Source organism: Haemaphysalis longicornis, unplaced genomic scaffold, assembly GCF_048455015.1.
Source record: "Haemaphysalis longicornis isolate Haplotype H1 unplaced genomic scaffold, Haemaphysalis longicornis Haplotype H1 scaffold_2, whole genome shotgun sequence".
In the NCBI taxonomy this organism is placed as follows: Eukaryota; Metazoa; Arthropoda; class Arachnida; order Ixodida; family Ixodidae; genus Haemaphysalis; species Haemaphysalis longicornis.
This window is the reverse complement of record NW_027526295.1, coordinates 229,372,109-229,474,963: the sequence shown is the minus strand read 5'-3', so window position 1 is coordinate 229,474,963 and position 102,855 is coordinate 229,372,109. Positions and strand designations below refer to the sequence as shown.

At 46.1% G+C, this 102,855-nt stretch overlaps 2 protein-coding genes across 10 annotated transcripts; one reads left to right on the top strand and one right to left on the bottom strand.

Moving 5' to 3' along the window:
* Window positions 1–15,397: 15,397 nt before the first annotated feature.
* On the bottom strand, window positions 15,398–34,195 carry LOC144170059 (salivary anticoagulant protein P23-like). The gene is made up of 5 exons (XM_077699587.1): window positions 33,995–34,195; window positions 32,612–32,673; window positions 22,213–22,343; window positions 19,038–19,220; window positions 15,398–15,797 (listed from the first exon to the last, which is right to left on the bottom strand). The coding sequence occupies exons 2-5, from the start codon at window positions 32,655–32,657 to the stop codon at window positions 15,489–15,491; spliced, it is 669 nt and encodes a 222-aa protein (XP_077555713.1). The 5' UTR covers window positions 32,658–32,673; window positions 33,995–34,195; the 3' UTR covers window positions 15,398–15,488.
* A 2,701-nt stretch (window positions 34,196–36,896) lies between these two features.
* Window positions 36,897–78,389, top strand: LOC144170057 (protein 5NUC-like). 9 transcript variants are annotated; one of them, XM_077699584.1, is made up of 10 exons: window positions 38,900–39,078; window positions 39,209–39,321; window positions 39,675–39,812; window positions 42,322–42,547; window positions 45,408–45,593; window positions 49,551–49,751; window positions 52,462–52,722; window positions 60,668–60,823; window positions 62,576–62,767; window positions 77,591–78,389. In XM_077699584.1, the coding sequence occupies exons 3-10, from the start codon at window positions 39,693–39,695 to the stop codon at window positions 77,731–77,733; spliced, it is 1,485 nt and encodes a 494-aa protein (XP_077555710.1). In that variant the 5' UTR covers window positions 38,900–39,078; window positions 39,209–39,321; window positions 39,675–39,692; the 3' UTR covers window positions 77,734–78,389. The 9 variants fall into 9 exon arrangements, with proteins under 9 accessions (XP_077555707.1, XP_077555709.1, XP_077555712.1 ...); XM_077699578.1 differs by lacking the exons at window positions 38,900–39,078; window positions 39,209–39,321 and adding an exon at window positions 36,902–37,485; XM_077699579.1 differs by lacking the exons at window positions 38,900–39,078; window positions 39,209–39,321 and adding an exon at window positions 36,903–37,485 and having other exon boundaries at window positions 62,711–62,767.
* Window positions 78,390–102,855: the final 24,466 nt, after the last annotated feature.

Sequence of the window (102,855 nt, the reverse complement as noted above, 5' to 3'; positions counted from 1 at the left end):
TGCACGTGTAGTGTATCTACAAGCCATGATGATTTTAAAGCTAAGCTTTTCTTGGCTATTCAGCCAGGTTTGGAGGGGGGTGATGTTGCTGCTAATGCTGGTAATGCTTGTTTCAGGGCATCCTGCGTCGCTGGGTTTTATTTTACACCCGACAACGCTCAATAGAGTCCGTTTATCGCGCCCACCGAACCCGGCAAGACACTTGCGTTTGGAGGAAGGGGGGGAAGTAACAGGAGATAACGCTCGCTTCCCGAAACTGCCCACGAGAGTCGGCTGGGGCAACGAATCCGGGGGGGGGGGGGGGAGGAGGGGGGGGGGCATCTGGGAAAACCCCAGTTCCTGAGTGTATCACGTTCGCAGCGCTTCGAGATGTCTTCGCCAGGGAGTTTAAAACTTTTGTGCCATAGCTCACCGTTATGAATATTCAGCAACTATGTAAAGCATAGTAGCACTAAAAACAATGTCACACTACAGTTCATTTCAACCCAGGAATCCCCCGATGAAAGCTGCGCATTTCGTTGATTCCCACCTCTGCGTGGGATCCGTCAATCTGACAGCTGCCACTGCAAAAGAAAAGGCAGAGGCACTACTCCGCGGCGCGCATAACATATCGTGTTTTATTGAATATAAAATAGTTAGTGTCTATTATCACGGCAACCTTGGAAATTACAGCCATAAATTTCTCACTGCAGTCGCCTCTGAGTCGCTAAGGACGCCACGCGAAGATTCTCTAAGTCAAATATTCCCTAATAACTCTATACACGGTTGCTCCTTTGGGGCCGTAGTATAGCACTTGCGGTTGAACGAGAAGGCTCGGGAGCGAGTATGGCATGGCGGAATTTTTTTTTTTCGGAATTATTGAAATCTTCCCTCATCGTAATTTTGTTAATGCTTATTTTCATTCTGGTTATTACTATATCAAGAGATCTACGCACAATGGCTTTTAGAATGAATTAATATAGGTTTAATAAAGGTTGTGTTCCGTGTCATACGGCTGGGTGGTGTTACGAAGTTGTCATCCCACCGCTGGCTACCTGTGTTACATACAAGAAGGCGTTCCAGCACCGGCCTCCGTCCCCTCCATTATGCGTGCGGTAGCGTGATGTTGAGCGGCCCGCAAATGTTGCTCCCTTGGAGGAGACGACCAGAAGCCGAAGGCAAACTTAACTGGTTTACTGCATGGCGAGAGATGAGCAGAAGCAAGACAGCAACAATACCCTTCCGGGTGAGGTTTGTGGGATTCTACATTTCACACACTAGGTATTGCCCACCTCGCAGCCATCCGCGCTTAGCAAACATACCTTGCGAGCACCGGCTGCGGACGGGTCCGTTGTTTGCGGAGACAGACAAAGGCAGGAGGCGGCGAGGGCAAAACATCAATGGCAGCATTTATTGCAAAGTGCAAATCAAATACACTGCATACAGACTAATCGTAGGCCATAACGGGAACACTGGGAGCGAGGCACTAAACCACACTTGAGATCGAGGTGGTTCGACTCACCCATGGCATACCGGAGCAGCGGGGCGCCGCGCGTGCGAGCGCGGTTGCAGGCTCCCAGCTCCGCCGGGCGCGTTCCTTTGTGGCGCGTTCCCCAGGTCCGGACCAGCGCGCCGAAACGTCCGCGCGCTACCGCAACCCCAAGACAAGAGAGCGTCCTCTCGTCATGCGACAACCCACCAGACCTCGCCCAACCGTGCCGCTAGTGCAGAGGAAGAACTGGTTCTGGGCTAAGGCAGAGGGGAAAAGGGTCAACGCCTTCACCCTGGCGACAACGAACCCTCCGGCCGCTGGCGCCCTCCCGTATGGCTCCCGTCGCGCGAGCGAGGCGCGTTGTGCAACGCCGGCCACAATGGGAAGCTAGCCAGAAAGGTGTTCGCGCGAAAGTCGTGATCCCCACAGGTTACGGTACAGGACTCGCGCAGAGTGACAGCATTGGTCCGCTGCTCCAAAACGAACAATTTTCTGCGCTTGCCCCCACCCCCGTATTTATACCCAGAGCGTTAACAGTCAAACAAGTGTTTGTAGCGAGAGCTACAATGGCCGTACTCTCACCGTATCGCTGTGGCCGGTGGCCACACTGCGAGCTGAGCGGTTGCCTAGCAACCACCGCAGCTGGAAGCGCCGCTCGCCGCGCAATATGGCATGACGTCAGAGGAGGAGCCGGTGAAACCGCGTTGCAACAACATAGCAGGAGCCGGCGTTGCGTCGTATATACAGAAGAGGCAGATCCGTGGGATTCGTCTTAAGATATAGAAAATGTGTCGGAGAGACTGAGAAAAGCCAGGCTTCGTCATCGGAACAGAACCAAGATGAGGCTGCGAGCCGGTGAGACGGAGGAAGAACGAGCCTGACGCCTCAAGAAGCGTCGTAACCGTGCAGAGAACCAAGCTAAACAATAAAATTAACCGCACCTCTCGCTAGGCACACCCAGGGACAACTGAGTTAAGCCACAGGCAATTTTTCCCCTGCTTTTTGCAGACGGGGAGAACATGGCACAGTAACACACAACGCTCTTTCCAGGGTTCGCGAAAGGTTGCTAGTAGCGGTGCACGCTGAGTCTGAGAGAAGGGAGAGAGGATGTCTCCTCTGCGGCGTCTGCGTCCTTCGGACACATCTCAGCTCGTCGCGTCTGCCGCCGCCGAAGTTTGAATCACGATGACAGTGAAGCACCCTTGCGCCGGCCGATCTGCAGCATGTTTTGATCTGTTGGCTGTCCCTGCAAGCTTCGTCACCGACACAGAGGCGCCCACGTGGAAGACGCACGTAGTAGTAGGCTTTGCCATATAACACAAGAGCGCTGCACAGAGCTCTAAGAAAACCCAGTATGGGTTTTCTTAGAATGGAACTGCTGCGTTGTGCGATCTTTTGTGCCGAACTAACTTGAGAACTTTCTTTCTTCTGCTTCGTTTTATGTTCCTTCGCGCTTAGATATCCTTTAAAACTTTACATGGACGTCGTACTGCGTCGCGAAATTCATGTCCCTCCTTGACGGGTTTTCTTGCCGCTCGCCATTTCTTGCCGTTCGCCGAGAGGAGCCGTACCGCAAAGCGAAGGAATGTTCTCGCCGCCATTGTCGCACCCGGGTCGGCTGGCCATGTGTTTCGGGGAGAGAGGTGGGCGAGAGTGCCGCGGTCTACTGAAGGCTGCGCCCCGCGAATTCTCGGAAGACGCGCGGCCCGGTGGACGGTGTGCGTGGTGCAGCGCGGGGTTTCCGAGGAGAATGGGCTGAGAACTGGTGGTGGCCGGACGTACGGCCGGGACGCGGCGTCGGCCTTGAGGGCTGTGCTGGGGAGGCCGAGCGACGACGGCGGTGAACTTCGGGCCCCCGAAGATTCCTCAAGGAGGCGACAGTGCGCGGCCGGAGTTCACCCAAATTGCGTCGCTGATCAGGGGACGCTCTGTCCGGCCAACAACAGATCGAGGTCGTGACGTCACAGTTTAAAGTCACGTGGCAAAGGCGTTTTCGTCACTTCCTGGGCCGTGGGCTTTTTTTTTGTTTTTACTTTTATCACAAAGGCATGCGCATAGCATCAAGAAGCTATGCACCGCGGTCAGAAGTTTCACCCAAGCCCAAGGCTTCAGCCAAAGCATGTGGAGGCGATTGCCAAAGGCACTGTGTGTGAGCTACGGTCGCTTCGCCGCTTTTTTTTTATTGTTATTGCGTCATTTTGCCCGTGGGAATTTGTTCTGTGCCCGAGTTGGTTTCTTTCCACGTAGATGATACCCGCGTGATACGTTGTCATGGCCGGTTGTATCGTCGAACTGTCCCTCGACATCGCGTTGTCTGTTTCTCTGAGCCAGTTCACGAATGAAGCCGTCACCTTGAGCCCTCGCCGGTGAAACGGCGACAACACGACGACACCGATCTTTTCCCTACAATCGAGGACGAAGTGTGACACCACTAATTGTGCGCCCCCATATCCTACAAGAAAACAAGTCACGTTGCCGTCAGCAACAACACGCAGCAGAAGAGTTCACCAAGCGAGGATATGCCGATCTGTGATGCAGCGAATTCAGTGATGTGGAAATGATTGTGTGCATTGGGGTGCCAAGCTGGACGTACCACATTCGGCTTGTTATTTCGGCGACAGGTAAATGCGCAAATGAGACGTGGTCTAGTTCACTGTGTTCTGGCATATCTACGAATTCCACGGTGACAGAGAGAGAGAAAACCTTTAATGAAAGCTGAAGCTGAAGAGGCCAGTCCCACTAACGGACAATTTGTTTTATGGTAAAGGCGAGATTAGCCAAGCCATTGCACTTAGCTTGCTATCGCCCTTGATGTCTGCGCTCTTGGTGGCTGAGTGCGATGCTTGCACGGGCAGCAATTTTTGCAGGCAGCTGTATGATGCGGGCTTCCAAATACAAGTGCCTCACATACTATTTTACATTGCCTAACTGGTGAAAAGAGCAAACTTTAAATCGTAAATCAGTGGGAAGCTGAAGGCATGTAAAGTTTGATAACTGCACCTCGCAGGAAGCCAGTGGTGATCAGCCTTTCTTATATGCACCTCCTGCAGCTGTAACTGCCCTACCTGGCCTAATTGCACCTAATGACGGTACAGGACGAGAATATTAACAGATAAGCCATTTGCAGTGTCGTGGTATTTTTTTTTTTCAACGTTTATTGAAATGTAGAAAAAACACCCAGGGGTTTCTTGCTAGTGCATCAGACCCCCTTAGAGGTAGCGATAAGTTAAGGTTCACAACGGGTATGGGTGGGAAATAGCAAGGGAAAAATAGTGGGTTGGGATATAATATGCAGGAGAGTGTCCCACACTGCCTTCGCTTAATTAGGTAGGTAGGATGGACGCAGGGGATCATTTAACGAATTCGGTTGTAAGTTAGTGGGAAGGGTGTCTAGGAGAACCGGTCTTTCAGTTTGAAATTGAGGGCATGTCCGAATAATGTGTTCAGTGGTGTCCAGAATTTCACAGGGGATACACATGCCTTGATTAGGTGACGAATGAAAAAACTGTTGTCGTTTTGCAGGGGAAAGGTTGGTAACTGTCATTAGCTGTCTGAGGCGGACTTGTTGAGAGCGAGAATACGACTTGGGAATGAGAGTGTGGTTGACCAGGGAGGTGACAAAGTCTTTCCGTTGTTGTTTGATGGCGGTCCGGTGCTCATCAGGGTCATAATCGCAGTCCGAAGGCGTCCAGCTGGCTTGGGGCACAGTTGTGAACGATGCACGTGCCGCCAAATGGGCCGCCTCATTTCCGGGGATTCCGGCATGGCCGGGCACCCACGTGATGGTGACGTCGATGTTCTGTTGATGAAGGATGCTCTTGAGTTCTTGGATCTTCTAAACTCGTAGGCCGTATGATAGTTGATGGCGACATTCCAGGAAAGCTTCCCGACTATCTAGTGAATGTGTATGAGTTTGTACATGGAAAAAGATGATATGTTATGAACAAGGTGACGAAGTGAGCGGATGATACTTTCTAGTTCTGCCCCTTTAATGGTGGTATCTGGTGGCAAGGAATGAACGCTATTGAAGAGAAATGCCGGTATATGCCACGCCGAAGTTGTGCTGGATTCTGTTTTAGATGCAGATGCTGAGTGTATTAGGGTGGCAAGACCGTTTCTGGTGTTGTTTTGCAGATTTCCGCCTGTTTTGTGGTTGGGGATTGGGTTTAGGATCCGTTAATGATAGGGTGGTCCATGGTTCTGATGTGTTGGCAATGTCTGGCAGCTGCGAGGTGTTGTGGCCAGTGGCTTCAAGTCCTCCAGGACTGCCGTGATCGTATAGCGGTTAGTACCTTGCGTTGTGTCATGGTATTTTATTGTCTCTCTGTTTCCTTAGTGCAGGAACACACCCAGCTCAGCATCGTCACAAACTTTATAAATGAGAGCAAAGCGAAGTTCATTCAGCTGTGAGTGGTCATAGCGCTGTACTCTTACTTTTATGGCAAGCCTTCCCTGACCAAAACACCTTTTCCCATGGCGTTTTACACCCATGAATACTATTTCTGAGACCCACTATGGGTTGCCCATAGAAGCAGCCATTCCACTGAGAGAAGGACGAGTCATTTATGCGAGCCTTCCCCATCGAGATGTCAATAGTCACCTGCACTCGTGCTATTGTCACTCCAATTGCCTTTGAACTCTCAACTGTGCATTGTGCTGTGAAAACTGCAAATGCTCAACGTAGGAACACACGTGTACACTAGCTCAATCAGCGCAGTAAACCACTGGACAGGAAGATGCTTCGAGTCTTCCAACATATTCATGGTCACTATTCAATATTTCCATCCGGTGATTGCAAGGACACAGCCTGAATGTTTCTAACCACTTTGCCAACCACATTTTCCCCTCGCCATACCAGACTCTTTGCCAAATTACTGCCTTCAGGTCCTTCTGCTTTCTTAGGACTCAAAAATTTCTGCCCCCAAAGTTGCCGATGCATCTGCTCCCTTCTTTGCACTGTTTCCGAGAGGAAGTTTCTCTCCAAAGGCATCTAGTTGGAGTGGCCCTCACACTTTTTCGATCTGGACACATGTAATACTCTGTCCACATACATGAGTCACTAAGTCATAAATTTTCATAATGTCTTTGCACATTGATAGCAGGTATAGGTTCTAAAGAATGGACTCTGGTGGTATGTTTTGGGGCAACACGTTACGTAAAATGGACTCGGCAAGCCTAAAAAGGCATTTTTAAGTTCAAGTTTATTCAAGGCAATATTACAAAAGGGCAATATAGGCACGAATCTAAAAATAAGCCCTTATAGGCACAATCAACAGTTGATTAAATTTCAATTCCTGTAGTTTGTGCTTATTTGTTGAATAAACTTTACAGGGACCCAGGAAAAAAAAATGGGCATTTTGCCTAACGTTTCGATCTCTAGTTATCTTTTGTATATCAGGGCATGAGCTGTGTCACAAATGTTATGTGCCTGTGCATGACTGTTTTGTGTGCTGGAATTTGCTTTTTTTACTGATGTGCACATGGTTTTTCTATGTACAGGGTTGTACTTTAGCAGTAATACTTTGTTGCACTTGTTCCTGTCATCCTCCTCTGCCTCGTGTCAAAATTTTGCCTGTATATTAGAGCACTGCACGGGCCTGATTTTAAGGCCCGAGCCCGACCCGAGCCCGCTTTGTGAAGCCCGGGACCATAACGCCGAGCCCGGGCCCGGGCATTCATAAGTGAGGCTAGCCCGGGCCCCGTTTCAAGCCCAGGCCCGGCCCGGGCCCGTCGTCTCAATCCCAGGCCTGGCCCCGTCATCTCAAGTCCTTGCCCAGCCCGGGCACGGTCTTTTTTGTGTGTGTGTGTGTGTGTGTGTGCCTAGGGAGGGCCCGCGTGTGTGTGACCAGGCCTGGTCTTAGACGTTGAAGGAAATTTGTTTATTATATTTGGTCGAGTGTCTGCGTAGCGGGAAATCAGACAGAGCATCTAGTCTGTACAAGCACGCCCTGAATTGTAACGCAAAAAATAAGATTTTAAAAGTACACGTAGTTTAGCTCACACCGTCTGCAGTTCACGCCACATGGGTGTAATAATAGCTCGTATTCTTACACGAGAGACACCATCACCTTTGATGACCAGACTCTTGGCAACTTCATGTGGTTGTTTCAGTCACAAGTTGGTGTTAATAAAATTTCTTGCTCTCTATTTGAATCCACAAGTATGTGCGTGCGTTGAAATATTTTCCCTGGTGTGGTTGTTAAGCGGTGGCACTTCTCTAGCACGCGAGTTTGATTTCCAGCCACGGCAGCCGCATTTAGATTGGTTCGACATCTAAAACACACGTACATAGACATAGGTGCACAGCTACAGGGTGGCTTAATTAATTCCTTCCCCGCCAGGGCATTCCTTGTAACCGTATCTTTGATATGCTATACACCAAAATATAAAATCTTGATGCAGTACATGAAATGTCATTAAAGCTAGAGTATAGTGACTATCAGCCCTAGCAAAACACGTTTTTAAAACAATGTGTACAACTAACATCAAGAAGCACGTAAAAGTATATTCAGAATATTCAATTTTATGCTCTTTTCTGCACTTCATGTCGGAACTATTAACGGCCGGGCCTATGAATTCAAGCCCGAGCCTGGCCCGTGGCGTCAAGCCTGAACCCGGCCCGTGCAGTGCTCTACTGTATATATGTGAATGTATCTTACCAATAAATTCTAGTTGGAAATAGCACTTGTTCATGTCATCCTTCTTTGACTCTCATCCAAATTTTGCACTTTACACGTGTGAAGTCGCCCAAAAGTTCACATCGGTCAGTTACATGAGAGATCCAGAACACCACGCACTAAAAGTCTGCATGGCTTCACCTAATAATTAGGCTGTAAGCTTCAAGTGATACCAACTAGCCATCCAGAGTTAACATCTATGGAGAAAAAGTGAGTAGTATAATGCACAAAAGAAATTGGAAAAGATGCGAGGCTGTTTGGGCACAACATTTTATTGCAATCTAATATTCTGAAAAAAAAGAGTCAGTGTTGGGTGCAACAGGGCCTCGGAACACACTGGCTTTAATGTTTGTTTCAGTGAAGTTTTTTCTGAGCCGACATCACAAGCACAGAGTTAGGTAACAGCGCTGTATCTATATCAAAACTATCATGCATAGAGGTGTGGCTTCTATACTCAATAAAGTGCAAAGGCTTTATTAGAAGAGAAACAAAAACTGAATATCTTCATTCAGTGACTTTTGCTTCACCTAATGGGAATGCACTGTCCCCTTATAACTGGTGAAGGTGGTTCAAAAACAATTCAGTTATTATCAACACACCCACTGAAAGGAAAGTGCTGGTGATCCCTTTTACATTCCTGTGTTTCAGGTGTTTGCAGCATATTGTGGCAAATTTTAATTTTTGTTCCCAGTGCAAATTACGAAAGGCACAAATTGCAGCTCGTTGAATGTTATGTGGTGCTTTTGAATGGACTGCGTATTAAGGGTGGGCGATTGATCGACCAACTTTCCGATATATGCTTTAGTTGCGATTAATTTTTTAATCGGTTGAATTCATGTGAGCAAACCCAAACAGGGGTGCCGCATTGAAATTGTGTGCATGTTGAGGACCATATTTGTGTTCAACTAACCCACCTGACGTTACAACAGAAAACAATGCAAGTATGCTCAGAGATGACAGCGATTAAAACTGATAGGGCGGAGAACCATTTTATTATTATTATTGTATAGATATCATTAGAATATGATTTTTGGTCATTTTTCTTTTAAAACCAATGCTACCAATTAATTGATTAATTAAGATTAAAGCTAGCCAGTTAATCGGATTAAAACTTTTAACCAAAGCCCAGCCCTACTATGTATGCAACCTACACCTTGGCTTTATTCAAAAGGTCAGACAGTGCACATCATTACTACAATATTGTTTTGTGAGGAACAACACTGCCACCACACAGGAATTAGAATACGCATAGATAAATTCCACAAACAGGCAGCCAGAATGCAAAGGAAGCCAAGTAAACCAGGGGAGGGCATCCACTTATTAAACAGCCATAGGTTCAGTTCCTGTGCAAGATGGATGAAGCCTGCCACTTCTGTGGTATCAAAACAGCTTGTCCGAGTTGCTGCTGCTGCTTCCTTTTTTTTTCTGCCATGCTATAGGCACTCGGTATGAAATGAAATCATATTTGCTACCACTAAACAAATGCGGTCTTAAGTAGGAACAAAATGCCTGAACTAAAAGCCTGCAACCCTCCTAGTTTTATTTCTTATAGGAGTTTTTGTAGAGACCCGCCACACCAGCGGTGCGAGAATATGAAATTCTGCTTTTGAATCTGTTTTATTGGAATAGCTTTTAATAGAAACAAATATTTTCAAGTTAAAGTGCCCTCCTAAAGCACCATTCTCTTCAAAACGCGTTTTTGGTTGAGTTGGTCTACGATATTGACAAAATAAATAAAAAATATGAGCGCTACACGAAAAGAACGGACGACAAATACACCAGCTGCTTGCCTTTCCCGTCGGTTGTTCTTGTAGAGCTCATATTTTTACAGCTCCTTCCTCCTGCTTGTTCAAACCTCCTCTTAAGAGGTTTGAACATGCGTAAAGCAATTTCAATCTTTGCGAAAGGCGAGAACGGCCTCAGGCATAAGCTTCGTCCAATGCCACACCATGCTCAAGAAAAGTGCAAGTTCTGGTGCGATTCGCAGCTACATCCTCTTTGGAAAGAACTTGATGGCTATGATATAATTCCCCCTTTTCAGGAATGAGTATGCGCACAAGTGACGTAGATGAAATTCGCACCCGCCGCGGTGGCTCAGTGGCTAAGGAGTTACGCTGCTCAGCACGAGGTCGCGGGTTCGATTCCCGACCGCGGCGGCCGCTTTTCTGATGGAGGCGAAAAGCAAAAATGTCCGTGGGTACGAGATTTCGGCCCACGTTACAGATCCCCAGGTGGTCAAAATAATCCGGAGCCCTCCACTACAGCGCGCCTCATCGCCTGCATTGCGTCGGCGCGTTAAACCTTACAATCGATCAATCAGATGAAATTCGCAAGGCACCAGGTGAACTTTCTAACGGTTTGCTCTGCTTTTGGGCAGCTCCGCCACCGTAGAGTGTGCATTTAACGGAAGAATTTTATGACATACGATGCATGAATGGAGGAATGTTTTGTAGGATGCAGACGCCAAACACAATCCATGTACTGGCTATTTGGGTGCATTGGTTGGACACAACAGAAAAAAACTACATAGCTGCAATGACAGATATATAAGACGTGACCCACTCAGCACTCGCGTGTGTGGTAAATTGCTTGCTCATGCCCTCTCCTTCTCGCCAATGCAGACATTCAGTTCAAGTGCTAGCCATGAATGCTAGTACAGCAATCTTCACGGAAGAGAGTGATTTAAAATGAAGCACTCATAATCCCCAACCAAGTACTGAAAAGCATGAACTCAACATTAAAACATTTTTCGTTCGTCCGCAGTGTCCACAATGTCTTTGGCACCTCATTGCACCTAGCCTAGCTAGGACTTCGTGCTGTGGAAAGCAAAGATTGGCTCGCTTCCGCACGTGCCTGTTCGTTTAGACCAATAAAAATTAAAGCACGCAGTTGCAAGCAAGCATCAGCAAAGACCAGGGCCGTAGCCATAATTTTTTTTCAGAAGGGGTTATGGGCTATCGGAAGGCAGGAGTTTTGCCCAAGGGAACACGAATTCTCGCTTAAGCGCTGCCCGGAAAACTTTCGGAGGAGGTTCGAACCCACAACCCCCCTCTCGCAACGTTACTGGCAAAAACTGTACCCAAGGTCTGATGAATCTATCACACACGAATGCTCGAGTTCACCGCCCTGCCGCGACACTTTTTTTTGTTTTGTTTTGGTGCAGTACGATATCGGTCATCCAAACTTTTTATGGGCCCTCCTGGGTTGAAATATAGTATTGTTATTGTTATGAGCAACACGCTTACAGCAGATACGCGACGCGTTCATCAACCAACAGCTCGACGCAACACTTGACAATCGTGTAAGCACTGTCCACAGCGGCTACGTTGACAGGAACTCGGGCATCAAACAAAACGCCAAAGCGAACCCACCGCTGCAGAAGGGCGCACTTTGCGCAATAGTGATAAAAAACACCTTACCGCAGTGCATAGCTTTTCGGTGCTGTGCGCAGTAACGTTGATGCGCAGTGCCTTCCTGATAAAAGTAAAAACAACAAAAAAAAGGTCCACAGCCCAGGAAGTGACGAATTTGTCTTTATCACGTGACTTTTGGCTGTGTCGTCACGACCTCGATCTGTTGATGGCCGGAGAGAGCGCACCACAGACGACCGACAGCCTGGCGAGACCATCAGACAGCCGACACCCCGGCGAGACCATCAGCCGGACCGGAGCTAAGATGTTCTCCCCTTCTCCACCTTTCCTCGGACTCTTCCTATTCATCTTCTGTGTTGTATTTCCCTAAGCGGACTGCACGGGCTTATCCGCCTCCTTCAGTGCACCACGCGGTATGTGTTTCTAGCGGGCCTATTGTTAGTAGTTAGGGGAAGCCTCCAACCCCGCCTATTGTATACTCTACTGTCCCCTTCATTTACTGTCGTCTTCTCCTCGGGCTCGTAACGGCGTGTACCTTTTCTTTCATTGTGATTAATGTAATTCGTGTCGGTGACTTGGCACCTCTGACCCCAACGGGGTGTCAACTGCAGTGTGTATTGACTCGTCAACCCTCCTGTCTGTCTGTTTCGAATTTCCTGTGAATGTGAAGTAAATGTCCGTTGTTTTGAAACTGTTTTCCCGTGCCCCGTCTCGTGCCTCACGCCAGCGGCCAATCAGGCGTGGACCTGTCGCCGGTTAGCAGGTCCGAACCACATTCTCGAATTCGCACGTAAGGGGGAGTTGTTTGTCGCTCCTCCCGTCCGAGCCATCGGCCACTAAATTATTACCTCGCTCAATTCTGTGACATACTGTTACGTACGTCGGGGAATCTTTTTTAATCATCAAATTGGCTTTTTCTTAAAAAATGTTTAGTTGGCTTTTCGCCCTATTTGCTTATTTTATGTTGGCTTTAAACCTGCCATAGCCTAGCTGGAGCAAGTCTCTTCCCCACATTTTCTTTGTTTTTTTTTTCTTGAGACGGGGAAGGGGGGAACATGGAATTGGAATTGGTAGGCTCTGCCATATAGCACAAGAGCGCTGCACGAAGCTTGCAGCACATCGGCGCACTGAATCGTAAAAGGGGGTTAGTTTTCTTGCAGCCTGGTTGGATTTGGGTAGGTTACGGTACGTTCGGTTAGGTTACGTTATGATAGGTTTGGAAAGGTCATGTTATTTTTGGGTACGTTGGGGGTAGTATTAATCAGCGAATTTTAGGGCAGCCGGCTTCTGGGGAAACTGCTGTGAAAATTTGCCGGAGGTAATTCGCCCGGCTGCCTCACGGCAGCCGGGCGAATTACCTCCGGTTAGTCGCAGTCGCAGTCGCGAATTACCTCCGGTTAGTCGCAGCCGGTTAGCCGTTAGTCGCAGCTATTAAAATATGTTTCAGAGGTAAGGTTGGATCATTCTTTAAAAGGTTCAGAACAGTAGATTTACTGACTCTCGAACCGTTTCATATATAGGTTATCCCGTTGAGTGCATCGAGCGCTGTGAAACTGTTTATAAATTTATGAGTGCCTGCTCGGTGTGCATGACGTCTGTGCAAGAAAGGGTCGCAGATGCCACAGCCTGCGAAACCCTCAACGTTCAACACACTTGCGCCAGTGTTACGCTCACGGAGTTTGCATAATGCGACCGCGTTCAGTAAAGCAACTTTACCCGTTTGGACCACCAATGAGAGAAGCAAATTCGGCAAGAAAACGGATTCATGAAAGCGAAATAGCGAAGTTAAACTGTCAGAATGAATCTGATCTCGCAGTCATATTGTTTTCACATCGCTGTCGAACCAAGTTCGGCCGGCACCATGTTTGTGGAAGAGTCATTTTTCCGGCGGTTAGTGATTCTTCACACATTTTTGGCTAAATGAAGATGGACCCTTTCACTGAAGTAGGCAGCTTTCTCCTTCAAGCCCCAATGGCACCACGTGGCAATCTGGCATGTTCTTTCGGATGTATTCTTTTGTCCTGCCAGCTTTGCCATGAAACATGTGCGTAATTTAGTGCAGTATACCTACAAGACATACCTGCGCGCATGTGCACGAATGCATGCCCCACCCTCACCCAACCAGAGCTAGGGGAGCGAAGCGCCTTCTGTTCGCAAGGTTCCCACTCGTCGCAGGGGCTTTCATCCGACTTCGGTCCCGCAATTCCAGCGTGATCAACATTACGACACCTAGTGCGCAATGTTTATGATGGGGGACGCGACAAAATGAGAGGAAGATGCTACACGGCGCATTGTAAGCGCATTGTATATATTTGATACAAGCCAGTGCAGATGCTACACGCAACCTAAAAAGCACACCAGAGCCTTGTGGAGCATGGTCCAAATTGCCAAGGGTAAGTAGGCACTATTACTTTGCATGAATTCTCAATAAAGTACAACAACACACAGCCTTCACTACATTCAGGAGCGTTCTCTCTACCCGTGAAGATCTCTCTACCCGTGAGGGACGATGACGCGTCATCCACAGGAATGAGCACCGTAATCGTGATCCCCCTTTTACAGAGGAACAATGGCGTGTCATTCCGCAGTCCAGTACGGATCGTGTTCAAGAGTATTGAGTTTCTGGCGTTCACATGAATACATCCGTCACTTACGATCATACTACACGTTCTCACCAATGCTTTCCACAGTGTAACTAGACCTTTATTGATCAGTAATGCAAAAGTCTGGGAAATAACAACAACGGTCTCACATTTTAGTTATTGAATGTGATGAAACAGTTGTTTTTGCTTCGCGTTCTGCGTCAAATGGGTTAAGAGGGCCACCATAGTTGGGGATTCTTTTTATGTATATTCCTCGGCCTTATACCCATTGCTATGACGGAAGCGCTGTTTGAGTGGAATAGCTCCCTGGTGCTGAAAACGGCATCAAAAAAGGGACGCCAAAAACCCTTACGGTGCTTGTCGAGCTGCTCTTGACACATAAAATGGTTACAGAAATCTAAAGTTACCTGGACATCCTTAAACTTGCAATACTCAAAATACACAGTGCTTCATTTCTCACATTACGTTTTGTTTTTCGTTGATCGCATCGCAGGGTTCACAGCGTCCGCGATTTAGACGAAGCCTTGAACAGCCATTCTCAGCATGAACGCGGACAACCATTACTTTTTAAGCCAAAATTATCAGTCTTTCCAAGATCAAAAGTAGAAATCTGCAGTCTCAGTGTAAAGTGTATTGATACCCCGTTGTTTTTCAGTAAAAGGCCGTGAGAATGACTGGGGCGGTTTAATGGTGAAAATTATGGCTCACAAATCAAATGTGAGGATGCTGCTCCGTGCTTCACGCAGCATCCTTCGTTACAACGAAAATTGTGTTCAGCGGAGCAAATAACACAGTCGAGAAACACAAAATCAGGCGCCGTTAGTAAGGGGCAATTTAATCACTGGTTTGCCCAGGGCGTGCTTTCGCAAAGCTTGTATTGTTCTTACACGAAAAAAGAAAAAAAATGACCAGTTTCATCAAAAGGGGCTTCGTACAAAGGAAACAGCCGTTACCTGGCGTCACTTGTCTTCGCCCCATCTTTCTATATAAGCACTGAGCAGGCTGCTGGCTGGAGACAAGAGAAGAAACATCTGGAGAAAATAACGCGTTTATTGTTATATAAACACCTTACACAATTCAGGTCAAGGTAGGTTCAATTAAGAAGGCCCGGCCGTTGCAACCGGCTGGCTTATTTTCATCGTAAATTTCTCGTATATTTCCTCGTATTATAATGCCATTCACTAGCATTGTGTAAAATTGTTCTAGATGAAGTTCTTGTTCCTCCTGTCTGGCAGTTTCGCTCATATCAACAGGCGAACACTGAATAACATAGAATATTCGTTCAGGCGGCATTTGATCTATTGGTTGATTGTTGAGTAGCCCGTTAGATCAGGCGTTGGCACAGCTAGTGTTGTAACATGAGCGTTCACAGACGCGGGAAGGGCACTCCTTCAACGGCACGGCCCAAGACGTTCATGTAGTCGTTGTAGAGCGTATCGTAAAGGACAGCGGTCACTTTATCCTCGATGTTCTGCAGAAACGCCGCCCGACGGGCGTCGTTCAGGTGCAGGTTGCTTCCGTAGACAGTGCGAAGTCGGATCCTCTCGATGTGGAAGGTCCGCACGATGGCGGCCTTATTAGGAGCCGCACTCGCCTCGAAGCGCCCCGTAGTGTCGACCACCGTCACGTTGACGGGAACGCGCTTTTCCCGTCCCAGCAGATCGTCGCCCTCAGTCTGCGTGATCGAAAGACATAGCGGTTATAATTTAATAGAATTAGAAAAAGCATTGTTGGAAACGCGAGGAGAGCCATGCCCGAGTTTACAGTTCCGATGATGACTGCCTCTGGTACTCCCATACTAGTTTGAGGACGCTGAAGTTTCTATGTTTTGTTTAACGCCACCAATTTAGTCTCTCGCATGACGAATGCGGCAGTAGAAAGGTTTAGAATCATTTAGGCCATATCAGCTTTTCAGACAGTCCAGCCATCGTGCATGTAATTGCGTTTTCGATGGTGAACCTCCGTCGTGAAAACAGTTGCCGCCGGCCTGATATTGAACCAGCAGCGGTCTATCCAAGCACAGATAGAAAAAAATGACATTCGTCATTCCTCGCTGAAAGGCTCGAACTCGTTTCTTAAATAGGTGACGCAGTTTAAATTCTTTTTTGTGTATGTCGCGATTCATCAATCGCTGCTTGTATTCCCCACAATAACGTAAATGACTAGCTGTCTTCCACGCTACACAAAGACAATCCGTGTTCATCAAATGCTTGACCAAGGAGCGTGTTTTCGAAAATGAGCATTACGAAAGTTGGCATATACTCTAGTCAAAGAGACGCCAACAACCTACCGAATAGCCACTGAAACAACAGGAACTGGGCGCAGCTAGTCCTTGTCTTACACTAATCGTGCTAGCGCCTCCTGCGTGCACCCGGGTTAAATCACGTGCACCCGTGTTAAATCTTAAATCTCTTCACGCCTTGATTATTAGGAAGGTTCCACTGAATGCCAAGGAAAAACGCGTAAATATAAATTGTGTTCCCGAAAAAGAAAGGTGATAAAAGTGCGTGAAATTTATTTGAGGGGAGCGAGGACTGGAAAAGAAAGCGGTTAATATACACGGTTTCCTCTTTTGCTTCTCCTCTGAAACTTCCTTCTTCTCTCTCAGATATTACGCGCGTGAACGAGCGCAATGGCTGCAACAAATTGTTTTTTAGGGGCTACGCCCCTTAGGGGCTCTGGCTTCTGGCTGTCGGCGCCTCCTGTCGTCGTCATCGTTTCATGTAGTCACGATACTAAAGCACCGGCACACTCGTTTTCCAACGCCTCGCTCTAAAACATTTCATCTCCAAGGACAAAAACGGGTACTAGAAGAACACACCAGGACACTAGTTTTCCAACGCCCCGCATTAGAACGCTTCGAGCTTCAAAGACACAAGACTATTACAGCAAAGCTGCATACCTTTACCCCCCCCCCCCCTCAATGGTTTCATATCCGTGGGAAAAACACCAAGGCCCCAGAATAAACTTGTACTCTGCATGCTTCGCCCCTCGCCAGATTTCACGTTAGGGGAGATGTTTCTTATAGTGCAGCGCTACCTTGCTCGCCTTTTTTTTTCCACAATGGGCAAAATTGATTCTTCCCACTGCTGAAGCATATTTAAATAATGTCCGCCAAAAATAGAGCAGCCATTTTTCCAACGGTAAAGAAGGCGGACAAGCACCACGTTTCCAGCGCCGACAAACAACGTTGGCAGGAAATAACTAAACGAAACTTGGTGGTACGTGTTCGGACAGGCGGTGACACAGGTAAGAAAGCTTTTTCACATTCGCGACTTCTCAAATATGTAACGGCACAAACTAGCCCATACCCTAATTCCCCAAAATGTTCGGACTTTACAAATTACCAGAAGGCGCTAACGACATACTTCCGTAGGAGACACATCCCCTAATGACGAAATTCACAATTCTTTGCCGTTACGTGGAGACCTGCTAGAGAAATTGTTATGAATCGCTTTAACTGCTATCGGGTGTGATTCAGGAAGTGGTTGCTAACTGTAAGAAACGGCGGAACACTAAGAAATTTATCACCGATGGTTTCCAAAAATAGACACCAGGAGGTACAAGACAGACATGTTCCAGTTCATTAGAACTTGTGGCCCAATTGAAGGGGTCGTTCCATGTTCCGAGCAGAACTTCCTGTTCGGCTTTTTGGTTAGTAGTTCCCATACACACGAAACGGAAAAGGTCTTTGTCACCAAGTGTATTAGTTTAAACAAGAAGCTCTCACTTCAAATCCCACTTCATCCGACCATAGATCGGTGAACTTGCGAGTGGCAGAGCGCCTTCACCGTACCAGCACTTTTGTCGACGCTGTAAACGAATTCAGCGCTCCAAAACTTTTTTCCCCAACACCAAGTTGATCGACGGAAGAGATGGGACGCGTCGGGGATGGGCTGGCGACCATGTCGAAAAACAATCCCGAGCATTGAGCCCATTTTGCTTATGTTAACAGGGGATCCTGTGTGACCCCCGCAGCTTTGTACCACCCGGAAGTACTACGCCGGAAGTCAGTGGCGCAGCACCCCCTGGGCAGCGCAGGACCCCTTTATCTGTTTCCGCATTATACGTTCGTACAAGTTCCATCATGTTCGGAGTCTCTGCGAGTATTCTTACAAAGTACAAATCCCGGGCCAACTCCACTGACGTGAAATTTGGGGAGGGGCGAAGCATGCAGTGTATAAGTGCATTTTTGCGGCTTGGCGTTTTTTCCAACGGAGATGAAAGCGTTGGGTATACATGTTTGCTGTATTGAAGCACGAAGCTCTCTAGCGTGAGGCGTAAACGAGTGTCCCGGTGTTTTTTAATACGCCTTAAGTTCTGGCACGAGGCGTAAACGATTTTCCCGGTGTTTAGTATCGTGACTACATGAGACGACGATTACGACGACGATGACAGATGCCAACAGCCCCAGCCCCTAAGCGGCTTCGCCCCTAAAACACAGACGGTGAACAGAGAGTAGAGAGGACAGGCGCTAACGTACCACTACTTCATTTTACTACACACGAGCTTTTATTCCTGCGGTTGTGAACCACGGTTTAACAACGTGAAAATACTGAACAAAAGCACGAACAGAGAGGCGGGGGAGATAGCTGATACTATATAGGATACAGAACAAGTGAATGTGTGAGCGATACCTCGATTGCACTGTGCAGTAGCGAAACAGGCTTTCTCGAAAATGTTCTGGGAACATCTCAATCGTTGTTATCATCTGTGTATGTGTTACCACCCTTCCTCGTCGCCCTCTCGATTTCTACAGGTATATAAAAGCATGTGTGGTGAAATAAAGTAGCTGGAAGTTGGCGCCTGTCCTGTCTACTGTGTTCTCTCTCCGTGTTTTTTCGTTGCGCTTCAAACCATGGTTCCATGCTCTACGTCTGTACGTCTGGAGGAACCACAGAACGGATATACGTACCTTAGCAAGGAAAGTGGTGTATATTCCGCCGAAGTCGAGGACGCACGAAATGCTCGTGTTCCCGGCGATGCGTGCGGGCGCGTTACAGTCCGTAATGCGGCGGACGCCTTTCTCGAAGCCCTGCACAGCTCCCTCCTTCATCTTGGCCTTCAGATCCCGGTTGGTGACGGCTGTATTCTGCACCTGCGGTCCCAACAGTCACCGACAGTCGGCTTTGCTTGCGGAACTTTCACAAATCAGACCTTAGCAAACCTTCGGCCTTGAGAAGTACGCCAGACCTGTGGTGTTTGCAATTGTAGTAAGTTTGGTATATAATCCTACAGCTGTCTACAAGTGTGCAAACCAATGCTGGAATAAGTGCGAACCGCGTCTACAGCGGAAGACAGCTGACTTAAATCACAGTTGCCAGTCACATTATATCCATACCTACAAAATTAAAGTACTAAGTTAAATAACTCAGCACTCGTAACCACGGCTCCTCGCTGATCACCGCACTGTCTTCACTATGTCAAAGGGGCCAATGAGCGCTTTGAAATGAGACACTGCCTGGCAGAACGTCGGACGATCGCGAGCCCTCCGTATCAGCGCGTTAGACCAGCTTTTAGCACAGTGCTGAGTATATTGCCCCATTTCCTTACCGAGGGACGAGCTCACTATGGAGTGAAAAGTACGTGCGTGTGTGTCCCTTGCTTTGAAGTAAACGAAATGCAGAGAAAAATGAGACTCGCTTTTTCTTATTTTGCAGACAGTGGAAAGACGTCCCTTTTCGCATGTGCGCCTTATTTGTCAGACTAAATTCTTGCTGCACTGCAAGAGATGAGAGGCGTGCAGAGGCACAGAAAACAAAGTGACGAAAAATATCATGAGCCCCTTCATTCTGTGCAGGTGGATAATTAGTGAAGCTTTTTAGAACACGACATTGAGGCGACACAGAATGGAGGTATGAATTTGCCGCGGTTGAATGTGCTTAAAATACGTTTTTCGGGCTATAGCTCTGTTCTCGCGCCGACAGCGCGAAGTGACCGCGCTCATAATCACCCCGCAAGACTCTGCTCGGCACAGTCAGCGCTGTAGGCGCGAATGCACAGTGAACTTGGATGCCAGGGGTGGTCGTTACACCTTTTTCTGGTGACTCTTGTCCTTACTCTTGTCATTACTCTTTTCCCTTACTCCCCTCCTCGCACCCATCCCCTTGGAGCGGACGAGCGCTTAGACGCTTTCACTACGCAACCGCACGAGGCACTGGCCTGACCTTGGCTGAGTTTAAAGGTGAGATTGACGCTAAAAGAAACGAGTCGCTTTCTGGGTTTGACCTGAAAAAAAAAGCTTTACCACTTTTTGCTAAAAAATATGGAGAGTAGCGCAAAAGCTTTCTCACATGAAAACTGCGTCAGAAGTGCGTCGAAACCTTCGCTAAAAGTGGGTCCAGCCGTTGCTTAAAGGGACCCTGCAACACTTGCCATCGACTACTAGTAATGTACTTTGGGATAAAGTCTATTGTCCCAGAAATCTCCTCCCGCAAGAATTATGAAAATCCGTTCACAATTAACGAAACTACGCGCGATGAGAAATCGCGCATAATCGTTCCCTCTCAACTCGACCGCGGGCAACGCGACGAAAGCTGCGCGCTCTCTCCCGGAGAGGGGGGTGGCTCGCGGCGTTCTCTTCGGCGGCCTTCGATATATCCCATGCCGGGTACTTTTCTCCTTTTCTCCGCAACGCGGAGGGGCCTATTTCCGGTCTGGTGCCACAAAAAAGCAGGCATGGGTGCCTGCTCGCAAGTGCGCGCTCGGGCTGGTAGGGCGTTTTTGAAGCAATAAACGTTTGTAGTCGAGTGGTCCCGTTGAAAGGGAAGTATTGAGCTCATCACTAAAACTCCGCGCGCACTCAAAACACAAAAGAAACGGCAAAACTGTGCCTACAGGTTCAGGCATAGAAGAGGTTCGTACACAGCGATGACGACGACGGAAATGGGATAATCTACCCGCGAAGTTGACCAGTGACAGCCGATCGGGCAGCCGTGGCCTATGTGACGTCCCTCGGGCCATGCATAATGAGGACAACTGAAGAGAGAGCGGTTTGTTTTTCCGCGTCTTTCACATCGATTTGCGCGCTCACCGCTTCACGTGCACGTGTAATATTTGGCTCAGGTATTCCTGGCAGTGTAATCTAAACGTTGCACAGGTTTACTTGCACTGTTCAAAGAGTGTTGCAGGGTCCCTTTAAAGCGCGTCTCAGCGATCGTCGAACCTTCTAAGAAAGAAATCGCAAACGAAAAACGAACCCATGCCACAATTTTTCGCAGATTAGGTAAGCGCGTCAATGAATGATCTTAATGCATACCTATACGTAGTTTATGAAATAAAGGTATACCGTTTTACTCGTTCTTCATGATCGATACGTGTATTGTCTTATCTAGAGACGTTCCTTTTTCGCGATTTTCAAATAACTGTATTGACGCAATGGAAGCCCGGTTTCACTAACACGCCGTGCGTACAGAGATCTCATCAGAGCTTTTCGGTTAACTTACCGGTTTATGGGAAATAGATTAGTTTTGTGACCGTATGCCATCGGTACCACTAATAAAGCATTCGCTTTAAAAGGAGTCCTGAGCGCTACCTTCCTTTCAGAAGAAGTACGTCACGCAGTAGGTAGATTTTGAGCATTGCTAGAGTAGCGGTCCCTGATACCTGATGTTATCATATACTGTGGTCGTATACCAGACCTGCATTCTTTTTCCTTCTGCAGCGCAGTTTTTTTCTAAATAAGTTTCGGCAGAATTCTAGGACGTGGTTTTTGCGCACGGCTATTAGTTATTCTTCCCCATAACCTTTCAGTTGCTAAACAGCGCTGTACCGCTTAACCTTTCGCGTGCGCGTAATTTTCTGGGGTGCTATATATACAACCCAGTAGCCTTATTTTTAGTATTTCGAGCGAATGCTGAGACTGTGGCTCCTCGTTGCGGCAACACGGACAGGTTAACGCATTATTTATGATATGTGCATCCCGAATATGCAGAGTGGCAACACGTCTCTTATCTACACCAACATTTGATGTGAAACAAACATTAAAAAGCAATGTGTACAGCACTCACAAAAGCTTCCCTTGTGGAAGAACTATAAAAGTGTATTTTAGCCTACCAGATAACAACACCCTAAGCCGCTAGCGCACTTACCTTGAACTTGAATTCGGGAATCGTTACGTTGGGGTACAGCCTGGAATTGGACCGCACAAGACTCGGCATTTTCTGGAGTAGCACCTGGTCCATGAATGCATTGGAGTCTTGGACACGCGCTGCCCACGAGACTGAAAATAGGGAAGAAGCATGTGATTGCTCGATTCAATACCTTTTGTTACCTTCTAGTCACAGCACCAGTCTCCAAATGGCTCCTGGTGAGATGGTTTTCTGATGCGCTGTGCAATATTATTGGGCATGCCTTCTTTGTCGCAATGCCGCGTTATACTTTTATCACCATTGTCACGAGTGTAGTTGGTCTTATTCCTGACTGACTGACTGTAGGGTTTAACGCGCCGACGCAACGCAGGCGATGAGGCGCGCCGTAGTGGAGGGCTCCGGATTAATTTTGACCACCTGGGGATCTTTAACGTGCGCCGAAATCGCGAACACACGGGCGTTTTTGCTTTTCGCCTCCATCAGAAAAGCGGCCGCCGCGGCCGGGAATCGAACCCGCGACCTCGTGCTCAGCAGCGCAACGCCTTAGCCACTGAGCCACCGCGGCGGGTAGTTGGTCTTATTCCGTTTAACATGAATCCTTTTGAATTACTGGACTACCTATACTCCGTTTCATACATAGCGTGCAACGGTGCCACGTCTGGAGAGAGTAATTGGGGGCTTCCTCCTACAGGCATGTAGGGCGCAAGGCTGCTCAAAGCAATAAACTTGGCAATACTGTGAACTTAATTATTATAACTAGGATTTCGCAAGTGTTAACTGAACAGACAAAGTTTACATACCTTTACTGCTGCCACATTTGATAGTGTTATGCTTTCAGTATTTGTTACCAGATGAACTCAGAGATGGCCCCGCGTGTCTATGCCGAATTCTGCAAGACGCGGGCGTCTGAACTTGGAGCAGATGACGCGATCGGTTTTGCCACTCCTGTCTGTCCTGTCAGCCCCGTAGACAACATAATTTGTCTGTGGTTATTTTATTTCGTTAGGTTTATTATTGTTTCGCGAAATATTTCCAGAAAAAGATCCCAGCTGTGTTCCAAGCCTTCGTCCTTAGTACGTGGGCTATTCCCCGGCGCACGCATCTGAGCCACGGAAGGAGGCGGAGCAATGCATTACTTCCACTGCGATGCACGCTAGGTATAAAACTCATTATAGCCTTAATTAACTTGAAGGTTTGCGAATAATGAATGGTGAAGGGTTAACTTGTATAAAAGATGTGCTTTGGAATATTGGGGTCAACAATACCCGCGATTTTCCTCAACTGCGGTGGGACGCAGTGGTTTTTCAAGAGTGCTATGTTACACCATTAATTTATGTTAAGTGGATTGAAGTTTTTTTATAGTCTCGAATTTGTTAGCCACACAAGTAAAATGAGTGCCTTAGTAAGTTAAGGTTTCCTGGTGGACTCTGCAAGGATTCTGTTAAACGCTTAGAAAGTCTCACTGATGACCTCCACAGCGAAGGTTTTGATATGCTTCCGTACAAGTTGCAATTAAGGTGATGAATAACCGTCAAGGTGCGGGATGCCGGTTGGAAACAGAAAATTAAGAGCCGGCAGAACTGAAGCAGTACGGCGCTACCAAAAGCCAATAATTCCCAAGTCACTGCCAGACCACGATAAACAACTGATAGAAAAACAAAAAGCGAGCGGGGAGCGCGCTTCGGAAATCCTTCCAAGCAACCGACAGCAGTTTACCTTTCGTCTCCGTAATGAAAAGCATTCTGCCGGTTAGGTTGCCTTCGCTGAGCCAAATATCAAAAAATTGCGTGAAAAGTGCGCCTTGAAATTACATACCGCATTTTGAAGCTTAACATTTTAAATCCTTAAGTGACATTAGAATGGATTATAAGAACATCACCATAAGGTTAAAAAAGTTTATCATGGCGCGTACAATAAAAATCAGTCCACGAGAGTGGGGTAGACCGGTGCAGTTCGGGTGTTCTGCCTTCCGCATATAGATTATTTTGGCAGTGTGAGCGGGTAGATAGGTGGATTCCAAGCGAAGCAAAAGGCAGAACCGTATAACGGAATAAGAATATTTTGAACTGATTATTTATTTTCTATTTTCTTTCGTTACGGAAAAAAATAACAGCCGTTGTGGCCTGGATACGTGTTCGGGACAACCGTTTAAGCAGCGCCACGCCTTATACCATCGCGTTACGGAGTCGGGTCAGATGTAGAAACGTTTATGCGCAGGCATTGTGAAAAGCCTATGAGTATGCAACCGGGGTAATCTCAACTCGTTCATAAATGTCTTGAAGGGGCACTAAAGACTGCATTACTTTTGTTTCCAACACAAAGGTAATACGTTTCGCTGCTCTCTATGCTTTTGTTCGACTATCAACCATGTTTTGTTTGCTTAGGAAGATATAATTACTGCTGGAATTTTCCTCTCGCGTATCATTTCCTTTTTTGTCGTGAGGCTGTGGAGCATGTCACGAATTACCGTGACTAGCTGGGGCCAAATTTTAAATTTTACTTAATCTTTGTCATCTTCCTGAGTGTCCAGAGATACCTTCGGAAGTCATAGACCCGCACCTACAACATCTGTGGGAGGCATAAAAAAGCATTCAAAAACGAAAACGATGGAGGAGAGCTAAACACAACCACAAACTACGCCGTAAACTCGCAGATCTAAAGAATAAAATTGAAAATTACACTCTCCGACTTTCCCAGGATCAATGGGGCCAAATCTACGAACAGATGCGTGGTAACCTGAGCATGAGACGCACCTGGCAGCTTTTGAAGCATCTTTTGAACCCGAACAACTCAAAAACGGAACAGGTGCATCGCCTCACAAGCATCATCCAAAATTTTCCAGGCTCGAACTTGGACCTTGTTGACAAAGTCAAAGATATTTACCTGCCCCAAGGCGCTTGCATTCCCCTTCCCCCATACGCAGGATTAGCTAACGCTACTATGGACGGCGATATAACCGAGTCAGAGGTCAGAGGAGCCCTACTAAAGCTTCGGCCATGGTCAGCTCCAGGCCCAGACCAAGTAACCAATAAAATGCTCAGGAATCTAGATGACAACTCTATCACCTTTCTCACAGGATTCTTTAACCATTATTGGCAACAAGGCTCCCTACCGCAATCGTGGAAACACGCTAAAATTACATTTATCCCCAAACCCGGAAAACCATTGGCATTGGAACATCTTCGACCAATTTCTCTTACATCCTGTTTGGGGAAGCTCTTTGAACACATTATCCTCACGCGGCTAGTCTCCCACCTTCGAGGCTCCCAGTATCTCCCACACTCCATGATAGGGTTCCGTGTGGCCTGTCCTCACAAGATGTCCTCCTCCAAATTTCCCGAGAAATAATAACACCACGAAATAACCTGGACACGGCAGCTATCCTTGCCTTAGATCTGACTAAGGCATTTGACAATGTATCCCACGAAGCAATAATGAACGGACTGCAGTCTATAAATCCGGGAGCCCGCACGTATAACTACATACGCAGCTTTCTGTCTGGTCGAACTGCAATTATCCAAATAGGGGGAATTACCTCTGACGCGGTTGAACTTCCATCCAAAGTAACCCCCCAAGGAGCGGTGCTCTCTCCTCTACTATTCAACCTAGCCATTTTAAACATTCCCATCGATTAGAACAAGCCTATACGCCGATGACATCACCTTAAGGGTCACGGGCGGCAGTGATTCGCACATAGAGGAGATTCTGCAGGCAGGTGCTCAGGTCGTAGTCTAGGAAGCTGGACGTTCAGGGCTTTCCTGCTCCCCTAATAAGTCAGAACTGCTCCTATTACCCCCAAAAAGAAATGGTAAAGTTTCTCCAGACATTAAAATTCAGATAGCTAACAAGCCGATCCCAGAGGTCCCTGTCCTGAAAATATTGGGAATGAAAATTCAGCGAAATCGGGCCAACACACAATTTCTCTATAAATTGGAACAGCATGTCACCCAAACTACTGGGCTCATTAGGCGAATATCGAATCGTCGCAAGGGGCTCAAGGAGGCGGAGAGGATCCGACTGATCTAGGCATTTGTTATCAGTAGGATCACTTACTCACTCCCCTACTTGAACCCCAGTAAAAGTGAATTAGATAAAGTCAATCGCCTCATCCGCCGGGCATACAAAGCTACCCTTCACCTCCCTCTTAATACGTCTACTGCCAGACTCGAGGGACTTGGGATACATAACACGGCAGAGGAGCTCATCGAAGCCCATTTATCCAATCAGGTGGTCCGCCTGTCGAAAACTCTCACTGGGCATCACATTCTCAAACAATTAGGAATAACCACTCTCGACGACCTTGAAGCGAAATCTCCACTCTCTAGCGACATTCATTCTAATCTCACCATTAGACCGATCCCCCGCAACATGCATCGTACTCACAACGCGGGTCGTAGAGAACAAAGGGTACGAGCTCTACGCAAACGTCTCCAGGTACGACCAGATGTAGTATATGTGGATGCTGCCGAATATAGACACTACAATGCCTACGCCATCACCATAATTAATGACCCCGATAACCCCCCACTCACCTCCCTGACCGTTAACTCTCCCCACCCAGCCACGGCGGAAGAGGCGACCCTTGCGTTCGCACTCTCAATGAGGCCGACCCCATCAATCATAATCTCTGATTCTAAAACGGCCGTTCAAAATTTCGCTAGCGGCCTAATATCAACGCTGGCCTTCAAAATTCTGCAACAAAATCCACCCAGTTCCCCAGTAGAGATTATCTGGACTCCGGCACACGCTGGTCTCGAGGGAAATGAGGCTGCCCACAATACGGCTCGAGGGCTTACGATCCGAGCCGGGGCCAGTCACGTTCCCTACCACGGGGCCAGATCTGCCAGGGACCGACTAGACACGTACAAAGAAATTACTACCCATTACCGCCACTCCCGCCGTAGATACCTTCCCGCCCATGTTCAACTCGACCTTTCTCAAGAACACGCGTGGCGTCTCCTGCAGACGAACACTTTTCCTAATCCCGCAAAACTGAGCCTCATTCACCCTTCTATATACCCCTCCCCAGAATGCCCTGAATGTGGTGCCCTCGCCACCCTTCCTCACAAGCTGTGGGGATGTCCTAAAGACCCGTTTCCTTCAATTACTTGTGAAGAGAAGTGGGAGAAGGTGCTGGGGAGCTCAGACCAAGAGGTGCAAACCGCTGTGGTCAACACAGCTACCGAAGTCGCCACTCGGCTCAAGCTGGGGGCCACTACAGACCCTTAGACCAAACAGAACGCTCAATAAAGTGATTCTCTCTCTCTCTCTCTCTCTCTCTCTCTCTCTCTCTCTCTCTCTCTCTCTCTCTCTCTCTCTCTCTCTCTCTCTCTCTCTCTCATTGCCATTCACTTTCGTCGCAAAGAGTGGCAGCCAATCAGGCAGGGTTTATTTTTGACGCTAGCTTTGTATGGCGGCGCCCAGGCAAAAGCGGTCTTTAAATGTTCGATTAACCAGTCCTGGATAGTTCGCGGGCAGTCCGACGACTGCCCTCGGACTGGAGGCTTCGTAGTATGTATGTATTTATTGTTCTTAGGAAAAGGAAAATCCACCAACAGGCGTAAATTGTCTCGCCTAGGGGGCGGACACCGGAACGCCTGCTGGTGTAGGGGGGGAGGGGGAGGATAGGGAGGAAAGAATACATAGGAATAGGAGGATAGGGGAGAAGGTTGACATTACAATGTATGTAACACGCACAAGGGTAAATATAAAACACAAAAGAGAAAAAAAAGGAAAAAGGGGAATAAGAGAAAAAAAAAGGAGAGAGAGTTACATATTGAGAAAATTAACATTACAGAGAAACACTACAGATATAGACAACACATGAATCTACAAAGGACAAGAATATGGGAAAATAAAGCGCCGGATGGCGTCCCGGGCAGTAGGCGCACGGTCCGGGACTGCTAATCGAGGATTCCCAAAGTCATCGGGTACCGCCCCAACTATGTCTCATTTCTAAGGAAGGGCTAGCTGCCTGGGAGCAGGCATAAATAATACCCGAGCAATTCGGTAAATGCAGTTGACAGTCATCTGTTTCAAGCTGATTACGCCAGTCATTTCTAATTTTGCTACTGCCTGTTGCATATATATACGCACGAGCAGTCAGTAGGTGCGATAGGCTCTCGCGTTCACAAGCATGCATGCATGTTTTGATAACGCTTGTGCGCATGGTGGGACAATTCAGCAAGATCAAAACAGAAAGAAAAATTAAACCGCCTGTGCTGGAGCATCACATTTTTGTTTGCTACTGTAGCTTCGTATCTTTTAAAGAGCCCAACCCGAGCAAACGTTCTCGCATTCATTTATTGCAGTTTACACGGCCCCGCTGTTTCTGTATTTGTATCAGAAAAACACAAGCTCCACCTATCCCACGCTTTATCATTGCAGCTTCGTGATTTTCCAAAATGTAGTGCGGAAAAGTGTATAGAGTGGCAATACTTGCTTTTACACTTCTGACATTTTTTTACGATAATAAGCAACTTCTACTACTGCGAGTGGTACACGTTTGTTCACGAATCATAACATTCTACTCCACCGATATAGGCCAACTTGCTTTTATACATTGTCTGGGTTGGTTCTGAATTGTGAAAAAAATCAAAGTCCTTTTCCCAAGAGAAACATGGTTAAACGGCGGAGCTTTCTCCCATGAAGCCTGAGTGAAAGTCAAAGTCCAAAATTCCAAACAGCTCTGACCGTGTCGAAAGGGCGCAATCAAAAAGACGTCGGCTTCATAACGTGAGGGACCCCTGTTCGATTCCGAAAGCGGGAAGCGTTTTTGTTTCTTTAGGCGCTCCGCATTTTATCATCGTCATCATCATCATCATCATAATCGCCATACTTACCATCATTATCATGTGATCTTAAAAAAACCCCATTGTGTAAAGTTCGCTTTCCTGCAGTGCGTTTTGGTGTTACAATTTGCGGCGCAAGTGAGTCACAGAAAGCTTCGAGTTAAAATACTAGTGGAATGGGGTCCTAATGATAAGGCTGCTTTGCGTATAAATATCCAATTGCGAAGTCAAAAGTAGACAGTTGCATTTTCAAAGGTATCGACAGAGTTCTTATTGAAGAGATCTGAACTTTTACTGCTCCCTCATAAGTATGGTATGTGCACAATAAATACTAGTTATACTGATTCATTCAGCTTAAACATCTAACAGAAAAATAAGACAAATAAAAGAAACAAGGGGGGGGGGGGACCTACGCACGGCAGAAAGAACGTACGGGAGAAAGTACGCACTTAGCATTAAACTTCTATTCGCAATACAAGAGCTTATAGTGATAATCGCACAGCTACCGTTTAAATGGGCGAGCATTAGCGGTGTTTCACTGCTCTGCCTCATCGTTCAACTAACACACTTCTCTGTTCCCGCTGACGAATCCGCTTACAGCGGAAAGCCTGGTGTAGATAACTGTCTAGCCGGCTGACGTTACGACCGGAAATGCCACCGGATGTCTAGTATGATTTAGTCGAGGTCGGGTATCACGAGCATCCGCTTGGTAAACGCAGATACCATCCTTGGCGTGTATAATCGCAAGTTGTCAACGGAGCTGCAGAAGGGGTTATTTCTTCAGACATTACAAAAGAAACTACGGTAAGAGGCAACAAACCACGAATTAAAAGGCCTGCATGCCAAGGCAAGCTGCAAAGCTTTAGCAGTATTCATGGTCGGCTTTGTGGAGCTTTTCATTCACGTGCTCTAAAACCAGCGAGGCAAAAATAAGTTATTGGGCGTGCTTTTACCGCATACGTCTCATCTAGGGCGCTGGTTGAAATCTCGCAGTTGTACGACATTGCTGAAGTTGGCAGCCGCTATGCTGCGGTGGGGCTCACAGAAACTGCAGCACGTGAAAGCTCAGATTAAAAGGCGTGTACGTGTCTAGTGAGTTTTTCCCGAAAGACAGGTGGTAGAGCGAGTCAATGAAAATGAATTTGCTAAACAGCAGAACAACCCCCCAAAACATGGAATCTTTTGAATAGCATCCTTAATACAACTGCAGCTAATGCCTCTATACCAAAAATAACACACAACGGAGTAAACCTGAAGGAACCACTTCCCATTGGTGGTGCCTTTTGCAAATATTTTTGTCCTTTTATAAGAATACCCCTCAGCCTTTGAATACGCAACTTGGTTTGCCCCGTACTTCCCAATCTTCCCTTTTATTCCCGGTCACACCAGAAGAAGTGCTCGCTACGCTTGGCACGCTGAAAAATACGAGCCAAGGCCTAGATAAAATTTTTATTCGCCATTCGAAGGTAGTTGCTGATTTAATCATAAATACACTTAATCATGGAACAAATCTTGTCTTTAGGTCTTGATTTAATCATAAATACACTTAGTCATGTAACAAATCTTGTCTTTGGGTCTGCTACTTTTCCATCTTTTCAAAAGAAAGCTAGAATAATACCTGTTTTCAAAAAGGGCGATCGGCTATTAGTATTTAATTACCGCCCAAATTCCATTCTCTCTTGCCTAGTAAGCTAATTGAACAGATGTTTTCCAAAGGTCTGAACAACTACGTCAATAAATGTAATCTGCTGAATCCAGATCAATTCGGTTTCTGGTCTGGACGTTCCACCAACCTAGCATTGCTTTCACTAACAGACTTGATTAAAAAATCAATTGACGCTAGGAATTTGGTGAATTCAGTCTTTCTGGATTTTAGCAACGCGTTTGATACGGTTAATCATAATATCTTGCTTAAAAAGTGAGAAGCTTATGGCATAACCGGTCCGCCACTAACATTTTTCAAAAACGCCTTACTTAACAGACAATATACCGTATACGTGGCTGACGCTCTTTCTGAAACAAGAGCATCTAACCAAGGTGTACCGCAAAATCTATTCCAGGCCCTTTCCTTATATATAAACGATCTTCCGTATTGTATGCTTTCTCTCACTGCGTCTTGTATGCGGGTGATATAACCATTTGTTTTATCTAATAAATCAATAATTTTCCTTACTTCAAAGTTGAATGCAGTACTTAACAACGTTGTAAAATGGTGCCGCAAAACTATTTAGTTTTTAACCCCGGATAAAACAAAATTTGTCGTCTTTAAGTCTTTCATCGGATAATGTGCTGAAATCTATTGATCAAATGTTTGACTTGTAAATTTTGTATTAATAATTCACAGTGTTTTTCAAATAATTTTGTACTGTCCTGTTTATTGTTTTTACCTCACTAAATATTGTATAATTGGTCTAACGGCACTGTAACACCCCCACTCCTGCTTGGGCCCATTTGTGGCCTGCAGTATTGTATAAATAAATAAATAAATAAATAAATAAATAAATAAATAAATAAATAAATAAATAAATAAATAAATAAATAAATAAATAAATAATCAGAAACCCATCAGTTTTCTTCCCGAATTACATCTTGTGGCTCATTTATTCACATCTTGCTACCAGGTTATATTTCTGGGCGTTCACCTCGACCTGCATCTTACATTTAGTTCTCATTTTCCCCATCTCAAGCAAAAAAACAGCTTTTGGATACGAGCTTTTATCAACGCTCGGTGCTTTTTCACTTATCGTGCCCTGTCGACTTTATATTTTGCTTTCGTTCATAACCATTTTCACTGTGGTATTGTTTCATGAGGCAACACGTAACACTCTCACGTTTAATCGGTTGAAAATATTCAAAACCAGGGTTTTCGCATTATAACATTTATTTCATGTCGTTCCTTCGCCTCACTACTTCTACATCAGAATAATATACTATCCATTGGACTGTTTTAATATAATCTAGTAATTCTTTTTTACAAATTGTTGCACTGTAACCTCTATAATGATCACTTTGATGTTGCTGTTTTACGCAGTTAAAGGTGTAACCAGGTTTTCAAGTAATAACAATTTCTTACTGCCACCTGTTCACACTAGTTACGGTAAGAAAACTACTTGATTTACAGCTGTTAAATTTTGGAATATTTTGCCTATGGATGTCAAATCACCATACCTTGCTTGCTTTCAAAAAACTTGGAGGACTTCTTTTGCTGTAATTAGGATCTTGTTCTCTGTTCTTCCTTCTTGTGTTGCCCCCAAGTTTGCCCTTGGGTTTGTGCCTTTGCTTCCTTTGTGTTATTCACGAATTGAGTGTACCACTTTTCATAATAGATATTTACTATAAAAGCTACAAGATATGTAGGTCTAATAGTGTATGTACATAAAATGCTAATTTCTTGTGTGTTTTATACGGCGTATTCATTTGCTGGGCTCTTACGCCCATTTGTGGCTTCTATGCAAATCATTTGATGTATTCATATTTGAGGGTTCCCTTACCGTCGGTTGACTTGGGGACCCTCGTCTGCATACTAACATGTTTGTATTCCTTTTATGTAATAAAAATTCTTTCTGGAAAAATAAATTTTACTTTTGGAAGTAAGAACGTTTTCTTACCGCAAAACAAGGTAGCAAAGAATGCCAAATATCCCGGGTGGGCCATGGTCCAGTGCAGCCGCCTGGGGAGCATGTTCAAAAGATTGAGTTCAATTGACTGTTTTGCTGCATCGGAACGAAGAGCCGATAGCACAAAACCATACGTCTTCTTCTTTTGCTGCTCCTTTGAAAATTCAGCAAGAAAAATAAAGAGCAAAAACATGAGAACAATTAAGTTAATTGTGAACTCTTAAGGTCACGCCGCCTTTGAATATACTAGCTGGTGTAGGATCCAGAAAAAAAAAAGCAAAAAGAAAATCCAAATCCGCTGCACAGGAACAAACGAAATAAAAAAAAGACAGAAAAATGAACTCGGGCGCATTTTGTAAACACAATCATCAATTGGAACTGCTCTGCAAAAGCTAATGGTGAAATGCACCACCAACTAGCCCAACTTTCTATGCTGCCACCAAATCGAAAGCACGCTACCATGTTCTGCCACTTCTACTGGACCCCAGCAAGCTCTACGAATGCTTTTTTTGCGAGAGATTGCCCTGGGGCATCCGGAAAAAGTTTTAAAAGCTACAACACTCCACCCGTTTCGCGCTAAAATACAAGAAGCGACCGGTGCTGGGGCTCCCATATCCAGCGCTTCAGATCTGGGGGTCTCGCAGAATGGAGCCCTGTGCCTCAGAGTGCTGCGTTCGGGCGTTTTCTACGACCTGGGCAAGTGAAGTACACAAAACTTGTTCAACGTCAGCTCCTGACGCAGGATGCACACCGCTACACGTGAACGTGCACCGTCTAACTTAACGAAGCCATCATCATCGACTTCATCATAGTAATAATCATCTGACTTTTCCATAAACATTCTCTGTCTGCGTATTATTACGGGTGGTATCAACCCCCCTTTTAACTATTTTGTCATATCTGAATGAACATAATATGTGGACGTTTCGCTTCTTTTAAACATACCATGAGAAATTCTGGGTCGCTACTATCCACTGTGTCATTCGGCGTATGTACATCTCTTCAGTCAAAATCAATTCTGTCTGTCGTCGACTGCTAAGACCGCCGTATTTTCCAACAATTGATCTCGAAGAAAAATTACTGCCATGAACGGTTGCACCACACTCGATTAGTCCAGCACCTGTTAACCTGCGGAAACACTGCATGAATTTCTTCTGCCTTTCTCTGACATGATCGCTTCCGGTTCCTAGTCCTGGCCCCACTGACGTGGTAGGCGCGAAACCTAGCACCGTTTTTTTTTCCTTTGCGAGTTTGCAGTCGCTAATCGACATACGTTGTGCATTAATGCTCCTACCTTTCTATTTCAATGTGCGTTCATTACATGTGTAACAAATCGTGTTAGGAATCATAAAATTGCGGCAGTTGTGCACGTACCTTTCTCAGCGTGCTTCTTGTCCTGCTCGGGGCGTCGTGTGCGGCCTTTTCCTTGTACGAGCGACGAGTTGTCGCGTGCTCCACTGGCTGCCGTCTGGCTTGGTCCGCTCAAATAGCAGCTCAGCGACCACCGGTGCTGCCGTCAGCAGAAGCAGCGGAAAACCAGTTCGAACGCCCCTGAGCATGTGGTCGTCTCCTTTCCCTGTGTCGTCACGTTGCCTTCCTCGCGTGCAACCGCGAACATAGCAGGGCAAAACATCGGAGACACGCGAGAGCCTATTTGCGCGCTGGACTGCGACGGCGTGTTTTGACTGCGAGGAAGGAGAACCTTACTCCCTGAGGACTAAACTGTTAACTCAGCATAAACAGAACGGTGTGGGGCGTTGGTGAGGGCCACAGGTGAAGCTGTTTATTAGGCCCCATAACCAAAACTGTTAAGCGAAACCGAATGGGAAACCAAAAAAGTGTTGAAATCAAGCAGGCCATTTAATTAAGACTGCGGCAACGGACGAAAAGGACCCTGCAACTCTTTTTGCAACTTTTTTTTTTGAAATCTTAAATGCTTGCAGAACGTAGTCACCCAACACACCCAGTACTTAGATTAGGGGGTCGCAAAGTACCTCAGCCAAAAATAACTTCTCTATACCCGCCAGACAACTCGGAAACTCGCTCAAAAGATTTTTCTCTCTTTCCCGGTCTTCACATTCTTCGACAACCTGAATTACGTCAGTAAGGCCGTGTAGCTGCCGTTGGCCGGTTTTCCTGCAACTGCACCAATTGCAGTTGCACCAACTGCAGTTGCACTAATGAACGCTGTTTGATAGCAACATCAAAAAAGCGAAAAAAACAAAGCAGAAACGGAAGGCGTATCTGGTGTGACAAGCAAATCACGCAGTGCCGCTCCGTGCTGGCGATAACTATAGCTTTCGCAGTGGTTCCAGACGCGAGGAAAAGAGCGAAAGCGCTTATCCAAAGTGTTGCAGGGTACCTTGAAGGAGGGTGGGAAAGAGGGTTCAACCTTATATCAGCTTCTTGCCTTTAAATTATGCTCTCATTAAATTTGCAGTAACTTGTTTTTTCTACGATCACTGCCTCATTATTTGAAACTGGCTCACTAGCCTCATTCTACCTACTAACTAACGAAGGAAATTCTCGCTACAGTTCCGCTTCTGACCTAAGCTAAAGTTCGGGCGAGCAATAATCGAGTAGTGCGTTGTGTGCGATTCTAGAAGTGATCACAATAGACCGACTCCCGCCAACTGTAGCCTGTAAAAGCGGCGAGTAACTGTATATTTATAAACAAGAAAATTAATGTTTTGTTGGACCGCCGCCAGTCTAAGTAGTTTATGGAATTTCGCAGCTGTTAATGACGGCGACTATGACGGCGACGATGACAATGAAAAGATGACGATGATGACGACAAACGTCATCACCATCGCAAACATCATTGGCACGAGGAGTGTCAATAAATCATAGAGTTTCACACTAATATGTACTAGAGGGAAATCTATCGCCACTGTCTAGGGGAGCCGCGCTTCGGCGAGTGCTCCGTCATGTACCGCGGAGGCACGTTCCACTTGTCCTTGGCAGGACTCATAAATAGGCTGAAAAGTTGCCTCTGGCTGCATAAAAGCAACGACATTAATGTAAAAGATTATTCAAATTCGTGTTGTTATCATAAAATATAAGCTCCAAAAAGCTTTATTTGTCAAGGAGCGAAGCTTCATGCAAGATGAACAACAAAATATGTTTCCCTTTTTTGTTGACTTTATCATCAAGACAAAAAAAAAAAAGCCATGTGGCTAGCCAAGCCAAGTAGGCAAATAACGTCGCTAACTGCAACGGTGGCGCCCACGATAGACCACGATTGCAGCGATAGATTTCCCTCTAGTGTATATTAGTATGAAACTCTATGCAATAAATGGAGCTGCAGAAGCTTTGTGCGTACCGTACAGACAAGAGCACTATACACCGCTGTTAGGTTTTACAAGACGCTGCAAGGAGAGTAATCTCATTTGTTATCCTTGAAAAATTACTAGACCTTCCGATTCTTTTGCTCACCTGTAGACGGCGCCATTTACATCTTCTGAAGGTCATCAGTACCATCCTCCGTCGTCGTGTCCTCCAATTATTAAACACATCTTTGTAGGCCTCTCCTTTCTCCAAATGTCCTGTGCCGCTACTACGATACGAAGAAATCTGTAGCACACTTTCGGTGGTTCCGTCGTCAGATTTCTTGCCACCTGAAATAGCATGTCGAGATTTTCATTTCCAAAATGGGGATCGCTCTAACAGTGCCGCTCGAGGCTTCTAGGGCGGGTTTCTGTCGCAGGAATGCCTCCTCTGCACCACTGAACTGGACGCCTCATTAAATACTATTTCAGCGGTATTGTTTACGTCTGCCTATTCATTCTCCTAATTAGAATCCCCCAAATGTTGCTTCTAGTGCCTCCCTTGTGTTTCTGTGTTGCGTTTTTTCGATTTTTTGCTTTGACAATTTAACCTATACATTGCGTAATTTTGAGGCCTTGTAAGTGTAAAAAACGCCACATATCCCCCAACTCGAGAGTATCATGGCGCCCCCGTTGAACACGTAGATTATTGTCAGTAAAACGCTTACTGGGGCCGCGTAAAATAAGAAAGAAAAACAGAAAGGTGGGCGATCTTTTCTCAGTTCAGAAAGCCGCGAGCTGTCGCCGCTTCTAGGGCCCGCCCGATCAAATGTCCTTGCACTTCTTGACGCGAGGTGATCAGTTAGGATTACATTGCTAAGGGGTCTGGGAAAGAACTGAAAAAATAAATGGAATAAGGGAGTTAAACCACGCCCTTCGGTGCGAATGTAACTCCTCACCTACGTGTCCTGTGTCATGTGGCTGCACACAGCACTCAACATTTATAATTTCATAAGCTACCCCTTTGGACTATCCACTGATTGGGTATGTGTCATTCGAACAGAAGCATCGCCACCATCATCAAACGCCGCGATGATGGAACAAAATTTTCAAGCCCTTCCTTCGTAAGCCTTCGGCGGGGACGCCAAGAATGAATGGCAAATTCTGGAGGACCCACGCAGTTGTCCTGGGACTAGGCGAATGATTGGGGTCAGTCCAGGGATTGCCACTTGAAGGATGAGTCGAACAACTGAGCCCCCGCGACTTCATCGAGCATTGCACCGAAGGCCCGTGATATAAGCTACCTCAGCGAGAGTTTCCCTCATCTGTCTTGCTCCGAGTGAGGACATCTCTTCACCACGGATTGATGTCGTCTGCATTGAAGTCACACCAAAATCGAGGATGTGGGGTGCCGAGGTCGTTTTCGGCATTCTCCTGCTATGGAGTACGGCCAGTTGCCCCGTCTTTGGCGAGTTTACACTCACCGTTTTGCACACGAATGACGTGCACTCGCACATTGAAGAAAGCAGCAAGCATGGTGGACTATGCAGCGGGGACCGCGAGGAGTGCGTCGGTGGTGTTGCCAGGATTGTGACCAAAGTGAGTCGCCGCTGGCATTATGGCTTATCTATCAAACGTGGAGCGTGCAGACGGCCGCCCTCAATAGCTATTATTATTATTTATTGATTTCAGGAAACTGTAGATCTAGTTGAGGGATTATTACAGGAGGGGAGTGACATATTAAAAACAAGGCTGCGTCTAATCTCACGGCAAGCGTGAGAATTACCTCCGGGAAATTCTCACGGCAGTTTCCATAAAAGCTGGCTGGACTAAAATACGCTGAATAATATTGCCTCTCAACGTAACCTAACAAAACCCAACCTAACATAACCCAACCTAACGTATCATAACGTACCCAAATCCACTCCAACTGTACAATCCTAACATAACCCAGCCCAAAGACATAGAATACAAACTATCTTTAACTGAATCCAACCTATTTCAGAAGTCCTGTGCGTCCGATCTTCTGATATATTATTTACCAGGATAAAAAAGCGTTAACAAAATCACCATGAGCGAGAACATCAAAAATTTTGAAACCTAAAAAAAAACTTCGCCTATGCTGGACTTGAATCTGAGCCTTCACGTTCAAAAGCAAGTGCTATAACATAGCACCACGGGAGCATCCGTAGGAACGAGTTTTTAGGAACTAATAGTCCCATAAAATCTCCTGAGGGGCCTGCTTAGCCAATCAGAGGCGACTGCCGTGAGAAATTCCTGACGGTAATTTTCACGGTGGCCGGGATAATAGACACTACCTCAAAACAAACAATATACAGACTCTGTAAAACAAATTCTAAGCTATTGAAAATACAATATTGGGCCACTTCCGCAACTGAGACGCGAGGACTTGTGAAACAGCAGAGCTGGCGGTCTTCCCTATAGCATTGGCTTTTCATTGGTCTACCCATCTTATCAATAAAACGGACACTTAAACCCGCCGAGCGCACACCATCTCTATCAACTAGAACAACACCACCTGCACGTCAGAGCTTAGGTCATCACTAGGCGCAGCCAATCCCTCACGCGCGCTTCCCCACCCGAACATCTGTCCGCTTCAACTAGTTCAGCCGAAGTCGAAAGCCAACGCCCGCGCTACCAACCCAAAGGAAATGCTGAGTGCCACGAATGCGATGATAGCTCAACCGAATAGACGCCGGTTTTATAACGCGAAGGACAAAGATTTGATTCCGACCACAGGAAGCGTTTTCTTCTTGAGTCGCGCACTCCCCACACCTTCCCGTCGGTTCCTTTCCTCCTCGCCACTCTCCCTGGCACTTTTTGGCCAATCATTTTTCTCCTTTCCACTTTGCTACACTGGGTTTTGAGCGACGCCATGCTCGGATGGAACTCGAGCTGAAACAACTCCTCGGTTAAAAGCATAAAAGCATAGACACGGTGTTGCAACATTCGACGCAGTCGAGGGCAAAAACATTGTTGTGTCTGCACGATGTTGCGAAATTCGACGCAGTCGAGGGCAAACACATTGTTGTGGCTGCACAGATGATAACAGAGGTCACTTTCTGGTGCACAGATTTCAAGCATGGACAAATAGTTACAACGTGCGACGCAGTAAACGACGAAGCAATCATCATGGCCTCATAAATGTCATCCCGGATTCACTAGCAAGGAGTACAAAATTTTTCAGCTGTCGGCTTGATCGCATTTCAGTCACGCATAGCTTTTGGAAAAAATTGCGAAGAAATATGTCATTACAAGAGTATTCTTCACGTGTATGACAATGCTTTTTTCGTGTTTGCAGATGGCGGTCATTATGAAGTGGAAGTGGAAGAGCAATAATTTTTGCGTAACACTCTTTGACCCATAAGGGTCCCTCTAAGAAGTTATGCTCTTTCGAAGCTTTGCTGTGGAGTAGTGAGTTTGGTGAACATATTTCATTTCCGAATAGAAGTACCCTACCACGGATATTTAGTAAATAAGCCGGCAGTATGCATGCAAAAAGTCGTCCTACGTAATTTTGTTAACTCAAGGGTATCTTTATTGTCATATAGGAGCATTGTTTCCCAAGTTGTTTCTATTTCATTTCGAGTGAGCACCTTTTATGTGAGCTTTTTTCGTCATAGCAAAGCCACGACTAACTTGGGCCACCACTTTTTTTTTTGTACCTATTACTGTAAAAAAGTAATCGAATTACTGTACTTCAAAGGACTGTGATGAGCGTTATCATGCCTGAATGTATACGCATAAAATATTTTTTTTCTTCGCAGGTTAACGAGATCAAGAAGATGTACCCAGACACCATATTCGTGAACGCTGGTGACTTCTTTCAGGGCACAGCGTGGTATACTGTGCTGAAAGAAGCGCTGATTTCGGAGGTTATGGTCAAAATGGGCTACGACTATGCGGTAAGTCCCTCCGTCATTGCGCACATCCCTATGCCATCCATGTTTGATTTACCGGCCACTCTGGGCAGATAAAATATATTTCTAAAGTCTAAACGCTGATGTTATGAAGCCGGCTTTTGTTTTAACTCCGTGGCAGTGCTCCCAGGCAAACACTACGATCGTTTTAAAGGGACCGTGAAACAAGACATATCCCGCTTTAATTTGATAGAACATATATAATTCGCTCAACTCCCTTCCAGCGCCGAAGGTCGTTCTTCTCACCAGCACAAATATGAATGTGATCACAAATATTGACAAGGTTACAAACTTTCTGCTCCAAGTGTCAGGCGTGGCATCATCGGTAAGGTACCAAAATCGTATCAATACATGCTAAACCTAGGGTCGCAATTTATTACCCAAACACGCAATACAAGAAACGAACGGAAGGGTTAAGGTGAGGACTAGCACCCGAATTTGAATCATACGAGCTAAAGTGTATATATATATATATATATTCCACCACTTTCCACACCATTCTTCGCATAATTGTGGTCTCGCAGAAACTCCGTCTCCCTTGATAACAACATCAGCGTTTTCTGTTTAAACATGTACCGTTACCAACTAGTACAACACCAAGCTTTCCTGCAACACTCAATGTCTCACCACCTTGCTGGCATTCAAGCGCTGCAATGAAACGGATCAACCAGAAGCACCATTTTCGTGCAGCATTGCCCATTTTCGACCGCCTTTCTGGGTGGCGAAAATAGCACCAACTAGATACCGTGGGGCCTTGTAGAAGTACGAGAAAAGGACTGGTCAGCCTCCACACTTGCATCCGTTTTTTTTCTTTGTTGCCGTTTTAGCGTCATTTATTGACGTTTGTGTAAAAATTGTCATGGTTGCGATTCAGAAGGGGGCAGTCTTTAAAACGAACTAAGCTTGTATTTCGTCCCCTTGGACTTGTAAGGGCTTCTCTCCGACACCAAGGCTGCTGATCCCTTTACGTGAAGAACGTGGTCATAAGACCGCTTTTTAGCCCTATTGCAACGTAGAAGAGAAGTTTTACAGAAAGATTTGTCACAGCGAATTATGTAAATAGGCAACGCTATCGACGCACGAGCGCGGGAATGGCTTACTTGAAGCTTTGGCTTCAATAAAAGCAAGCCAATATTGCACACAAATATCTTGATTGATTGAAGGGATTAAACGCGCCGGCGCAACGCAGGCGATGAGGCGCGCCGTAGTAGAGGACTCCGGATTAATTTCGACCACCTGGGGATCTTTAACGTGCGCCGAAATCTCGTACACATGGGCGTTTTTGCTTTTCGCCTCCATCAGAAAAGCGGCCGCCGCAGCCGGTACTCCAACCCGCGACCTCGTGCTCAGCAGCGCAACGCCTTAGCCACTGAGCCACCGCGGCGGGTACCCATAACTATCTTACGGATGTCACTATGCGAAAATAAGGTTAACCGACTGAAGACATAAATACTGCCCCAATAAATCGAACTTTGTTAGCCCCTGTCGAAGCTGGAGAGAGAGAGAGAAAATTTAATGAAAGCTGACGAGGTCAGCCTCACTAACGGTACAACTTGCTACTCCAGATGGGGTGAGTATACAGTGAGATGACAAGGAAAATAGAGAGAGAAAAAGAAAAGGAAGAAAAAAAAGTGGAGGGGGAGGACAGGTGCACACAAAATAAATTGTATATGTCCAGAGGGTTCACAGAACCACTTCTAGCCCTGCTTCCGCAAGAAAAGTAAGCAAAGTTTTTGTTCCCAGCACTGACTCATAACGATTTCGCCAGAGTCCAAGGAAGTGTGAGAGTTCTAGAGGACCTCCACGTCGGAGTCGCACAAGTGCCTTAGGTGCTGTTGCCCGCTGACTAGAATATCGCGGGCAGTGGCTGAAAATGTACCTGATGTTGTCGGGTGTATGCTGTACACAATGGTGACTCTACCGAGCCCAGCGTATACAAGAAGCTTCGGGTGCATGCAACGTCAAGTCGCAGCCGGTGTAGCACGCCTTCAGTGTGCTTTGTAGACCCCGCGGATGCCGGAAGTCGCACTTAGGGTCTATAGCATAAAGAGGCGCGTAACTTCTCAGAGGATCCTGCCAAGCCGGCAGCTGGAGTTGCCATCCTTGGTCGATTGCAGCTGCTGTGCTATCCTTGTTGTGTTGGCATGTTCAGATCCATATGAGGAGCTTTTTTTTTCGATTCCAGAATCAATCGAAAATTTTGTCAGTGGGCCTAAATGCAACGCTCTCAAAGTTAACTTCCCCTAGCTGACATGTAGAAAATATCATGTAATAGCTTTGAGAGCGCTTCATCTAGGCCCGGTCAAATTTTCGCTTGTTTTAGCAATTCTGTTCAGCTGGATTTGACTCATTTCTCAAAAAAGAGCTCCACATATATGTTTGCAATTGTGGTTTAATTTTTGTGCGAGTTGTACTGTGAACTGCCTCCACAAACGGTAAACCACATTAGCGACAGCGCAAGAAGCTGAATTAGCACTCCGGCACGCGTATGCAGTGTCTCGGGAACCACGAGTTCGACAATGGGCCCGCCAGTCTGGCGCTGTTTCTCGAAAAAGTCGCTCGCTCGCGCCTCAAGATCGTCAGCTGCAACACCGACTTCTCGCGCTCCAGCAAGCTGCGCCACATCAAGCTGCCCAAATCTGTCGTTGCGAACATGCATGGGACAAAGGTTGGAATCATTGGGGCCGTGCTCGAAGACACAAAGTTCCTCTCGAATCCAGGTGAGTGGCGCAAACTCCCGTCTCTTGACGGTTAAACGATGCAAGACTGCTTGAAGTTTAGTTCTAATTTGAGGTTCAGAGCGCCAGAACTAACGATGTACCGTGAAGTGCACCGTAGTACAGAGCGAGACGTAGTAATACTGTTGGCCCTCGTCCGCAGTAACACCCTCGGAGCATGAAAAAAAAAATGAGATCAGCGTGATGCGGTACATGTCTTACTAGAGGCGATTGTTTGGTCTATAATGTGGCTCCTTTTTACGAGCAACGTTTAGGGCCTACATTAGCCTTCTAGAGTGTGTTTTCTATCTGCTCCTTTAATTTTGGCTCTTGTGAATGACGTTTTCTTTCAAAACGGATCTGCAGTTTCATCCTACGTAACTGTAAAGTTGTTAAAAATTCAGATTTGTTTTGAGTTCTTGTGCTCTGGCTTCCTGAATTAGCCTTGGTATACTGTTACTGAGAGCAGTCGAGAAGTAAATTAAATTTTCAGTATTGTTATTCCATCGTAAATGAGGTTGTGCATAATTTTTTAGGGGCAGCACACGCAAAATTTCCGCAGGACGATCCAGTCGTAATGAAACTTTGCTTCATGAAATTTAAAGGAAGGCTAGGTAAAATGGATGACGCTTTGGCGGTGTCAAACGCGCGTGCACTGATGAAATTGACTCAGAGACGGTCCTAACGTAATTTTAGAATTTGTTGGCCAGTACAGAGGTAATATATACAATCGTAGAGATCGATTTCAGATGACTAAATGTTGATCGCTGTACCTGATAAACTGTTTCGCAAAACGGTAGAGTTAACGGCTAGCTTTTCACGATTGAGCGTGATATTGGCCCGTTCTTTGTGTGCTTCATATATCACGGACATGTCCCGGTTTTAAAATTTGCAAATATATTTTTGTTAGCCATACATGGATGCTCAAAATCTTGAGTATCGTGAGAAAACTCTATGTAATTTTTTTTATGATGTGGTACATCTATCATCAATGAAGCAGTCCATGTAAGTTTAGCAGGTGTCAAGTCTCTTTATTGACGTAAAGAAGAAACAAGAAAGGCAACTACTTCACACATCTCGCCGCTAGGTCAACACACTGAACGTGCTCAAGTGAACAGTGCATAAAATTAAATGAGAGACGAGCAAATGGAAGAAAGAAATGTTTGATTACAAGATGACCGGCAGATGGAAAAGTCGTGATCCTATTATGGAAAAAAAAGGGGGGGGGGTCTTCTCAGTGTGTGATAAGGTTAAGAAAATGTCGGCAGCTAGTGCCCGCATTTGTAAAGTTGGCTCTCTACGTTTGAGAATATTATATCGAAAAGAAAAACGTGAAATCACGGAAAACAATTTCTTCGAAGCTAAGTGCCTAAATGCTCCTCGTATTCGTCTGCGTGTTGTTAGCAAGCTTGCCCATTAAAAACTCAAAAAGTTGTCCAGTCGTGCCAGTATGTAATGAGTGTATTTCTGCTGAAATTATTATTTTTCGTAGAGGAAGCGGTGTATAGTCTTAAGTCATAGGCCCTCTTCTGATCAGTTACCTTTCGAGTAGTTTCTTCGAGGCGTGGGTTGTACTCCTTGTCAGGACTTAGTACTACAATGCATTCGGATTGCTGGAATAGAAGGTGCAAGGAAAGAGTACGGCGTCAATAAATACTTTGCCAGTACTCACTTTTTTCCCATTGGAACTCCAGCTTTTCTTTCGTAAAGAGCGCGATTTTGCGGAGAGGATGCGACGACTGCATTCAAGCTGGCATGGTGTCGCCATCTGGCAGCTTGTTTGACACAAGACGAAGATTGTTTTGAAAGCCGCGTAAAGATGGCACGAGAAGTACGAAAGGATCCACTGAGGCGGCAATTTTCCAATGTAGCAAAGCGGGTAGAGGCACTGGCTGACCTTTCTCCGTGCATCCCCAGTTAAAGTGGGAACGGGTCCGATTTTTTTAAAAAGATCGAGGCAATAACAGAGACTGCACAGAAATACTTCCCGTCGCTTGCGTCCAACTACTCACATGATATTACAGATATGTGACTGATACGATGTGCACCCCCGCAACAGTAACAAATTGTCGCGGCAGCTGCAGGAATTAAATTTGAGATTGATAACTACCACCGAAAAGTTTTCCCTGTTTTTTCATTTTCTAAGAAAAACGTATCTTTCCCCTACGTCCTAAAAAAACTGTTTTCCCTTGAGAGGCCGAAAGGCGCTCGTCTTTCTGCCGCCTCGACATAGAGCGAATATAAAAATTGTGGTGAGCTGATACGCATGAAAATATTGTTAATGGGTGTTATTTTACTGCACGCAGTGAGGACACTGCGTCAAAATTGGACAGTCTGTCGAGGCCCGCCGCGACTATCACTTTTATTTCCATTTATTTTCATCGCCAGTAGCTCGCGTAATGAGTCCGTTCGTCTTGCACGGCGCTGGGATCCGGCTGGGCCGAACTTACAAGCCTTGCAAGCCGCTTCCGTAACATTAAGAAAAATGATGGCGGAAGAATTACAGCAAATAAGACTTACTCACCCTTGTGACTTCAGTCTCGCACGTTGTAAACGCTTGCCAGCGTGCGGTCTTTATTCGATTGGTATCGCTAAAATGGTCCATACTCTTGTTATGAGGAGGGTTAGGAAGACCTCACCTCCTTTAATTTTACGAAGAACCCGTTGTAAAATAATTAAACAATTAATTGTACACAAACTGATGTTCCGGTGAGCTGTGAAATTAGCAATAACACCTGAGCGGTAGCATCGATAGAGACAGACTTTTATTTTGTTTGAAAGCTTCGCCGTAGCAGTCATGTGAGCGGGCGAAGCAGGGCAAAGCATTGCGCCCGCCCGACTCTGTATGCAACTCATCTTCCAGGGTCCGTTAGGTTCATGGATGACATGAAGTCAATACGACGAGAAGCTGCGTGGCTAAAAAGGAAGGGCGTGAAGATCATCATTGCAATCACGCACTTGGGCTATTCGAGAGACGTCGAATTAATCCGGAACATCACCGACCTGAGCCTCGTCGTCGGTGGCCATTCGAACACCTTCCTTTACTCTGGTGCGTACTGCCTGTCAGTTATCCCTGGTTTTGTGAAAGCCGTTCATTCAATTATAATAACGCCACATAAATAGTAGTTTTGAAACGGTAAATGTTACCACCATTATAAGCTCATGTAGCTGTTTTGAATCGACGCACAGAAATGCAATAAAATGTTTAGCTATAAAATTCCTTTGGATTGTGCTTCTTCACGAAGTTAGCTGGGGGGGGGGGGAGATAATGAGCAAGGGTGTGAGACACTGTAATTTAACGAAAACTAAAAGCTGTGAATGTCCTTCCTATAACAGAATATTCAGCTTTTCTCTCCTGTGCAAGATTCCTGCCTTCCGGCAGTAACTTTAATGTTTTGCCTATTCGCCGAAACATTTAACTTAAAAACATACTCGTTAAAGCTGAAGGATTGGAAGAACAGGACGAACATTAGTCACGTGGAATCACACTTGGTTCACTAGACACCGCAGCAGTGCTGGAAGTACGGAAAGGTAAGAGAATAGAGGGAACTTACATATGACTCTTGGTCGAAATATATAGAAGGGCTGTGCAGGCCGGATCGTCGTCATTATCATCATCAGCCTGTTCAGGTCCACTGCAGGACGATGGCCCCTCCCATTGACCTCCAACCACCTCTGTCCTGCGCTACTCGAGATCACAGTTTACCCCCGAAGTTCCGCATTTCATCCCTCCATCGTGTTATTCTAGACTCATATTTTGATATCCACACTGTTACCCTAATTTTTCACCTGTTGTCTGTTCGTCTCACTAAATGGTCAGCCCAAGTCCATTTCTTTTTTTTATTATTTGAACTATGATATCTTCTACTCTAGTTTGTTCTCTGATCTGGGTAGCACGTTTCTTATCCCTGAGTGTTATACCTATCATTATTCGTTCCATGGCACGTTGAGCCGACCTCAGTTTGCTTTCTGCTTGTTTAGTAAGGCGCCACGTATCAGCTCGGTATGTCATCACCGGCAGTATGCACTGGCTGTGTATTTTTCTTTTGAGTGACACAAGTAGTAGCTTACTTTTCATTATTTGGGAGGGCGTGCCGAGTGCTCCCCAACCCATACCTCTTCTGTGCCGAATTTCTGTCTCCTGGTTGGGGCCAGCACTAACCATCAGTCCGAGGTAGTTATATTTCGTTACTTACTCTAGCGTTTCGTTTCCTAAGCTGAAGGAGACGTTCTTGACGTGCTTATTCCTCCTTACTTTAGATTTATTCATATTTTTTTAAGTCCCACGGCTGTGCTTTCTACATCGTTTATCTGGGTTTTGCAGTCTCACTCAGCAAGACTATGTCGTCCGCAAACCTCAAATGGCTCAAGTATTCCCTGTTTATCCATAATTTTATATTTTCCCAGTCAAGCTTTTTAAATACCCCCTCCAGACATGCTGTGAATAGTTTTGGAAAGTAAGTATCTTCACGTCTCACTCCCGTTCGGATGGGAAATTTATCGCTGTTTGTGGAGGGTTATCCTGCCTGTGCATCCCTTATAGTATATGTCGTCTGGAAGTCTTATGTAGGTTTCCTCTATGTCCTGGTCTTTTAGTGCTTCTAAAACGGCTGCGGTAAGTACGCAATCAAACTCTTTGTCTTCATCTCTAAATGTCATGTAAGAGGGTTTAGTGTACTCTGCCGATTTTTCTATCACTTGGTTGATGAAGCAGATTTGATCCATGGTTGGGTACCCGTTCCTAAACCCAGCCTAATCTCTTGCTTGAGGGAACCTAGGCTATCACCTTTGCGTCTGACTATAACTTTGGTAAGCAGCTTGTAAACAACTGAGAGTAGGCTTAGTGGTCTGTATTTCTTGAGGTTTTTGGGATATCCATTCTTATAAATCCGAATAATGTTGGCATTTGTCCAGGCTATGGGCACTTTTTGAGTCTTCAAGCATTCCGAAAATAGCACTGCAAGCTTTTCCAGTACAATATCTCCTCCCTCCTTCAAAAGATTTACGGTTATGACGTCGTCGCCTACAGCATTTGCTACTTTCACGCCTTTGAGAGCCTTTCCAACTTCATCTTTAGTCATTAGTGGGGCATCGCTAGTTGAGCTTCTCAGTAGTTTCTCTTGTTCCAACGTGGCTGGCATACAGCCTGGTGTAGAATCATTCTGCTATGTAATTATCTCGTCGAAGTTGTGCGAAATGTTTCCCTGCTCATCTATGAGTGCATACATCCTGTCTTTTCTGATGGCTAGCTTTCTCTTATTTGTTTTCAAGCTTTTCCCTACTTGCAGCGTTTCCTCGATCACTGACATGTTATATGCACGAATGATTTTTGTTTTATTTCTGTTAATCAGTTTTGACAGCTCGGGCAATTCAATCCAATCCACTGTAATTGACACTTTCATGTTCTTACGTTTGGCAACTAACTCCTTCTTTTTCTTAGTTTTCCAGTTTGTTCCCTACAAGCTGCTTCTCCCACAGCTGCTGCTGATTCACTGAGTGCCGATGTTAGGTTGTCTTTTAACCTGTCTACAATGACTACCGTTCTGCTCGTTCAAAAGCGAGAATTTGCTTTGAAGAGTTATTTTAAACTCCGGCCATCTGGCTCTGACTGGTTCCATGCAGAGTTTCTCGGTTTTCACGAGTTTCGTTCTTTCTATTCTGAGATCCAGCCTTAGCTTGCATCTAACCATCCTAAACATCCTGTGATCGCGAATCTTATGTAGCACCTCTACGCCTCGCATGGTACCCGGGTTGTCACTATAATAAAGACAATTTTGTTTTTGGTTGTACCATACGGACGTTTCCATGTTCATTTCCAATTCGTTCGTTTGTAGAAGACGGTGTTCATTAACCTGAGGTTATTTTTCTCTTCAAATACCAGCAGTGTATCTCCTCGACTGTTGCGATTATCTATTCCGAAGTTCCCCACTGACCTTTCTCCAATTTGCTTCTTACCAACCTTTGTGTTCAAGTCTTCCGCCACAATTGGGAACTGCGTTGTTGCTCTCTTCATTGCCGATTCGACGTCCTCGTAGAAGCTATCTACGCATTCATCGTTACAGCTGGTTTTTGGTGCATGGGCCTGTACTATCTTTAACTTGTATCGCTTCTATTGCTTGAGCACGACAGCCGCGAAGCTTTCGCTAATGCTGAAAAACTCCACATTTCCTGCTGTTTCTCCATATATTAAAAATTTCATCCCGTGTTCTTCCATCTCTTGGAGTCCACTGTAGCATAGAATATGCCCGCTAGTGAGCTCCATGAACCCTTCTGTCCTTCTAACTTCGCTTAATCTTATAATATCCCACTTTCGTGCGTGCCTGTAGTGATAATGAACCAGCGTTTGTCGGTCCTTCACAAAAAAATTACTCCCACCTCACCTCGCGGGAACCCCTGTGTAGATGCGACGCACAGGGGGTTCCGTTGTTGTTTCCGTTAGGTTGATTCTCCCATCGCGTGAAACGTGCCGTGAACCCCCTGCCGCGGCTATGACGCAACGTGGCGCGGCTATGACGCAACACAATCCAACACAATCCACTTTAATCCAATCCAATCCAAATCCAATCCAATCCAATCCAATGCAAGCCAAGCCAACCCAAGCCAATCCAATCCAATCCAATCCAATCCAATGCCCCTGGCGAGAGAGTTTTCGCTATCAGAGAGGAGAGGGGGTGAGCGGCGGCGAGTGAATGAGATGCAGTCGCATCTAAAAGTTCCCGATCAGATTGGGAGTAAAACGGGGGATACCATTCCGCCAAAATGGTGCACAGCGTGTCGGGAAGGGGTATTCCGGAAGCTTGACAGGGAGGCGGCCGGGTACATATAAACTGCGAATTCTTGAGCCACTTCACGTTTACGGACAATATAGCCGCGTTCAGTCGATCAGGGAACACCTGCCAAAATGATACGGGACCTGGAGTCAGAAAGCGGGCGATATGGTTAACGATGAATAATCACGTTGAGTACTGTCAAATTGAAGGAACACACGGATAATCATGTTTCCCAGGAACGGATCATCCACCCGAGAACGAGCCGGCCGGTCCCTATCCGACTACAGTGCTCAGGGGTGACGGCAGTACTGGGCTCGTTGTTCAAGCCTTCTGGTTCGGCAAGTTCCTTGGTTTCCTTAGGATTACCTTTGACAACAGTGGGAAGGTCTCGTCCTGGTCTGGCAATCCAATCCTCATAGATTCTTCAGTTCCAGATGGTAAGAACTTCCCGCCAACCAGTCGTTTAGTTTAAAGACGAGTGATAATACGTTTGTATGGCCCAGATGGCTTTTAGGGCACTATCTTGTAGGCACCAAAGTTATTGAATGAATTTACTGCGTAATAAGGGTGTGAAAAGATACAAGGGCTAAAAAATTAGCCCATTCGCAAGTCACTGAATACTCGTACGGGAAATTCGGAAAAGTACACTTTGACTGAGACTTCGTGAGTATAGAGTCCCTTGCACTAAAATCCTCACTCTTACGTCCACGTTCCGGGATCATTCGTCGCAATTTGACACTCCAAACTCGCCAGGGCATTATGCGCGGACCGCCATTTTGATAATTGATGAGCCTTGTCCAGGCTTGGCTACGTAGTACAGAGGGAGTCTGCATTTGTTTAGAAGCAACTTTACGAAATCGATGCAAAAATACGTCTAAACTTAAACGACAGGTTAATAAAATGTTTTAGTTGTGGTTTCGCCCATTTGCATTAAAATCTTGTTTAAGGAGCATGTGACTGAAACCACGCTATCCACAATCTTAGTGGGCATCGGTTGGCCATACAGCCGACCTCTGATATTACGTAGTCGAAGACTGAAAAAAATTCATTGATTATGGAACGAATGTTGAAATCCGCCAAACTTTTATTTATGCGCGCATGAATGTGGCACTGCTGTTGTCTGCATAGTAATGTGGAGGGTCCCAGTTAAAAAAGTCCCACAATAGCAACAACAACAAAAAAAAAAGACTGTGCGAAGTTTTCCAGAAGTATCCTTGGCATGAGTAGTTAGTTTTTTCTTTGGCAGAAGCTCTGCAACGAGATATATCTGTTAGAAACTGCAGAAGTGGGACCCACAACGTTGATTTTTAACAACAATGCTTTCCAAACAGTCGATTACGTACTTCTATGTTTGAAAATTATTTTACAATGTTAGATAATGAGTGAAGTAAGGGTTTAGTGCACTGTGGAGTCCAGCTACTCTCGTTGTGTGCTTTCTATTGCCCCGTGACATGACAACAGTGGCATATAAACGGATTTATTTCTTTATTCTAGAACACGTGCATTTATTCCAATATCTCCGTGTTCTCGTAGCAGGATAAGTGATTATGTCTAGATGGTTACTTTGCAACCTTAAGGCAGACATATTTTCATGGCTTTTGGGTAGAACTAATTGCGAACTAGGCTGCAGTCCGCTTTTCGTGCTTTACATTATGGTTTTTCCTTCCACCCTATCACATGTTATCCGTCATTTCCCCCAAAAAGATCATTCCCTAGCATTATTTAATTAAGCACCTCTGAACTAATTTATTCCCGTCTAGCCACCGCTTTCCCAGGTTTCAAATTATTCACGAATCTTCGAATCCAGAAAACTGTTGACCAGTACCAAACCGTTACTATTTCGGGAATTTAGAATTTGTTTTTTTATTTTTAATCATCTTGGTCATGCCCTGTATTGTTACTAAGTGGTTCGACCTCGCACTACAGTCATCAGAAATTTATCGCGTTGCCGATGCAACCAGTTCCTCTTCAATATGCTGTCCGGTCTGCATATACAGGTAACCTAACATAAGCGAAGATCTGGGCACAAATAAGAAGTGTTAAATTAAGGCTGGGAAATATATACATGGAAGCTCCATGCTCATGAATGAAAAAAAGTGGGAAATTGCGTTCCTAAAAACAGGAGTTTTCGAGTGTAGCAAGCGATGCCACTTCGGCTCCGGTGCACCAAAATTATTAAAAACAATAGACAGGCGTCAACTTTTAGGCAATGGGAAGAATGGTGGCGTATCACATAGGCAACAGAGGCATCTAAGCACTGATACTCTTCATACTGCAGTACCGCACAGCGGTGCGCTAATAAATATTGCACAAGAACCATTTTCACTGTGCAAGGTGGACAATAATATCGTCATTTTCGCGACAGAAGTTTCGTACCAAACCGTTTTCAGTGGTTTGTCAATGGCGCGGCGTATAATGGCTCGGCACGTTAGCACTGAATCGATGCACGCGAAGGCCTGGCCAATGCGTATATAATACCGACGAGAAACGGGCTGTCTGCAAACCCAAGCGAAGGGAATGTATGTTTTTGCCCGTTTTCCTTAGATAGTTAATTGAATTGAGTTTCATGAGTTTCATTAATGTTCTGGGAATGGACAAAAATTCGAAGCAAACTGCTCCAACGATTGTGAAGAGTTCTGGTATACGATTCCGGGTAGTTGTGGGAGAGGTGTTTACATTTTCTGGGGTTTGAAATAACATTGTATAAAATTTTTTCCGCATTGTTCTCTTTGCTTACGCTTTCCACAGATTTTGTTCCACGAAACCTTCCGCAATCTCTGGCGAAGCCTGCTTCAATTTTTGTTAGGTCCAGCGCCTTCCTGTCAAGGCAACCCGCTTAGTCCGCCCCTTTTATCCGCCCGTCTACACTCCCCTTTCCCCCTTACTCTTTACCTCCCTCACTCCGCCAACGCCAGCTTTCTAGATCAATGAACCTTTTAAAGCTCTCCCATTAAAAAAGGTACGATAGACATCGCTCGTGGAACGGCGGCACATTGAACCGTAGTAGAAAATATGCACGCCTCCTGCAATGCTTCAGGAACGTCGCAGAACAGAACAGGGTAGCTCCAAAAAATTACTTGTCGCTCTGATCAACCTGATGCCATTGTGTAATCAAGTCTGTCCGAATTTCTTTCCCACTTTACGCAGACCCATACATGCTGAGCGTGCTCGAGCCTTATCGTGAAAGGGTGTACAACGCTATGCGAATTCGAGTGGGAAGCTCCAGAGTGAACCTGGAGCACGCCGGGGATGTGTGCCGGCTGCGCGAGTGCAACTTGGGGAACCTTTTGGCCGATTCGTTCTTCTCTTATTACGCCAACAAGATGCCGCGCTCTGCCGGTGTTTGGTCCAACGTCAACGCCGGCATTATCAACGGTGGGACCCTGCGTGCGCCGCTGCCGAGGACAAGTGGGTTTACCTTTGATAATGAACGGGAGAGCACTTCGCAGTTCCAGAAGCACAACGTGAAAATAATAGCGTGGTTTTTCTAAGCACAATAAAAGCACATGAATGGGCGAGGTTGGGGTTGGGTTGCAGAAGAAAAGCAATATTGGATTCAGATTTCGGGTTTCACACGGCGAATCTGCAACCGCCCTGTGAGATGCAGCGTAGTGGAGGGCCAGGGAAAATTTATTTCGCCCTCCTTAAGATTGTCTATACACACTGAAATGTTGACCGACGAGCGTTTTTGCTTCTCATCCACATCAAGAATATTATGACAGACGGATTGACTGTGCGAATTACAGAATGTTGGGTAAAAGCAACGTATACGTCCCTGCTTGTCAAGCGTTGTTCGATGCATCACCTCGGGTGTGCCATAGTGTACTTTTGCTAAGGTTCAGAGTACAAATATTACATTCACAGTACGCGCACTGATTTCTGACGGTAGACTCTCCCTGTGCTCCTTTAAGACTGATTCCTTTACTGAAATGACGGGATTCAGTAGTCGTTTCATAAAGCATTTTGCAGTAGTCCGCTATTGGTATGTACCAGTGTAGGCGAAATACATTCAAGTTGTAGAGGACATCCCTGCGGCTTGAGATATGGGCGTGAATTTCGGGGCATCATTCTTCTCCCTATGTGTACTGCTTCCCTGTGGCCAAGAGCCTTGGCAAATCACCTTTGTTACGCTTGGGTTTATCCTTATCGTATGACAGCGCTAACGTTAAGCTTAACGACCTGCCAAGCAACCTCAAGCTCGTTGTATGTCAAGTTGAGAGCAGACGTCTGCAGACTCACTGATGTCTCCAGTCACTCGTCTAATCTTTGCTTAAATTCGTGACTGAGTTTGAGCCTGATCGGGCCAGAGACTAGTACGGGATCATGAGTTTATTCCCGATAGAACGTGATCTCGTGGTCGCCCAGATGAGCGTGAGACTGTTGGAAAGGAAAGCCTGAGCCCTCGAGAGACTCAGCGAGACTGCGTGAGACTGGCGGAACCTAAGCCCTTGTGACACTATGATAGACTGCGAAAGGCTGGGTGAGCTGAGCCCGTATCCGTGTACATCAGAACTTCAGTGTATGTGGGCCGGTGTGAAACTGAGCCCCACCAGTTGTGGGAGCAGAATTTCAGGTCGGAGCCAAAGAAAATCTAGGTTAGACCAGATGACTGGATGAAATATGAGATGGTCGATGGCTATCTGCTGATCTTGTCTATTCTAAGTGAAGATATAAGGTCGCCAATCGCAACAAATAATTTTGTTATCTTGACTGGTGTTACGAGCGAAGGCATGCATTCCTTGACACATACAAGTGAGCGAGGGTATTGGAATATATTAGCACTTCCGTAATTGCAGTAATAATACGGTTCAAAGTTAATAGGTTGGGGATAACGGAGGCGAACTTCTTTCAAGCAATCGATTTCAGGTTTTTTTGCAAGATGGTATTGTATAAGCGCTTAAGCTCTCAAGACTAGGCATGCAAGTTAGTTGCTTGTCAGTCGTTACTTGGCTATAACGCATGTTTGTTCGGCAATGCTGTTCTCCAGGTAGGCGGCAGCTGGGAAAAGGGGTAGTTAAAACGTAGCTTTGGTTTTGTAGTCGGGTAGCATATATGCACAACTACCTGGTCGACTTGAGCTTGGTTGAAAGGACCCCGGTACGTGTTAGTTGGTTATTGGTTTAGGACCTTGAAACAAATTGCAGTAGCGCCATAAACGGGACAAAAGCTGGACACGCAAACACAGAGCCCGTCTGTGCCTCTGCGTGCCTTGTCTTTCGTCTCGTTTTAAAGCAAAGCTTTCTACCTCTACCCACCAAGGGTTCTTTCGCGACCGTTGGTGTCACCAGAAAACTCCCGCGAACAAATAAAAGAATTTACTGGCACCGCCAGGGATCGAACCTGGAACTAATCGTGTAACAAAGCCAGAGCCCGTTGTCTTACCGATATAGCTACGAGCCCACGGGGAGACGGGCAAGACAAGTGGTGCACTAACCAAGCACATTTACGAATTTAACCCCTGCATTCTCGCTGAATGCCACGCGATAGCGAATAAAGGAAGCTTACACCAACCCATGGCATCTCACTTCTAGTGCGCCAATATGCTAAATCCTGTTGCTTTCAGTGTTCACGCAGAACATGTCAGCTCCTTGTCGTCTGCATTCAAGCCAAACGACACCCCAAGGAACACATTCAAATACTCCTTGATGGCCAGGTCATCAGTCCAAGCCCCAGCATCAAGATCCTGGGCCTACATCTTCAGGCGAACACCAAGAGTGACGGCATTAATAAAATACACATGATCAGGCGAGTTGCCACCAAGAAGCGAGGCCTCAAGGAATGCGTTACTTTTCGATTAGTTCAAGCTTTTGTCCTCTCGAGAATAACTTACGTCAACCCCCTGTCTTCTTCTCGGCAAGGAGGACATAAAGATGCTTTATATGATGATTAGAAAGGCGGTTGAGCAAGCCATTGGTCTTCCCATGAGTGCGTTCACAGAGAGGCTTCTTAGCACGGGTCTCCACAACACGGTGGAAGAGCTGATAGAGGGCCACCTTTCCAACCAAAAGCTCCGAATGAGAAGAACTGCGGCGGGTCGCCGCATCCTTCGCCAGATTGGCTGGGCGGCACAGAATGTCCCTCCGCTTGATGTACTCCCTGACTCTTGGCGACAAAAACTGACGATGCTCCCTTTGCTTAAAAATATGAACTCCCTCACACGATGATGGTGGCCGACAAACATGGGCTCAAGCGCTCAAAACCACCCTCAGCGGGGATCATGCAGTTATCTACACAGACGCCTCCCAACATAGACGGCAGAAGTACGACATCATCGTGCCTACCTCCAGAACCGACCTCCTCGCTTGAGCCTCACTGAAGACCGAAGACATGACGGCAGCAGAAGAGGCAGTCATCGCCTTGGCTCTCACTGAACCAGGGGTTCGTAAGGTAGTCACCGATTCCCAACAAGACTATCGGAATTCCATTCGCGTTTGGTGTCCCGACCAGCACTGCGTGTGCTAAAAAACCACTCCCCAAAATGGTTCTTTTCAGCTCATCTAGACACCCGCTCACGCTTCCATAGAGGGCAACGAATATGCCCACCAAGCCTGCACTTTTATCCTCCGTGCTATGGAGCTGCACGGGGACAGTCAACCGCTTGTCTCATTCAGGGATATAACCCATCATTATAGCCTTCTGAGGCAGACCCTACCTTCGCCTTAGCCTGGCCTTTCCACAGAACAACCAACTTCCCTACGGCTCATACAATCCAGCTGCTTCCGTCTCCCTTTTGGCCACTATGCGGAGACAAGGCCACGGTACAACATCACATGTGGGCCTGTCCATATGATCCCCTCCCTCAAATCAATTCCTCGGAGCTCTGGGAGGCAGCGCGGAGCTGCTCTGACCCGGAGAGGCAGAAGATCATCATAGCCCGGGCTACGAAGGTCGCCCCACAGCTCCCGGCCACCTCCCTTGCTTAGAGGTCTTCTTTAATAAATGCCTCTCTCTCTCTCTCTCTCTCTCTCTCTCTCTCTCTCTCTCTCTCTCTCTCTCCCCATACCCGACGCGTCTTCACCTAATGCACCCGGATCGGTACGACTCTGAATGTAAATTTTGCTCAGAAATAGGAACACTCTGCCACCTAATCGGGGTGTGCGACTTTAGCCCTGAACACCCTCCTCTCTTTCCGTCAACTACCAAACAAGAGCAATGGTAGATGCTTCTGTCCAGCCCCTCTCTGCCTACTCAGCTTCAGCTGGTGGACAGAGCACAGTGGCGCGGAGTGAATATTGCCTACAGTGAAGAAGGAAACACTCCCATGGGCCGCACTCCAAGCCGTTCAGAAATCTGAATAGAAGTATTTCCTTCTTCTCCTCCAGCTCGATCCTCCGCCGTCTCTGCCGCCGATCTCATCGAGTCCGTCCACGACGGCAGATATGGAGAAGTGATACCGTCTAACACGGGTTTAAGCTTCATATTTATAAAAAAACGGTTGCCACTCATGTTTTGGTTGTATTGGTTTCCACCAATACAACTCTTTCAACTACCGTTCATGCATCATGCATTAATTTAACCCTACCAAGAATATCTATTTGAAGTAATAGAGGGTGTGGTTCAGTGCATTTTACTTCTCTCTGGTTTCACTATTTGTAGAGCGACGTGAGTGAATTTAAGTGACGTCGCATGGGTAACCGTTGTGGGTGCCGTTTACAGCTTTGCTTTCCAACCACATTCACATGGTGGATTGGTGCTATTTTTTTTTGTTCGCGCTGTTCTAATTTGTTTCAAAACGAAGTTTTGCTGTATGGTTTTGATGATACCCGGCGCTTGCTCTCCTTCATTTCGTCGAATCTTGTGATGATGATTATGATGATGATGATGAATATGAGATCATTTATTTTATTTTGGAAACAGGACGATAAGTGTGGCCTGCCAAAGCCATGCAGTGCTTGAGTGGCAGAGCCTGCCAGTCATAGAAACCAGACACTAAGAAAAAACATGACAAAAAAAGCAAAAGGAGAAAAACGAATTCGGGAAATCGAAGTGTACATAAAAATAAATGGCAAATACACACGCTGGGGGAAGCTCAAAATACACTTAATATCCATTTCTCAAGAACTTCTTTAGTTTGTATGTTGAATTTATGCTATAAATATCACCACGGAGTTAGTTGAACGCAGCCGGAACATAGTATAGTCTTGTCCTACGTCCACGCCTTGTATTGCAACGGGGAATCATGTAAGGCTCTTTTGGTGGGAGATTACGCGTAGGGATATACAACAGTTTCAAATGATTGCTCAACAAATATTGTTTCACTCAACAAAATGTCAAACTTCGGTAAACATAAAGTTTTAAACACGTCATTTTTGTACTCAACATTTACATCGCAACTTATGTTCGTTAACATAAAACGGAGAATTGGATCGACTCTATTTATCCTGCGCATGACACAAAATCCATACACTGTGATCCTGCATCGAAGTAAGCTATAGACCGAAACATGTACAGTCTTTGTCAAAATTTTGTGGGCCACGGCGACCGTGGCCGGAGCAGGCGCACGGTCGAGCAGGGGCGCTGCGCTTGCTGCTGTGGGCTGGTTGCGCGACTAAAGAGAGGGAGGGGAACTTTTGCTCTTCCTTTTGATATGTGTCCGGCGCGAAAAGTGCTGCGCAAAGAGCCTGCGCTGAAGCGAAGTGCGCCTGCTATGAGAAACCGGCCCCGCTGCACTTATCGCGCCAACCATACAACGAATGGAAGCGTGAAAGTTCCCCTCCCTCTCTTTAGCCGCGTAACCAGCCGACAGCAGCAAGCGCAGCGACCCTGCCCGGCAGCGCGCCTGCTCCGGCCACGGTCACCGTGGCCCACGAAATTTTGACAAAGACTGTACTACAGTTTTCTGAACGCACAAGGACCTAACGTATCTAATGTTGAACAAAACACAAGAAACAGACGGACGTTTTTGAAAAATTTCCGCTGAGTTCGAGGATAACTAGCTATCACAAAACGTACCGACATATTTAATAGAAGGCGTACATGCCAGGGGAGAGCAAGTACAAGGAGAGCAATAAGGGCCGTGCGGAAACAGGGTGATCGAGAATAACTTTGCGCAGTGTGTTATGGAAACTAATCAGGAGAGTTTCATCAGGGTTGACACAAATACGGTTTACCGAGAACTAATTCATCGTTTCCAGAAAAGCACCTTGTAATGTGGATATCGGTTATAGGTAAGGAGGTGCCACGGATACAATCATGCTATCATCTGGGTTTCGGTATAAGGGACCGCGTACGTAAGAACATGACTCATAACCATATAAGTTTAATAACAAAGGGCTCAATATTGATCCCTGAAAAAAACCCGAAAGAATAGTTGTGAAATCAATTAGAAATATTCCTTCTGAGGTACGCTGCCGTCGGTCACTTGAATATAGTTTTCAAGACGAGATAAAAACATACAACGAAACCATAACCTTGACAGTTTATTGAGCAAAATAGGGTGACACTAGCTGTCGAAAGCTTAATTACATCTAGTAATTCTTCAGTCTAGTAATCGTCAATTCCCGGGGTTCGGTCGGTTTTACGCTAAAAAGAATACTTTTAGATCGCTTTCGGAAAGAAGGGGAAGATGTCTTTGATTAAGCATGTTTTCTGGCGTAGTGCACGTGCTTGGGAAGTTGGGGCAGGACTCGATTGACCATAATAAGGAGAAAAGCAACTAATTATTTGATTGACGACGCTTTGTCTGTCCGAAGAGAAATGTGAGAGAAAAGATTGATGGTGTTTGTTATGTACGAGTCCACCTCTAAGGTCATTTATTAGTGACCACGTCTTTTACTGACCCTGTGAGACGAATTATCGCGTTTTCTTTGTTCTTTGCTTCTTTGAATTTGATAGTTAGGGCTACACAGGCAAGGACGTGTGTAGACTAGGACCATAGGGGGTACTTTCTTTAATTCCAGCTAATATTTGTGAAACCATCCAATTATTGTTCAGGCTTCGTTGTTTTATAGCTGTCGCCCGAGAGAGAGAGAGAGAGAGAGAGAGAGAGAGAGAGAGAGAGAGAGAGAGAGAGAGAGAGAGAGAGAGAGAGAGAGAGAGAGAGAGAGAGAGAGAGAGAAGAAATAAACTTTATTACAAGCACCGTGGGCCTGCTATGCAACGTTCGTACATACCGATAAAAACGCTGCGTGAAGATCACACAGTGACGTTTTCTTTACAAACTCGTGCCACTTCCTGGTTGACAATTACGATTTCTCTCTTGCAGTCGGCTCTACATGGATTAGGTGAATATTTTGTTAAGCTAGCGCAGAAAAAGGAATGATGCGCTAACTTGGATTGAATAACAGCAGAATTTATTTTTAAATCGTCCTCACGTACATTTATGTAATCAAGGCAGGAAACGGCCAAACGGCCGGCGAGCGTTTCCTCGCGTGTTGCATCTTGAATAACACCCTCTGCACCAAAGTTGAATAGAACGACAAGATAATCAGCTACACAATGAACAGTCTCGCGAAGATGGTTAATGTTGATATCGCCAATAATTCATACGTATTCTTCACGAGACAAACTTGAGAAAGCGGTGTGTAGTTCTAGTAAAAACAACCTGCTGTTACAGCAAGGGGGCCGGAAAACCGACAGTAAGGTCAAAGATAACTGCTGCGTACCTAGACGAAGACAGAGTTTGGTCAGTGCATAGTTTGGTCAGTGCAGGAAAGGTACGCGGCCAGGCGCGTTCGCTGACGCGTTGTCTCATACAGGCGTTTATCTAGTGTTAGAAAGAAGGGAGAAACAGCTAGAGGTAAAGAGGGCGGGATTCCGCGTTGTTTCTGCCCGTTTTCCCAACGCCGTGAGTGAAGTCGTTTGTACAGCTAGCTCAACGGTGAAGCGCGTTTCTTGGAACGTGACCTGTGTTGGCCCTAGCGGACCAGGCTACATCAAATCATGTTCTGTGGTTATGCGTTGAAAACGTAATGCCTATAGATCATTTGCCCAGCTCACCTGCATTATGCCTATGTAAATGAAAAGCGTATCGCCTTTGGTGTGAACAAAAATGTGCCATAACAAAAGTTGAATAGTCATAGTCTAAATGTTGGTAATTGGTAGTTTTAAACTCGATAAGGAACAATTTAAATACAGAAATGCTGCAACTGATCACCAACTGACAAAATCTTAAGGTAAAATTAGGGCCCTCCCGCGATTAACGTTTACTTCGACCTGGTCATGTAAGCAATGAAAACCCTCTGGTGATGTCCCAACCAGTGGGGAAACATTACAGAAAAGCGATGATTGTGTGTTCCCCTTATATCGGCAGGAGAGGCCCTCGCCTTTTCTACTTCAAAAGCAGTAGACACTGTTACACACCTGTGTTCCTAAACTTGCTGGATCAGAATTGCGTATATGTCGACGTCCGCAGACAAAGTGACAATGGGCGACATCTTGTCGGCGACACCATTCGGGCAGACCGTTGTTGTCGCAACGATGAATGGGACCGCCCTCAAAAGAATGATGGAGATCTCGGTGTCGCGTTACAACCAGTCGGCGCCGACAGGGGCCTTCCTCCAGTTGTCAGGTGAGTAACGCCACCTGCAGCAGAGGGCAGGAGAAAAAGCACTAGAAAGCAAGGATGCAATGACTGTTTTTCTGCCATGAGTATAAAGCAATGCCCTCACGGTTTGTTTTCCTTTCACCGTACGCTGTGCTCGCGACATTATTAGTACGTAGCCTTTTTTTTTTTGGCCGGAAATATTAACTTGCTACATTGTGGGAATGAATGTATAGGCTGTCCAACATTGGGAAAGTTTGGATTCCGTGGACCCTTTCCCGCATTTAGTTGTACGTTCGGGTCACCATAAAAAGCAGCGAAATTTCCGCAGATTTTAACACAATAGTTCTACGTTGGACGGAATAGCAAAGTCATGTGGCAGAAATCGGGAAACAAGGCAAGACACTGGCCAATAGTCTGCAGTAATTGCTGTTGTCTGTTTAAACGCACGGATAGTCAGCAGCATAAGATAACACCATGGCTAGGCCACTTGTTGGCGAAGCGGTTCTCAAGTAAGTCGAATATAGTTGCGCCGCATTGAACAAAGTCGTTGAAGACTCAATTAGGACCTTCCTGGAATGTCTTTCTATGCACACTTTGCACTGCCTGCCGAAAACTGCGTGTTTACGAATGTGCAGACGCGTGGGACACGAAGAGGACGCGAGAACGCAGATCCTGGCAGGGATGCTAGCATTAAGACACAAAGTCCCCGAACTCGAATCATTCTGCTCCTTTTCCATAACATACCTATTAAAAGATCGCATGTGGAGACGTCAACAGTCACATTGCCATCAATTAGCCGCTGTAAAGTCGGTTAAAATATGGTGATCTCACAGTTGCAATCGCTACTAAGCAAAAGCCTGAACCTCTCCCCCCCCCCTCCCCTTTCCCCCCGCGGAGCATGTGTTCATGTGTTCCCTTCGAGAGAAACAACCGAGGCTACCACAGTGCACATCGACACTGCTACCACCGTAAGGTAGGCATCGCAGTCGATAAATGAAGTAATATGGCAAAATCATGGTGTTAGCCAACATTAGCTACCATGTTGTATTACACCACTCAGAGAAAATCACCAGAACAATAAACTGCAAATCGTCTGGGTTTAAAGTTTTATTATTTTTATTGCATATGTCAACGTGGAAAGCTGGAGCCATTGTTGAACGAGTTGTCTGCTCGCATCGCTTTTTTGTTGGCCCCATTGGGCAACTGTCGAAGCAGTAACATCCTTATTAGGTGATGTCAACGTCCTCCACTATTAGGCGGTGAGGGAACTATATTTTTAAACACAAAGTAGCGCAAACTTATATTCTTCAGGTGTTATGAATGCCCTGCTTTTTAGAAATAACAAGGTTGAGAGCGAAGTATGCGTGGTCTAATGCAAACATTTGCCGGTTCGCGCTTGTGTTCGCACTTTGGCTGCGATATCGCTATCTTGAACGTCATTGCCGGCATCATTTCAATCCTAGTGTAGTAGATCCCTTTCTTAAATGACTGGGGTTTGAAGAGTAGAGTAGCCTCTACAACACTTTGTTAAAGACACATTACACTTTTTGCAACCCAACATGTCTCAATGCAGACTTTTGAAGACAATTGTGTTAAAGGTAGCCCACTTCGCAAAAAAAAAAGTAAAATGTAAGCTGATGAGAAAGAACATCGTATCCTCAATTGTAAGCCTTACAATCGCTAATGTTTCCAGCATCTATTACTTCTATTTTTTTTAAATACCAAGCTTAAGAATATTGGACTACAGCCCTCTTTTGGACGTTGGTTTTTCGACAGGTATGAGAGCAGTGTTTAATATGTCGAGGCCACCGGGAAAGCGGCTGACCAGGCTTCGAATTCTCTGCACAAAGTGTTTTGTGCCAATGTTCGAGGACGTTAGTGATTTAGCCACTTACAACATTGTTACGACAGACTTCTTGGCGAAGGGAGGCGACGGCTACGACGAGTGCAGCAAGGTCAGCGAGGGAGGTGAGGAGAAAAGCACGTTGGCACATTTTTCCGCAATTTTTGCGTGTGTGTGTGAGTGTGCGTATGCGTGTGCGCGTGTGCGCGTGCGCGCGTGTATGCGTGCGTGTGTGTGTGTGTGTGTGTGTGTGTGTGTGTGTGTGTGTGTGTGTGTGTGTGTGTGTGTGTGCGTGCGTGTGTGTGTGTGTGTGCGTGTGCGCGTGTGCGAGTGTGTGTGCGCGCGTGCGTGTGTGCGCGTGTGCGTGTGTGTGCGTGTGTGTGTGGGCGCGTGTGCGTGTGTGTGTGTGTGTGTGTGTGTGTGTGTGTGTGTGTGTGTGTGTGTGTGTGTGTGTGTGTGTGTGTGTGTGTGTGTGTGTGTGTGTGTGTGTGTGTGTGTGTGTGTGTGTGTGGAAAGCGCAAGGGAATAGGTAAGGAAACGCCAAGGAAAGCGCAGGGGAATAGTTAAACTGTTCTTTGTTTTTTGTAAATTTTATGATCACTTGTTATTCTGTTTTACTTAATGTTAAGGAATCAAGGGGAGGAAAACATGCGTCCGGTGTGGGGACCGAGCCCACGCCTTTCGATTACATGCGCGATGCCTTACCAATTCGGGTATCTGAGCGAATGTGTTTTCCGCCACTTTCTGGAGTTATGTTCAGTACAACTGTATGCTATGGTTGAGGGTGGTAGCCAGTGGCACTCAAGCAAACCGAAATGACGGGGACATTTTCAACCACCGGACCGCGACATGAGGGTCTACAGCGTATACCAAGAGCATTCCAACGGCAAACCCTGCTATGCTTCCTTTGGCAGGTAGAGAAATTCCACTCTCTTCACGAGCCGCATTACGAAATCAGTATTGCTACACCCAGAAAGTAGGGGGAAGGAGCGGAGTAGTGTCTTGTGCCGCAGCGTTTCCTAGTGAGTAAACTTAACCCTCCGTAACCCCCCTTCCCCCCCCCCAAAAAAAAAAACAAAAAAAAAACAAGCAACTGCTGCATGTGCGAACGCAGTTCCTTAATTTCGCTTTTCCCCAACCATACTCCCCCAGAGTTACTGCCAGACTGCCAAATATCTGTGCACAGTGGTTTTGCAATGCGTGAAATACTGGAGGCGCACAAAAGGCTGGCGAAATTTTTGCTTTCACTGTCAAATCACAACATTCATATCTTTGTCGTCTGTTATTCGACGACAAATAATGCCTGGCTTGTTTAAAAATACAATACGCAATGCGAATATTTCTGTCTCCAATCTATCTCTACATTGTTGTGGGAACAAAATGCGAGTCGCAGAAGCTATACCCAATGTGCCAAACTTGGGGAAGACGGTCGGAGGGAGTTCTACAAAGAGTTAGGCCATGAATGCAACATGCGGCATTTGTGCGTCGAGACCGGCCAACTGCCTGTTGCTTCAGGTGTCTTGCTCGGAGCAGGCGTACGCAGCGTTCAAAATCAAGAGCGCTTTTGAAAAGCGGGAACGGTGAGCCGAATTCTCCAACAAGACGGCCGTCATATTGAAAGGACGTGGTATTGGCGAGTAAATGCATGTAATCCTCGGTTCGTGAGTGCCGTGGAAGGGCGGTACACTATAAATCACACAGCGTGTCCTCATGTCCTGCGCCTTGTTTTGGGCAGATTCGAGGAAGCGTTGTGGGATTTATACAACGCTCCCGCCCCTCCACGGCACTCACGAATCGAGAAATACATGCTATCGCTCGCCAACACCGCGTTCTTTGGAGAAGACAGCCGTCTTGTTGGAGAATTTGGTCCTGTGTATGATGATGTCTACATTCACAACGTTCTGTGCAAACGTGGCAATGGCACGTTCTTGAGGCACCTTAAAATGGCAAAACTCGGTGTGAATATCCCTGATCAAGCCAGTATACATAGAGACTGCCAGCGCCGAGAACGTAACAAAGGTAACCGCCTAATTGAGGATGCGTGGTGATCAGTAAAGCTGGCGTTGCTGGAGGTCCCCTTACGCTATTATGGTAGTAATCACGTCACTCTTCCTGCCTGATCTTTTTGTATATATATGCTGATAGTTCAACGGCTACATAGCTCTCGCGTTCACTGGTAGAGATGATGTGACTGCGCACGTACGAGGCAAACGTTTGCCCTGTGGTTGTGGTTAGCGGTATGCGACCAGACGTAACAGTAATCCTTCGCTGAAGTTACGGTGATGCGGTCCCTACGACCGGCAGACTACGATCTTTGGGTCAATCCACTCAGAGACCCACCTCACAGAAAGCACTTGTTTGACTCTCTGCTGATTTTCATTGGAGAAGGTGGTGTTAAGGGCTGCTTTTTACTGCCTGTTTTTACATGTCCTATCCCCTCCGCACTTATTATCCTATTTCCGACTCCTGATTGAGGCTCTGGGAGCCTCAGTCAGGAGTCGGAAATTCTTCAATAAACATTCATTCATTCATTCATTCATTCTAATGCACGTAGTCGGGCTGGAGCACGAAATCTTGCTCGCCTTACAATTCGCGGTGAAAGCGGTCTGTCTTGATTTTTATTTCTCCGGCTGACCCGCAACCCCTCGCTGACTGGCCCGATCACAGGTAATTGCTAATTACTGTGCAGGTAATTGGAAATTACTATCAATAATTACAGATGACCAGATTTAACTCTAGGGTAGACTACATACCGACGTAACTTTATCGATGGTTGGAGTCACTTCTGGACGTAATTACAGGCACTCCCCTAACCTACATCAAAACGGGACAACAACTGAATTGGTTCTGAACGGGATTTAGACAGTTTTATATCGTTTAAATGGCCACTTTGGGGACCAGAAAATGTGCTCAGCACGAGCTCCACCGTACATTTATTCTCCATTTGCACGTAGATACCTTATTATACTTTTTTTTTTCATGAAAGAACTAGGCCACCTTCGCCAATCTGTTTACCCATGATTTTTGACGTCACAGATCTCTGGGAAAGAAAAAAAATACGTATGAAGTGGCGTTGCCCTTTTTTCACGCTTTTCGAATCTTCTGCCCTGTTAAACAATGGCTGCTTCGACGAGTGGAATATCGGTCTACGGAACTAGAAATACACCGATATAGGCAAACAGAATGTCCAGCCGCCACAGTTTGGACATCAGTAACAATGGAAGTCATCACTCCATTGACTGCGGTTAGGCATTCTCCGATATTTGGACGTAAATTATTACTGACGTCAGTGCCACCGCATTTTTACGACGTTGTACTGTAAAGTAGGTCCACTTGCGAGAAAACCTAATCATCTATGTCATCACCTGCTACATGGCGGCTCGAACTACTGTAACACATCACAACTCGCTGAAAAGATATGGCCATTAGGCTTGTAATTTTTTTTTTCTACAGCACCTTTCGGCAATTTCCTCCCGCGATGCAACTCCACACCATAAATTAACTGGACGCAGTAGCGAGTATTCCGGGGAACCGATTTCATTCCGGGCCTGCTTTAGTACGACTTCGGGCACGTGCCCGTCTCTTTTATTTATTCCTCTTTCATTCATTTATTGTTGCTAAGACAGGAGAAAACGTCGCGTCTTTCTACAATTTAGGGCTTTTCCCATGCACCACTAATCGAAGGTATGTAACCACAAAACGCATTGAATGAGGGGATGTTGTTTTCACCAGTTGCGCATAGGACGACACAACTGGAGAATATAAACATTCCTGCTGAAATAATCACAGAGGGAACATAGATGTCGCGTCAGGTGCTTTGTAATCACGCTATCAACTTGCGCAATGAACATGGTGATGTTTTCGTCTACCAGTTGCACGCAGAGCGACAAGTCATGACAAGGGTAGGAACATGACGGCCACGTCATCTTCGTGATGATAACATACATCAAGCGTCAGACGTCCAATGATGCTACGTCCGGTCATGGCTGCGGGTACAAAAAATCAAAGAGAATAAAAAAAATGAAAATCCATTCGGAAGGGAAGATGATTGAAACACAAAGCTTTCTCCCATGCAACCTGAGTCAAAGCCAAAATCCAAACTGCTTCGACCGTGGCATAACCGAGCGATCGGATATATAGACGTCGGCTTCATAACAGGAGAGACCCAGGTTTTATTCAGACTACGGGAAGTGTTTTTAAAAGCAAAGCTTTGCAAATCTCGTCGAGCGGTTTCATCGTCGTACGCAATTTGACCTTCATTTGACCGCAGCTGCGCCACACCCCATTGCAGCGCATCATGTGACTAGCCGGGCACGCTGCACACAAGTCCCCCTTTTCAGTCAGTTCTGCTTAAGTGAGCGGCGGCGGCTGCGGCGGAAGCGGCCACTCAGCTGATAGGCAGCCTCCCTCAGCTGCTGGCACAGAAAGATAGAGAAAGAAAGAGAGAGAGAGAGAGAGAGCGAGAGAAACACGTTTTATTTCTGGCCAGGCTTAGTAGAGACGGTTGAGCCATGGAAACGCAGCTCTGTGGGCCCGAGCCCTGTCGACCAGGTCGCACTCAGACTAGGCGTCCGAGCGCGCGAGGGCAGACAGCCATGCGTCGGGCGGGGTTGGGATGAGTAGGAGATGCGCATGCGCCGGCGCTGGGTCGGCAGCCAGGCTGTACAACTCGTGCTTCTCCCTTCGTACTACGTGTGCCTGCACTGCCAATTCTTGCCCGAGACTGAGGAAAAGGGCCGCCGCTTTTCTGATGGAGGCGAAAAGCGAAAACGCCCCCTTGTGTTAGATATTTCGGCGCACGTTAAAGATCCCCATGTAGTCAAAATTAATCCGGAACCCTCCACTACAGCGCACCTCATCACCTGTTATCCGTCAGCACGTTAAACCTCATAATAGATCAATCAAGACTGAAGCAGAGCGAGCCGCTAGGCTAAGAAAATCCAGGAAGCGGGACCACAACCACACGGCAGGCTTCGTACGAATAGTATAAGAAATACAGCTAAACGAAAGGTTAACCAAGTGACATCAAGAATTAACCAGGCTAAGCCAAGTTTTCGCTTTGCATATGCAAGGTTAGCTCAGCTAAGCCGAGCCGTTTTTTATTGAGGTACTTTAGGTTCCTTCACTTATAATAATAACCATTGTTTCGTGAAACCTATTGAGTAAAATTCGCTTTCCTGCAGTGAGTTTTGCGCGATGAACGAGGCCATCCGGGAGACAGAAATCCTCGCTTTAAATACAAATTTTAGGCCTACTTGGGCGAACTATAGAAAAGGTCGGTGAATTTAAATGGGGGAGACTCCAGCCTATGATGGTTTGTAATGGCTCAAATGGTCATGAAGACGAAGTGCAAGTTTGGTTCATTCAGACTGCATTGTCCCGATAACAGTACACTGTTATCACGCTTAAAGGTGTCGGCCGCTACTTTATATGTTTTCATTGATATCTCGATTAGTTGTTTGAAGTTCGCGTCGGAACTAGGACCGACACCTTTAGGTGTGAAACAAAAATGGACGAAACGTGACCAAAATTGGCGGGGTGGCGGGGAAGGGGGGGGGGGGGGTCGCGCGTAAAGTTGCTGTTCACGGATGACCAATTAACTCGAACCCACACGTTTTGCGGCAGTGGCGACTCCAAAGCCTCTTTTCGGTGGTTTCTTTATGACGTCAAAGAATGTTGCTTGTGTGATTGGTGGCTGCCGACCTACGAATCCATCGCCAAGAGACATGACTGGGTGATTGTAGCGGGCTTCCTGTTCCATTTGTTCGTGTCACTTGCGCGCAGTAGTTCTGGCCCATATTAGGTCACACCTGCCCATATTGCGTCATTTTTGTATCTTGCATTTTTGGGGTTAAAATTACGTCTTTTATGGCTAACATGAAGCTTAGTGAATTACCTAAGGTCAGTTCTGTCAAACTGAACACAGTTGTATTTTGTTGTCATGGCCACTTTCAACGTTATTAGCACCGAACCGAACATTATGCCTTAAAATTCTCTTTCTGTAGCACGCAGTGGTGTAAGAGACAAGTTGAGCATGCAATTGGGACAGAGAGTTCGCGTTCTTACCGTGTCTCAAATTTGCCTCCGAGTGGTTATTTCTAAACTATCAACTCAGAAAATTGCGCTTATCTAAACCCGATTTCGATTTGATCGGCCGCCGCGTCTGGATTTCCCATGGGGAGTAGAAGAGCTGGGCTTTCGAACATACTGGATAAGAGTTGCGGTGAAATAAAAATTCCAAATCCTGAAAACGCGAAAAAGGGTATCCCGACCTACACGCGTCACGAAACAGTGTCATGAATTGTTCTATCTTTGACGTCACTTCGCCCTTTTCTGACCTTTACGGGTACCCAAGGCAAGAACACATTATTTGAGGGCGCGTAAAGGACAAAGGGGCATTTTTTACTCTCGAAAATTAGAGATATCTGTACATAACTATTGTTTGCGGCGTCATTCCCCAGTTATGACTATGCCATGAGAGGATGAAGTCTTGCCCCATCCACCATAGGCGCTAGAAGAGATAATTCAGTGTCCTTGCAATCTGTGAAGGACGATGACCAGCAAAGCTGGGCGCCTTCCCGGCAGTGGACGAAACAAAACACGTTTGTTTGTGCCCTGCGATTGAGCATACTTTTAAGTTAATTAGCTCAAGAAAACTTGAAGAACTATACTCGGGTACAACTCAAGAACGGCAACAAAAGTTGCCTCTGCGCCTCATCACCGTAGCCAGCTGTTCCTGCGTGCGCCGCAAACAGTCCGTTACTGCGAGGGTTTTGAACGGGACACGAGTCGTTTCGGTCATTTCTCGCACTTAGTCTGCTTAGAAACTACTGCATGACGCCAAACAAAATACTTCAGAAAATGCGTGTCGCACAAGTCCTTTCAAAACGCGCGCGCGTTGATACCCGGCTCCGTCGCTTCCGCGGGGTACTGTAATGTCACATTAATATGGACGCCTCCGTTCTCCAGAAAAATCGTCCATAATGTGAGTCATCCATAATAACGAATCAAGGTCAAAAACACAAACATTAAGAAATAATTGTTCCAGGAAAGAACACGGTTTATTCAGCCCAAAAAAATGAGATGTGGGTTAGCACTGATGCCTTCCATCCTACTGTGGTGTTCAGAAAGCGCACGACGTCGGCTATTTGAAGTACTTGAACCCCATTCATTGCCTCCACCGAACTGACCAGAGTAGCCTACAGCCCCTCCTTTTATGCGCAGCGAATATTGCCACAAACCTTTTGTAGCGTGAGCTACACTGGCCGAGGTTGAGCAGTTTCGCGTGGACCCTGAAGGGCCGTGCTGCGCAAGCGCGAAGAGCATTCGATTGGATTGGATTGGATTCGATTGAATTAGATTGCATTGGATTGGATTGGAATCCAACTGGAATACGGGTGTCTAGAGAATTGGGTCTGCACATGCGCCGGTCTGTTCATTCCAGCGGAGTGACGTCATAGCCGCGGCAGACGAACTGGCGCCGGTGCGTGCCCAGCTGTGTGCCTCCGTTGCGTAGTAGCCAAGTCTGACGCTACGCCGGAGCCGCTTGATAGCCGTTTCGCTTGGCTCCTGGAGAACCGTGCTGCGCATGCGCGAGGAGCAGTGACTGGACTGGATTGGACTGGACCGTACTAGACAGGATTGGATTGGATTGGATTGCTGAATCTTAGCTCACGCTCCGTATATCCTGACATAGCCGAGCTAAGCCACTGCTAATTTTTTTTTCGTCGTGGCATCTTGTCGGGAGCGTCGCGACTTGCTCTTTTCGGCGTATACCGCACCGGGAAATCTTGTTTGATAGAGAAAGGGTGTCACCCCGTCATCACTACCGTAAGGTGTTATTCGCTGATCACAAATGTTCTCCGTTTAATTTGGTGGCACTGGAAGGGAGAGCGTTCCGTGATAAATGCGTGTTTAAGCTTTGTATGCTCGGCCAACGGTAAATTCCTGGTACCCGCTGGGGCGTCTGGGAGTCAAAAGTCATTTAATTTTTTTTTGTACTCCCGCGTCCGTAAAAACAAGACAAAAATGCCTGTATTTGTCCATTTCGTTCCCAACATAGCCGTCCATAGTCCGCACTTCGGGTTTCTACATTAACGGGTTAGAATTGCATGGGGAGAAACCGGTCGCCGAAAATATCGTCGATCGCGGGGTGTCCATATTAATGGGGTCCATATTAACGAGACATGACTTAATACACTAAATGAGCTTTTGCCATTCTTAACTCGTACCCAAGTATGGACATTTATTCTAGCGGACAAACGTAGGGCGGTCCACTTCCCTCTCTAAAACCCCATGTATTTCCAGCAGACGGGAATTCTGTAAGGACTTCTTTGGGGACTACATCTTTGGGGACTACTTAATTAGGGCAAATAAATGAGACGGCGTAATGATAGAGTCGTCTTAGCGGCCAATTGTATTATGTATTTCGGAATACTTTCGATAAAACAAGATTGGCACCCAATTTCAACTCCATCATATATTGGCACCCAAGACAACTTCATCATATATTTCCTCCCTTTTTATTGCCAGGCTTCGACACAATCACGAGAAGCAAACACATAGCTGTACAAGAAAATATTTCACACAGTGCCGCCATTCGGATCATCTGGCTGGTGTTGCTATAAAATTGCTTGAGAGTAGGCAGTGGTTAAAGAGGCCCCAAACAATCAGGCACTGACTCTTGTACTCTGAGCTATTCAACAACAAGTGATAAACTCTCGCGAAGAAACTGTCGTGCCGGTTGAGCATCCGCATCTCCATGGAGCCACGCCATGCGTGTCCGCCAAATTCTATGAAGCCCCGCGAGCATCATGATGTCGTTTCGAATGCCACCCTCATTCTCGATATGCAAAAACCTAATGCCATATGGGTCTAACGGAAAATCTTCATGGATTGGTCTACTACTAAGTGATTCAGTTGGAAAAAGGAAAGAAAATGCACTGGGGATATTATTTAGCCCGTCTGGGGGCTCACCTGCATACAACCGAGTGCGGGGGGAGATGATAGAGGGAGGATGAAAGATTAGAGAGGAGAAAGAGTGTGGTAGAAGAGATAGGGAAGCTAGAAAAAGAAAGAGTGAGGCCTCTACGCAAAACGAAGCAGCAGCATCAATGGCGCCTACATCAGTCTGCCGTCTAAGGTGAGTCCGGCGGCCTCAAGGTAGCCCAGGAGGTGGCGGAGCACGTCACGGCGGGCGCCGTTAGGGCCCGTCGGGAAGAGGAGCTCTTCCAGGCGCTGGTGGGGCAGCCCAAGACGCTAGCGCGAAGTGTGCAACACTCCTCGCTGGGCTGCAAACTGTGGGCAGGAGCAGATCAGGTGCTCCAGCGCCTCAGGCTCGGCACAGTGGGAACAGGCGGGGAGGCGCAGCGGCCTTGGCGGTGCAGTCGGGCTGATACGTCACAGCAGTTGAGGCGTAGCCGGAGTTCGCTGTAGAAATTCTCTAAATGAATACGTGTTCTGTCGTATCTGGCCGCTTACAAATCGTACAATAAGTGTCCCACATCTCTTCGAATCCCTTATATTGTAGCCCAGTTTAAACACTCAGTGTCCTCAGTTGTCGATCATGTATTGACATCAGATAGTAATTCTATAACGTCTGCAACTTCACTCTCAACCAAATTACGACAAGTAACTGAAACTCGGCGTAATGATGAAGTTGTCTTAGCGGCCAATTTCAGTACTTTTTAAAGACGACAGTCTTCTGCTAATTAATCCCGAAAATTCTGGTCTGTCTGTCTGTCTGTCTGTCTGTCTGTCTGTCTGTCTGTCTGTCTGTCTGTCTGTCTGTCTGTCTGTCTGTCTGTCTGTCTGTCTGTCTGTGTTTGTCCCTCGATCGACTCAGCCTTCCACCCAAAAGTCAAAGGAATACTTGAATGAGAAGTTTATATAGGCAAACCTTTTTCGAACCACTAATTCTGGAAACGTGCTTCATACTTATCAACGTTGCACAGCAAAAAAAAACCATCAGGCTGATTCGAGGCCAAACATCAAAACGTAATAGGTATTTGCAGTGTTCTTTTAATACAAGTCTGCTTAGTTTTCGCGGTAGGAGGAGGAGAAGAAGGAGGAATAAACGTTTAATTTGCAAATTTAGAGCAGATGGGCGGCCGCCTCAGTCCAGGTATTCGCGTGCTTTCGCTGCTCTGGTGACCCACTGGATGAAGTTTTGCTGGTCCTGTAGGTCCGAGCTTCTCAATAAAACATACACATTGAAAACGAGTTCTGACCCAAAAATACAAGCGCTCGCGCCTCGTGGCGGCATTCCGAGAAGTCCAGTAATGAAAGGTTCCAGTAGACGGCAGGCGGGCAGTGGAACGCGTTAACATTTAATTGACTGGAGGAAACCTCCACCGTGTCTATCGTGGGAGGAGCGAGACGGAAGGGGACAAGCATGAAAAATGGGCGGGAAAAAGAAGAGAGGCATTTAGGTCGCAGCGGCGGGGAAAGACTATCGTCCTTCGACGACATTTGGAGCGACATAAGCAGATTCGAAGCCGATTTTTATTTCCCGCTCTTCCAGTTAACCTTCGGAATTCCACTTTTCACCGAACTCAGAGTTAGTCATCGACTTCTTATTTGTTAACGCGCAAGTTGTTGGGGTTAAACGCGCCAGCAATTCCATTAATTTGCCCTTCACTTTGCTACTGTGTTTTTATAGCTGACGACAGCTATCACAGAAACAGCACTTCCGAGTGTGCATTCGTCTTTGAAATATACGGCTAAATCAGTCTAAAAAAATCAGAATACCTTCTTGGAACCTTATAGGACAATTCGGTAAGGCGACATGTTAATGTCTACTAGGCATTTCAATGTCCCTTTAAAGGCGAATATGTACCCTCATATTGAGCTTTCGGAATGTCATAAGAACTTGGCAAAGCTGAGCAGCAGTTCAAACAAAGAACAATAAAGGGAACCCAAGTGAGGCATGTTCCCTTTATATGTCTTGTTGTGCAGTTGAGAGTCATAACACAAATACAGCAAATGCTTCCACTGCGTACTACAATGTTTTGTAAGTTTCGGCAGCCTCGCAATTTTCCTTCTGATTTCTACTGAACGTCGCAATTAACTGGTTTGTCGTAAGAACACAAACAGACGTCCGGTGTGGCGCCGACACTCTGGATGACGGCTGATGCACTGAGATAGAACGCTGCTAGAGCCCCTTCGCTTGGAAGAGCGGTGTTACTTTTTACAGAGGCACTTTGTCGTTGACCCATATCGAGAGATTGCGTCCTGTTTCCTTCTATCAAGCTTTACACTATCGTAACGAGGATGTGCGCGGCTGCCCCGCGACAGCGTGGGAGAGGGCCGTTGCAGTGTCGATGAACATAGAGTGCGCATATACGCTAGTATTTACACCGGTAAGAATCACTCTACGCTTTCGAAAGACGGAGGAGAAGGTTCAGTCATAACAAAAAAAAAAAAAAAACTTTACCATCTCTTCCTAAAGAAAACTGAGAGAAGTGCGAAAGCTTTCTCACACCAAAACTGCGTAAAAAGTGCGTCAGAACCTTCGCTAAAAGTGCGTCCAACCTTCGCTGAAAGTTTGTCCAATTGATCCTTAAACCTTCAAAGACCCAAATCGCAAACGAAGAACGAACCCATGCGACGGTTTTTCGCGCACTAAGTAGACGCACATCTACGAACGATCTAAATGTACGCCGATACGTGGTTTATAAGATAAAGGTGTACTATTGTACTCCTTCTTCATGATTGATGGTTGTGTTGTCTATCTAGAGCAGTTCCTTTTCGATATTTTCTCGTAAGCGTTTTGACACAATGGAAACCCGGTTTCACGTACGCGAATTGTGCCAGGAGACCTTATCCGAGCTTTTCGCTCGACCAACCGGTTTATGTGGAAATTCATCAGTTTCGTGACAGGAGGCCATCGGTCCCACAAAGAAAGCCTTCGCTTAAAAAAACGCACACCCGGCAAAATTGCCGTGAAATCGATTCCGATGGCTTCTGGTGCACATTAGACTGCCGAGTAACTACTTTGCGGCATTTTAATTCACATCGCAGAGCAAAGTCGCATCAAAGCCCGGCAAAGTCACAACTATGTCGTAGCAATGTTGTCACATAATCGCATCAGCTGCAGCTGTTTTTCACATTTTCGGTTCGTATAGGTGCCTGTAAATATTACGGTATAGCTGGCAGTTAATGGCACGCTCCCGCCTGATGATGGCTGCCACTGTTCTGTCGCGAACGGGAGCGCATGTCCGACGCCGTCGCTATGGAAACGAGTGGAAGGATGCTAGAGGGAAGAGTGGGAGAGAGGCGTGAGAATCACCGGTTTTGTAACGCGGAGGGACTAACCCGTGAAATCACCTCGTGTGAACACCCATCCTCAACTTGTGGATCGTCATCGGTATTCTAGCACGCGAGTTTTGTTAAATCAGTTTTGATGGTTTATGAATAATTGTATTCCAACGCTCCCGGATATGGGCCTATCGACGAGCATACAGTATACTACACACAAGGAATGTCTTTAGGATGGCTTCAAATAGCAATATAAATTGAATATCTTAATGTAAATATTACCACACTCCAGTAATCCGACGGCAGCGCAGAGTGGCGGTGCCGTCAATCTTTCGTTCGCGCGAGAGCGGGTGTGTGCCTACCCACCCCGGCTTGACGAAGAAAGGGACGTTCTCTCTCTCTCTCGTGTTTTTTTTTTTTTTTTTTGAGCACTTATTTTCCTTCTCAACTGTGACAGCGTCCCTATTGGACTGCCAGAGGATTTCTAACCCCTTTTTAAAATAAATAACTCCTTACTGTTGACGAGTCATTACATTTACGCTACAATATTATCGCAGTAAAACGTGCTGTAACAATCGTATAATTCACTGCGATTTAGTCATAATGTCCTCAGGACGCCACCATGCGCTACCTGTGTCTCACCAATCGCGTGGGATGGTCGTGCAGCACCTCTGATTAATCACAATAATCCCGCGTAACATGTGCTGGGTTTGTTTATGTTTTGGTTTTGCCGACCGGCTGCGCCAGGCTGTGTTATCGGCGTTATCTGTGGACCAAGTCAGGCGCGTGTTCCATTCTTTATTTTTATTCTTCATGTGTTATCGCCTTTGATAGGGAGATTGTTTTGAACTAACGTCACCAGCCTAGAATAATGTTCTTTGATCTACAGTGTTCTGGATGCAATTCGACAGTTCGAGAAACACAATTGAAAGTTGGGCGAGTTGGTGATACATTTTGGAAGTAAGCGCGAAAAATGACTACACGTTGGAAAGAACGCAGGACAAGAAACCCTCGCGCCGAAAGATAAAGGCCCGCAGAGCGTACGCCGTGGTATTCAATTCGCCGACACGCGCCTGCGCACGTCACTTTCTTGACTGCTGCTTCGCGGCCTGTGTAATTTGTGAGTTGTTAGGGGAGCACAAGTTCGTTCCAATAAACTTGTTTTTAGATGCGACGCTGAGAGGAGCATCTCTTGCCGGCGGCCCTGTCCTGCGTCCGTCGTCGTCGGTGTCCGCGTCCGCACAGCTGCGTCTCCGCTCACCCCCTCTCCTCTCTCCGATAGCGCCCTCTCTCTCCGCGGTCTCCTCTCCTTCGGGCGCGCTGCGAATATAAGCGGAGTGCCGCGCTCCGGCCGGTCTCTCAGTCGACGGTCGTCCGCGCTACGCTTGCTCTTTCTCTTTCTCTCTCTCTCTCTCTCTCTCTCTCTCTCTCTCTCTCTCTCTCTCTCTCTCTCTCTCTCTCGCATTACCCGACGATTGCTCACGCAGTTCGAGTAATCGACCCAACGGAAACGCACAATGAAACCCCCTTCAGCGTCGCATCACACCAGGGTTCCCGCGAGGGGAGGTGGGCGTAATTTTTCGTTTAAGCCAACTGCATCATCTTTGGCTTCGTGACAATATTGGCAGGTACAGTTCATAGCGTGCAGCCTAAATACCTTTCAAACCAAAAAACAAGCTTTTATCTTCCAGGAGTAAATGATGTAACTTTGGGCTTCTAAATGTAACGAAGGACACTGACGCCGAATTTTGTGCGGTTTTATGCTCACCTGTGTCCCTGTCATGGGGCTCAAATCGACCGACGTGATAACTTCCGGCTGCCAGCTTCAGGTGGACGGGGGGGGGGGGGTTGTTTTCGCACGTGACTTTTTTCTATTTAACTGAGGCTAGCTTACGTTGACAGGGCTTGAAAGGAACCCCAGACCACTTTTCACGACCACCTATGGCCTGAACCTCCCAGCCGAAATAAAGGAATTACTCCCGCCGCATACAACAGGACTCAAACTGATCATGGGTGCATTGGGCGTAGAGGTAAAGGCGCAAAAAGGAACCAAAAAACTCCATAATGCGCGCCAAAATTTCAATTTTTGTTTTTTGTTTTCCGTTGCGCCAGCCTCCTGGTTCCCTACATGACTAATCTGCACTTCGCTGAAGGAGAAGGCGCAGGCCACTTCGAGTTTTAGCCGCTGGAAGCTCCTACGTCATGCACCGTCGTCCATCTGTCGTCACAGATTGACTGGAGATTATTTCCAACCAATCGAGACCGCGGCGATCAATATCAATTTAAAATGGGTTCCGAGCCATGCATGGCGCCAATAATTGCAGCACGGTTTCTCGCCATTTTTATGAAGCGAACCCGGTCAGTTTATAGCAATCGAACTTTGCTGTCAGCACTACTTCAAGAGTTCCGTGCCAAAAACAAAATGCCATGAATAGTACTTAAAACGTACGCCACCCACACATTGAATGTATGCAGGCGTGGAGTAAAGAATACGCGTTAAATTTGGCCCCGTGATGTTTTCTAAGTAAGCGTAGAATTGTCGTATAACACTTTTGACATGGTTTCATATTTACACTTCGTATCTCCTCTGTGAAATTTCTTCGCATTGCGTACATATTTCTCGACGCACTATAGTAAAGAGCGGCGGAGAGTCTTAAGTTGCTTTCTGTTTTGTTTTTTCTCCCATCAAGGTCCGGTGGAGTACGAAATTCTTGTAGAGTATGTGAAGCGGATGTCTCCTATCAAAACTGGAATCGAAGGACGCGTTATCCTGAAAGGTCTCAAGAAAAGATTGAACAAGCAGCCGCGGATGGTGAAGAGAAAGCTGGAATAAAGGATCTAAAGCTTCGCAAACGGCGCTCGCGATTTCTATACAGGTGTTTCGATATATAAAAACTGTGCTTGATTTTTAAGCCTCGCCTATTTCCGAGAAGTATTCCAGACGTCATTTGACGTGTGTTCATAGCGCTTGAAACGCTGGATGTCTGACGCAGGGTTAACGATGACGTCAAAAATATTCAAGTTTGAAATCAGGTGGTTCTCTCGAGAACGAACGTCAGCCGTAGGTCGATGTTTAGAGAGAGTTTGTATTTTTCATTCGCGACCTGATTTATACAGAGAATTGGTACTACTTTTTCCCTTTTTTCCGAGATGCAGTGTAACAATAAGAAATTTCAGCTTCGTGCAATGTTTTCCTTTTGCGTCAGCAACTAGGGCACCGCCAAGCACTTTACTGGGGCTTCATTATGGTTGGCCCGGGGCACCCACCACGCTTCTTCGTTCATCGTAAGATCCTTTCCGTGAAAGTTTTACTGTCATCAGCTGAACGAATTCATGTCAAAGGCACATGAGGGGACGTTATATGAAAATCCCGCTGTCAAAAAAATAATTCACTTCCTTCGCAAGGACAGAATTTTAGTGGTATCGGTGCTCGCCGAAATGCCACCTGTCTTACTTACACTGCTTCGACAATCAACAGTTCGTTTGTACGCGAAGATGATGCTTTAAAAATTACTCGGGGTGCTCAAGTCTGCTTACGTGCTTTGAAGGCAAAAGCCTGTCGATACTTATTAACAACTTCTTTACTGGTACATCGTATTATTCTATTATTCTTTAGTTTTCTTTCTTATTTTTTTGGCGCAACTTACTTAGAGCGGTTCTTCTTTTCTGTTACACCATGTTTGCCTCGGTTTCTTCGTTTTCATTTCATCTCAAATCGTGAATTACATAAGCAAGCAGACTGGCACACACCCTATCTTCGTTAGTCTCTGGGTTCTGTGCAGCTGGTGTGCACCCGTTCTACGCTGGTACCATCACGTTAGGCGTCGCGAGACACGGACTATTCTAAAACTTTTATGTTTCTAATTAGTAGCTTTGTGAATTTTGACCCTCCGCGGTGGCCCAGTGGCTAAGGCATTGCGCTGCTGAGCACGAGGTCGCGGGTTCGTTTCCCGGCCGCGGGGGCCGCTTTTCTGATGGAGGCGAATAGAGAAAACGCCTGTGTGTACGAGATTTCGGCGCATGTTCGAGATAGCCAGGGGGTCAAAATTAATCCGGAGCACTCCACTATGGCGCGCCTCATCGCCTGCGTCGCGTCGGCGCGTTAAACCTTACAATCAATCAATCAAGCTTTGTTTGTGAAACGGGCACATTGGCCCCACAAATATCCCGATTCCTGGCCAATATCCCAAGTGAGTATGTGGACAAAGAAGGGAACAACACAACGACAACAACGTTTGTCCCACAACCTGGCAATGCGCTACATAGCTCAGTGGTAGAGCACTGGGCTGCTGCTGTGGAGGCCCGCGTTCGACCCCATGGCATCAAAAGTGTGCCTTTATTCACTCTTTAAAGCGGCGACCATTTTCTTGACAAAAACAGTAGCAACAAAAAAAAAAAAAGCACGCATACTCCGCCAAATGGTGATTCTTGAACGGGAAGCTTTGTCGTTATGGATTCTTTGGTTGGGCAATCCCACACTACAATCACTAAAAAAATCATGCATTCTCCGTCAAACGGTGACGATTCTTGAACACGAAGCTTAGTTGTGATGGGTTCTTTGGTTGGGAAATCCTACACTGCGAGCATGTTCTACTCTGGGGGTATGCTTTTCTAGAATACCCACAGCGACCCTAGGGTGTGCACTCCGTAGGCCAAACCTTTGGGTTTTGGTGTGTATGGCGCGAATCGGTACCTTCTTCTTGGCGTTAGTGAGCAAGTGTTTGAGTGGGTACCGGTTTGAGCTGTTAAACCCCAAGATGTGGCGTTAGGTCTAGCGTCCTAAACTTCAAAATGGGAACTTAGGCCTAAGGTCTTATGGCTAAGAGCCTTACAGCACGCAGAGCAACGCCATTCTTCTCGCGACGGATTCTTTGGTTTCGTTCCAAGCCGCTTCGGCCTTGTCGAAATGGAGCAATCGGATAGACGCCTGCTTGATAACGCCAGCGACCCAGGTTCGATTCCGGCCACGAAAGTTGTTTTTTAAAGAGCGAAGTTGTTTAGCAAATCGTAATTTTTTGTGTCCGCGGTTAAAAATACCAATAAATTGCCGGGCGCGCGCACGTGAGCGCGGGCCTCGCGGCGACCGCCCGGCAGTTAACAAAACCAAGGAAATGCCTAGCGATCGTGTGTGCGTGCCTACATAGGACCTCCAAGCATCCCCTGCACACGTTTGTCAAGCCAACCATACCAACCTAGGGAGATTGGACAAGATTGCGGCAACCACGCGGAAAAAAAAAAACAAGAAAATGCCGAGCGCTCGTGCGTGCATGCGTCATGACGACCGCCGAGCGTACTCTGCGCTCGTTTACCAAGCCAAGCATGCCCACTTTGCGAGACTGACCAAAATTGTGGCGACCGCCCGGCAGTTGAAAAACAGGAAAATGCCGACCGCTCGTGTGTGCATGCCTCGCGGCGACCTTCCAGCGTCCCCGGTGCACGTTCGTCAATCCAAGCATGCCCACTTAAGGATATTGGCCAAGACTGTAAAGTGAATAAACTCCAGCATTCGTCCTATTCGAGGCAAAACGTGCTCGGAATGAGAAAGACATGTCGTAGCGTACGTACGCCCCTCCAAGGTGATGTCTAATGATTATCACTTTCAAAAAGTGAAAGAAGCTCACACTCATTGCAACACTGATGGAGTAAAGGTAGTTGCGATAGGAAAGAAGAAGCAAATCAGTGGCAATCTTGGACTTAAACCTTCGTCATGGTCGTGAAGGTTGCGTACAACTTCGCCACCTTCATGTCTTACACGTTAGTGTAGGCTTCCTTCATTTTTTTCTTTCACTTCACACGTTCAATCATCATCATCATCGTCAGAGAAAGGTGGCTTTCCTGCAAAGCGTATTGGTGTACAACACCATCATTGAGGCCAATAAAGCTTCGCTTTAACAACAACAATGATGCATTTTCCCTGAATGCAGCAGCTTATGCTCTCGCCATAAAATTAGCCCCTGGATAATTCTTACCGACGTTAGTCTCACTTCAGAACATTATACTGCTTGCTCGTGTAATTCGCACCGTAAAACGAAGAAGAAAAGCGAAGAAATAGACGCGCACACGGTGTAGCACAGATAAAACAGGTTGAAGTAATTCGCAGCAAAAGACAAAGAAACGATAGCGGATTAAGAAACAAATACAAATATGATGTGGCACTAAACAAGTTACAATAAGTACCATCTGGCTTTTGCGATCAAAGCTTTAAGCAGACTTACGGCACTCGAGGAGAGAGAGAGAGAAACAGTAAAGGAAAGGCAGGAATGTTAACCAGGCTACGGGCTAGTATGCTATCCTGCACGGGGGAAAGGGGAACAACGAGGAAAAAGATTAAAATAGAAAAAGAAGGGGAAAGGTACGGACAGAGCATGCAGTGGTGTGCCCAGCGGTAGGACACTCGAGGAATTTGATTTACCTATGTACCTTAATGCATAAATGCATATACTTGTAAAAATTCTGGTAAAAGAATCCTGGTTGTCACGCGCATTCACCCACCAAGAAGTTTAAAACACTGTGATGCGTATTGTGCTCGAATTTCGATCATGGTTGTTCTTTCTTGTTGCACTGACACAAAGAAACGCTCGGCTCAGAAACCCGCATCTCTTTTGGGCCTGCATTTCCTGTTCTAGTAAGAGCAGAAAGTATACGCGTCACCTAAGTAAAAATAAGGAGATCTAGTGAAAAGCACCCGTGTTAGCGGTAACGTATATTGTTGAAAGTTTGACAGAAGTGTGCTGGACAAGGTGTTGGAGCAGGAATGTCTTTCAGCATCGTGCATGAAGCACCCTGAAGACACCTTCCGCAGTTCTTTCGGCCTTTGCTCGACGACAAATTATGATATCGTAGATTATAAGCAAGTAATGTAGGCTGGAATTCCTCCCTTTCTTTTCCCCCCTGCTTCTGCCGTAAATGAGTATGAAATATTTTTCTACGCCCCGCTACAAATGACGCATGCGCACTCGCACGCAGGTGAGAAAAAAAGTGTCTGCGCACGATGAGTACTGCTAACGGCAATATGTGCCCAAAAATTCTGGAAGTTTTCGGTGCTTTCAATGTTCTCATTTTAATTTTCCCAAACTTGATAACATGTTCTCAATACTGTTTTTGGTGGCAATGAAATGTGGCATGGGAAAGGGGAAGTACGTGCGTCAATTTCTCCTAAGCTTCAGATAGCTTAAGAGTTATGAGATGTTTATGCTTGTTATAAGTTGTTTGAAAGAATAGCAGTTTTAGAACGGTGGTGAGGCTGTGAACTTGTTCAGTACATCAGCGCTTACACCATGGGGCTACACCCTGTTTTTCAGATCAAGCACGAGGTTACCTAGTGATGGGATAGCCTTTGTGGTGCTGCTGAATTGTATCATTTCTGTAAATGACAGCCGACCGTATGTAAAATATGGCAGTGAAGGCCACTTTGACAAAAGAGGGGAATGTTTGCCTCTCGATGCCTACCTCCATTAAAAGGGACCTCACTGCATAAAAAAATCAATGGATCCTCAATAAGGGTTAAAGGAAGTGTAGGGAAAAAATGAGATTAATTAGGAATAAGAAAGAACTCTTAACTCATCAGCATAATTCGCCCTTTTCGCGCACATTTTCTCAGTTGACAAGGTGTAAACAACGCCAGTTTTATTCATAAACAATTGTGTGTTGTTATTCCATAAAACAGCTGCGTAAAGCACTGTCTTAGCGACCGAAAAAAACACCGTGCACTCTTAGCGAGGAAAATTAACCGTCGCAACTAAGATTTCTCAACATATTTCTTTTCCCTGAAAAAGTGCTAAAAAGCTGTTGTGAAAATGTCAATTAAATCTCACAGCAACTGTACAGCAAATATTTTTGCATTTGTAAATGGCGAGTAGCAACTGCAAGTTAATGTAATGGCAATGTACGCAAATTAAGGCCGCAAACGATGGGGTTAGTGAACTAAAGGGCCAATCTGTTTGTACGACATTATCTGCACTGAAAATTGGCCTGATAGGAAGGCGTGAAAGGCATTCGTGGAAATATTTGCTTGACACATCAACAGTAGAGGCGATACTTCAGGTTACAAGTACAAAAGTGAGGTTAAAGCAGGCATATCACAACAAATGACGCGGGTTCCATTCCTGGCCGCGGAGGCCGCTTTTCTGATGGAAACGAAAATAAAAAAAAACGCCCGTGTGTTCGAGATTTCGGCGCACGTTTAAGATCCCCAGGTGTTCAAAATTAATCCGGAGCCCTTCACTACGGCGCGCCTCATCACCTGCGTTGCGTCGGAGCTACAAACCCTGCAATCAATCGATCGATCGATCGATCGATCAATCAATCAATCAATCAATCAATCAATCAATCAATCAATCAATCAATCAATCAATCAATCAATCAATCAATCAATCAATCAATCAGTTATTGATTACTTATTATATATTGAATTATTAGTTATTAATTGATTAATGGCGTGCATTAAAGCACGTAGCACTGAACACGTTTGACAACTATACAGCAGTGTATTGACTGCGACTGAATCTGCAATATACCTTAAGGCGAACAATCTTAAAAATCGTCGCAGGTGGGCTTCACCACAACGCTGCAGAACGACCATTCATAGTCACCAAATGTGCAAATTTGGGGAATGATGAGGCATCATTAAGTAGCGCTTGAAACAGGACGAAAGCAGAGGAGACACGCACGACGGCGCTAACTCGCAACTGTTTTTATTACACATAAGCACAAATATATTTTCAAAATGAACACGTGCCCAGGGGCCGAATTCTCTAGAACGACGGGGCATCGCTTTGGAACAACGGGGTAGCGCCATGCAAATGCATGTGTTCTGGGGTTGGGGCCGTCGCTTTGGGGTTCTCTGAAGGTAGGATGAGCCGCAGAAAAGCGCTGTGGCAAGGGCGCGAAGCGACACCCACTGCCCCCCCCCCCCCCCCCCGTCGTTACACTTGTCGCTTACAATGGTTACAATGGTTACAATGGTTACAGGATTACGGTTCGATAAACATAAGATTACATGAAAAGGAATTTATTTTCTTCTCGAATGCATTAACTTAGGTGTTCAATGAGTTTTTTTTTAAATGTAAAACTGTTGCGAGCTATAGCGCCATCATGTCTGACCTCACGGTGTTCGTCCTGTTTCAAGCGCTACTTAATCAACACCAACTAGCCCAACTGAATGACGAGGCTCAACATGCGATTACAGCAAACTATAAAATGCGTTACATTGAAAAAATAAAAAGCGCTACATTGCACTGCATACTATCTGCGCTGTGGCAACAGCGCTATGCATACCATATTTTTCTCTAATCGCATGCCCTTCCCTGAGTGCAGCGAGATCCAGACACCTTCGCGGCACAGGCCTGCATCCCGGGAGACCTCCTGATCTGCAACGATGGCTGTGGGGGCCCCACCACCGCTGTCTTCTGGATTTCCTCCGGGAAACGGGTGCCAACTAGTACCTCTAAGACTTTATGCCAAAGGGCATACTATCGCAAAAAAAAATGCTGTGCCTCGTCATCCGCCTAACTTGCACATTTGGTCACGATGATTGCTCATCCTGTAGTGCTGTGGTGAAGCCCACCTGCGGCGATTGTTAAGAGTAAAAGCCCCCTTTTGCGAAAAACCATTGTTGTTGTAGTTGTCCGATCAAGAAAACAGCTCCCGCTAAACAAATAAATAAACAACACGTGCCATCCGCCTGGAGTTGAACCGAGCCCAATGCGCTGCCACTGTGTTATCTTAGCTCTTTGTTGCCTGGTTTCACATCAACAAACACATTTCTTACGGACATCACCGAAGACCGGTACAAACCAACAAGGCATCTAATAGTGAAAGGAGCTGTGCCTGCGGAATCCCGGCCCACTGCGAGCGGTAGAAAAAACGTTGTCATTGTTCCTTTCTTCTTCGTACATGTCAAGTTGGGCGATTGGTCCGTAATTGGGAGCTCTGAAGGGCTTGTGTGCCCGCTTCACAAACTTCGCAAAACTGCGAATTTGAATTGCAGAAATTGTAGAATAGGGTGTGCCACTTGGTACCTGAATATGATGGTGCGTCAGTAGAACAGATGCACACCAGCTGCGCAGAACCCTGACTCCAGGGACGCAGTGGCGTGTGCCCGTGTGCTTGCTTACGTAATCCGCGCCGTAAGATAAATTAAAGCGAAGAAGGAGGCGTAACACAGTGTAGCAGATAAGGAGCCAGTCGAAGCATTTTGACCCAAATATGCAGAGGCAAATAAAAAAAGAGCCGGAAATACGATGCAGGAGTGCAGAAGTTGTTAATAATTGCCGCCAGGCCTTCGTCTTCAAAGCACGTAAGCAGACTTAAGGGCATTGATTAGTTTGTAACCGCGTGAAGCCGTGTACAGATCATATCATGGGTTTCACCCACCCCTCTTCGTGCGTTCTATATAGTGGCATACGTTAATGACCTGTCCTACACCCTGTGGGAACCCGGCAATAGTGGCGGCGGACAATCCCACGGGATGGACATGTGCCGGGTGAGGATGAAGATGTGGCTCGAGGTGAGCGAGGTTAGAACATGTCGCTACTCCTCAATACTGGCTTGCTGAAATATTTGCGTCACAGTGAGGGCAAAGGTAGGCGACCTCTGGGAAATCGGTACTCGCACGTCAGGCCGTGGGTACTTGGAAGAGGCTCGAGGAGAAATAGATATATCCGCTTCGCATCACTCCTCCACAATATGTAGATGGAGAACAATCAGATCAGTGTTCCCTTCATCAAGGCGGGGTGAAGCTGTTGTAGGTGACCACAGCCTGCTAGTTGGGAGGCGCAGTAACTTCGTGATCTAAAGATATATTGGCATACATCTTTCAGAGGTGTAACTTGCGTCTTAGAAAGCGCTTCAGCCGCGGGCGTGTCGTTGGGCCACTTGTCGCTACTCCTCAATACTGGCTTGCTGAAATATTTGCGTCACAGTGAGGGCAAAGTTAGGCGACTTATGGGAAATCGGTACTCGCACGTTAGGCCGTGGGTGCTTCGATGAGGCTCGAGGAGAACTAGATATATCCGCTTCGCATCACTCCTCCACAATATGTAACAATCGTTCGTGTTCCCTATTTCCATCTCCCCATACATCGTGGCTCTGCAGCTGCAAACTGACAAGCTGGCGTTGCTATTGATAGGAGTTTATGCAGCACCATCGGTACCCCTTTCTTATATATTAACATCAGTAGAAGGAATTTTAGACAGTCATCCTATGGTAAACGTTGCAATCGCCGGAGACTTTAACTCAAGAAATCCACTATGGGGTGGCACCGTTTTGAACAGCCGTGGAGATGAGCTAGCGAAATTTATTCACGCTCGGCATTTACTGCTTTTGAACGACTCCAGCTCCATACCGACATATGCAACGCCATATGCTGATACCTGGATTGACATCACTTTAGTTGCTGGACCTATCTGGACAAGGGAAACCTTCTGGAAGGTTCGAGACACCCCTACACTTTCGGAACACAGATATATCGAGTTTGGCCTTCGATCGTCTTCTCTTTCCCGACAGAAACGCCTGACCAAGACTGGAGCAAGACGACTCGTGGAAGAGCTCGTTGAGGACCCTTGGCTTAACGACTTGAACCCACACCACGTGGCGTCACCGGACTTACTCGACAATACTTTAGACTGTTTCTTTAAAAAATTTCTTAGGTTAAAACAAAAACATGAACGTGCACCTACAAATTTTAACGGCAATATTTGGTGGACTGATGAACTAGCCAAAGAAAGATCTACTGTTCGCACACTACGCCGAAGATATCAAAGATGCCGCGATCCGCTATTGAGAAATGATCTCCGTTTTATCTATTATAGGTCTCTGGCCAGATATAGATGCAGAATAGAACAAGCTAAAGAAATTGCCATTCGAAGAAATTGCACAATGGCATCAAGAAAAAACATCTTCGGCCTCCCTTTCACCACTGCATTTCAAAAATGCTCCTCCCAATCGGCACTTCCGGCCCTCTTGACTTCCAACGACGACCTAACTACCAACACATTGGAGTCTGCAGGTCTTCTTCTGGAGCGCCTCCTGCCAACTGACTTAACTCAGAATGACACGCTCGCACATCGTGCCTTAAGAATATTCGTTACCAGAAACACGTATGCAACGCCGACCGACGATGATGATTTCACCATTAGGGAACTTCAAAAGGCAATCAGAGATTTGAACCCTAACGCTGCTGCAGGACTTGATTGTATCACGACCTACATGATGCAACTGTTATTTCTTTTTGCATGTCCGTTTTTGCTTTTGATATTTAATGGTGCTTTACACCTCGGCCACTTCCCACCGCACTGGAAGAAAGCCAGGGTTACCTTTCTCCTGAAGCCTGGTCGTCCTCCGCAAGAACCAAAATCATATAGGACAATTTGCATCTCCTCCATTTTTGGCAAAGTCTTGGAACGGATGCTAAATGCACGTCTTTATTTTTTCATGCACCGGGCGCATCTCCTCCACCCCAATCAATACGGATTTACTCAAGGACAAAGCTCCACTTCTGCTCTATATGCCCTTCGATTACAGCTGCAGCAGTGTAGAGATGAGGGAAGTCTTGCGTTCATCCTCTCTCTCGACTTTGAAGGGGCTTTTGATTCCATCTGGCATCCTGCTCTGCTTTATTTCTTTCGAACTCATAACTGCCCTTCCAACATTTACAATCTTCTGTCGTCGTTTTTGAAAGGCCGTACAGTTCATTACAAGACGTTTTCGGGAGAGATACAGGCAATGACAACAAAAGGCAGCCCTCAAGGATCTCCACTGAGTCCTTTGCTGTGGAATGCCTGTCTGTATGGTTTACTCAAATTGGAAATGCCAGAAGATGCGTACATACAGGCATACGCTGATGACACCATAATTCTAATAAAGGGTCGTATGAGAAGACAATTGGAAGGCATTGCGGAGGAGGCGTTGAAAAGAGTACATCGATGGTGTCAAGGTGTCAAGTTGGTACTGAATCCCGCAAAATGTGCCTGTCTGCTCGTATCCCGTGGGGAGCGAGGAGCGATACGTAAGCCTACCGTGAGACTGGGCGGGGTCAGTATTAAGCACGTCACCGAACTAAAAATATTAGGTGTCATATTTGATCGTCACTTGACATTTGTGGCTCATACAAATTATTTGAAAGAACGTATGGAAAAAATGACGGCGGCCTTAACGAAATTTGCCCGAATGCATACTTACATGAACAGAGATCACTTGCGACAACTTTATCTACACGTTGTACTGCCTGTGGCAACATATGCAGCTCCTGCGTGGTGGTACACACACCAACACGACAGCTTGAAGGCTCGTGTGCATTCTCTAATGAGATCTCCTTTATTTGCCGTTACAGGAGCATACACCACCACTCGCACTGCTGCCCTCGAGGTGATTGCAAATGTTCCGCCGCTGAGCATTCACCTGGATATTCAAACTCGATTATTCCTTCTGTTCCACCGGAAGCAAACCATTATGTTTCACACACTTACAGTTAACCCGTCTGAAATTGACTTTCCCATTGACTTATCTTCAATTCATCCGGCACGACGAATTAGCATTCCCTTCCAGCGCTTGAGCGTCCAACAGGTACCTCACATCATGTCACGACCGGGACTGCATGCGTATACAGATGGCTCCCACACTTCCACGTCTGCTGGCGCTGCATTTGTCGTTTTTTCAGAACTGGACACCATACAAGCCGTCCAAAGATACCGCTTGGTTTCCCCCACTAGTTCTTTCAATGCTGAAACAATAGCCCTGAACCAACTAATCCAGTATTTCTTATGTAACACACCCACTTCCCCGTTGCACATATATACAGACTGCCTCTCCCTACTCATGGCCCTGAGCAACCCTTTCACCATTTCAAGCAGCATCCAAATCCTCAAGGACAACATCAGCTTTCTTGCATCCTTCGTACCAGTACATATATACCACGTCCCCAGTCACTCTGGAGTCTGGGGAAATGAACTTGTTGACATAATAGCAACTCACGCCGCAACGCGAGGTGTAGATGTGCGCGGCAAAATCACTAAGCACATGGTGCGTTCTGCTTTACTAAAAGCTGGTCGCTTAGTGTGGCAGAACTCCTGGTCGACCAATCACTGCAGTACAGAACTGTATCGATGGACCCCGAGTGTTTTGGATATACCGAGGTGTTTCCCGCCCCCCAGGAAACGGACTACATTGTTAACAGGCCATGGACGACGTTTCCCGCACTACTTTTACCGCCTGCAATTACAGATCAATTCCCAGTGTTTTTGTGGACACAGTGCCTCATCTGTGGCTCATTACTTACTGGACTGCGTTAAAACAAGACCCTACATCCACAAATTGCAGAGGCTCACAAGGCACCTTCTTGAACCACCACACATGAGATCTCTACTTAATGACAACGCTGCAATCAAAATCCTTACAGACCTTGTGGACTACGTGGCTAGGTCTGTACCAGAAGTTTGACTGCCTCGCCTGTCTTTCTGGAAGCAAACTTCAACAAGATACGAAGTCATAAGCCGTCACGTGAATTTTGTGGTGATGTGTTGCGCAGTGTAATACAGCAGTGCGGTGATCTGTGGAGACTGTACCATCGGTCTAATACGCGTTAGTAGTAGCTCATACGTCACCTAAGTGCGGTTTGGTGAATGATGAACTCTAGTTTTGGACCACGGTGATGCAGACACGGCAGCGCAGTGAAGTGTATTTAAAGTGAATGACTGTACAATGTGAAAAGCGGTGCAAACTGTAGTGCACGATAGTCTTTACTTTACAGCCGAGTACTGTTAATTTGAACTATGTGATTTTGTGTCACTTCTAGCCGGTTTATTTCTGGTTGATTTGTTTTAGAGTGATCGTTGTGTCCATGGGTCTGCATGTGGTGAGAAAAGGGTCATTGATGTCCCACCTAATTTTGCATAGTTCTGGAACTCACTGTAATGACATTGCTATAGTGGACTGTTTTGCACGTTTTTTTTGTGTGTGTGTTCTCATTTTATAACGCTTTTCAACTTTTTTCGCATCTTGACTGTCATATTGTTAGATTTAAAAAAAGTAGCTGTGATGTATAGGATTATTTTAGTGGGGATGTAGACAGTAGCGCCTTTGGATGTGGAGTGTGTTTTTTTTTCTTTTTATCAACATCGAATCGGCTTTTTTCTAAAAGTATTTTGGCCTAGTGCCTATTTTATTTATTTTGAATTGGCTTAAACCTGCGATAGCTTTGTTGGTGCGGGTTTTGTCCTCGATTTTTTTTTAGTTTTTTTTTGTATGTACATTAGAGGACAGGAAATAAATGGGATTAAATAGGATGAAGATGTGGCTCGAGGTGAGCGAGGTTAGAACATGGCGGACTCGGCTGGGCGAGGTGTGCGCATCCGGATCCGTTGAGCAGTGGACCTTGGCGGAGCGGGACTCCCAGTAAAGGTGTGATTGAGGGGGCTCAGTGTCTTTCTGGGGAACCGTGGCCGGGTGCAAGAACCCCGGTACTACAACCCTTAAGAATATTGCTAAGAAATTCGGCATTCTGGTAGTTGTCTGGCACTATCGGCGTTACACAGCCACCCGCCTCTCCTCACTGCGAACACACCCCGCTCGATTTGAAGAAATTCAGTTGGGCCCTACTTACCTCGAAATATGCACCCAGTATATAGCGAAGATCGTCGGGAGTAATGAGGCAGGACAATGTTTAAAATGTACGCCTGCACTGATGCGCGGAGTCTTGCCCGAGAAGAGCAGCCATGGCAGCCACTGGTGTTTTAAACAATGATCGTGTTTTGTACTGAGCAGTGCTAGCGATGTGATGTACGCTATTTTCTTTATTAGCAGTTATTTCCGTTTCTTACGCTTTTCTTTCTTAAGCTTGTGTGCATAGACACGCCTATGTGAATACTACCGGCCCAGAAGGCGTCAACTAAATGGCGGAAAGAGAATAAACCAAGAAAAGGCACCATGCGTGATATGATATCCTGCCAAATACAGAAATCTGGGACACAAAGTCAAGATGTCCCTAGGGGCCACGACACGAAGCCCACGCGTATTCAATGGTAAGAGGTTTCCTAAAAAAATGAAATAAATTAGGGCTAGACATTAAATTTTTCCGTACAAGTTCCGCTTCCCGGAACCACTGCAAACGTTTTAAATGCCCCGACCGACAAGTTCTCGCACGTAACTTTAATTCTGACCACAGTAAATTGAGCTTAAACAATGGGAAGATATGGAAGCAGCTAAAATTTGGGGTCTTCCCGGCTGCGGCAGCCGCTTTTCCGGTGGAGGCGAAAAGCGAACCCGCCGGTGTGCTTGAGATTTCGGCGCACGTTAAAGATCCCCAGGTGGTCAAAATTAGTCCAGAGCCTTCCACTACGGCGCGCCTCATCGCCTGTGTAGCGTCGGCGCGTTAAACCTCATAATCAATTAAAATTTGCGGTCACTTTCAACCCCGAAAACAACAACAGACAACAGACTGGCTTAAGCACCAGGTTTGTCAAGAGATATATGGGTAGTGGGACTTTGCTTTCCTGGTATGTAAGCAACAAGTCATCACTTATCCCATCAAAACACTCCAACTTGACAATTTCTAAAATTCAGTCGTTGTCATGCTGTAGTAACTACATAAACGCATGATTTCCCTTGAATTTCAGTGCTTGGATGGCCCAGTGGTCGCGATGCAAACGCTTCGCGTCCGTTCACAATTGCAGAAACGCAAGGTCGGTTCTCGTGGATGGTATAGTTTTTTCTGAGGCCTTGCTACTTTGATATTGCATCGATTATATGGCTCCTGGAAGACATTTTCCTAGTAATGCATTTGTGTCGAATAGTAAAGTCGGATTTAGGGACCCGATATTTTGCACGGACGCTTACGGATTTATCTGACAATACACGCTTAAGTATGTCCGAAATGTTAGCTCTTATTTACCAAAGTACTATAACAAATTTTATCATGAACGCAAGTACTCAGACGTAAAAGCTTTGCGGTTCCGGTTTTTCTTTCTGACAACGTTTATTTTCTGTTTCGCGAATATAGGTGGCATATTCGTATAGTGAGCAAAGCGGAAACGTTTCATGGATTGATTTACGGCCGCAGGGTTTATTGTTTAAACTCAGACGTGCGAGTCTTTCAAATCGTTAAGTCCGAAAAAAATAATGACTGCGAGAACCAAATCCAAAGAATAATATACGAATATATTTGCTTATTTGTATCGAGCACCTGTCCATTGGTATAAACAGGACATTGTCGTATGCTAGAGGCTTTATACACCTCTGGCGCTGGCTAAAAAAAATAATAAAAAAATTGCGAACAAAAGACAAAGTTCCATCGCGACTAAATGAAGCACTTGACCGATTCCGTAATGAAGGAAGACAATGCCATAATAGTAACAGTTTCACCAATAACAGAAAACATGTTTCAACTGTTGTTGAAATGCCACATTTTCTTCATGCTGATTTTCCGGCTATGGATGCTGTACTCTTCGATTTGGATGGTGTGGTGAAATTGATTAGAGACTTAAAAATGTCGTCGTCATCAGGTGTAGACGGCATCAACGCGAAGTTTTTAAAAAATACAGAGATGTACTCCGCTGTGATATTATGCAATATATTTCATCAATGCTATATTACGTGCTTATTACCTAACGATAGGAAGATCGGTAAAATTGTGCCATTATTTAAATCTGGTGATCCATTTTCCCCCCTTAATTACAGGCCGATATCAATAACGAGTGGTTCTTTTAAGACTTTGAGCATATAATATATTCTAATTTGGTTAAATTTCTGGAAGATAACTCATTTTTCACCCCTAAGCAACATGGATTCCGTAAAAATATTTCTTGCGAGACTGAACTTATTTGTTTCATACATGACATTGCCAATGCTGTTGATAACGGACATTTCATTGATAGTATTTTTATTAATTTCTCTAAGGCTTTTGATTTAGTTAACCACCAATTACTATGCATGAAGTTAAGCAAACTAAATGTTGATACAAACGTTCTTTCTTTGAATAAAAATGTTTTATCTAATAGAACTCAATTTGTATCTGCCAATAAATTTGATTCACCCCACTCTCTAGTGACATCAGGGGTACCACAGGGTTCCGTGCTGGGTCCTTTGCTTTTCTTGATTTATGTTAACGACTTGTGTTCAGTAGTTACTTCAAACATCAGGTTGTTCGCCGATGATTGCGTTATTTACAGAACTATTACTGCAGATTCTGACACTTCCATACTTCAGAGTGACCTCCATAACATTACTACATGGTGTAACACATGGAAAATGCGTCTGAATACTAACAAATGCAAAACAATTAGATTTTCACGTAAGCCTGATACCTCCAATATTTACGACTACTATATCCAGGGCTCTAAACTAGAACTTGTTGTTTCATACAAATATTTAGGAATTCATATCACCAGCAACCTTTCTTGGCAACTTCATGTAAATATTATTGTTAATAATGCGAACCGTATGCTTGGGTACTTGCGCAGTAATTTTTCCATGGCGCCTTCTGAGCTTAAACTACTGTTATATAAAACTTTAATTCGGCCTAAACTTGAGTACGCGTGTTCAGTGTGGGATCCCCATTATGATTATCTCATTAATACGTTTGAAATGGTTCAAAATCGTAGTGCACGCTTCATCCTTTCTAACTATGATCGGACATCTAGTGTTTCTGCTATGAAACGAACTTTACACCTTCCCAACGTAGCCCCACGCAGAAATATTGCCCGATGGTCAGCCTTTCATAAAATTTATTTTTGAAACCCATACCTCAAAACTGAACTTCTTTCTGCGCCGTCATATGTATAATCCTGTATTGACCATCTCCATAATGTATACATTCCCCACTGCAACACTAACTTATTAATTCATTCCCAAAACTGCTAACGAATGGAATCACCTGCCCCCTGCAATAGCTAGTATAACCGATGTATCTTCATTTAAGATTGCCATCGAAAATTAATTTTGTTCCTTATAATTGCATTTATGCTATTGACTCTGTTGTGTATGCTGTTGTGTATGTTGCCCACTATTGTTTTTGTTGTGGTTGGTCCCAATGATTTGTTTCACTCTTGTTTTTTTTTCTGGTGATAATGCCAGTGACCACTCCCTTCTGTAACGCCCTCCGGGCTTTGAAGGTAATGAAATAAATAAATAAATAAATATTGCTGGTAACTTTTAGGATTGGTGCGTCCAACGCGAAATAGGACGACAATCGATGAAGAAAAACAAAGAACTGTGCACTTTTCATAATTTACCAACAAACCTGTACACTCAACCTCTTAGAGGCTCTTAGTCGGAGTATCTGTTTGTCAAAATGACAAAAAATTCTTAGCAATGGTTACTCACTATGCCAAGGCTGGCGAAAATACGTTTTAACCATTTTATTCTGCACACAAATACTACTTTACTTAACCATCGAGTTTGGTTCTCACATTTTGCTCGAAACAGTTTCTTGAAACAAAAAAAAAAACCCTCTTCATTATACACGCACTACAGTCCACACTATGTGTGGACGCCCGTCGTAGAGAGCGACGAACACTAAGCCGAATAACCCGGGAAAAGGAATGAAATAGCAACTGCACTAGCCTTAGCAGGCGCGCATACCGACGAATAGAAAAAGCAAACGAAGTTCAGTTCGTCTGACCTTTGTTAGCTCTTTCCAATCCCCATACACGAACTATAGCTGCATTTGATCCTCAACTAATCTATCATAGAAGAGTGCACATGGGGATAGCTGACCATGGGTAGGTCGTTATCCCCAAAGCTGATCATGAAAGAACTGCGGGTGCCGGTTGAAAACGTTAGGCCTAACGTCGGGCCGTCGCATAACCGCGTCGGCCCCTTTCTGTGCGCTGCACATCAACCTTCGCGCACAGCCTGTTATAAAGTGTAAGTATGGGAGGCTTTGTGAACGAGGCTGCGTAAACAGGGCGTCACGAATTCCCGGCGAAACGCGCCAACGCAGGTTAATACAGCTTGCCTACAAAAAGAAGCAGGAACAAACAATTACAGGGTAGATAGGACAGATATAGAGCAGATATAGTGCAGTTATAGGGAGCAGATATATGGCGCATGGCTGCTGAGTACAGTAAGCAACGTTTAAAAAATAAACAGATGATTGGAACTACGCATGCGTGAGACAAAACCTTTGAAGTATGAAATGAGGAAAGAGAACATTGAGTCCGCTTAAAGCTATGGTGTTAAGAGCGCCAACGGCATAGCGTTATCGGGCCCCGTTCACATCGCCTTCTCATTCGCTTCCGAAGCGCTCGAGTCGCCTAGCACTCATGAGCGGACGCAGACGCGCTGTCCGCAGTCGTAAAAATGACGACTCGGAAGAACGCCCGCCACTGGAGTCACCATGGTCGTCAACTCTCGCATTGCACGGTGGCAGGAAACAGCAGCTGCGCAATGCATACGATACAGGACGAAGCCACTAGAAAGAGTTAAGATGAACTGCGAAGCAAAGCGTCTCAAACAAAACAAAACACGAAGCGATAGCAAGGCGTCTCAAGAGGCACAGTCACGTTTTCGCATTTCCAGCCAATAAGAAGCGTTTACGTGCGCTCGGAATTTTAAATGCAGAGCATTTCAGTAACTCACGATGTCACCCGCGTTGACGTCCGTAGTCCGCACCACACCCCTCCCTACTATATAAAAAAATACTATCCGGCGCCCGGTCTTGATCCCTCGACCCTGCGGGCGGAACGCAATGTGCATCGTGCTCTACCCACTGCGCCACAAAGCCGACACAGAATGAGACCCTACGAACGCGCCTTATATCGTTGACTCATTCAAATTACTGCTGACGAGCGCTCTCTCGTCAGCAGTTGCCGCAAGTGCAACAACATTAACGTAACGCAAACTACTTAACGTCGTGCGCCCCCGGAAATGCTCTGCATTTGATCGTGACCCTCGCGAGGGGGATGTTTCACTGCGTCTTCTCTCGGTCGCGGGACCCGTGGTGCCATCTGGCGGAGGCGCGGCACAACTCGTAGCACTTTCTTTGACAAAGCGCCTCGAAAGCGCGGCAAATATGAAATAGGGATGACGCGCTTTTATTTTCCTAAATGTATGCAACCGTATATAACCGAAAAAGCTTCACTGGGTAATCCGACATCATATGCATGGTTAGGCCCCTGAAGTTATTTATAATGTAGGAATTCCACTGCTCCCGACCACTTTGCCTCCGCTGTGGACTCAGGGAGACACGGCATCTTCTCTTTTTTTCGATGTGCCTTAAAGCAATGAAGACACTTAACGAATGCTGTTGAAATTGAGCTATGTCCAACCAAGTGCGTAGAAATTGAAACACTTGTCCTCAAACCTTAAAGATTGACTCGCACCGCCATCAAGCAGTGCATAAGACATACTAAGACTTGCTTAGATGATGCCTTTTACGCAGGTGCGATTAATTGTATCTATCATGTTTCAAGACATGTTGCGGTAGCGAAGCTGGAGCAGTCGTGATGTTACCTAGAGGAACGGTAACCTCAAACCGAGACCGATAGAAAAGACAGAGCAATTAACGATAAAGATGTTGAGTTACGTGGCGAAATGATAAGAGAGAAATACTTGACGATCGTTACGGCTTTTCCTACATTCACCTTTCCGCATTCCCAGTTGTTTCCGCACATTGAGCCACCCCGCACCACACGCAACAAAGTTCGTAGGCCAAAGAGTGATCAAGGTGCACACATCGTGTTCTGACTCGTGTTGTGCGTACGATACGACGCTTTGTAGTAATGGGAGGCAGAAAAAATTTCCCGCGTATCTGTTTGCCTCATTACGAAACTTTGAAAGGAGATTCTCTTCTGCCGCTCCTGCAGGTAAGTCCTCCTCCGCTTTCCGCTAACACATCTCGCGCTGTTCCCCTACCATGTCGTTCGTCTCTCCCCATAAATTTGATTTCAACGGATGCTTATTCAACGCAGTTCAATTTTCTTGCATGAGCACTGTCGCACTCCATCTGTTGGGGCAGCGCGTATCTTTTTCTTTGTCTTTTATTTCACGGTCTGGCCGGAACAGCAAGATCTCAAGTTCTGTTCTTTTTGTTGTTGTATTTATCTCGCCTTTCGGAGCCATTTCTAATGCATCGTTTTTATTTCATTCGCTATCGTGAAATCAACCCACCGTGTATTATTAATTAAAAGAATGCGGGCACTCTCAGTTATGTGCTCACATTGTGTCTCAAATGTGCCGGCGGTTTCCTCTGCATCAAATAGTGTGGAAATGTAGGACCCATGCGAGCGGATTTAGGACTGCGACATGGTCATAGGATATGCCCCCTGAATGGCGAGCACATTTCTACGTTCCTCCACTCCGAAAAAAGAAAACATGAATATTGTGCAAAACGTCGAGCGCAGACGGGATTGAGAAGGCGCGCTAGACTAACGATTTGAACGATCAGATGATGTGGTCTACGTTGAAACAGCCGAATATCGTGCCCGCGACGCCATGATGGTAGCGATAGTCGATCGTCAGGGACAATCACTCAAAGCCGCATTGCTCGCTACGGTGCGACCTACGGAAGGTGAGGATGTGGCCATTGCAATGGCCATATCCAGCACCAGCGTAAAATAATTGTTATTCATTCGAAATCGGCCGTTATAAATTGTGCAAAAAGTAGGGTATCGCCTGGAACCACGAGCATACTGGCGAAAGCGAAAAAAGTAAGAAAAATTCAAATAACGTGCACACTAGCACACTCGGGTCTGACAGGAAATGAGAAGCCCCACGACGCCGCCCGAGGTTTAATCGACCAGGCAGACGTCGACCCCCCCCCCTCACCCCACCTCGTCAGATTCGAAAGAGATCGCATGGTGTAACACAGAGAAATCATAGATCATTACAGATTGGCAAGACGAAAGTATCCCGCCGTGCATCACAGCCTCACTAAACGGGACTCGGTATGGTGGAGGCAGTTACAGACGAACACGGTTCGAACGCCGGTTGCGCTCAGTCGCTGCTATCCTGAAATATACTGAGGAGATTGTAAGCTATGCGTGCCGCGCAAGACAGAATCAAAATACTGAAGTAAATACTAGGTGCAACTAGTTTCCTGTAACAAACATGGAGCAATGGGAGGCCGCTTTGCTCAGCCCCGACCCGCAAGTGCAACTTCGGGTCGCCCGGATGGCCGAGGCCGCCGCCAGAACCCAAGGGCTTCTGGCTGACTACTGAGGAAGAGGGGAGGAACACGAGTAGAAGACACCAACTTTCTCTTTCGTCTTTTGCCTTTTTGACCCCATCACCTGCGCAATAAAAGTTTCTACTACTACTATTTGGAAAGCAGATGTGCGCCATGAATATTCCCCAATTTTTCTCATGTTATCCCTTCGTCTGGATGTATACGCGGGACGAGGGCTGAAGGTAGTGACGTTGATCCCTTGCTACGTTCTCTCCTCCAACCCGCTTTAAGCTTAACCTCAAAGAAAAGGTGCGGTGGAGTTTCAGTATTGTTTGAGACAGAGTGTTTTAATCTTGTAACGATGATGTCTCAACTATACGAGTTACTAACAAAGCGCACAGCCGGATTTTGGTTTGCTCAAATTTGGATTTTGGTTTGCTAAACACTCCTTCAGCCAAGTCACGGCGTAAATACGAAGCGAAAACATACCATTGCTCTAACCGAGGACGGAGTTAAGCACTAACCTCCGAGAAAACTGCGCCTGAGGAGATTCATACCGGGAAAAGCTCCGTCTATGAGCGCAGTTAAACGACGAGCCTGTCTCGAGATCTCGACACAAATGAGAGGGCCAAGATACGTTGGTCAAGATGGCCGCTGTTCCCGTTGGACGTGCAGCGAGACACCGATCTCCGATATAGAAAACGTGGCCTGTCGCGTGCGTTTTCCAAAAAGTGACGACATTGCTGCTTAAAAGCATAGAAGAAAGCAATGTATCCGCACGGTCAACCAAGACGACTATTCCCGACGGATTGTGTGGTGCGCGCGTTCGCTTCACGTTGGTGGTATGTGACGGTGTGTGCGGGCGGAAGCACGAACAGTGGAAATCGGATCCGCCACCCGCCTAAGACTCATGCAACGCACAAAAGTGTTGCGCTGTTTACCAATCTTCCTACAAGGCAAGGTGGATGTCGGAAACGGTAGGGAGGCTTCCTGGCCAGTATTTCGTACTTCAGTAGGCGCATACTCGATATAATCAGCTAATACCGTGATTTTTGTCAAGGGCTGGAGTTTTAATTTTGATTTAAAAATGCAACCCGCGCGGACTGTGACGCGGTGGTGGTGGTGTGAAGGTGAACGTGTTTATGTCTAGCTGCAATAATTTGCTAAAAGCGACCAACCTAATGTCTTCATTCTTCATAAATGAATAATTTCCAGGAGCTGCGCTTTGCTTTAAACTATAAAAGAGTCGGTCAAAGAAAACGTGGTCTTTTGTGCAATAACCCCATCGTTTGCAATGTTTAGATTACCTGTTTTTTTTTTTTGTAAAAAGCACATTATTGTAGAAAGTGGCTATACATGTTCATTTATTTTGATTTGTTTTCTTAGCCTAAAATCCCCTTGACTTTCCAGTGCCAGAAAACCTGGGGGAAATGGCCCCATCGTTTTCTGGGAACGTTCACGAACGTCGTACCATGCACACCGAGTCACTGCCGCGCGCCCATGCTGTTTAGGGGAAAGTAAGGGGATATATGCACAGAAAGAAAGTCGACTGGTACCGAAAACGTGCACTCTACGTAGGTTCCTACGCGCATTCCAATGCCGCCATCTTGTTTACATTCCCATAGGTAAATTTCTTTATTGTCTTTGGCCTTCGGGGTTTTTTACATTTTCCTCATGTCTGAATATTCTGGTAGTATTTTTTTTTCCTTTTCGTGAGTCCTCGGGTTTTTTTTTTCTGTTAGAGACGTCCTATGTGGGTGGCGTGGCTTTTCCGTAGTTGCTTTTTCTGAGGGGGCTAGTCAAAGCATTCTTATAAACTGTGTTGCAAACTTGTTAATATTGATACTTGCCAAATATCGTGATGATTTCCCATTTGTTTTCTGGTTTAAAGAAACCCCAGCATTAAAAAAAAAATACACCTAACTTCCCCTTTACAACGTCTAGTCACTTTCTTTGGAATACGTGCCATTGAGTGAGTAGAATAGGTGCAGATGTGGTGGGCTTCTTTTGGAGTTACAAATAAAATATCTCAGGGGTTTCAACGAGCCCAAGCTTCTATGACTATCAGGTGCGGCGTAATGGAGGAATTTCTACCGTCTGGCGGTATTTTACGTGGTGAAAATATCGGCACACGAGAATTTTTGTTTTTCACGTTCTTCATAAAAACGCCTGCTGTGGCGATGATTGAACCAGCGTCCTTGGGCTCAATAGAACCACCCACGGGGCGACCGCGTGGCTGGTAGCCGCTTATATTTTCTACCTTGTTTCATGTGTGTTCTACTGATTGGTATTTGATTTGAGTTTGCACTGGTCAGTACAGTTCAATTTACACTCTTATTATTGGCGGAGATTTGGGAGACATGAAATGCTACGCCGGGTGCTTAAAGAATCCCTCCTCCAGGGGTGCTCTGAATGGCATAAACTACCCCGCTAAATGCCATAAAAACTCCTCTCGTTAGCGGAGTAATGACAGCATAAAGTACTCTGCAAAATGCCCCAAAAAACTCCCCTTCTGAGAAGAGTTATTCCAAGCAAAAAATACTCTGCTAAATGCCTGAAAAATCTCTCTCCCCTATGGAATCTTATGAAATGCTCCCTCTAGGGGAGCGAATAAACTCCGTATACGGAGTGCGTTAGAGGACAAGCCATTTACTCCCTATCCGGAGGATTTCCGTTTAGAGTTCACTCCCCCCGAAAATGGGAGTGAAAGGATAAATGAGAGAGAGAGAGAGAGAGAGAGAGAGAGAGAGAGAGAGAGAGAGAGAGAGAGGGAAATAAAGAGGGGATAAAGAATACGAGATATGGCTGTCAGTCCGGGTACTTCGGTCAATCACTGCAGTCGGGGATACAGCCGCTGCGTTAGGCCGGTCGTCTCCAGGTAATGGAGCAGATGGGCGAAGACTTTCCGTTGGGTTGCTCCGCGCCCCTTCGGGAACAGAAGGGCCGTCCTTCATGCCGGCGCTGGGAAGGCCCTGACACTGGAGCGCTCGCTGGAACTTTGCTCTCGGCCCCGCATGGTGGGGACAAATGAAGAATTGGTGCTCCAGCGTCTCTGCTTCCAAACACTCCGCACATGTAGGGGAGTCCTTGCGCCCGTGTCGGAGCAGGCGCTCCGCAACATTGCAGCAGTCGAGCCGCAGGCGGGCGTCCCTGCTGATGCGTGCAGACAGCGGTCGCGGCGCCGGGCCACTCACAACCCGAGGGTCGAAGGATGTAGTGCCTGTTGTGCTGGTGGAAGATATCAACGTGGACATCTCACAGCCCGATGAGACCTTACTGCTTTCCTCCATGGTCGAGCAGTTTGGATTGGTGCATTACACATACAAGGAGATGCCTACGATACGGAAGGGAAACGGTCCCCCCCCCATGTCTCTCGCCTAGAATTATTATTATAATTCTTTATTTAGAATAGGGGGACTCAAAGTCTTGTCAGGTATGGGGAAGGCGGTAAAGGGTGTGAGGGCGTCTACATGCTCTTGTGTATCCCCATGGCACTCGCGAAACTGCGCAAGGACATGACAGACTCTTTTGGGTGAGCCCGCCGTAATATTCGAGTCCTTCCAAGTTTCGCTGAAGTAATTACCTAGGAGGTATGGACAATCGCAAATTACAAACAAATGCGTTTTGTTGAATGCATTCCTTGGACTGCACCCAGCTTCGCTGTCATCCGTCACACAGTGAAGGGTACTGAATTGTCTGCAACCATACTTCCTTCATAGACGGTGATGTATTCTGTAGCGTTTAAAACTTCACTTTGATCTATGTATGACAAGTAAAGGCAGCTCAACGTAATGATAGAGACATTTTATACGCTAGCTTTAGTATTTTTTTCCCAAGAGCTACAGAGCGTTTACACTGCCCTAGAGAAAGCGCGTGGGATTCTTTGTGGACACGCCATGATACAAGCGCGCAATATCGGTAACAAACTAGCGCAAGACAGATTCGCTGTAAAATTATGGGGGTTGCTTAGTTGTTTCTAAGACATCTGAAGGCGAAATTTTGGTTGGATTGTTGATCTGCTGCTGTGAGTCGCGGAAAATGGAAGCGGTAGCCGAGCAGCTTCCGTCGGGAAATGGAAACAGCAGCGCCGGGGGGTGATGGCCGCCGCCGCACGTGCAGTATACGAGCTGCCTTGAGGGGCGAAGCTACCCACGGGGCCGAACAGAGCGCTTCTGGCGATAGCGAGGTAGAGGAACGACCTTCGGAGGGTGCTGTCGAGGGAGCTGGTCAGGTGGGGAGGGGCGCGGCCAACAGTTGGACAGGAAGTTCAACAGCAGACGAAAAGAGGGTACAACTAGACTTTCACCTTCACATTTGTAGAAAGTTCTGAATATCAACTGTAATTCTTGTGGTACACTGCTATAGTTTTGTCACATTTGGCACCATTACGGCCACTACGCCCCTCCCCCCCTTGTAGATGGAGTTCGGGAAAAGTGTGTCATGAGTAGTCGTGAACCGTGGCCTTGGACGCCTCTAAAACTATCGACAAGTTTGGCGTATTGCTAGGTACGAAAAAAGAATGTGACTTCCACTAGGCCCTAAAGACACCACGCCAGCTTTCGGGTTTTAAACAGCTGAAATCGAAGCTTAAGACATTAATGGCACTCTAAAGTGTTATCGGCATTCGGTGGCACATCTTAATTCGTGCAATATAGTTTGTGGGACAACGGGGACCCCTTAAAAGCAACACGAAAAAATGCACTGAAGATTAATATACTCCCTAAGGCGAAATTTGAGCGCAGCGCAAGCTGCAGTCTTCTCGGCCACGGCGCATATGTGCTCCGTCCCAGGAAGTGATGGCGTGATCAGCGAACGCACGGCGGCAACTCTGCTGTTATATCGCAGTGCGTCACCGCC

Coding starts and splice junctions, on each gene's coding strand:
- LOC144170059 (XM_077699587.1), bottom strand. CDS start 32,657: ATGGCCCACCCGGGATATTTGGCATTCTTTGCTACCTTGTTTTGCG. Junction 22,344..32,611: donor CTTTGCTACCTTGTTTTGCG/GTAAGAAAACGT, acceptor CCCTATTTTCAG/TCTCGTGGGCAGCGCGTGTC. Junction 15,798..19,037: donor ACACCACTTTCCTTGCTAAG/GTACGTATATCC, acceptor TCGATCACGCAG/ACTGAGGGCGACGATCTGCT.
- LOC144170057 (XM_077699578.1), top strand. CDS start 37,288: ATGTGGGGTGCCGAGGTCGTTTTCGGCATTCTCCTGCTATGGAGTACG. Junction 45,594..49,550: donor GAACACCTTCCTTTACTCTG/GTGCGTACTGCC, acceptor CATGTTTCCCAG/GAACGGATCATCCACCCGAG. Junction 60,824..62,575: donor GGCCTTCCTCCAGTTGTCAG/GTGAGTAACGCC, acceptor GTTTTTCGACAG/GTATGAGAGCAGTGTTTAAT.